The sequence below is a fragment of the Solanum dulcamara genome, chromosome 1 (genome assembly GCF_947179165.1).
Source record: "Solanum dulcamara chromosome 1, daSolDulc1.2, whole genome shotgun sequence".
In the NCBI taxonomy this organism is placed as follows: Eukaryota; Viridiplantae; Streptophyta; class Magnoliopsida; order Solanales; family Solanaceae; genus Solanum; species Solanum dulcamara.
In genome coordinates, this window is record NC_077237.1 from 10,981,149 (window position 1) to 11,103,044 (window position 121,896).

The window sequence follows — 121,896 nt, forward strand, 5'->3', positions numbered from 1 at the left end:
GACTTTGCTATTAACTTGGAGTCGGGCACTAAGCCCATTTCTATTGCACCTTATTGCATGGCTCTAATAGAGTTGAAGGAATTAAAGGACCAGTTGCAGAATTTATTGAGTAAGGGGTTTATTCGCCCTAGTGTGTCTCCTTGGGGTGCACCAGTCTATTTGTGAAGAAGAAGAATGGGTCTATGAGAATGTGCATTGATTATAGATAGTTGAACAAGGTGACAGTCAAGAATAAATATCCTCTTCCTCCTATTGATGATTTGTTTGATCATTTTCAGGGAGCGACCTTGTTCTCTAAGAGTGACTTGAGATCTAGGTACCATTATTTAAGTATTAGGGCATCAGATATTCCTAAGACAGCTTTCTAGACCCATTATGGCCATTATGTGTTCCTGATTATATCTTTTAGGCTGACTAACGCCCCAGCAATGTTCATGATAAATAGGGTATTTTGGCCGTATGTAGACTCATTTGTGATTATGTTCATTGATAATATCTTCGTATATTCTAAGACAAATGAGGATTATGCTTGTTATTTGAGATCGGTACTTCAAAAATTGAGAGAGCAGAAGTTATACACATAGTTCTCCAAATGTGAGTTTTGGCTTGATTTCGTGGCATTTCTAGGACACATGGTGTCCAAGGAGGGTATTAGGGTGGATCCGACAAAGATTGAGGCAGTTAGAGGCTGGACTAGACCTATTTCCCCTATTGAGATTCAAATTTTTATGGATTTGGTTGGTTATTACAGATGCTTCGTGTATGGATTCTCTACTATTGCGGCTCCATTAACTAGGCTGACTCAAAAGGTAGTGGTTTTCCATTGGTCCGATGAGTGTGAGGCAAGCTTTCAAAAGCCCAAGACTTTATTGACTACAACTCCTGTTTTTACTCTACCCAAAGAGAGTGTAGACTTTAATGTATATTGTGATGCTTTTAGAGTTTGTTTAGGTGGAGTTTTGATGCAGGAGGGAAATGTGGTTTTCTATGCTTTTAGACAGGTAATGGCTCATGAGAAGAAATACGCTCTCCGTGATTTGAAGTTAGAAGTTGTGGTGTTCATGTTGAAGCTATGGTATTATTATCTGTATGGTATTCATTGTGAGGTATTCACCAATGACCAGAGTCTTCAGTACATCTTCAATCGAAGGAATCTGAACTTAATGCAATGCAGATGGCTTGAGCTACTAAAGGACTATGACATGACTATCTTATATCATCCGAAGAAATTCAATATGGTGGCCGATGATTTGAGTAGGAAGGCTCCTAGTATGGGGAGTCTCATCGCAATTAGTGTTGACAAGAGGCCATTGGCTAGAGATGTTCAGTGATTAGCCAACAACTTCCTCTGATTACGGGTTTCTAAGTAGAGTGGGGAATTATTATTTTTATTGAGGCCCATTCTTCATTAATTAAGCAGATTGAGGAGCGATAGTTTGATGATGACAAATTATGTCTCATTTGAGGCAAGGTGTTGAGGGGGGAATCCAAAGAGGCTACGCTCGATTCAAAGGGTGTTTCAAGGATTAAGGGTAGGATTTGTGTGCCCAGGTGGGTGATATGATCATAGTAATTCTAGAGGAGGCTCATTGTTCTTCATATTCTATCCATCCGAGCATGATAAAGATGTATCATGACCTTAGTCAGCATTATTAGGGGTGTGGGATGAAGAGGAACATCGCAAAGTTTGTGGCCAAATATTCGACCTACCAACAGGTCAAGTGTGAGCACCAGCGTCTTGGAAATATGACTTAGAGGATGCCTATTCCTACTTGGAAGTGGGAGTGGATCATCATGGACTTTGTTGTAGGTTGTCTCCCACTATGGGAGATTATGAATCTATTTGGGTGGTGGTGGATAGACTAACAAGTCTGCCTATTTCATTTCAGTTCGGGTGAAATACATAGCAAAAAAGCTAGCCCAGTTATATATCAGCCAGATCATCAGTTTTATGTTGTCTCGGTATCCATCATTTCAGATTAGATTTAGTTGTTTACTTCGCACTTTTTGCTAGAATTACAACATGGTTTAAGTACTAGGCTTGATATGAGTACGAATTTTCACCTACAGACTGATGGCCAGTCCGAGCGGACGGTTCAAGTATTTGAGGACATGCCTCGAGCTTGTGTTATTGATTTTATGCTATTTGGGATCAAAATTTTCCCTTAGAGGAGTTTGCCTATAATAATAGCTATCACTCCAGCATTCAGATGACCCCATTTGAGGGATTGCATGGTAGGCGGTGTCGATTCCTATTGGGTGATTCGATTCAGCTGACATGGACTTTTTAGACACGGACTTTCTTAGAGATGTCACGGATTAGGTTCTCATGATACAGGGTAGGCTCTTGACAGCCTAGAGTAGGCAAAAGGGCTATGCAGACAGGAGAGTTCAACTATTGGAGTTCATGAAAGGCAATCATTGTGGGCTCCGAATGTCGCCCATGAAGGGTGTGATGCGGTCCGGGAAGAAGGGCAAGCTTAGTTGTTTCCACCTAGCTTATCAGTGGTGCATCCTGTATTTTATATTTTCATGCTCTGGAAATATTTTTCGGAGGTGTCTCATGTGATCTATCTTGATTCAGTAGATTTGGGTCCAGATTTGACTTTTGAAGAAGAGCCCATTGCCATTCTTGACAGGCAGGTCCGTAAGCTTAGGACCAAGGAGATTGATTCAGTGAAGATACAATGGAGGTACCTTTCAGTCGGAGAGGCGACTTGGGAGTCAAATGATCATATGCGTGCCCGATATCCCTAGTTTTTCGAGGTTCTAGGTACTTTCTTTTACTTTATGTTCGATGATGAACATAGTTTTTAGTGGTGGATGATGTAATGACTCTGAAGGTCATTTTTGGTAATTTTGAATGACTTCCACACTAACCCCTCTGGTGGGAGAACCATTTTCAACAAACCAAAAATTAGCAAACACAATACATAAACAAGATAAGGATACGGAAGCAGTCTTAATTAAAGATATAAGCTTGAGTCCCATAAACTCAGGAAAGTATAGTTAACAACTTAAACATGCATAAAACATCCTAGGAACTGAAAGTCATTCGTATCAAAACTATAAAACTAACAGGCCTAGAAAGGGAGCACAACTCCTATAAGAAAGTCATTAAAGAAATAATCAGTGTCTAAACATCTAAATCCCAGAAGAAGGACTAGAAATAGTAGAGAGTCTATGGCAGCCTGAAAGATTTTAATCACCCTTGAACTCGAACAAATTCTCACTCTTCTAATCGAGGTCTCTCTGCAGCCGGTTGAATATGTCATGTACTCAACAAAGACAGAGCTAGTGTATTATCAGTACACAAAATTAACAGTGTACTGGTAGGATCACGCAGCTAGCCAGTAATCAGATCATGGATAAGTAAACCCAACGTAATAAGCACATATATACAGAATAACTTAACCACTTCCAGCTCAAATAATACTTAGCAAGATCATAGTTCAATAACCTCAATATCATGCAACTTCACATAAGGTCTTCTCATGGGACATACAAATACTTAATTTATGTCGAAACGTGGCACCCGGTCTAAGGTTTGTGTCAGAGCGTGATACCCGATCCAAATATGTATTGGAATGTGACACATGATCCAATTATGTGTCGAAATGTGATACCCAATCTCAATGTACAAGCAGCCACAATTACATTCAAGAATCAACTTTATGTCATCAAGAACAGATTCATCACAAAATAGGTAGTAAGTGATCATATCACATAATTTCTAACATGTTTCCCTATTCATATACGTATATGCATACCATAAAGTAATTTAGCATGTACACCCATACAAGAAAAAAAACCATCACCTACCTAAAATTCGAGCTTCAACTACTCTTAGATGCAAGAGATTTCCCCTTCCGAGTTCGTTCCACTTTTCTTGATCTAAAACAATTTACATATATATAAATGATCAATACAAATGCCTAATTCACATGAATTATAACATAATTCCCCTCCTAGACCAAAACCCATGATCCTAACCCCATCCTAGAGCTATTTTTCACCATTAGTTTCAGTTCAAAACCCTTCCCCAATAATTACCAACCATAGTTTCTAGGTTCTATGAATCAAATTATGAAGTAAGGGGGTGATTTACTTACTTGAGACGTAAAATATAGTGGAAATCAGCGAGAATTCTCCCTAGGTTGCTTCTGTTCTGCTCTGGCGGGACCATCTCGCCCGAGCAAGACCATCCTGCTCTGCGAGAAAACTCCCGCTCTGGTGGGTTGCACAAAAATAGAGAGTTCAGAACTTGATCTCTAAACTCCCATTTCACAACACAACCCCTTCCCAAGATGTCTTAATTTATATTCTTTACGCCAAGTCCAATTTCGGGAGTTTTACTCGCCAAAATGCGATTCCTCAAAGCCGTAAATGCTCTGTATAATCTTGGCTATTAGTTAACTAACTCAAATTATTGATTTAAACTCCCACATATCACAGGGTTACCCTAGAGCTCCCTTGACTCAGAATTCTTCCTAGTTTGGCCTAGTCTCAATTTTACCAAAGTTACTACCCGAAGTTTTTTGGCCAAATTCCTTACCCATTGGTCTATTCCTAACAACGGGGACAAGAAATTACAATAAATACCAATTTACCCATTATTCATCCCCGAGTGACCAACTAGAGAAAATAAGGCTAGAATAGAGATAGAGTAGTACCTATTTTGATGAACAGTAAGGATATTTGTCCCGCATGTCTTTCTCGGTCTCCTAAGTAGCTTTCTCCATCGAATGATGCTTGCACCATTACCATCTTGATCTCCTTAGTCCTCAACTTCCAGACATCACCATCAAGAATTGCAACTAGTTTTTCCTCACACTAATGATCCTTGTTTAACAAAATTGAGTCCCATTTAATAATGTAATCCATGTCTCCATGGTACTTCTTCAGCATTGACATATGAAACACCAGATTTACCCCATACAAGCTAGGTGGTAACGCCAACCTGTATGCCACTGGCCCTACACAGTCAAGAATCTCAAAAAGGCCAATATAGCAAGGATTGAGCTTGCCCTTTTTACCAAACCTCATTACTCTTTTAATGGGTGACACCTTTAAAAGCACTTTCTCACTAACCTCGAATGTCATATCCCTTAACTTACGATCAGCATGCTCTTTTTGACGACTTTGAACTGCTAGAGGCTTAGCTTGGATGTTTCTTACCTTATCCTGACCATCCCTCACTAATTCTACCCCCAATGGCTCCACTTTTCCACCTGCAAACTATCTTATGGGAGATTTGCATCCTCTCCAATAAAGAGCTTCGAATGGTACCATCTCAATGCTAGAGTGGTAACTATTGTTATAGGAAAACTCACACAAGGGCAATAACTTGTCTTAATGTCCCTCAAAGTCGATCACACATGCCCTCAACATATCTTCGGGCACCTGTATAGTCATCTCTGATTTCCATTTGTCTGTGGATGGAATACCGTGCTGAAAGTGAGTTGAGTCCTAACTCTTCATGTAAATTTCCCTAAAATTTCAAGGTGAACTGCGTACCGTGGTCTAAAATGATAGAAAGGGGCACCTCATGCAGCTTTACTATCTCTTTCACATAAATCTTTGCCAACTGTAAGGTATTATAGTCAACTCTAACCGGAATGAAGTGTATTGACTTTGTCAAACTGTCTATCACCACCCAAATAGAGTCATAATTTACAAAGACTTGGAAACTCTCACCACAAAGTCCATGTCTATTTCTCCCACTTTCATTCTGAAATGAGCATTCTTTGAAGTAAATATGCTGGTCTTTGGTGTTTATATTTCACCTGTTGGCAGTTCTGGCATTTGGCTACATATTCAGCTATGTCTTTCTTCATATCGGGCCACTAATATAGACGTTTCAAGTCTTGATACATCTTATTTACTCCAAGGTGAATAAAGTATAATGAACCATGAGAATCAGACATAATTTTCTGAATTATTCCATCCGCCTAAGGAACACAAATCCTTCCCCTAAAGTTGAGCACTCCACTTGCATCAATTGATGAATCTTGGGCCTTGCCCATCAATATATTTTCTCTAATTTCATTTAAATTTACATCTTCAAACTGTTTGGCCTTAATCCCCTCTATAAAAGTGGACCTTAGATCAACACTGGTCATTACCCCACCCTTTTGTTTGATGCCTAGTCTTATGAACCTGGCCTCCAAGGCTTGAATTTTTCTATCCAGGAGTTGCTTGCAGGCTTCCAAACAGGCATGACAGCCCATGCTAACCGATTTCTTGCTTAATGTGTCTGCTACCACATTAGCCTTACCGGGATGATGCTAGATAATGACATCATAGTCTTTGAGCAATTCCATCCAACTTCGTTGTCTCAAATTCAAGTCATTTTAGGTGAACACATGCTGTAAGTTGTAGTGATCTTAAACACCTTACACTTTATACAGATAATACCTCCATATTTTTAGTGCAAACACTACTGCTGCCAACTCTAAATCATGAGTCAGATAGTTTCTCTCATTTACCTTCAACTGTCGTAAAGCATAGGATACGACGTAATTATCCTACATTAAAATAACACCCAAACCTGAATGTGAAGCATCACAATAAATAATTAAGTCTTTACCTACGACCAGCAGGGTCAAAATAGGTGTTGTAGTCAGAAGAGTCTTAAGCTTTTAGAAGCTCTATTCGAATTTGTTAGTCCACTCAAATAAAACCTCCTTTCTAGTTAATCTGGTCAAATGAGTGGCGATAGAAGCAAAGTTCTTCACGAACCGAGGGTAATAATTGGCCAGTCCCATAAAACTCTTAACCTCGATTACGAACTAGGCCGAGCCTAGTTCTCAACTGCCTCAATCTTTTATAGGACAATCATTACCCTTTCATTTGAAACAATATGGCCTAAAAAGACAACTGAAGGCAACCAGAATTCATACTTAGATAGTTTCGCCTACAACTTCTATTTTTCCAAAACACCTAGCATAATACGGAGATGGTCTGCAAGTTCCTGTTCATTCTTCGAATACACCAAAATATCATCTATAAATACGATCACAAATGAATCCAGGAATGACATGAATACCCCATTCATCAAACTCATGAAGGCTGCAGGTGCATTGGTTAGCCCAAAATACATTACCAAAAATTTATACCACCTATACCTGGTTCTAAAAGCTATTTTGGGCACATCTTCAGGCCTAATCTTCAATTGATGGTACCCACACCTAAGATCAATCTTTGAGAAGACTGATGCACCTTGCAACTAATCAAAAAAGTCATCAATACATGGCAAGGGATATTTATTCTGGATGGTAACCTTATTCAAATATCGGTGGTAAATGCACATTCTTATACTATCATCCTTTTTCTTAACAAATAATACTAGAGCACCCCATGGAGAAGAACTGGATAGATGAATCCCTTATTAAGGAGTTCTTAAATTTGAGACTTCAGCTCGTTTAACTTCGCCAGAGCCATACGATAAGGAGGAATAGAAATTAGATGAGTTCTCGGCTTTAAGTCAATGCAGAAGTCTATGTCTCTGTCAGGAGGCCTACCAAGACCGAAGAAAACACTTCTGAAAATTCACGCACTATCGGAATAGACTCAATAGAGGGAGACTCTATATCAACATTCCGAAGATAGTCCATACAGGCCAAACAACCCTGCCCCACCATTTTTCTAGCCTAGAGAAAAGATATGACCTTAGTTGGCTTAGGCCTGTACACCCCTTTCCACTCTAACATTTCCTTCTTCGGGATCTCTAGAGCCACAGTTTTTGCATTAAAATTAAGCATTATGAAATAGAGGGACAACCAAGTCATGCCTAAGATTATATCAAAATCAGTCATGTCTAAAACCACTAAGTCAACCCAAGTCTAGAATCCTCAAAACATCATAGAACAAGCATGATAAACATGGGTGACTATGACTGACTCTGTAACAGGGGTAAAAACATGAACGGGGGCATCTAGTATATCACACAGTACATTAAAACCCAAGGCATATTTCATGTACACATAAGCATAACTAGAACCCAAATCAAATAAAATAGTAGTCATCTGTTCACAAACAAGAATAATACATATGATCACTACGTCAGACGTCTCTGCCTCGGTCTTTCTTGAAAATACATAAAACTAAGCTCGATCATCCTATCGGGCCACCTACCTACCTGGTTGGGCTGTTCCTCGACCTACAGTACCATTACCTCAGCCCTCACGGCCTCTTTGATTTCCTCTTCGCCCATCCTGTGGACTTCCTCTACCATAGCCTCCTTTGGCCACGGGTACTACAGCTCTGGCCTGTTGGGGTTGGAACTGTTCTATGAGGGTGAGGATATTCTCTTCTTATATGCCCCGGTTCTCCATAATTGAAACAGCCACGATCAAAGAATGGCCTGCTACCTGAAAATGATGCTCATTGACCCCCGTAGGCTGGATGCTGCTATGGAGTACTTGAAAAACTGCCAGTAGAAGCAGGAAGAGCTAATTGAATTCGTTGGGCTGCAAGTACCGGCTTGTCTGACCCTCTAGAGTAGGATCCCTAAAAATTATATGTGCTCTTCGGCTTCTTACCAAAGTCTTGGCCTACTCATCTCCCCTCACACCTCTACCCTCTTTTAGGGCTGTTCACAGTTTTGGTTAAAACCAAAACCAAATCGAAAATTTAACCAAATCGAATAAAAAAACCGATATTCAATTTGATTTGGTTTAGTTTGGTTTTAAATTTGAATAACCGATAGTATTTGATTTGGTTATGGTTATAGAAATAAATAACCGAACCAAACCGATAATTATATACTTAAAATTTATAATTATTTATATGTATAATATTAGTTTTTCATAAATAATTAAAGATATTTTATACGTTTTAATTATTAATTTAATATTAATATACTTATTTTTAAGGCCCAACAATTCAAACCAACTCTCAAGCCCAATTATAAATTCTAATAAACACTAAACAGCGATCCAAGTCCAACAATCCAAGCCCATTAGCCCAACTCTCAAGCCCAATTCTAAATCCTAAATTCTAAATCCTAAATTTCTAATAAGCACTGAGCACTTGAGCAGCAGGCAGCAACATAAAGTAAAAGTTAAAACTTTAAAACCCTACTATCTGTTTTCCTTTTATATTTTTATTCCTCTCACGTTGGTTTCTCACAAAGTCACAGACTCACAGTCATAGACTAACAGTGAAGGCTCAAGAGCAACCTCAACTCCTCAACCCCAAGTATAAAATTGTCAAATTTTGAGAAGGTTTGTAAGGAGTTTTTCAAATTTTAAATTGATTTTAAGTTGTTTTCTTTTTTTTTCCGAATGTTTAAGTTGTTTTATTTTCTGTTTTGAACCTATGTGGGTCGTGAGGAAAAAAGAGGTTCATAAGAATTTGAAGAATTTAGAGAGAGAATATTTGAATTATCTCGGCTAGTCATAAACCGAATAACCGAATCAAACCGAACCAAACTGACAATAACCAAACCCGTAGTTATTATTTTACTTGGTTTGGTTATGGTTTTAGACATTTAATAACCGATTAAATTGGTTTGGTTATGATTTTAATCAATAACCGACCCAAACCGAACCATGAACACCCCTACCCTCTTTACAAAATCAATGACTTCATTGAAACTCCAGCCTGATGAAGTCATGTGAACTGACAACACTTACAATTTGGGTTCAACCACTTCACTAACAATCGAATTCTTTTCTTCTCTGTAGTTATCAAATAGGTGGCAAACCTAGACAGCACATGCAATTTGGCCTCAAAAGAAGCCACTGACATACCTCTCTACTCCAGTGCCATGAACTCGTCCTTCTTGCAGTCCCCCAAGGTACGGGGCACATATTTTTCCAAAAATAGAGCATGAAACTGAATCCAAGTAAGTTGGGCAACACTGGCGAGCGACACTACACATATGCCCTCCATCACTGCTTTGCCTCACTCTGCAACTGAAAAGTCACAAACTTCACCACATACTAATGTACTAAGCCCAGCATATGCAACCTCTCATAGCAATCAAGGATGCACTCATAAGCGTCCTCATTCTCGGTACATTGAAAGACTGAAGGCTTGAGATTTAGAAACTTAGTGACCATGTGGTGCTCAGTGTCGGTCGTAATAGGACCTATAAGTGGTCTAAAGAAGATATTAGTGCCTTCCACCACATCTACCAGCCATAGAAAAAAAGATTTCTTATACTAACCATTGATTTCAATAGAAGAATGACACTGACAAAAGAAAAAGACTGATGATATTGGGGGTTACAAGAGTACGCAGATAAGAAATGGTATGAAAGATGTATGTGAGGCAAGGTATTTGAAAGCATGACTAAAATATAAAGATGAAAATTAAAATAAAAAGTAAACAGGAAAGTGTAACAGATGCAGTTTGAGTTGAACATACGAGGTAAATTCATTATTTTCATATTGTTGTTGATATTGGGATCCCTGTGTGGCTATGATATTATATATATATATATATATATATATATATATTGTTGGCCCTGTGAGGAATTATTGGTATTTCCTGCATGCAGGCTCTGAAATAATGAGAAATACAGAGAAAACTCTATCAAAATTTTCCTATAAGTGAGAGCACGAGATATAGGTTTATAATATGTCTTGAAAGTTCATGCCAACAGTAATGATAAGATTTGACTAAGCTGCGAGTATGGTTGACCTCGAGAAATAAGTTAACTATTGAATTGATAATAATAGTAAATATAAGGTCGATATAGATAGGGTAAATTTATAATGTTGGATCAAAGCTGTAAGAGATACCCTTCATGTTATCCATAAGAGATATTATTCTTATTTGCGAAATTTTATTTCGAAGAAACATATATGAGCAGAGAAGTTTGAAATTTATTTGAATGGACCATAATATTTTCTAGTCACAATTTATCTTAGAAGAAGCTTAAGTAGAAGAGCAAAACGTCCAACAATTAAGTTTTACTTTTAATTGAAGAATACAAAGCATACAACAAGTAGTTTATGAGCTAAATAGTTTGTTCATGACCCAAGAACAATTTGAAGGTAAATTATGTGAATCAAGTATTAGAAGTACCGTGGTACTCGTCGGATTCTAGTTCTTCTTTTGGTGGTTTTGGAGAATGCTTCATGGTGACGTAATCTTGGAGTTGGAGCGTTCTTATGTTCTTAAGGTAACATTTTATCATATCTTTATGTCCTTGAGTTTATTATTCCTAATAAACTAATTAGAGATGGAACTTGTAGAAGGAAAACTCAAACTTGTGGGATGTCCTAGATCAGGTTCTTCATGTGTTGTTGATGAAATACTAGGATAATTTGGAAAGGGCTTGTGACACTAAGAGATGATTTAGAAAAGGTTGATAAATCTTAATAGAGTGTTATATTGAGGTATTAACTGAATTGATAAGTAAGGATAAATTGTGATGAGTTATAGTTAAAAGAAGTAATAGTATGATTGTGATAAGAGTATAGAGGAAAAAACATTGTGGCGGATATGAATGTATTGATAAGATAGTTTGTGAGATATTAAGGATAAGGTTGTCTATAAAGGGAAAAAAAGGTTAAGAAGTGTTACATTATGGAACTGAATACGAATAGGATATAATGTGAATATAATGAGGATTGTGACTATTATGTTCTATAAGTGATTATAAGATATGACGAGATCTATGTGACTAAAGTATAAAAGCGAGCTATAGAATGGATAATAAAGACTTATTAAGTTCTATAAGGAAAGCTTGAACTAAAGGTTATGTGATAATGGAAATGATGGCGAGCACAAGCAAAAAAGAGTAATGGAAATAAGAAGAAAGTGAGGTAACAGTGTAGTAATAGATCATGACATGTGTAGCTGAGGACACGAGTGATATCTATATTATTAACAGAATAGAGAAAGACCAAACTACAAAAAGATGAGAAATGAGGTAGAATGAGTACTAGAAAATGACTGATATGGTAAGAATAAATATGGATAAATAGTATTTTGAAAATTTGAAAGGGATTATGTAATAGTGTTTTCCGAAAGATATAGGGGTAGCATAAAATTTCTCGTGCACAAAATAAAAGATGGACATAGATTGAGAAATAAAAGGAATACTAAAGAAAGCACTCAAGATAGACTTAATCAATTAAGTATGAGTATATGACAAAAAAGAAAATAGATAGCTATGAACTGAAGGTGTAGTACGACGAAAAGGTGATAAGACAAGACCACTATTAAAATAAAATTGATATAATTTTAAGTAAGATTAGAAGTTACCATTGGGTACATGACAAGGATGAAAGTGCATGAGGCATAAAGGAGTATTATGTATATGTGATTTCACCTCAGAAAATAGTGAGATCCTTAGAAGACAGGGAATGTACATTTGCGAAACAACGGATATATTGTGAGTTTATTAGAGAAACATATTATATCTATTGGGATAAAGATAGTTTTATAAGAAAGCTTGGAACACTTATCATCAGAATATAAGTGTTATCGAATGGAGAATTTGAAATGATTATAAGCACTAGCTAATTACTGATTAGAATTAATGGAATATGGCTTTGGATAAATTTATATATTAATTATATTACTCAAATACCAATCATCAAACAAGATTTTACACTATATATCGAGAAATCTCATCACCTTGTGATTGTGTTAAGGTTTCGTACATGGGTAATCTAAGTCATAAATGATATAAAGGAACACATGGAAATGGTGCAGTATACCAAATGTATTGGAAAAGAATCATATGAAATTGAAAATTGGAAATGAGGGCATAGAGTGGAATATAAATAGATAATGATGTGGGTACACCCTAAAGGGGGAAGAGAATGAGAGAAATACAAGTGTAAGATAAAATTAACTGGCACTACAACACGTTAATATGAATACTTAAATTTCATATGAGATCCCATGTTGGAACAAGTTAGTAAGATCTAAAAGCCGGCAATAAATGAATAGAAGACAAGATGACATTTGAGACAGTGCTAAAAATTATTGGTAAAGATCTTGGATAGTATGACATCAAAATATGGATGCTTATAAAAAGGACGAATACGACAAGAGAATAGTAACGAGTGACTTAAAGATATTATAAAGGATAGCAAGGCTATACTAGATTAGAGCTTAAGATGTTGGCAACAGAGTTATTGCCTAATGATATTGTGACATACAAGTAGCAAAGGAGAAAGGATAGAAAATCTCTCCTATGGTAGAATATGAAAAAATTGAATGGTAAGTAAAAGAAGGGAAACGAGTATGACAAAATAGACAGCAAGTGAGTGTTAGTACAATAAGATATGTAGAGAAGAATAAGCCAGGAGAAGGAAAGACTATGATTAGGATAAAACGCACTTTGTACAAATTGTACAAGAATAATTATGCAACCTACGAGTATTGGTATGCTAAGGATGAGATCAAGCGATTATTGGATAAAAAGAATAAGAATTCTGTAACAATAATATGATTGAAATATTTTGGATACATCAAAGAAAAGTATAATATGGTTTGAGGAAAAACTACTAAGATATAATTAGTATTGAGGGCAAAAGCCATAGTTGAGCCCTGATATCAACTAAAAGAGGTTAGAGAAAATATAAGGTCTACATAAAGACTAGCGTGGAAACGTTAGAGTATTTTTTTGGGTGCTGCCAAAGAGGCAGAGTTGATGGAGAGAGGAGTTCGAAGACCCCAAAAGGGCTCGTGCTTCTGGTCAGTTTTTGGGTACCTCAGCTGGAGGTAGAGGGTCCTATAAAAGAGGTGGTTTTGTCCAGCGTATAGGACAAATTCATGCATCTATGCTAGCTTCTAAGGATAGTCAGACACCTCATGGGTCCTACAGTACAGGTCAGAGTTACTAGGGGTCATAATAGAGGTCGGTGAGCCAAGGTGGTTATAAAGATTCCTCAGATTCATTGCAGAGGTTTTTGCATGGGAGAGCGTGTTATACATGTAGAGATCTATATCATCTTTCATGGCAGTGTACATCTCAGATTCAAGGAGAAACCCAGCCTAGTTCTATAGTTTCCGTTAGAGGACCAGTGCCGTCGGTTAGAGGTCGAGGTAGAGCCCAGACTAGTAGAGGTGGTCACACTCCTGGTAGGGGTATTAGTGGTGCTATAGTCCTTCATGGAGTAGGTAAAGGTGTTGTGTAGGCTGGAGATGGTAGGAGATCTCAATATTATGCTTTTCTAGGGAGATCCGAGGCTGAGGCTTCCAACGCAGTTATCACAGGTATCGTCCCAGTCTGTCATCGACCTGCATCTGTGTTATTTGATCTAAAGTCTATATTTTTCTGTGTGTTTGTCTATTTTGCATTGGATTTGATTTGATATGTGATCGTATGCCCTTGCCTGTTCATGTTTCTATACCCATGGATTAGCCCTTGGTGCTAGATCGAGTGTATCGATCCTGTCTTATTTCCTTGGCTGGATATGATACTTGGGTAGATATGATTATATTTGGAATGGTATATTTTGATGTGATATTGGGTATGGGTTAGCTTTCTCCCTATCGTGCTATTTTTTATTGTTACGATAAGATTATTATCTTAGCGATACCTGGTGCCCTAAGGATTGAGTGGAAGGGTACTAATGGCTCATATCCTAGTAAAATTATCTCATATATTCATGGTCAGAGGTTGAAATATAGAGGGTGTATGTCTTATTTGGCCTTTATTCGGGATACCAGTATTGAGTCACCTCCTATGGAGACTATTTCAGTGGTTAAGGAGTTTTCTGATGTATTTCCAACTGATTTTCCTGGTGTTCCTCTAAATAGAAACATTGATTTTGCTATTGAAGTAGAGCCTGAAACTAAACCCATTTATATTCCTTCATATCGCATGGCTCTAGCTGAGTTGAAGGAGTTGAAAGATCAATTGCAAGACTTATTAAGTAAGGGGTTTATTCGCCCTAGTGTGTCATATTGGGGTGCACCGGTTCTATTTATAAGGAAGAAAGATGGGACTATGAGGATGTGTATTAATTATAGGTAGTTAAATAAGGTAACTATTAAGAACAAATATCCGCTTTCCCGTATTGATGATTTATTTGATGAGCTTCAGGGAGCGGTATTGTTTTCTAAAATAGACTTGAGGTTCGGTTATCATCATTTGATGATTAGGGCATTAGATTTCCCTAAGACAGCTTTCCGGACTCGTTATGGCCACTACGAGTTTTTGGTGATGTCATTTGGGTTGAATAACGCCCTTGCAGTATTTATGGAGTTGATGAATGGGGTGTTTCGCCCGTACTTGGATTCTTTTGTGATAGTATACATTGATGACATCTTGGTGTATTCTAAGACTGAGGCAGGTCAGGTTCGCCATTTGAGGTTAGTACTTCAGAAGTTGAGGGAAGAAAAGTTGTATGCAAAGTTCTCCAAGTGTGAGTTTTGACTTGATTTTATGACATTTTGGGGACACATGGTGTCCAAAGAGGGGATTAGAGTGGATCCGTCTAAGATTGAGGAAGTTAGAGGTTGAACAAGGCTTACTTCTCCTACTGAGATTCATAGTTTTGTGGGGTTAACCGGTTACTATAGATGGTTTGTGCAGGGCTTCTCTACTATTGCAGCTCCATTGACTAGATTGACTCAGAAGACCGTGGATTTTCATTGGTTCAATGAGTGTGAGGTGAGCTTCCAAAAGCTTAAGACTTTATTAACTACAGCTCTTATTTTGGTTTAAGTGGTGTGTTGAGGCAAAAGAGGAAAGTGATTGCCTATGCTTCGAGACAATTGAAGGCTCATGAGAAAAACTATTCTACTCATGATTTGGAGTTAGCGGTCGTGGTATCCGTGCTTAAATTATGGCGTCATTACCTATACGGTGTGCATTCCGAGGTTTTCACCAATCATAGGAGTCTTCAATATATATTTAGTCAAAGGAATCTGAACTTGAGGCAACGTAGATGGTTTAAGTTGCTAAAGGACTACGATATGACTATATTGTATCACCCAGGAAAAATCAATGTGGTGGAGGATGCCTTGAGTAGAAAGTCCTCTAGTATGGGGAGTCTTCCCGCTATTCGAGTTGAGGAGTGACCATTGGCTAGAGATGTTTAGAGGCTAGCTAATAGCCTTGTCCAATTGCAGATTTCAGAGGATGGTGGTGCTCTTGCCTTTGTGGAGGCACGTTCTTCCTTGGTTAAACAGATTAGGGAAAGGTTGTTTGAGGATGAGAAATTATGTATCATTCAAAACAAGGTATTGAGAGGGGAATCTAAGAAGGCGGTACTTGATTCGGAAGTGTATTGAGGATTGGTGGAAGAATTTATGTGCCTAAGGTGGGTGACCTGACTAGACTTATTTTGGAGGCCCATTATTTGAGGTATTCTATCCATTCGAGAGTAGCAAAGATGTATCTTAATTTGAGCTAGCACATTTGGTGTTGTAGGATGAAGAAGGACATTACAGAGTTCGTGCCCAAGTGTTTGACTTGTCAGCAGGTAAAGTGTGAGCACCAGCGGCCTGGGGGTGTGAGTCAGAGGATGCTTATTCCCACTTGGAAGTGGGAAATGATCATTATGGACTTCATTATGGGTTTACCTCCAATCGTGGGTGGTAATGATTCCATATGGGTGGTTGTTGATAGACTGACCAAGTCCACCCATTTTATTCTAGTTAAGGTGAGGTACACATTGGATAAGCTAGCCCAATTGTATATTAGTTAGATTTTTCAGGTTCATGGTGTTCCAATATCCATTGTTTCGGATCAGGGTTCAATATTTACTTCACACTTTTGACAAGCATTACAGCATAGTTTGGCCACTAGACTTGATATGAGTATAGGTTTTCACCCATTAACCAATGGTCAGTCCAAGCGGACAATTCAGGTGTTGGAGGATATTCTCTGATCTTGTGTTATTGATTTTAGTGCTAGATGGGATCAACACTAGCCCCTAGCGAAGTTTGCCTACAACAACAGTTATCACTCCAATATCTAGATGGCCCCATTTGAGGCTTTGTATGGTAGGCGGTGTCGATCTCCTATTGAGTAATTTGATTTAGTTGAGATTGACTCTTTAGACACAGACTTACTTAGAGATGCTATGGAGCAGGTTCATATGATTCAGGGTAGACTCTTGACAGCCTAGAGTAGGCAGAAGAGTTATGCAGATCGGAGAGTTCGACCATTGAAGTTCATGGAGGGCGATCATATTTGGCTTCGAGTGTCGCGCATGAAGGGCGTGATGTTGTTCAGAAGGAAAGGCAAGTTCAACCCTCAATTCATTGGCCCATTTGAGATTTTGGAACGAGTTGGAGAGGTGTCTTATAGATTGGCCTTACCACCTACCTTATCAGTTGTGCATAACGTGTTTTATGGTTTCATGCTCCGAAAGTATTTCCGAATGAGTCCCATGTGTTTATCACTTGATTCAGTGGAGTTGGGTCCAGACCTGACATTTAAAGAGGAGCCTATAATTGTTCTAGATAGGAAGGTTCGTAAGCTTAGAACTAAGGAGATAGCTTCAGTAAAGGTACAATGAAAGCACTGTTCAGTTGAAGAGGCAACTTGAGAGATGGAAGTTGATATGCGTGCTAGATATCCCTATCTTTTTGAGGCTTGAGGTATATTCCTTTACTTTATGTTCAAGGACGAACATGATTTTTAGTGGTGTATAATGTGATGACCCGTTAGGTCATTTCGAAAATGAGTCTTCTTTTTTTTATAAAATACTCTTTGTGTAAATTTAAATTGAGAATTTTGGACTATCTGATAAATACGGGTAAATTAATTGATGGATAACTTTAATTATTAATTTAATTGGTGAGCTAAATTGATAATTTAGTTAATATATTAAACCACTTGATCCATATTTATTAAAATAAAAGAGTGGGGTTTATTACTTGTGATTCATAATTATTTTTAGAAAATAAGAAGAGGGGGGGAAATTAGGTCAGTAGGACTTACCCGTTCGGCGCTGTGACAAACAGAAGTCAGGTGATACTTTTACTTTAATTTTTCTTGGTTACATTAATATTATAGATAGGTTGAATATTGATTAGTGTGATTGTCTATGAGGTAAAGTAATGTTAAAGTGCAAAGAAAAAAAATGGTTTCTATTTAAGATGAATTTGTGGGATAAAGAATGAAGAATGTAATAATTTTGCAATGATGAGTAATAATTGCATACTGCCACTACAAAATTGAAATACTAAATCCCTGTACATTGCATGATAGGCATTAGATCAATCTGGCAACCCCTTTGTTTTTGTGCAGTAACGCACGACTAATGGTAATATGGGCTTCAGTCTTTACTTGTTTTTGGTTATCACATTATAATTCAAGTTTTGACATATTAAGATAGGTAATTAAACATCAGACGTATTATATTATATGAATACTATTAGAGTTATGATATTGAAGGAGTTGAGGCTTAATCATAGGTTTGATATTTAGAAAATATAAGTTTTGACTTATTAATTGGCATCAAGATTAGGGAACTTGATTATAGATTTGTGTGAGTTTTTGGGTTTAGGCTAGACATATAGTAATATGGTGTTGTTAGTTTTAAAATCTTATTGTGATTATCTATTTGACTAGATTACATTGATTTGGAAGCCCAACGAAAGGGGAAGGCTCAAGTTCCAGAATAATTGCTTGATTATTTGAGGTAAGTAAACTTTTAAACCTCAGTTTAAGCGTATAGATGCTAGTATTTCCTTGTTATATGCGTTGAGGAGTAATGAGAATTAGACTGGGTTATTGACTGTTTGAGTGATCTTAAAAATGGAGATGAGGGGTATAAAATGGCAATCTAATGATGTGTATTGGTGTGATTGATGTGATGAGATTATTGACTTATTTTGGACATGTGAAGTGACTATATTGATATGATATGTGAAAATTATTATTGACATCATAGTATTATTGTGAATTATATGAACCATAATTGATTGCATTGGTTCTGATATACTGTGCTAAGACTGAAAAATGATATGAAATAAAGGGGTTGGGCAACACGGTCCGTGGCGGGTATTGTGAAACAAAGAGGACGGGCCTCACACTCCATGGCAGGTTACATGGAAAGGAATGTCCCCCGTGAATTTCGGATTGTGATTCAGCGGATATGTACTGATAGGACAGACATGTATCATTTCATTGCATTGCATCGCATTTTTTATATATATTTGTGAATTCGTCTTTACCACTTATTGATCTGTATATGCTGAACTTGACATGACATGATTAACTTAATAAGAAAACTAATGAGTATTCGTGGACTGTATTATTATTATTGTGAAAAGTGTAGAGTTAAGTTGGTTTTATGCAGGTTGTAGTTAAGGAGGTTCGGTTGGGATGACAGGTGTACTTGTATCTATTGAGCTTTGCTTAGTTTTAGTTATACACTTGCTGAGTACCGTGTTGTTTGGTACTCACTCCTTGCTTCTACACTTGTGTAGGTTGTGAGCCCGGACCTGCTTGATCTCCCAATGTTCTATACCACATCCGAGGCAATCATCTTGAGTGTTACATCCAGCTAGCGGACATCTCTTACTCTTTTGTTATGTTTTAGTCCTATTCTAGAGACAAAGACACTATGACTGTATTTTCTTTCGTACTTTGGAAATATATTAGTGGCTTGTACACGTGACAACCAATCTTGGGGGATTTTGAGTTTATTTTATATGTTTTTGATTAAGTTAAAGTTCGATTCATTTTATTTTCTTCCGCATTTACTTTTCGTTGGGTATTAGGCTGACTTGTCTCGATGGATTGAGATGAATGCCATCACACCCGAATTTGAGTCGTGACAATTATCGAGTTTCGAGTCAAGGAGACCTCGAATTTAAATTTCGACAGTTCCATTAAGTTCAGAATATTGAATTTAGTATGGTTGCATATATGGTTTGTGCGTATGGGATTTCGAATGAATCCCGAGGATTATTTTGGAGACTTTTGTGTCTTGGTGAATTTTTTAGGTTGCTGATGTTTGGTGCTTTCGCTTTAGCGAAGGGGGTGCCGTGTTAGCGACGTCCGCATAAGCAAGGTACCCATCGCTTTAGCAATGTCTGCTTAAGTGAAGTACCCATCGCTTTAGCAATGTCCGCTTAAGCGATGTACACACCACTTTAGCGAACAAGGTCACTTAAGCGGGGTTCGCTAAAGCAAACCACTAGTCGCGAAAGCAAACCTCGAGTCGCTTAAGTGATATCTGAGAGCGTATTATACGGAGTTTAAGACTTTGAGTTCTTGAGCACGATATAGACAAATTGAATGTTGATTTTCGCATAGAATCAGTTGAGTAAGTTATTTTAACTTGTATCCTTTATAACTCAATGATTATTCCTTTATTTTAACATCAAATCAATGATTTTAATTTCAAAAATTGGGGGTTTTATTCATGAACTTGAGACTTGATAAAATGGTGATTTTAAATTGGTTTTAACTTCTTTTTTGAATTAGTTTTTACCGGTAGATTTCTAATGTTTTGAAGAACATTTTCATCCAAAAAATTCAGATTTAGACCCCATATTTGGAATCGGATTTTTGATCCGTTTTGATCTTTTTTTCTGAACTTTATATTTTTGGTGTTGCTGGACTTAGTTTTTGATTGTGAATCATTATTTGACAAGATTGTGGTGTTTTGGAGTATATTCAGAAAGGAAATATTCACATTGATTGATTGATTAAGATTTTAGCTAAGGTAAGTGAAGTTCTAAAATTCTGTAAATCTTATATATTACTTGAACTTGCTTTCGATTATGTGTGGAGGAGAAATGGAAATATGGTTTGGGGATGATATATATATGAATTATGCCTAATAAAAGATCGGGGTAATCAAAAAGACTTGTGTGTTATGATTTGATCGAAAATGTGAATTCATTGACTTGAAATTGAAATGAAACTTGATGAAATGCTATGATAGCCTAAATGCGATTATAAATGAACAAAATTGTCATTTGCCCTTTGTTGATCATGGAAATTGACTTAGAGATACTTGATCACCGATTGATCCTAAACGTGAAAAAAGAGGGTATTGAGATGGAGATTTAATGTCTTATATGATGGAAATGATGTACTTATTGATATACTATTGATAATGTGACGTGGAATGCATTGATATGAATTGCATTGTGACTGTGAGCACTATTATTTTCTCATTACGTGTGTAAACATGCTTATTTGTTTTGGTTCTGAAACACTGTGATGAGCCACAGTGATACTTATGTAGATGGAAAATGGTTCTAGTGGATTAATACTTATGCCGATGGGAAATGATTTTGGCATATTCATGTTGAAAAAAAATAAGGATCGGACTACGCGTTATGAGAAAGATGGGATTGATCCACACTTCCGTGGCGGATCATGGTCCTTGTGAGGCCCCCATGAGTTCCGGTCTGTTATACAGCGGATGTGTATCATTAGGACAGACATGCATCATTCTACGTGACATTATATTGCATTGCATTGCATCCTATCTTTCATCATGAAATTGTGTATATACCCCTGTGTTTCGAGTTTGATCTATTTGAGGCTGTTATAACTTATTCGGTGATGATGAGTATTGAAAATCTATTTGCTCTATGAATTATGTAGAGTAGATGGGTTGATTTATGTGTAGGTGGTAGTTGAGGATGTTCGGTTGGGATGAAAAGAGTTTTAGTATCTGTTAGATTTACTTGGCTTTCTTAGTTGGCTTGGTGGGTACCGTGTCAGTAGTACTCACTCCTTGTTATCTACACTTGTGTAGGTTCCGAACCCGAACAGTGATTCACCTCTCTTTCCTTCTATCCGAGGCTCACAGAGGAGATTAGAGAGGTAGTTGTTGATGCTGGCGATCTTCCTTGTCCCTTTTTATTTTGTTTTATTCGAGTGACAAAGATTTTTGAGACTTGCATTTATTTCCAGTATCGCTGTATTAGAGACTTGTATATGTGACAACCAGTACTTTGGAGGATTTTGTAATGACTAAGATTTTCGCTTTTATCTAATATCCATCTATATTAATTGTTTCCGCATTTTATTCTGTAATTATTGGGTTTAGATTGACTTGTCCGATGAAAATGGATGAGTGGCATCGCACCCGAATTCGGGTTATGATTTCACGTTCAAGAATAAATGAATTACAAATTCATAATAAAAAAAATTAGGAATAACACCTCCTTCCACATCTAAAATTAGAGAAATCACACTTATGCAAATTCATATTAAAATAAAATGAGAACTTACCTATTTGTCGGTAAAACATGTGATAACAAGTATTCTTTGAAATAAAATCCAAAAGAGAAGTCACTATAAAAATAACAACGCATATATAATAACAAACTGATAATTTTAAAGCTAAATTTCTAGCAAAGTTATAGTAGAAAAGCATTCATTCACCCAAAATGTAAAAAATTAAACCCAATCTTCTCATTTCTTAGATGTAAGCAATGAAATATTATTTTTTATTCTTTTAAGAAAAGTCAAAAACTCTCTATAATTGTTTCCAAAAATCACCCCTTCTAGTGTTCAACTAGTGTGCTAAAAAACCAACAATAATTATTTGGTCTACAATAAACAAGCATATGTGAATTATTTGCTATAGAATCCAAAACAAGGAGGACATTGTCAAATTCTCTTAAATAAAAAACAAGCTAGAATATGAATATAAGACCACATATTTAGTACTCATTTTTTGCCTTCAACTTACAATATAGTGAGAGGCATGAGGCCCATAAAAGTAAAGAGCCCAAATCCAGTGGTCCACATAACAAATTACACATTGGACTTTATAGTTAATAGCATCCATGACCATCATTAGTAAACTAGGAAATTAATGAAACCTAATTTCCATTACATGAAAAAAAAAACAAAGAGGGTTAATAAAATTGAGTATATATATTATAAAAAGACTTGGCCATATCATATTTTTTCAACTACCATAAGAGATTATTAAGTTGAGATGAAGCTTGTGAATCCTCTTCATCATGTGATGGAGAATGAACATGTCTCCCTTCATATGTTGTTATCACCATTCTTGGATCTTCTGCTAATCTTTCAACTCTTTTCTTAACTCTACAATTATCTTGTGTACATCGATAATAGCTCCTGCAAGACATAAGCATGTTACAATTTATTTATTTATTTTTACCTAATATTTATTGTCAGTAACGACAGAGTCAAGAATTTTTGAACTACCTTTATTACTATAAGAAAATTCAAAAGTTAATACAAATATGAAAAGAAAATTCAATTGAATCCCTTTTCTTTAGGAGTGACAGTAGAGTACTACAAAGGAGTTCAGACGAATTCAGTAACTTTTATATAGATTCTAAAACATACTCCTATTAAATATGTAAAAAAAATATTTAATTGCAAATTCAATAACTAAGACGAGCAATGAGATTGATGGCAGTTCAGTATCCATAAACTTCAAATCCTAATTCCATCTCTATCTTTCTTAATTGTGGCTTTGTCTACCGTACCATAAGCAAATAACCTTAACTAGCTTAAAATTGACCAAAAAAACAAATAAATAATATATGTGTTGATAATAGATAGCTGATACTTTACGAAATAGTTAATATATGTAAAAACTGATCGAATACCAAGATCAAGACGGTTCAAATATCGTCGGATTTGACTGAAAATATTGTACCACACATCATCATGTGCAGAATTAGTCGATATATGTATTGATAACAAATAATTAACACTACAAGATAATTAAGGTAGGCAAAAACTGATCGAACACTAAAACCAATACCAAGGTGGTTCAAATGTTGTCAGATTTGACTGAAAATGTCGTAGTAACACAAGTTATTGGAAATAATTAAATGCAGGCACAGACAGGAAATATCACAAGTTTCTTATGTCTTTTCATGTCCAATTTGAACAGCGTTTTCTTTTAATTAGCCTTTGTGGTGACAGCTGCCAAAACCTGCAGAGAGTCCCTAGTCTATTATCATGTATATATATATATATTCTAATTACTAGTAGTAGATTTTGGGCCAGAGACTAATTATTTCATTTGTTCAGTATAGGACAACACGCGTATCTGCATCATATTCATCCACAATTTAGAACAACAGAAAAATACCAATAATGAAGAAGAAGACAAATACAAAGAGAATTCTAATACTTCCACGTTTCAATTTGCCTGTCTAAATTTGTCTTGAAACAAAATTTTAAAAAGTAAAAGTGACTTTCGAATTTTGTAATTTTAAATTACAAAATAAATAAAAAGTATCAAAATGTGATCTTAAACATCTTACTTATATAAAAAGTTAAAATTAAAAAGTTGTTGAAAAAAAAAACATTACGTTCTTATTTAAAGAAACAGAAGAAAAGTAAGATAAATAAATTAAAATACAGAGTATGTGTTACAAATAGCATATTTCAATTAAGGCTAAATGTTGGACCTATTTATTTTATTTTGAGAACCAACTAGATGGCTTGAACAAAAAACACTCTAGCTAGATTTAGAGCATGTTTAGACAAGTTTTTTTTTAAGTTGAAAATCTCAGTTTTTCACTTTCAGCTATTAAAAGCTGTTTTGCCTTCAAATGAAGGTTCGAAAGCATTTTTTTCATATATTCAAACACCATAAACGAGCTTAAAACTATTTTCTTCGTTCCATTTTAAGTGAATTTTTGAGAAATTTTTCATTGTTCAAAATAATTGAATTGTTCACAGTTCAAGATAAATATTTGAAACTTTTTTCATATTTGTCCTTTCATCTATTGAAGTTTTATATTTTCTAGAAGATAAACTACACTACTTGCAAAGTTATATTTATGATTTTACAAAAAACAATAGTGAAAAGTATGGTTCAAATTATGTCATTGAATATTTTTCTTAATATGTGTGCATTGCCTCACAAATTCACTCAATATGGAATGAAAGGAGTATTTTAACTTCAAAAATACTTAAAATAAGTCTATCCAAATAGGCTCTTACCTTTAAAGTCTAAAGTGCTCTTGTTGGGGGTGAGGGTGGGGGTGGGGGGCTTTAATACTTTATATCTGAAATCTACTGGTTCAAATAATTAGGATTTAACAGATTTTAACTAGTGTCAGATCTAAAATTTTTACTAAGAAAATTCAAAATATTTTTAAAAAGCAAATATATGAAGATGTTGAGAGGATTCAACATTTATCATATACACAAAAAAAATATATTTTAACTTCATGTATATGATATAATTTTTCGATAATGAGACTTTCCGTACACTAGCTTGGCCGATGGTTTTAACGGTCCCTATAGAAACAGTTTTCACAGCTCAAATCGAATACCTCTACCTACTTAAGGGTAAAAGAACCTTTTCCATTTCACCATGCTTTGAATGACAAGAATCTCTAATGTACTAGATATTATTAACTCCAGCATTTAAAGCAATTAAGCAATGTAGTTCCCTAATGTTAGAACAGTTTGATGGATGTAATGCAATATAGAGCTGTTTGTAGGACAATGTGGGGGTGTTTTACCTAGTACAACAAAAAGGTTAAAAAATTTTTTTTTAAGGAAATGGAAATGAAATAGTGCACATATAGTAGCAAATTGCAAACTGGCAATTGCTGGATTCATTATCACTAGTGGCAGTGGCTTTAACAACAGTGGGCTCCCTTGGTGATCAAAAGTTTTTGCACTTTTCTCAAATTAAAATGAGTTTAATTTCCATATACTATATAGAATTTTTACACTATCACATGAAACAAAAGAAAAAAATCGAGTTGGGAGATGAAAGACATTTGATTTAGAAAATTTCATATCCACAAGAGATCATGATGTGTCCCATATCATTTTTGGACTTGTGAAACTAAGCAGGTTGAAAAGGTGTATTTAACCCTTCCCTCATTGAACAAAGGGGATTCGTAGGGCACTAAATCATTCATATTCTAAATAGGTGATCGACTTCAGAAAATCGATTTATTAATATTAAAATCCAAACGATTAATAGTGCTTTAGTTATAACTTGAAAAATAAAATCAGAAAATCGATTTATCAATTTTAGAATCTAAACGATTCATAGTGCTTTAGTTATAACTTGAAAAATAAGATTTAAAAAAACCTAGTACAAAGGATTAAACTACATTTGATAAGGGATGATCATCAGTTGAATACCTTTCATCGAAATTATACTAAGCTTATATATATAAAAAAAAATTACTTCTTATATATATAAATTAAATTGTAAATATCCTTAACAAAATTCTTAAAATTCTATTTGTTTTCTTTTTTTCTCTTTTAGAGGGGTTGTGGGTGGAAAGAGACAACAATATAACAAAGTAAACTCTTTTTTCAAAAAAAAGAAGCTCAAATATAGTTGTAATCATTCAACAATAAAAGTTTCAATTTACTATTAACCTAAAGAGGGGGTCCTCCATGGGATCCTCCCCATGTCAAACATAATTAAAGATGTAAAAGTGATCATTATTTCCTTTTTTTCTTTATTCATTTATGGGCCTTAGATTAGGGTTTTCCTATAGTACTACTTAGTGTACAAGAAATATAATGCATGGTTCTTTCAAGTATTAACAAATGCCAAATCTTGATAATAAGTTGTTTCAAGTATTAATTAACCACTTAATCATGATGAGATTAATGGATCTCTCTTTATACTTGTAACAAGTAATTTTGCAATCATTTTTTAAATAATAATCTTTATTAATAATTTAAAAGATTATCAAGATGCAGCTCTACACCCAACACGCCCCAAAAGGCTATCATTTCATGAGTACCAATATATCGTTACTAATATTATTCAATCATTTTTATTTTTTTTTGTCTTTTGAGATTAATTATAACATTTACTTTAGCCCTCACACAAGAAATTACCTTACATAATATAAGCAATAATAGTACCAAACACCTAATGTTAGTATTAAACCACTAGGAATATCCCTCCACTTTGGACCAAAACTCTAAGGTTTGAAATTTGAGAATACAAATAATAACTAATCTGAGGATTAGAGAACTTTCCCCTTATATAGGCCTTGTAAGCAGTTAAATTTTATCAAATTATTTTATGAATACTAGCAAATCTTATCGCTGCACGAATTTAAATTAGTAGAAATTACGAAAATTAAACACCGGATTGAAACCTCCTAAAACATCAAAACCACTACTAAAGTCAATCTAATGACTAGCAAGTCAAGAGGGTGGCTAAACAATTAGTAATTTTTTTATTTGATATACATAAATGAGAGGCACAACATTTTATCAATGAAAATGAAGGAAGATTGTTGAAGGTTAACAAATAAAGAAGAAAGAAGAAATTAATATAATTAGATTGGAAAACAAAAAGTAAATTAAATGTATAAATAGAATGGAAAAAACAAAAAGTAAATTTAGTATTAAATACCTGGGATGTTGGGTGTTTTTGACAACTTTCTGGCCATATTTTCTCCATTTATAACCATCATCTAACACATCCACATCACTCATAGTCTTGAAACAAAATCTTGGTTCTCTTACTTTCCTTCTTGATGATTTGATCTTCTTCATCTTAATTGATGAAACCCCTAAATTATGATCATGATCAAACTCCCTTCTCTTAATAATATTGTTCCTCTCATTCACTTCTCCCCATGCCCTAAAATCCATCTTACACATATTAGTCATAAGAACTAAGCTATACATGAAAAAAAAACTTAATTTTGAAAAGAAATTAAGGTTAAACTATGTTATTCCGACTCTCCAAAACCGATGTTGCATCCGTGTTGGTTTCTTCAATAATTAACTATTTTTGGAGGTTCTTACATGCACATGACCACATTTTTGAAAAGTTTGAACTATGTTATTTGGTCTCTTCAAAATTTATGTTGGATCCTTAAAAATAGACTATTTTTGGAGATCGGATAATATTTTTGAAGAGATCAAACAACATTTAGAAGAAATATTAATGATTACCATGTATTTGGATTGGATTTTTGCCAGGAAAGAAGATGGGGTCCTCCAAAAATAGAAGTAGTAAGGTCCTCTTTGTGCCTTGGATCATGTGTTGATTCAATATTTAAGGAATGATCAAAAGAGGGAGGGATCATAGTGAGGGTTTTTAGAGTATTATTTTGGTTGTATCCAATAAATGGTAGAGTTGTAGTTGTAGTACTAATTATGCCCATATTGTTGCAATTTGGAGGAAAAGAGAAAAATCCTAGTTGTGATGATATATCTTGATGATCCTCAAACAAGCTTTGGCTAAACATTGCTCCTTTTTTTTCTTTCTCTCTCTATCTCTCTCTGGGTGTGTGAGTGAATGATGTAGAAGAAGTTGGGGTGTATGAAAAAACAGGCAGTTTGATTTCTTCTTATAAAAGGAAAAGAGTTTGAAAATGTGAGGACAAATATTTGGTGACACTACCACAAAGGAAATAAAAAAGGTGATCTTTATAGGTACAGTTTAGTTTAAGTTAAAATAACCAAATGGCTTGGGTGACGGAGACAGAAGACAGAATTTCTACTAACAAGATTTTAAAGAATTATAAAGTAAATATAGTAAGAAGTTAAAGAGATTTAATAATTACTATACATGAAAAGTAATTTTGGTCTTATGTATAATATGTTTTTTTGATAAAGGGATCAGAGTTCAAATGAACACTTTGTTGTACCATAGTTTCGTTGATACACGTAAAAAAGTGATATAGAGCCATCAAAAAGTTAGGTCATGACGTAAGAATTATTCAAAATTATATAAGAAGAAATATAACAGGTGAATTTCCTCGATCAATGTGAGATAACTTAATTATTCCACTTCGAACGTTAAGGACTGAACACGTGATACATGAATTATAATATGGGAGTTCAATATTAAATAATTAAGTTCAAAATAAGAACTTGGGTTGTTGTTATAATGTAAAGAAAATGGATAATAATATAATCAATAAGAAAAAGGTAGTTCTTGAGAAATTAAGTTTCAAAGTTGTCGTCATTTGATTAGGATGTCATATGTTCAAGTTTTGAAAACAGTTTCTAACAGAAATTCAAAGTAAAGTTAGGCTCTTGTGGTTGGATCCTTCCTCAATCCTTATGCATAGAGAAAATTTTAGTGCAGTGAATTGATCTGCTTATTAAGTGTTGTACAATGTGTTAGTAGTAGTTACTACCACTTACACTTAGGATTGGCTTTTCTAAACCAAAAGAAAACAAATTAAGTCAATTAGCTTTAAGTTGTACTGCATGTTTCAACTTTAACCAAAAAAGCAAAGGTAAATCCATGTGCCCAAATGTCAACCAAATCAGAACAGTAAGGAGGGGTGGGAGTGAGAACATGGGAGCTTTTACATGTCTTAATGCTCTCTGTTTGTTACTTTCTTTGCCTTTTTTGTCCAAAAAGTTGAATGACTTTTTAAATTTGTTGCATTCAAGTATCATGCACTCATTTGATAAATTTTCAATTTTTTTTCTTTATATAATTTATCTTTATTAATGGATCCAATGATAAAAGGGCAAGGAGATGAGTACAAAATAATGGAACAGAAACTCTATACAAAGTGGAGTGAAAAAGGTGTTAATTCATGATAGGCCTTTGGTTTCAAAAGAGAAAGGGAGGACAAGTTCAAACAATATGTACTAGTAGTGTATTTTCAAAAAAATTATTAGTGAAATTTAACTTGTAATAACAAATTAATTTCATTATCATATGTCAATACGAAATATAAATACAACAAAGTATTTTGTTAGAATTAACGATATATTATCCTCCACTCAACTCTCCCTATGATAAAATAATTAAGGTACGCTCAAGCTGATCCATCAATACTTTTGATAGAATTTTTGAAAAAACAAAAACACATTAATATATGGTAAATACTAAGATATAGTTGTTATTTAAGTAGTACATAAACCTACAGTATATGATAATATGTTTCATTATTATGGCATCAAAAAAAGCACAAAAAATCAAGAGCAATGATAATGAATCTTGGTTGCAAATCTATACCTCTGAAGATATCATGATGATGATGAGACGAAAGATTAGGGGCCTATTTGACTTTTTGGCTGCTATATAAAAGCTTCTTGCCTTTTTCCTCTATACTTTTTGATAAATTAATGTTACTTTTTCTAATCTTATTATTATTACTACTATTATTCCAACAAACACCACACAAGATTAGTTAATTTTCCTCAAGTTCCAAACAAACCTATAATATTGTTATGATCTCACTTCAATTGCACACATTAATCTATGTTAACTTTGGTTTGCAAAAATGCCATCATATTCATTGATGAAATTAACATAATTAACTTTCATTGAACAATAATGCTTTAAGATATAGTTTCTTGCCTAGCTAATTAATTTAGTCAATATCAACTTCATTTGATTGGCTAGTAATTCACTTTTATACTTTTATCTACACTTGTTATCATTGCACCGCTTGTGCTTATGATTTTTGTACTAGAAAAAAGTAATCATTAAATTGAATAATGTAAGATAAAAGGAAAATTAATTTCTTATATTCTGATTTCTAGATTAAAGATTTACGAAATATATTTAATTGGGTTGAGTTAAATCAGCCCTAAATAATCCAGCCTTTACATGAATAAAGGTGAGCTAACATCATTTTAATTTCCACTTAGCTAACATCATTTTAATTTCTGCTTATTCATACTTGTCTCATCAAATTATTGCTTTGAGGATGTTGAACAAAAATTAAGATGAGAAACAAGATACAAGAGCGAAGGGGAGAAGAAAGGGGAATTCCGGATCATTCATGCCTGATGAGTCTACATCCATCTCTTAATATCGTCGGGTACTATTAACTTCCCCGTTATTTTTATAACTGTCACCTGTAATTCGCGCAGGTGTGTACGCACCCCCCTGAGTGGACGAGAAAGAAGGAATTTCTCAGAGCAACCCCCAGATTTCAGATCTAGGAGTCAATTTTTCTGTATGAGCATTCGATATATGTATCAATCCGTTGAAGAGTGAGAATCACCACTACTGAGGATCCTTCCCTAATCTTAAATAGGTCATTTGAGGGTTCGCCGCCGTTCATTGCTGTAATATTATATAAATTCTTGGACTAAGTCCAAAATACCTTTAACATAATTCGTCTTTGGTTGAGTCTGTATAAATTTTTAAAGAAACTTTGTATAATCTTTTAAAGAAAGCCACACTCTTCAAAGTTTTTAAGAAAAAATTCTCATATGGTGTTCAGTATCATTGAGTTTCACTATTAAAAAGTATTACATATTCTTTATACAAATTAAAGCTTCATTTTCTTACCAACTTTTAATAATAAAATTTTAATTTATTCGCACAAAACATGTTTTTGTATTCAAAATGGCTTGACTAGGACAGCATAATTATGTATATAGTTTGGACATCTGTGAATAAAATATATTCAAAATACTGTTGTGTATATTTATGTATTTGAGTTTAATTGTAGAGAATACTTGATATAATATATATATATATATATATATATATATATATATATATATATGAGAGTTTAATTGTAGGCAATGCTTGATTTGAAGACAAAGTTGTAATTGAATTAGTTATATTGAAATTAATTACTTTAAAGACGGAAGCGAGAGATGAGGTGCTTTACATATCATGGAGCGAGGTATAAGTTTCGAAATGTGGGGCGTAAGTCTCAAGATCTACGAGGAGTATATCTTATGTATCTTCAATGATATAATTTTGTTACTTAATAAGAATATAAGCAAAAGTAAGATTTTCAATAATTTTGTCAATAAATTTAATTAAATTATTAATAATATGGAAGAAAAAAATTATGATTATTATTTGAGAAAGATAATAACACGAAAAATGATAATAATCAAAATAATTTTTAAAATAAAAATCATCATCTTTTCCATCACGAATCTCCGTATCTACCGTATCCTCAACTAATATACGCATTAATTCTTGTTTATATAGTTGAAAGAAGGAGAAAAAATAAGAAGTGTAAGAGCATGAACATATTTTTATGAAATTTATATTCTATCGATTACAGACATAATTATCTAAAAAATAATTTATAGCAATGTCATTTTCTATGAATGGTACTTTCTTTCATTATATATTTTAGAAAAAAACAGTTTAGCATGATAACATAACTCATAAAGTAAAAATATCAACATACAAATAATAATAAAGAAAAGATGGCATACGGTAAAACTACTTTAATATTGAATAATAAAAATCAAATTTAATGCCCAGGGAGTACACTTTTACATCTGAAACTTACACTTATATATGTTCATGACTTACATCTCAAATTTTAAGATTTATGCCCTATCAATCTATGCCTTTCACTTGTGTTTCGAAACATTTTTGGAACATTCCAATCTCAAAATTCGTCTCAAAAAATATTTTTAAAAATATAAATTAAAGATAATATACCTTATATAATTTCTAAAAAGAAATTATTTGTAAATATATATATATTCTCCACTTTATTTAGTAGAAAAAGAATTTGAAAACTTTAGAAATATTTTTGTTATTTTAATTAATTTATTTTTTAATAATTTATCTCGATAATATTACTCTATCTTCTGATATAAATAATTTATTCAGCTAATAATTACTAATTTTAATATAATTCATTTCATAACTAATAATAAAATTATCTATACTTATCTAGGTACCACCAAAATATCATATCTTAGCAGAAAATTTTTCAGATGAAAAGGAACCTAGGAATAATTAAGAAGAACTGGAATTGTCTATTTATTGGGACTTGAAATATTTTTTTTATGTACGTAGCTGCAGGTCTTCTTTTTTCTTTTTGGTTTTGGCGGTGGTATTTCCCCCATAAAAGATGTCATATATATATTTTATCATTTCATTAAATAAGTTGATTAATACAAAATCAAAATTAAAAAAGAGAAAGAATTATATATGTGAATAATGAATAAATTTATCATCTAAAAAAAAGATTATATATTTTTTATAATTTATATTATATATGTATTGTCTATTTTTAATTTATATTATAAAATTTGATCCATAAATTTATATTTTATAAAATAAAAATATCATTTAAATTTTGCAAGAAATAAAGACTTATATTTAACGTGAAGAGATTATTCTTACCATGTTAAAATGTTATATTAAAAAGTAACTAGTTACTATTTGTGTTGACTAGTGAATAATCCTTATAAAATTATGTATTTGAAATTTTGTAATCGAAAATAATTGATTAGAAAGGAACATGTGGAGATATGTGATTTATTAAGGAAAAACTACACAAAATAAACTAATTGTGAAACTATTTATCAAAATTGGATCCAACCCAAACTATTTACCTTAAATAGACTCATGGCCCAAACTATTTACCCTCTTACCCCACTTTCTCCTTAATAATGTCGCGCATGATGTCATGGTAACGTCAGCATCACTGCACAAAATATACTCTGACGGTATCAAGCAGTTTTGCTGAAGCACTGTCTCTTTCTTCTTGATCTCATCAAAGTATATATATATTTTTTCATGATATCAAACATGTATTTACGTCAGTACCCCTCCCTTGTTCCTTTTTGATACATCAGAATATATTAATGGTATCAAGCAATTTATCAAGAAGAAAGTGACAATGCATCAGCGAAACTACTTGATACCATCAGGGTATATTATATACTCTCATAATATCAAATGTGCGAAATAGTTAAAAACAAAGGGTATAAAAGTAATTGGAATATAATGGTAAATAGTTTTCTTTTTTGGAGTACAACGATAATTATCCCCTTTATTAATGTCGCGCTTTAGTATATACGTTTTGATATCTTGTTTAAATTGTATAAAAGTTAATAATAATTTTTACAACTTATAAGATTTTCATGTTTATAAACAAAAACATAACTAAAAAAATTCATTGTTTTGCTTCATATTAATCTAATTTTATATTATATATCCAAAATGGATCCAAAAATTCATAAATTTTGAATTCAAATAAGAATAAAGTTGACACGATTTCTGATTATTTGATATGACATTTGCATCTTTAAAGCACCTTCCCTATATCCACCAAATTTTACACAATCCATAATCATTATTTGCCCGTGGAATACGTCTTACATAAAATTATTACAATTCTAAGTTGTTGAAAATATTGCCTCTTGCTTTCTTGTGCATGTATGTGAATGTTCACCAAACTCTTGTCTTTTTTTGGACAAGTTGCCTCCACAATATGTTTGGGACAACAGCAAGAAAATAATAATATATGAATGTGTTTAGACGTGTAATTGTCGAAATTAAAGTTTGGTTGTTCCGTTCTTTTTTACTTATTCAAATTTAATTTCACACATTTTCATGAGTAATTAATAGTATATATAACAAATTCAATATTTTAAAAATGCATTGGGATTACTTTAAGTCAAAGAATCTAATGAAAATACCTTTCAACTTTCGCGGAATAATGATTAAATCTGTGCACACAATATCCTTCTTAAACTCCATTTAAAAATCACACTGATTTTATTATTATTGAAAAATGCATGAGGAACAGGGGCGTATGCAGAGGGAGTCATCGGGTTCACATGAACCCATGCTCCTCTCTCGAGATCATATATAGTAATGTTATATTTTTAAAAAAATATTTAAATATAGATATATGAACTCACTCTCGAAGTATCATATAATGTGAGATTCGATGCACCTCTCTAAATGAGGTTAAAAATTTGAATCTTACATATACTTTATTTTATTTTTCTTTCTAAAATTAGGTAACACATCTCTAAGTGGTTATTGGTAATACTTTTTGCGTTTTAACTAATATTTTTTTTTATTTTGCTTTAATCTTTCAAAATTTTCAAGTTTGTCACATTGGAAGTTACTAATATTTTTAGCACCGTAAAATTTGTATTTAATTAAATCAAATGTGTCTATTAAAACTAGTAGTACTATATGATATAATATACCATCAATGGGTTCAATTGATCTTAATACCTTTGAAATGTAATACAACTATATATTTAAAAAATTACTATTTGAAATAGATAAGAATTAGTTTTGGACCTATAATTTTAAAATTTAACCAATTTTTAGTAATAAGAACCTAAATGTCCAATCAATCAAATTTATATTTTAGATCCACCTTTCGTAATAGTGCACCATCCTCTCAAAATTCTGAATACGCCTTTGATTGAAAAATGAATAGCTGTTAATAATAAGAATAAAATAAATATAAAATAATAAATTATTTTTTAATTTTTCGATTAAAGAAGTGAAAGTGGACATTTAAAATATAATAAATAAATAAAGACGATCCAATGGAATATATACTTAGGGCCGTCTGGTTTTAAAAATTGTTATGTTGAATTCAGTTGGTACTTATACAAAGTTTAATGGAAAGTAAATTATATGTATGTAAAGATATTTAATGAATTCTACATAACTCAATTATAAATTAATTAAACCAATTGTATTGGGGAAAAGCAGCTTAGATATATGTGTAATAGAACACTGGGTGAACACGTGGCATATGACATAAACAAAGAGTATCCATGAAAGCTCCTTAGGTAGAGTGGTCATCAATAGAGGATTATTAGTGGGCACAACTAAGGATATTTTTACCTGAAATATGTAATTTTCAACAAAAATTGATAGAAATTAAAATTGTATTGATGATTAGATTATTAAGCATACGCCTCCTTTATATAGGAATTAATATAAAGTTGTAGAAATTTAGGTTAGCTTTACTTAGATTTTTACTACATTACAAATACAATTACAACAGTATAGGTTACCTACTACTACTACACTTACATAGCCTAGTCTTATTGTTACTCCTAACAGCTTATAAGACTTCTAAAAAAATAATTTCCTAAAAATTTGATCAAACCTGAAAAGATTTAAAAAAATCATACAGAACACACCTTAGATCGCGTGAAAGGAAAATCAATTCCCTTTGCTTTATTTGGTCTTTTATTGTGGTTGAAAATTCTTATATTGGACAAAATTTACTATACTTTTGAAACGTAAAACCTCGTCAATATTACGACAATTCTATTCCTTGGAAATCCCTCATTGACTTTTATTTCATTATTATTATTATTTATTATTATTATTATTATTATTATTATTATTATTGTTGTTGTTGTTGTTATAAAATGTCTAAAAGAAAATATTGTAGAAAACATTTATAAGGTACACTCTTCATCTCAATATATTTACATCTTTATTAAATTTATTCATTTTAAAATACTTGTTAATTTAAAAAAATAAAATAAAGTATTTTTGCACATTTTATCTTTGTATTAATTACAACATTTTAGAGGAAGGAGTACACCATTGCTAAAATTGGCATAGAATATAAATAAATATTTATTAAAAATAGATAACTTTGTGAAATAAATTATGAAAATAAAATAATTAAAATATTATTTTTATGAATACTTTTTTTTAAAGACATGTAATATGTCACCTACTTATGTTTCTAAACCATTTGTTTTTGGATAGTGACGTAGCGCTAGCTTAAGCATGATGGAAAGCTTTACATTTTCTACGAATAAAAGAAATTCTACAATTAAATATCTAATTATATTCTTTTTGTAATTAATTTGAAAAAGAGAAAGTATATAATATTATGTTTTATTAAGAAATGAAAAGGATGGTGGACAAGTCATCATTCCTTTTTTGTCTCTTCTCCAAAAATTAGAGGGGCTATCATTTTCATGCCCCTACCTCCCCACATTTTTTGTATATTATATAGCTCAAATTTTTATTTTATTTTTGATTTTCTAATTCATGTTTGGAAGTTAACATTGGCACTCTAATTAAATTCAAATAGCATATTGAAGATCTCATTCAGGGATGACACTCTCAAAATAATTTTTTTTATATTTAGAGTTTGAATCTAAAATTTTTAATTAATGATAAAACAATTTCACTGCACTACAATCCATATTGGTAGTTCAAATTTTCATGTTTCTTCATTAGCTTCACATATTTTTAAAAGGTTAATCACATACCCAAATGAACTAAAAAAAAATTGGTCTAATTAAATCACCAATTATGAAAAACCCACTAATTGAAATGTAATGGGTAAACAATGACATTCAGGTTATGCATTATAGTTACAGATAAGGAGATGTGAAATTTATGATGAGATAACAATAATTTAAGATTTTAATATAGCTAACTTAAGAGATAATTAAGCATATGCATAGTGTTTCTTTTTAATTCTTTTACGTATGGTCTGCAAAAAACTTCATGACATAATTATGATCAATTAATGATAAATAATTCCACACGTCCTAAATTATTCACGAACGTGTACTTCTCAACGGCCAATTTCTTAATTATCATAGTAAAAATTTTGGATGAATAAATTAGTCATTAGTACTCAGAAAAAGAGAATTAATGTTCTTTGAGTCTAATATTATGTAAAGGTGTTATATATTGTATAAGAAGTTAAACAAATTTTCTTATAATAACTTTCTCAATCTTTTTTGTTTTTTTGAATATTTTGAATCACTAGCTACGTTAATTTGTGAATTTTTTTTTGTAAGTTTTCATGTATGTAAATTAATTTAAATTCAATATTCAAATCCATAATCAATATCTTCTAAATAACCTTGCATAATTGGGACAGAAAAAATAGTATCCTTAGAATTTAATCCTTTTGAAACGTCAATAATTATAGTTATGGCCACACCAATTCTTAATATGATAAAAGTGTAACGGGGCCCATATTAAACTTGTTCATGGTATTTGGGAGTATATGAAAACTAGTTCCTTTATTTCAGGTGACTATTTATTATTGGGTGTCACTGTAGGAAGTGGTAGACAATTTTTTGCTTCGAGAAGTGCTTGTTTATGAAGGTGTGTCAATCAAGTGAGAGGAGAGACGATGTTAGAATTTAAAGTTTATAAATTCAAAAAATTTAATTATTTTAAACTATTGAGTTTTAAATTAATAATTTATACATATTTAATAAATTAATTACTATAAATTTAAAATTTAAATAAAAATTACTGAATTCCCATAATCAACATCTCCACTCCTATTGATATATCTTGAACATGTGAGTGGTACTATGGGAGCATGCTATTTATATGAACAATTCGATCAACTAGTAAACTAGATAATTAAAAAGTTAAATCTGATTCTTGAAGAATATAATTAGATTGTTGGATAGTTCATAGCCTTAGATTATTTTCATTTCATTAATAACATAAAAATTCGCTTTTCATTAGATTAAAGTTCATTATTTTTTTTCTTTTTTTGGGTTAGTTTATAACTAAAACCTAATTGGATCTTATTTCTTGTATAGATAGTTACATTACAAATAAAAAAAATTGCCACAATAATATAATCGTCGTTATACTATACATAACATTAATAATATAATATGAATATTACAACTAATAAGTACTTTATATAAATATTCTCAAAAAATTTAGCGATTCAAAATATAACAACATTAACTTAATTGTGGCTAAAACAATTAGCAATAAAGAGCAAAGAGAGAATAAAATTGACACAAGCAAGCCCTGTTTTAGAGGTTAATGGATTTAACATTTGTCGTTTGAAAATTTTGATAAAACGAAACCCATTAAACAAATTAACTTATGTCAATTTTATCTTTTTATGGCTCAAGTAGATCCGTTCCAAACTCTAAAAAGAGGGGAGCATTAGGAGGATGGGCCACGTGCAGAAGTGTGATGGGATAGTAGATAGCTGTAAAATATTCATCATCATTGGAGATGGAGAGGGAGAATAGAAAGGTGGCAATATTTCATATCAAAAAGAATATTTATAGACAAGTCATTGTCATGACAGAGGCATGTCTCAATTGCTCACCTCACCATATATCATATCCAATCCAATCTAATATATATTCTGACACCATATATATATATAAACAAATTATGCAAATTCATTATTTAATATAGCTATAAATACAATTTAAAAGTGAATTTAAGAGCTCATATATAAATTTTTAAAATAAATTTATATATATTTTTTGTATTTTTAAATTTCGTTGCTCATATACAAATCTATAGAGGCTTATTTACATATCTCTAACGATTGTATTTGTATATAAACTGAATTTATGAACTCATACATAAATCTCTAAAGTAAATTTGTATTTATATATATAATTTTTTTGAAAATTCAATTTATATAATGCAACGAAATATATAAATGAGATAAGCTAATTTGTATAATCCATCAAGATATACAAAAAAAAAACTGATATAACAATTAAAGCTAAATTATATTTAAAAAATTTAATTATATTTTAACTCTCTGTTATTTTGAAAAGGTATACTATATATATATATATATATATATATATATATATATATTATATATAGGAAGAGATGGATTGATGGATGGATGGAGAAGAGGAAATGAGGGGTCTAGATAGACAACATTTCCCAGGAATATTAGATGGAGGTGTATGTAATCATTGTCATAGAATTGGAGGTGACCTTAGAATTGACACTTGGAATATATATACCCACTCCCCCTTCAAATAATGCACCTTCTTATGATTGATATATGAAATATCTTTGTCGAGTTTGGATCAAAATAAGTTTTTATTTTCTTAAATAACTAAACGTATGTTTTTTTTAAAAAAAAAATAAAATAAAATATTTCTTGAATATATATAGCGTAATGAAATGAAATTCATGCGTTATATGAGTTTGATCATGAAGTACAGTTTATGCTCAAAGAAGTTGAAGAAGACGAGATCTTTCTTAGAACATTGCTAAAAAATTCGAAAGAAACAAGAGACAACTTGAAATAGTAATAACGAGTATCTGCTTTACAGCCCGATTAATTTAGATTCTCACTGCGTAGTCTCATTTGGAAGAAAGCATTTTCTACCAAAAATTTTTTATAACTAAAGCTCAAACTCGAAATTTCTGATTAAAAAAAGAGCATTCTCATTCACTGCACTATATTTTTTGATGGTATAAATACTACTTTTCCCCTCCCCATACAAGTGCTACAATCCTGCTAAGCATCAACACTTAATTCTCTCGCAAATGCTACAATCCTCCTAAGCATCAACACTTAATTCTCTCGCAAAAATTCAAAAAAAAAAAGAAGGTAAAATCCCATTACGTTGGATCTGGAGAGGGTAAAGTGTACGCAGATTTTACTCCTATCAAGATAGGATGACTGTTTCCGAGAGACTTTCGACTCAATATAAGCATAAAAAGAGGTCAGATACGATTAAGAAGTTCAAAGCGATATGGAAAAGCAAATAACGAAAGCGACACAGATAAAATAGATTAATCAAAGTACAGAAAGTAATAGATAATAACAGAAATCAGAGCACAAGAAATTATAGTGCGCTAATGTGCCTACTAATAAGGAAGAATAACAAAACTATCTACTAGCCTTCTACCCTAATATGGGTCCTTCACACTCTCCTATCTAAGGTCATGTACTCGGTAAGCTGTAACTGCGTCATGTCTTGTCTAATCACCTCTCCCCCCCCCAAAATCAAATAATTCTTATTTTTAATACAATTTTATATAAATTATTATATAATTAGTAATTTTTTTGGTACACTATAATGTAGAAACTATCACGTGGCATATAATAATACGCAAAATTGTTATGTAAGACTTCTCCAATTAAAAAATTATAACCTAGTTCTTTTTATTAAAAAAAAAGAAGGTAAAACAATAGTAGTAACAATTTTAAGATCAATAATGTGGGACCAATTCCTAAACTTAAAGAAATTATATATTAATAAATTAAACATATAGTCCATAAAAAAAAGTCACAGGCTAATTTTTCTATGTTTGCCATTATGGAGTTAGCACTAAACAGTAATATACAATTTTTTCCTAAGGGAATGATTACTTGTGGCCTTATTATAAGGTTTGACATTACAACATACGTCCAAAAACATACAAGTTTGTGAAGTTTATTATAAACATTTCATTTCATTTTATTTATTTTTATCTCTTTCTTCTTGAACTTTATACTATTTGTTCATGTTTTTTTCCTTTTTTATTTATTTGTTGGTTCTTTTTACAATATATAGCCTTCTAGATGCAATGATGAACACACTGTAACTACTATGTTGCAGCACATGGTACTTACAATATTTTAAATGAGATAATGGGGGAAATATGAAATTAAAACACACAAAAAAAAAACACTTCAATAAAAGAGGCATTTAGCAATAATAAAAAAAAATAATGATAATATTAATTATCGTAAAAATATTTATACTGGGAATTAAATTAAAATTATTGTGTTAAAATTGTTAGTTTTTATCAACATCAATATAAAATGCTGTTAGTTTTTATCAGTATCTATATAAAATGCGGGTTATAATTACTTATATTTATTGTTATCATTAATATAATAATAATTATTATATTACTATCATTAAATAATTACTACAAAAGTTCTTTATTTGTTGTAGTGCATCCCCTCTCTTGCTTTTCTTTGATAATATAAATTTGGATGTGAATATAACGCCATTCTCCTTCTCATTCTTGATAATTTTCTTGACTTCAATTGATAGATTTAATGGTAAATAAGAGGTTTTATTATATAAATATTATTAATTTATGTTATTTTATTTGTAGGAATACATAAAGGGACACGAGAGAAAAAGGGGGATTTTTTTATTTAGAAAGTACATTACCCGAAAATGCGGCATGTGGGTTTATACGCTATTATTTTCATAGAGATATTGTATACGGGTGAATTCATTTATTATAGGCACAAATATATTATATTTTACTATTATCAAATATGTAAATATAATGTATTCCAATGTAGAGAGATTGTATTCGCATGAATATACTTATTATGTGAACGAATATAATATAGTTCACTATTTTTATAGACACAAATACAATATATTTCATAATGTTTTGAAATCAATATATTATGTTGCTATATTTCGTAATCAAGCAAATTTTGCTATTTGGCAATAAATTCAGGAGGAAAAAAAGAAAGGAAATTAAAGAAAAAAGAAGTACACTCTGTTTGGTCCATTTTTTGAGATTGAGTTGTATGTTTTTTCAAATTAAATTGTTCAATTTCGTGAAAACATATAGGTAAAATATTTGACTTTCTGCATCTGCTTCTCATTATTTGGTTGATTTTTTCATCTGGGTATTCGCAACATTTGATATTGGGCTATGTATTATCCCATACTGTTCGACCACCAACACCGTGGACAGTGATTTGAAGGTGTTCGACAAAATTTCTCAACGAAATATTGCTTTATTAAATGCTATTATTATTGGGTTTTTGGCGCAAAGATTCGTTCAACCCAGGATTTGCTACCCACACAACTCAAAGGTCGTTGTGAACAACATCTTGGCAAGCCGACGTGGACAGTAACTTCGATGTGAATAGTAACTCCAAAGTGAATAGTACTCTAATGTGAACAATATTTTTCGGCGGCAACCAAGTTCATTTCAACTAGAGTTGGTACCTCCGATTTTCATATTTTTCCATATCTATTCTTTGCTCATATAATTGTAGTTACATTTTGTTGACTTTAAATCTTTGAATAATTTATTAGTTCATATGCGTTTTCGTGGCTTTGGATAATGATGGTAGACTAGGGTCATGTTCTCGCTCAGGGACGGAGACGAGGGTAAAGAGGGGTAAGTGGGTTAAAGGGGCGTCTAGATTGAGAGTATGTTCTTAGAACATTAGGACATTGACGAAAAAATTGGTAGAGCTAGTTAAGATTCTAAAGAAGAGGAAGATTAATATAGCTTGTGTACAAGAGACCAAATGGGTAGACTCTAAAGCTAAGGAGGTAGACGGGTATAAGCTTTGATTCTCTGGTAGATCAAAGTATAGGAATAGGGTAGGAATTTTAGTAGACAGTAATTTAAGTGACCAGGTGGTGGAGGTTAAGAAAGTCACTGATAGGATGATGTCGATTAAGGTGATCGTTGAAGGGATCACATTGAACATTATTAGTGCTAATGCGCCGCAAGAGGACTTAGGCGAGTAGGATAAAAGGCACTTTGGGAGAATTTGGACAAGTTAGTGGGAGGCATACCGCCTACTTAGAAGCTTTTCGTGGGAGGAAATTTCAATTCATCGGGTCTATTTCGGGAGGGTATGATGATGTGCATGGAGGTTTTGGCTTCGGGGACAGAAATGGAGGAGAAGTTTCACTTTTGGATTTCGCAAGAGCTTTTGTGTTGGTGATAGACAATTCGAGTTTCCCAAAGAAGGAGGACCACTTGGTAACCTTACGGAGTGCGGTGGCTAAGACTCAGATAGATTTTTTACTCCTTAGGAAGGATGATAAAGGTCTGTGCAAAAACTGTAAGGTCATTCTGATCGATAACCTTATGACCCGATATAAGCTCTTGGTGATGGATTTAGGGATCAAGATGATGAGGAAGAAGAGGGTCAGGGATGACCAACCTAGGATCAAATGGGGGAGTTTGACCACGGCTAGCGCCCTGGAAATGGAAAAGAAATTGAAGGATATGGGGGTCTGGTATAGTAGTAGGGATGAGAACACTATGTGGGATAGGACGACTAGTTGTATTAGGGTTGTAGCAAGGGAAGTGTTGGGAGTCTCAATAGGTAGCCATGGCCGGCATCGAGGGGACTGGTGGTGGAATGGAGAAGTGCAAGAGAAGGTGAAAGCAAAGGAGATAGCGTATGCAAAGCTGATAAAAAGCAAGAATGAGATGGAGAAGTGGACGAATAGGGAACTTTATAAGATAGCGAGGAAGGAGGCAAAGTGGGCAGTTTTGATGGCAAAAACGGCCGCTTTTGAATGCCTTTATACTGAACTAGAAGAGAAAGATGTGGATAGCAAATTGTTCAAGCAAGCCAGGGTGCGAGAGCGAAAGGCACGCGATATAGATCAAGTGAAGTGTATTAAGAACGAGCATGGAAAAGTATTGGTAGAGGAGACCCTCATTAAACAGAGATGGCAATCGTACTTTCATAAACTCTTGAATGAAGAAGGGGACAGAGAGATTGTGTTGGGAGATTTGGAACATACAAGGAGGCTTCACGATTTTGGGTGTTGCAGGAGTATTTCGATTGAAGAGGTTAAGGGTTTTGTGCGTAGAATGCGCTGGGGAAGAGCGACAAGACCTGACGAGATTCTTGGGAATTTTGGAAAAACGTGAGCTCGATAGGTTTGGAGTGGCTGACTAGGTTGTTTAGTGTCATTTTTAAGACAGTAATGATGATCGAAGAATGAAGGTCGAGCGTAATGATCCCTCTATACAAAAACAAGGGGGATATCAAGAGCTGCAACAATTATAGAGGTACCAAGCTTTTAAGCCATACTATGAAAGTATGGGAAAGAGTGGTAAAGATGAGGGTTAGAAAAGGCGTGTCTATTTCAGAGAACTAGTTCAGATTTATGATGGGACGCTCAACTACAGAAGTCATCCATCTTATGAGGAGACTGATGGAGCAGTATAGGGAGAGGAAGAGGGACTTGCATATGGTATTTATCGATCTAGAAAAGGCTTACGATAAAGTTCCACGAGATATACTATGAAGATGTTTGGAGGCTAAAAGTGTACCTGTGGCATACATTAGGATGATCAAGAACCTGTATGAGGGTGCCAAAACCAGGGTAAGGACAGTAGGATGGGACTAAGAGCACTTCCCAGTTGTGATGGCATTACATCAAGGATCATCCCTTAGTCCATTTTTATTTTGCCTTGGTGATGGATGGATTGATGCGACAAATTCAAGGTGAGGTGCCATGGTGTATGCTTTTGGTGGACGATATAGTCCTGATCGATGAGACTCGTAGTGGAGTTAACGCTAAGCTGGAGGATTAGAGACATACCTTGGAGTCTAAAGGGTTTAAGTTGAGTAGGACCAAGACAGAGTACTTAGAGTGCAAGTTCAGAGAGACACCTCAAGAGGTTGGGGCGGAAGTTAGGCTTGGTGACCAGGCCATCCAAAAGAAAAGTAGTTTCAAGTAACTTGGGTCTCTCATGCAAGGCAGCGGGGAGATTGATGATAATGTCACATATCGTATTGGGGCAGGGTGGATGAAATAGAGACTCGCTTTCGGTGTGCTTTGTGACAAGAAGGTGCCACCACAACTTAAGGGCAAGTTCTACAAAGTGGTGGTTAGACCGGCTATGTTATATGGGGCAGAGTGTTGGCCAGTTAAGGTCTCCCACATTCAAAAGATGAAAGTAGCCAAGATGAAAATGTTGAGATGGATGTGTGGGCATACCAGGAGCGACAAAATTAGAAATGAGGTTATTCGAGACAAGGTAGAAGTGGATTCGGTGGAAGACAAGATGTAAAAAATGCGATTGAGATGGTTTGGGCATGTGAAGAGGAGAGACACAGATGCCCCAGTGCGCAGGTGTGAGAGGCTGACCATGGATGGTTTCAGAAGAGTTAGGGGTAGGCCGAAAAAATATTGAGGAGAGGTGATTAGGCAGGATATGACGTAGTTACAACTTACCGAGGACATGACTTTAGATAGGAGGGTGTGAAGGACTCATATTAAGGTAGAAGGCTAGTACATAGTCTCGTTATTCTTCTGTATTAGTAGGCTCATTCGCGCACTATAATTTCTTGTACTCTGACTTCTGTTATTATCTTTCAATTACTTTCCATATTTTGATTACTCTATTTTATCTGTGTAACTTTCGTTATTTGCGTTATTCGTTATTTGCTTTTTCATAACGCTTTGAACTTCTTAGCCTTATCTGACCTCTTTTTATGCTTCTTTTAAGCTGAGGGTCTCTCGCAAACAGACGTCCTACCTTGGTAGGAGTAAGTTCTGCGTAAACTTAACCTCCTCAGATCCCACGTTGTGGGATTTCACTGGATTGTTGTTGTTAGTGTAAGCAAATTTTGCTATTTTTCATAAATCTGAACGCAAAATAATGTTATTTACGACGTTTTGTTTTTTATAGTTTCTTTTTAAGGAGCCCTTACAGGCTTTAAAAATCACACTTGTTTCTAATAAAATATAACAAAATAATTTCTAATATGTTACTAATTTAATATTATGTTTTGACCTTAACTTCAGTTATGAACTGTGCTAATTAATTACTCGCTTAAGGCACGTTTAACAGAAAATTATGTGATATAACAACTTAACCCACTAATTATCCATTTTAGGAATACTTTTAATTAGTACTAAAAAAATAGCTAGATTTGTTATGAAACTATATAAAACAATAAGAAGAATAAAGTAGGGGGAAGATACAAGACTTCTTATTCCTCTCACGGGATATTTAAGAGTCAGTTACAATGAAGGAAAACCCCTTTATTTATAGGGGAAAACTAAATTTGTCCCTAAGTAGAATTCTTAATTTTTCTCTTAATATCTCTACATAATAGACATTCACTATAATACAAATATGTTTATAACACTCACTCTTGAATGTCTATTTGATAGATTATGTGTCTTATCTTTTTTTTCCTCTCTTGAAGCCGAGGGTCTTTCGGAAATAGCCGTCCTACCTTTCAAGGTGAGGGTTAGGTCTGCATACACTCTACCCTTCCCAGACCCCACATTGTGGGATCATACTGGTTTGTTGTTGTTGTTGTTATGTGCCTTATTAAAATCTTACTAGATAAAATTCAGAGGAAAAAAATTCTAGTGAAGAAAAAAGAATACACATATCTAATAATACGCATTTTGGATGCCTCATTAAAAACCTTACAAGAAAAATGCAATCGGACAAACCTTGTGAGGGAAAGAGAGTACATCGCGTATTAACTCCTGCTAATGGAAACATCAATCAATGATTTGAATCTTCGCAATCCAGGCTTGTACACCATCTTTTCAAAAGTTGTAGTTGGTAGAGACTTGGTGAATTAATCAGCCAAATTATTACCTGAACAAATCTGTTGCACGTTGATATCGCCATTCTTGGGAGCTCACATATGTGAAAAAATCTTAGGAAAAAGGCATCGTTATATCTCCTTTTATGAATCATCCCTTCAAGATCATAGAATTCTGCAAATTGCTCACTTCAACTTCTTTAAGCAAATAATCAATTATCGTTTGAAAGCTCTTTAGGAATTTTCAATTCAAGACATCAAATTGCATAACAATATGAACAATTCTTGATTGATTTAAACCATATGAGGATTATAAAGAAGTTTTTCAAAAACTTATATATATGCTTTAGACATGTTGAGTCCATCAGTTATTTTCATATCAATTTTGTCAAGCATTAGATATGTATGACATCTTCTGGTGTCTAGATTGCAAGTCAAATAAGTTTTACGCTTACCAAGATGCATTATTCCACTTTTCACTTGATAAACAATTCTATGTCAGCATGCTTTAATTGATCATAGAATTCAGATACTCATAATCTTTTACAATATTGTGTTATGTTGTATCAAAGATATCATCGATGATATATCATTTTGTATCAGTTCGTAATGCGACATAACTTATTAAGATTCATCACTTCATTATTTTGAGGTAGGTACCCCTCTCATGAGGTATCATGAAGTCTTATGTCGTAGGTTCTTCAAGAGTACATTGACTCTTTATTATGATCTTTTGATCCTTTGCCCCTTCCCCTTTTCAAGGATCATTTTATTTAGAATCGATTAGTCTATAATGCTTCGTGCATGTCGTAGACTTTATCCTTTAGGGACATTCAATAGGAGCATTTTCAACTCTTGGTTTCTTATTATCTCCCCCTTATGTTAGACAAACTAACATATATACCAATCAATTTTGGAGTATCTATCCTAGTGCATCATGGTATATTTATTAATCATATACCGCACATCAAATTTACTAGATGAAAATTATATGATCTCTGATCATAAACTAATTGAGAGGAAAATTGATCATAATTTATTAGTCTAATGCATATTTTTGTATGCAATTTATCATACTTCAGACCATGAAGCTTTGTTCTCATAAGTAATTATTGACTATTTATATAAGGCATTTAATGTCACATCAGTTTGGATATTTATCAATATTATCAAGATAAATTATCTTGATTACATATTCTGAAAATTGTGCTCTTAACTCAATTATTTTGCACAAATAACTTTGCAAATGTCAAACTGTAGATTAATAATAAACGCACAGGTAATTATCGTATAGATGCATCTATTTTATCATATCACTTGACAAGTAAACAGGCTCATATTCACCTTTTATACTTTTTTAGAATTTAGGGGATTCAATCCCAGCATTAGTTGACCCGATCAACTTATTATGAGAACAAGCAACATAAAATAATTCTTGAAGAATCTTCTACTTCTTCAATATATGTCTATTACTCATTATGTAAATCTTCGAGATAGCCAAATCGTTCATGCCAATTTCATATTTACTACTTCAGAAGTAAATTTCAAATGCATTTCTTCTCAATTATTCTACCTCTTCTGAAGGTGAGTCGTGATCTCATCACGATAAAATGCACATTCATATTAATAAGTTTCATTTTTACACTATCACATTCTTCAATATTGGGTTTATTCAATCCCAATCGATAGGCAATAATCATTAAGTGATTGAGATGAAACATTGTAGCATTATCAAGAAAAATTGACATAATCTGATTATCAAAAAACTGTATCCGTAATCATATTATTTGTGCCAACAATTTTGCAAACACCAAGTTGTGAGATGACAATAGACACTCATGAGACCATCTAGAAGAAATATCTATTAGGACCATAAAATATCTAAACAACCACTATGTGGGTGAATAGGGTCACAAATATTCTCATGTATACGTTCCAAGAACGCAGGGGACTCAATCTTATCTTTCGTTGGTGATGGTCTAGTCAAAGTTAACTTGCCTTGATAACAAGCAATACAAGAAAATTCACCATTTAAAAAAATCTTTAGATTCTTTGATGGATGTCCATTTAAATTTTCTATAATTCTTCTCATCATTATCAAAAGTCTTCATTTTTAATGAATGAAACACAATCATCTAAGTATATCAAATTATGATATCTTAGTACCTCATTCAACGTTCGTATGCATTATTCAACCACTTCTCTTCTTTCAGACATATTATGCATTGCTATCACATTCAATTTAGAGAATGGATCTATATTTGTAGCATTTATCAAAAGTTCTCATTCTTCATAAATGGAACACACCATCTAAGCATATCAAATTGCGATAGCTTTGTACCTCATTCCATGTTAATGCCCATTATTCAATCACTTGTCTTCTTTCAGACATATTATGCGCTGATATCACATTCACTTTAAAGGATGGAGCAAATTCAATGGAATAGATTTCATGATTTTTTTCACCAAAATACATTATTTTGCTTTACTCATTATTATATAATCACTATGGTGCATTGCGGCTCAAACCAAATGTTTTATCCATATAAAGACGCCTTAAGCCATAAATCAATGGGATTTGAATTATCATTAATATCGTTATAATTTGATATTAGAGACATACATAATGCTATTTCTAAAAATTATCCCTTCTAAAATGGTAGCTAATATTTAATAGCACATACTACAAGTGTCTACCTAGTTCACCCCTCCTTTCTTGTCCAATCACGTTCTCGAGAACTACATATAATCTGGCCCATTGACACAAATTTGTAAATTGGGCCAAGCCCGTGTCAAGGCAGAAAAACTGTGGGGAAAACTGCGTATTATACATTCCTATCATATTTATTAGTTATTCCTATAGTTTGAAATAATTACATATTATCTCACTAATTAATAATTTTTATCAAATTTCAAGTTAGATACACTTAGATACATGTATTTTTTCTACCAGATATACTAAAAGAAAGAGAGACGAGCGAGATAGGAGGTAGGCGAACAAGATCCCCAGATATACGCAAATCACACTAGATACATGTATTTGAAATATCAAATACAGGGAGAGAGGAGAGCAAGGAAGGAGAGTGGTGAGCGAGATAGGAGAGAGGCGAGTGAGAGAGTCAGATATCTACATGTGATCTACTTGAATACAGTTAATCTAGAATAAATTACACCTAATATTTATACCATGTATCCGAGATACATGTATTTGACCATATTTGGATACGCCAGATACATGTATCCGAAGTTCAAAATCTAGTAAGATTCGTAATATTGCAAACTAGTTTGTATCTAAGTAATTAACTTCTAAACTAATGAGATTTACGTAAGTTACCCAAAACTGTGTCATGAAAGTCCATTATGAAAATCAAGGGACAAGTTATAATCCATCTAGTTTATCAATATGATGAAGTACACATAAGCTATACACTTCGACTACATATATTGTGTATATGTCTCTCTATATATATATTATAAATAGTGTATGCATATTATATATTTATAGAAAATAGTATATTTTATATTTACTTGTATTCTATGTACATTTTCTATAAAGTGAATAACCTAAAGACTTGCGTTGTAATTAATCAAAATTATAAAGATGTATAACCAAGGTACTTTGGAGTGGTATATAACGAGAAAAGGTACTCAACGTTGCTCAAATTGTCAACTTAAATTACTTATCATTTAAAATGTGAAAAATAATTGATTTTTTTTGGATAAGTATATAGTTTAGGATTAATATAAATTTAATATGTATGAATTAGCAATTACTGTCACAAAGAAACTGTAAGAGTAGTGACACTCCACCGTCCATTAAATTAAATTATGTTAATTCTAGATTTGACTTGGGAGAACCATGACAAATTTTTTTTAAAAAAAAAAATCATCATTTTGTTTTACTTTAATAATGAAGAATGAGAGGAGCTTAGGATTAGTTGGTGAATTGACCAATTTGCCCTTCTCGTTATCACTTATTAATTTTAATTCCTTCTTTAAAATTATTTTAAAAAAAATCTAGAACAAATATCATTAAGCTGAATCAGTTTCTAAGGGTTACTGACAACTTTAACAGAGCCGATGAGTTGTACATACTGCCTAGAAGCTATATTGAGGCCTACGTGACTATATTAGTGCCTAAAGAGCTATTGGGCCAAATACAGAAGGCCTAAGAGGCTATTGGGATAGATAAAATTCATAAGAGGTTATATACAAAATGCCTAAGGGACTATTAACAAAATGTATAATGGGTTATTGGGAACGATTACTTTTGGGCTATTGAAATGTAATGATTGTATACCATGTTAGAGTGTTGCCAATAGGGGAATATAGATTGAATTGTACCTGTCGAGCTCATGAAGATCCGGATAGATTTTATTGTTTGTTGTTTGTACATATTAAGCTTATGAGAGGCAGGTAGATTGTTGTTTGATTATTGTTTGTATTTTTAGATTTGGAAGCATGTCAATACGCTCAACTTATTCTTGACTTCCTCATTTGATTGCATTCAATATATTATAATACATGCTTAGTTATTCTGTTGTCTTTCTTACTTGGTACATTATTTCGTACTAACGCTCTTGCTTAGGGACGCTACATTCTTGCCTACATGTCCTAACAAACGGGTACACATGTCTCCTCAGTAGTGTTGCTCCATTCCAACATCTGCTCCACTTCTTCGAGAGTTACTAGATATAGATGTTTGTTAGGAGTCGTTTGGTAGAGTATATTAGAAAAAATAATGCTTGCATTAACTTTGTGTATTCTTAACACCTTATTTGGTACACTTTTTTAACATATTTATAATTAATGCTTGCATTAGTTATACATTTTATTGTGTATTCAGGTGTGTATGACTAATATCATGAATTTTCATATATTAGCATACAAAGATTTTTAACACATGCATTAAATTGATTAATGACATAACTATTTTGGTGTGTCAAATGAGCGGATTGTGCTGAAATTAGAGAGACTAAAATGGGCTGAATTAGAAATTGAGGTGGGTTATGAACTATCCAAATTTACTTGAGCTCAATTGAGTTGGGTTCAATTGGGCTAAAAATTTAGTTGTGTCATGACCCGTCCAATGACCCACTTAATCTAAAAAAAATTAACGTACTGTTATTGACCTTTTGTAACCATAATTTGAATACCAACTCAAAAAAATAAGAAAAAGACGTTTTTGATTTTGAAATTGAAAGTCACCAAACATTATACCAATCAAATAAACATATATTTAAGATGACGTACTCAACATGTATTATATAGAAAATTGATACAATTTAGTTTCTTTCGATTATTTTTATCCCAGAAAAATAAAATTTTAATTTACATATGAAAAGAATTCATAGATAAATCCTTGAATATATAAAGTAGAAAGCAACTCATGTATTCAAAATGGGAATATACATTGCACCAATCAAATAAATAATTTTAAAATAGAATTTCGAGATTAAATTAGGCTCACTTGAAGATTATTTTAAAATGAGATAAGGTTGAGCAGGTTGAGATTGACCCAATTTAAATTATCTTGAACTCAACTCATAAATTTATGGATAGATTGGGAGAGTTACCTATATTTGACCTCATTTTGACAGCCCTATTAAACTATCCATCAAATTCCTCTCAAAACATTTCTCATTTTTGTTACGATCCAAATTGGGCAGTGAGTGACACCCACACTAACCCTCTTGGTGGGAGAACCAAAACTACACCCCCAAACTAGCATCTTAATACAATAGTAAGCATGAAAAGAAGTGGAAGCAATTTTTGTATAAGTTTAAAGTTGAGTTCTCATAAACTCGGAAAATTAAATAATTAATCATAAATATAGCCAAAAACATGCGGAAGTCAACCCTCTAGAACCCGAAAGTCATTGTACCAAAACTACTAAGTAGCAAGTCTAAGAGTAAGGGGATGTAATTTTAAAATAATAATAAAAAGAAGTCTGAAATGATATAAGTCTGAAAAAAATGGATTGAGATCCTAGAAAGATCCATGACAGCCTGAAAGAACTCGCTCACCCTTGAAATCCTGAATAGTCACTTGTCTCCTAGCTGAGGTTTGTTAGAAGCCGCCTAAAGATGCTCTGTACTCAATAAGGAAAGAGCAAGTACAATATTAATACACATAAACAACTGTGTACATGTAGGATCATGCGGCCAGCCCACTAAGTGAAACATGTACTAGTAACTACAATATAGTAAAGACAGACATATAAGGAAACATATTACCAATCATCAATTTGTAGCATTATACAGTTCACAGTCTCAAGCTCACTACAACAGTCAACAATAGTCCTCTCAAGGGACCCATACTCAATATGTGTCGGAACGTGATACCCGATCTAATATATGTGTCGTAATGTAACACTTGATCCAATATATGTATTGGAACGTGACACCCGATCTAATATATATGTCGGTACGTAAAATTCGGTCCAACATATGTGTCAAAATGTGACACCCTATCCAATATCATATTCACAGTCCACAATGAATAGTTCACAGCTTGCACAATCAAGTATCTGTTATATTATATGTAATTGATCACAATAGTCATTTTATCAAGTTTATTACATCTTTCCTAATCTCATACATGCATGCAATACTATCAAGTACAGTAACAAGCACATGTAGCACAGACAGGAATGTAAACCATCACCTACTTCGAAATCAAGTCTTGGTAACTTTAAAAAACTGGAGCTTTCCCTTTCTAAAGTCTCTTGGCTTGTTCTTGGTCTAAAATCAAACAAGAAATACAAGAATCAATGAGCCATTGGCCCACAATACTTGGGTTATATCAAAATCCTAATCGTTGACCACTTTCATGATCACCTCCCCCTAATTAGAGCTTTTCCCACCATTAAATTTAGGTCAAGCACCATACCCTAATATATTCACCATAGGTTCTAGGTTCTAAGAATCAAAATACAAGTTAAGGGAGTGATTAACTTACTTTTAGCAAGAAAATTAGTGGAAAACTGCAGGAATAACACCCTAGGTCACTTTTTATCTCTCAAGAACGAAGTTGGAAAAATAAAGACGATTTTGGGGCTTTTTTCAATTTAAATTCTTGACTGTCCTGCTATAGAGGCACTTATCCTGTCATGGTGGCCCCACCATAGCAGGAATAATCCCACCGTGGTGGGTTGCACGGGACAGATTCTTAGGATTTGAGTCCCAAACCCTCATTTTGCAACATGCCCTCAAATCATAACTTTCAAAAATCCACCCCTCAAGCCAAGATCAATTACGGGAGTTCTACTCGCCCAAATTCGATTTCGTAAAGCTGTACGAGCTCCATAGCGTCTTAGCTATCCACTCAAACTATCAAACTGACAATACAATCACCTATTCATTACTGCATTACCCCAAATCTTACCTGACTCATATTTTGTCCAAGTCTGGCCTAAGTTAAATTTTCCAAGTTACTACTCAAACATTTCTGGACCAAATTCCTTCCACATTGGCTTATCCCTAATGACGAAAACAAGTCATTACATTTTTCCAAAGCTAAAAAACATGGAGGGTACTTTTATAAATATATATTTTTATAAAAGTTATGCAAGACTTCCATCAAACCAATTACTAATGCAAAGAATTACTAATACACCATATTCTATAATTATTTTTATACACTTTACCAAATAATTCCTTAGTCTTTTGTTATGTACAAGTGATGGATAGGTTGATGGCGGCCAAATTATACCTTTTAAGTTGGTATAAAATAGACTTGTCAAGTATATCATCTAATAAGTTTTGGGTCAAATTTCATAGAGAGTGTGGCGAGAAATTACATTTTATGTAATAATTCAATTGTATGATCACTAAAATGGGGGTTTATTGAAAATATTTATGAACTATTTATAATCTACGATTATGATTACGTTATTTTCAATAATTATAGAAAAACTAGAGTTGTGGTTCCTTAGATTTTGGAATTCAAAAAGTATAATGATTCTGAAGGTCATTTCTGGTAATTTCACAAAATGATCATTTTATCCCTCTATATAGTTATCCCGAGTCATGTTTGATCGATATTCGAAGTTGGTTTGGTGAAATTCCTTGAAAAGTTAAGATTTTTGAAGACTTAAGTTGTCAAATAGTGTATTCAGTGTCATTCAGAGTTTTGAGTTTCGGAATAAAATTTTGTCGATTCCATCAACTCTGGAGTGTGGAATTTGATTAGGGAGAGTTGACATATTCAGGTTTGGGGTCATATCGTGGATTTGAGGCCTTGAGTTAGAAATTATTGAGTTTTTTATCATAGAGTTGTCTTTGGTTAATATTCGGAGATTGGATACTCGAAATTAAATTCTGATGACTCTTTTGAATTTGGGAAAAGATTTTACGCCTAGGAGTGGTCTTGTTGAATTTTTAGAGGTCCCCAGCTTGATTTGGTATTTTGAGGCCTAAAGTTAGTTTTGTTGCAACTTATCAGGTTTTGGGTCAGGGAGACCTCGAATTCAAATTCTAGCAATTCTATTAAGTCTGAAACATTGATTAATAGGGTAAGATGTCTATTTTGTGTTCATGGGATTTTAAATGAATCACGGGGGTCTATTTCGTGACTTTGTGTCTTAAAGGGTCACTCGGTGTGAAGAATAAAAATAAATAGTCATGAAATAAAAAATAATCTAGGGAAAACATTTTGGCGTCTTCTTTGATTTCCATGTTTGGAATAACTTATCCCACCATTTATACCATAGTGATAGGATAAGTTGGGATAAGTTATCCCATATACATGGTGGGATAACTTATCTGAGCATAACTAATTTCAGGATAATTAATCTTGGGATAACTTGTTTCAAATCAAACGACCACTAAGTGTTTTCTTGGTTTCTGGTATCTGATACATTCTTCTCAGCGTTTACGGGCCCTAGGTCGCGTTTGTGGAGGTCAAGCATTTCCATCACCGCGTTCGCAGAGATAAGGCGCATTCGCAGAGTGGGCCTGAGTTTGCATTCTCGTTCATTGAGTAAGTGAATCGCGTTCGCGGAGGGTAATCGTTGACCCGAATAGTAGACCTTCCCAAAATGTTGGAAAAACCTTATTTTTCACTACTATTGGATCTTGGGAGTTAGAGAAGGGGCCATTTCAAGTGGAATTTTGAGATAATGCTTTTTGGTAAATTATTTTGAGCTGAAATATTCGATGTCCATCAATTAGTTATTGATTTTAACTTCAAATTAGTGTTTTGAATTCATAAAATTGGTGTTTTGTTCAAGAACTTGAGTTTTGATAAAATGGTGATTTCGAGTTAGTTTTAACTCCATTTTCAAATAGTTTTCGTCAATGAGTTTTAAATACTCCAAAGAACTTTTTCGTGTAAATTTTTAGATTTAAACCCCATTTTTGGAATCAGATTTTTGAGCTTTTTTGACTCATTTACTTGAATTTCATAATTTTTGTATCGTTAGACTCAATTTTTGATTGTGAATCATTATTTGATTAGAATGTGGTGAGTTGGAGGCTATTCGAAAGGAAAAAACTCAAATACTCGATTGATCAATTATTGACTGAGGCAAGTAAATTTCTAAAATCCCTTAAATCATGTAGATTAATTGAACTTGCTTTCGTTGTGTGTTGGGAGTAATGGGAACAAGATTTGAGATAATAATCATGTAAATTATGTCGAATACAAGAACAGAGTTAATAAAAAGACAATGTGTGCTATAAATGTGATTGAAACAATGAACTCCTTGATTTGAACTCGTTGTGAACTCGATGAAATGCTATGATAGCCTTAATGTGATAGTGAACTTGGTGAAAATGTCTTTTGTTCATTGTTGATTATAGAAATATACTTGAATTACCTGCTCACCGATTGATTCTAATTGTGGTAAAGAGGTAATGAAACAAAGATTTGATGACTTATAATGATGTGAATGATGTAATTGTTGATATTGATATACTGTTGATAGTGTGATGTGAATTACATTGATATGAATTGTGTTGTGACTGTGAACACTATCATTTTTTTATTATCTGTGTGAACATGCTTATTTGCATTGGTTCTGGACACTATGATAAGATCTGGTTGATATTAAGCCGATGGAAAATGATTTCAGACATTGATACGGATGTCGATGGGAAATAATTTTGGCGATGTCGATGGAAAATGGTTCCGACAATTGACACTTATACTGATGGAAAATAGTTCTGGCAGATTCATAGACTTGTACGTCCCCCATAGGTTTTGGTCTGGGATTTAACGGATGTATATCATTAGGGCAGACATGCATCACTTTACGTGACATCACATTGCATTGCATTACATCGTATCCATCATTGTGAAGTTGCGCATATGCCTCTTGTGTTTTGTGATTGATGTATTTGATACTGATGTGACTTATTCAGTGATGCTGATGAGCTATTGTTGATTTATGCGTTATCTGTGAATGTGTAGTTTAGGTTAGGCTGATTTCTATGCAGGTTGTAGTTGAGGAGGTTTGGTTGGGATGAAATGAGTTCTAGCATTCTATTAGATTTACTTTATTTTATTAGTTGGCTTGCTGAGTACCGTATTATTTGGTACTCACTCCTTGCTATCTACACTTGTGCATGTTCCGAGTCTGGACCGTGATACAACTTTTCTTCCTCTATCCGAGGCTTTTGAGTAGACTTGAGAGGTAGTTGTTCGATACTGGCAATCTCCCTTGTCCCTTTTCTTATGCTTTGTTCTATTTGAGAAACAAAGACATCGGAACTTGTACTTATCTTTCATTTTCGTTGCATTAGAGGCTTATACATGTGATAACCAATCTTTGGGGGTTATTTTAGTTGATTAAAACGTCCGCTTTTATTTAAATTATGCCTTATTTAAATTGCTTCCATTTTACCTTTCTGTAATTATTGAGTTTAGACTGACTTGTTCGGTGAGAATAAATAAGTGTCATCACACTCGGATTCAGATCGTGACAAAAAGATAGTTCACTACTCAACTCATTTTGGCATGTTAATCGTGTAAAACTGATGAAACTATATATGTTCTAAAGTCTTTCAACCCAATTAGAAGAATGTCACCCTATATCATTTTGACACTTGGGTGGTCATTATATAAATATCGTCATAGGTTTCATGTTATATTTTCTATTACTAGCTTAAACTATTCGATAAAGGTTGATAGCCCCAATCCATGTTACTGATTGTGTTTCCTAATCTTAACTTCTTTTGTCAAACAAGTTTAGAGTTAAATTTTTTTCAATATTTTCAATCATAAAAAACAATCTTTACGAAAGAACCATTAATGCAAAATGACCAACACTTTTATGTAAAGATTTCATGTGCACAACTCATTATGCTTATCCCTATTCTAGGTCCCAAGGTTATGGAGTTTAACTACTTATAACTTTATGCAAATAATTAAAAAAGAATTGTAACAACTAAAGAACATTATGTCAAAGTACACAATTGATGATCCCACAATAATTCCAATCACAATTCTAATAAAAAATGATAAAAAAATATACGAAATTATATAAGATAATGTTGATAATAACTTCCCAAAAAATAGTTGATGTCAGTGTCAAATAATAGCATGATAAACAGATTTCTAAAAAGATCTATTTATAGACCCAAAATTTATAACTACGATATTATAAAAATGCCACTTTATCACCCTAATGTGTCATGTCTGGGACTGATTCCATGAAGCGACCCTTAACGTGACACCTTGGGGTCACGTGCGCCTTTCATTGTGCAGCTTGGGCTTATCGGTGTGCCTTGCATTACAGAGGCAAAATGAAATTTTCCTTCTTTGAAGTTTGGTCACAGTCCTGGCTTTGAGCTCATCTTGGAGTGTCTTTCACACGTCGCAGATTCCTTTCTTTCACTGTCAAGTCATGTCTCTTTTATCCACAATGCTTGATTTCTATTTCTTTTGCTATTTCAGGTTGATTCTTGCTGTAGTTTGATCTGAAATATATTTAATCACACATATATTAGCTCATCCACATTAATTATACTCAAAACACATGAATATACATGAATTGACTCCCAAAACTTAGCTAAAACATGTGTAACATATGACATTTGAGTGTATAAATATTTTTTATCATTAGTCGAGATAGGTTCCGACCGAATATATTGCTCTTATAGCCTTGTAGACTTTGATTTATATAGATGTGCGTTGTTAAGTCATGTCGACCTTGTTATTTGTCCTTTTGGCACAATAACCTATTAACCTTGATCGTATATGTATACATGTGTTCAATTTATATGTTTTCAGATATCACCTCGACGACCCGCATAATGTTACTTGATTATGGAAAACTTGGTGACGTCGACACTCTACACATGATTTAGGTTCTGTTCCATATGAATTGATGAGTTTAATACAGGTTATGTTGGTGGAGGGTCTTGCTGACTGAGGACTTATTTTTAAGACGATAATATATACTTGCTTATTCACTTGATTTTGTGACTGATATTATGTTAATAACACAGTTGTCCATCAAGAATTGATTTAGGGTCAAGTTTGACACCAAATACCAATTATGCCTGTCGAGGTTGAAGCGTAACACAATATAAAAGAAATAAATAAATTAAATCAATAAATACTTAACCAATATAAAAAAAATAATTAATCAAATCAATAAATTCTTTACCAATGTAAAGAAAATAATTTGCAACTAGCAGAAGATTTAAGTGAAGAGCTGCAAAAGTAATGATTCAAAGATTCACTAACATGAAATATCATATTAGTGACATATTCTGTTATTTGACTATCATCACACATGAACTAGTCAAGTTAGGATAGAAAGTCAAAAGAGTAAATTCTCTCTCTATATATATGAAGACAAAGTAAAGGAAACCTATATATTTTAAAGTCAAATTTGAAAACTCTTATTAAGCATGAATATGTACTTATCTATCACAATCTTCAGTAATCAAAAATAATTCAAATTTAGTAGCTGAAAAAAATAACTAACCCACATAATATTTGTTTTGGTTAGTGGTTATTAAACTATCTTTAAGACTTTAAGTACTCTATTAATTAATGGTTCGAGTATTAATTTAGGTCTAGCTTGATGGGGAGTATTAAAGAAATTTATAATTATTTAAGTTAGTGATTACATGAAGATTTATTAAGATGATAACATTTTGAGTTTGTTATTGTACTAATAATTGATTTTGTATTTATATTTAACTAAACTCTCATTACCCCTCGAAAATTACTATACTAATTTTATCTTTGTTACAATGACTAAATAAACTAATTTAAATTTTGAAGATCAACTTAAAAATAAACAATTACGAATTTAGAATAAAATGGGTTTATTGTTGTCAATTTGAGGGATTAATACTCCATTTTTACTCGTTTATAAAGTACTTATTAACATATTAACATATTACCTTGATATTTCAATTTATAAGAAATAAAATAATATGTTCACCTAAACTTTTAAAAAGACGAAAAAAAGAAAATATCCATGTTTCAACATCATGCTAAAAGCCAAAAGGTTAGGGAATCAAAGATGCCTTTCTACAACTTTTCAATTGTGAAATAATATCTTCCATTGCTTTTATTACAAACAAATTGTGAAATAATAATGAGAAAATGACAAAAATGGTCCATATATTTGATGGTAAATCCAAATAGTCCCTTAAACTTGCACATAATAGTTTTAGTCGTTTAAATTTGATAAATTTTTTAATCTCCGTTAGATATTTATCAATTTCTCTCTTTTAGATTTAATGGAAATTTTTTAAAAAGAAAGAAAATTAGCAGAAACTCATATTTAGAGGTATAATTTTTGTAGTTTATGCTATTTTTTGATTTATTTTTGAAAGTTTGATATAATTTTTTGAAGTGTAATTTTTTTATATATCTTTTTAGTTTTTAAAATAAGTTTTTGTGTTGCATATTTTAAAATTTGATAAAATTTTATTTTTTTCATTCACAATCTAAAAAATATAAAATGTTAAATATTTGACAGAAACCAAAAATATTAACTTTTGACAAATTTATAAAAATCAAAATGATAAAGTGTATGAAGGCGTTTGATCATGCATTTTTTTTACTTTTTTTCCTGGAGTGAGACTCCAATCTAAGCAATTTGGCCATAAAATTTGAAAAATAACAAAAAAAATATTTTTTACTTCAAATTACTCACAAAAAGTAAAAACAATAACTTCAATTTGTATTGATCATGACCAACACAACTTCAATTTTTAAATATCATTTTTTACTTTAAATATATATATATTCAAACGCCACTTTCGCTATTTCAATTTTACCTTCAAAACCTAAGGAAACATTTTGTCATTTTCTAGAAAAATATCAAAGAGTTTTCTAACAGAGACAAAAAAAGAAAAAAAACGAAAAATCAACTGTCCCAATATATAATTAACTGGTAAATTACATAATATATATTTCTGAGATCGTGCAAAAGCCACCATTTTTCTTTGGTTCGAATTGTGTGAGAGAAAGAAAGGCAAAGAGAGAAGACTATGAGAAGCAGACCCTTCAAACAACAAAGCTGCTCCCAACAATCGATCGATTAGACTCTACCCTTTTTCAGGTTTTTTTCTCAAGTTATGAGTTCAATGTTTGACAAAACTGTTAAGGCTTTAATCGTTGATTGTTTTTGTTTTTTTTTTATTTTTTTTTCACAAGAATCTTGGTAAATGAAGACCCCTTTTGAAATCTGGTGCCTGGGTCAATTTTAGTTTTTGATTTGGAATATTGAAAGTATGGATTGGTTAAGAAAGATGTTTTTTTTTTTTTGCAAATCTTGCAGCTGACTAAATTTGTTTCATTTTTGAAGAGTTTGAAACTAATTTGCTGTATTAGAATCTCAATAATAGTGAAAATATGATGTGGGTTGGGCTAATGAGTTGAGAACTTGCAACAGTGGTGATTTAGAATGGGTTGGGTTAGTTTGCGTGTACCTCCACTAATTCTTGGCATGCCTGCCACATCTCATCAACAAGTGTCGGGTAACTGATTAAGGATAGGGCAAATGGAAGAAATTTACCATATAGTTCTCAACCTACTTAATTGACCACTATGCCATACCAGTGCCTGGATTTATTTTTTTGAACTGGAGTCTTTTTTGTTTGGTTAGGGATTGTACGACAGAGTTGGGATAGTCGTGAGATTTAGTGAAGCCCTTGTTTTATAGAATCTCTTTGGACAAAGTATTGAGTAGTGGAATTACAACAACATACCCAGTGAAATCTCACTAAGTTGGGTCTGGAGCCAAAAGACCCTCGACTCAAGTGTACCAAACCCAAGTAAAGAAACAAGAAAACCATGAAGAATGCATCACTTAATAAGAAATAGTGTTATACTCAAAGTACAATACACAACATATGGAAACAACTACAAGGCATAACTAGTACTACACAGGCACTAACAAGCCTAAACCATCGCATCGCAAGGCAAGACAACACTCTATCCCTACTAACCTTCTACCTTAATATTGAGTAGTGGAATTAAGCCGATGAGTTGCAACATAATGGATCTAGAGGATAAATACACTTTACCAAACAACCCCTAAAGGAATTGAAGGAACTCATTATATTTCTTTTGAGCAATAGGATCATTATTGGGTGGTCGACCATGCAGATTATAACATAAGTTACGAGTGTGTCTAAGCCTATGACAATAACTTCACTTAGGTTGTGATGACCTCTTCCTCATCAATTCACCATAGACTAAGATGTTCATTTTTTATGGTTTGAGATGTGAGAATAGATGAGTCAATGTTGAGTGATGAAATCACTTTATGACTAGGAGGCGCGGTAAGACGAATTAGATAGAGAACAATTCATCAATTGTAGGAACTGTAAGACTAACTAAAATCTGATCACGCACGAATCATGGTCAGTAGGAAGTCTAACAAGTGTAAGAACTTGAAACAATGTCTGCCTGTACTCGTGTTGTTTTTCCACGTTCATACCAACTAGCATCAATGTTTCAAATTCCTACATGACTGCCTGTACCTGTCTCTAGTAAGTAGACATCGAATTTTTGTTTCTTTAAGTTGGTAATCCGAGATATCACATCATAGAAACGAGATATGTCATTAGTGTAAAAAGCACAAGCCTTTTCCCAAACTGAACAACATGTTTTGGAATGGGCAAAAAAAGGGCAACAACTCGGAATCAATAGATCATCGTAGAACACTATAATTGAGCATCAACCTTCTCCCATTGTGCTTTAGCTTTTGCATCTTCCTCACTAGCCTTCACCTTTTCATCTATCACACAAACAAAGTTCGTTAAGTGGTCTTGGACACCTTGATCCTTGCACCACAACTCAACCAAGAAAGTCCAAGCTAAATAGTTTGAGCTTGTCATTAACGATTTTGAAGTGATCGTGGGCTTGAATTTTCAATTCCCGTAATTTTGGAGCCTAAGATATAAACTCCCGAAAGGCATCTTGTGAAATCAGAATTTTGTAGCCTAAAGTCTAGAAAAATATAAATTGTTGTCAGAATCTGATGGTCGAAAAATCAGATCTGATCGCTGCAAATTGGTCAAAATAAGGAAAGAAGTATGTGGGTAGGATCAGAACGATGCGGGATCCTACTGAGGAAAAATTGCTGAAAAAGTGCCCGAAAACAATGTTGAAGTCGTTGGAATAGTGATTTCCTCGCCGGAACTTGAAGAAAAATATATGTTTAGGGTTGGAACTGGTAGGTGACCTTATTGGAGAACAAAAAGTCTCGAAAAAGTGCATGTAAAGAGGCTCATGCGCCCAACGCGTGGTGTGGATCTCGCCGGAGAAGGCTGCTTTTGACGGTGTTTGAAATGTTTTTTTCTAGTGGAATTTTGTGGGTTATGGTCACAAGAGGTTGGTGGACCCCGTGGTTGTGTTGGTTTTCACACGACACTAACGAATATAGGGTTGACATAAAACATCCCTAGAAAGTAGCTGGAATTTGACGCACAATGGTTGTTCTAACCTAATTTTCTTTCACTAGATTCTCACCAATCTTCTGATACCATGTGAGAAATATAAGAGAAAAATATTATTGAATTGTGTATCTATATTATTACATTGATACCCTATTTATAGATACTTTACTACAATCTTTTTCCAAGTAGGATTCTATATACTGTTCCTATTCCTATTCTAACATAAATCTTTATCTAGAAACTCTAAATATCTGTAAAATATGTTGCAAAATTGTGCTCGCTCTATCCCAATTTATGTGACATTCTTTTCTTTTTAATCCGTTCCAAAAAGGACCCCTTCATATATTTAGTAACAATTTAATTTTAAACTCCCCGTTTTACCCTTAATGATATGACTTACAACCACACAAATATCTATGGCTTGTTTTAGACCCCAAGTTTCAAAAGTCTTTTTTTCCTTTGTAATTCCGTGCCCTGTCAAACACCTTGACTTAAATTGGACGAGGGTATAATATCTTAACACAACATAAGTTGTAGAACACCATGCTCACTCCATTCGTATTTATGTGGCACCGTTTGACTAAGCAAAAGGAAGACTTCAAATTTGTGGTCTAAAACAAACCTTCAACATTTGTGTGACTATGAATTATTTCTCTGAGGGTAAAAGATGAATTTTAAAGTTAAGTTGTTTCTACTTATAGAAATGTGACATTCTTTTTGAGATAGACTAAAATGAAAATGTTCCACATAAATTGAGACGGAGGGAGTACCTTTTTGTAAGGTTTTCTACTTTTTGGCATACTTTTTGTATACAAGTGTGTTTTGCCCATTGTTATAAAATCTTATTGCTTGATCAAACAACAAAAGGGCAAATCACACTCGTCTGGGTCGTTTGGTTTGAGTATAAGCAGAATCAAACCCAGTATAAAATCTCGCATAAGATAATATAGTGTTTGGTTGAAATATGCCAATAATTGATCTCAATATAAAATTCTTCTTAAGATAATATAGTGTTTGGTTGGCGGTACTAAATAATACTGCATTTAATTATGCGAGAATCTATATATTGTTCTATACATGATAGAATGTGAAATAAGAATATGTGTAATAGTAATGCAGAAACTAAACTATATAAAGACAAAAATATTCTTATAGAGTAATTAATTGATGTATAAAATTTTCTTAAGTATTAATCACTGTATAACAATTTCTTCATTATAAATCACAACATAAACAATTTCAAATTCCTGCATAACTTTCTTCTAAACCAAACGACCCTGAAGTATAAACAACAACAACAACAACAACATACCTAGTGTATCACAAGTGAGGTTTTGGGAGGGTAGAGTGTACGCAAACCTTATAACAACCTTATGTGGTAGGGAAGCTGTTTCTCATAGATCCTCGGCTCAAGAAAAACATTTCAAAACAGGTTTGAAAACTACAAGGTGAAAGAAGCTACGGAAAATACTAAACAAAATGATGTGATTTTCTACGAACAACACCAGATCTTCTAAATCTACAGGAACATGAGATAGTCTTTAAATATCTCAATTGAATCACCTCAGCATCACACATTATGTATGTGTCATCCCCACACAAAATGTGAGATAATTCAACCTCTATTAACTGAAAAGCGGTTGATCAAGTTACAAGAAGCAGACTTATATACATCCCAGCTATGGGTTTCATAACTAGTATAATTAAGAACGAATAGATAAGGTCTCCCTGTTTAAGACCTTTATGGGCTAGGAAGAAGCCCTCTGGTGGCCCATTGGTAATAACAGAAAATTTCTAAGTAAAACTACATAAATGTACCCATTTAATCATCTTTCACCAATATGTCCTTCAACAAGTTTAGTAGAAATGACCTATTAACATTTACCATGGTCTTACACTTTCTTATATCAAGCTTACTCATTAAAACCAGACTGCTTTGCCTCCTTCTAGCATTTATACATTCAGTGCAATCATGATAAACCACAATCTGTTTGCCCTTTACAAATGCCATGTGATTTTCTTTATTTCTTCTGCTAATTTGGTAATCACTACTTTTGACCTTTCAGTGAAAAGCTTAGAATAAAAGCACCTAACTAAGCTGATAGGCTTGTAGTCTCTTTTGTCCAAAGGATCTATTCTCTTAAGGATTAATCCAATACATCATGCATGTAAGCTTTTTTCCAAATCTGACATAATCACGAAAACACTCAAATTGCTTTCTTAACTTCAAGTTTTACTCTTGGCAACAGTTTTCTATAAAAAGCCATATTAAAACCATGTTATGCTGGAGCTAACATTAGTTTTGCTATTGTTATTATTTGCATATACTTGGTGCCTATTAATTATATATCGTACTTAAAAAAAAAGCCATATTAAAACCATCCCAACCATAACAATTTCCTTCACAACTTCTAATTGTCTGTACCACTTCCTCTTAAGTGAAGGGCTTTTGCAACCAAGTTTTTTCCTCTTTTGATTTTCTGGAGACATTTATCTTGATAGAAGGCTCACAGCTTTCTGGTTCACTGTAAAGTTATTGGTAAGACTTGAGAATTTCAACTATAATTTTGTCTTGATTAGCCTTAATTTCCCTTGCAAGCTTTAACTTGTCCATCTGAGTATCTCTTGTGTGAGGTTGGAAAACCTCCAAAGTGCTTTAGTCATAAACATCTCAACTTTTGTCACGAGGATATCTTCTCCATTTTGGCTATCTGTTGCAATTTCATCAATGTTGGAGCCTTCTCTGTCATTTTTTGTTCAGTTTAATATTTCTGCACTCTATTTGATTTCCAACATTCTTAGTCCTTCCAGTAAACCACTCTTTTTTTTCTTTCTATGTACCGGAATTGTTCACATTCCATTCTGGCATTTTTGCTTCAACATTTTAAGCTTTTATGGCCAAAGCATAATCAGGACTCCCACTGACTTTCCGCCATCCTTTGACTATATCCGTGAAACATTGTACCTTCAATCACAATTTCCTTCTTTGAAATAAGATCCCCTTTTTGTCCCACTGCCTACATACCAATTCATTAGGATGATCTGAGAGTATTTGAGGCAGGATGGATGGTTTGATAATACTGGATCCACCATTGCGTTCATTCGAATAGAGAGACCTGCTAGTTCTTGATGCAGCTCCCAAATCATCACTTTTTACCTGTGAATATGTATGAAAACAAGTCCGCTTCGAGGTCAATAAAAACCAGTGTTTTGGAGTTGGCTTGATGGTGTTTTCAATCATTTTTTTCTTGAGACAACAGTTCTATTCAATAAAAACTTAGCCATCCTAGAAAAAGGTGCTAAGTTGGAAACTTTACAAGCATCGAAAGGGTGCTTAAACCCCTGCACAGAACCCTATACAATTATACATTTCCAATTCAATATACCAACTCTCTTACTTCCCCCCACATATTTTGTTTACACCAGAAAAAGAACAAGCGAAGACAATGCATCCTAATTTTCTCGATAGAACTGCTAGTGCCTTCAAAATGTCTACCATTCCTTTCTTTCCACACTGTCCACCAAATGCAAGCAGGAATGATCTTCCACTAGTCCTCCCCACCTCTATTCCCAATACTCCACCAATTGTTCAACAGTGCCAAAGTAGAGCTAGGTATTACCCAAGTTATTCCCAAAATACAAAAGAACATGTGCCACAAATTTATAGTTGTCCTGCACTGTAGGAACAAGTTTTCATTGTTTTCACCCTCCTGTTCACACAAAAGACATCTTGAACAAATCTGAAGACCTCTTCTTTGTAGCTTATCTTGAGTTAGGCAAGCTTTCCTAATCACCAACCAGACAAAGAATGCCACCTTCATAGGGATATTTACTTTCCAGACTTGTTTCCTAGGCCAATTCTCCTTTACAGGACCTCTTTGATTCAACTGCCAATACATTGGCTTTACTAAGAAGGCCCCTTTGCTGTTCAGTTTCCACTTTAGTCTGTCTGTAGAATCAGTGCATCCACCAAAAAGTTCCCAATATCTGTAGAATCAGTGCATCCACCAAAAGTTCCCAATATCTGAAGCAGTTTTCAATCAAATTATTGCCATGTTGATGTGTCCCATAAGGCTAGATGAGAATGTAAGGGATGATGTTCTTTGTGGAGTCATCTGACTCTCTTCTCCTTAATCGTAATACATGAAATTTTGTGTTGGGTAGTGACGAAAATTGCTCCTTTTTCTTATAAGTACCTTCTTAGATCTCATTCCACATTTTCGTGTCATAAAATAAGTCTGCATTAGCATTAGGAAAAGAGGGGGCTTCTTTGGTTAGTCTTATTTTCAAGTATAGCCATTCTGTTGTCCATAAAGGATAGAGGAGAAAGTAGGGAGGGTGAGTGTCCATTGTGGAGTCTTTTTTACTTCGCTCCTCAAGAAATAGTGATATTAAGTGTGCCATTTCTCTTACTTGACTTATTACCTTTCCTAATTGAATTCTCATTATGACTTTGTGTGCTAACTGGAAAAACATCTTGTATCATCTAACTGGTTCTAACTTTTCATGGGCATTTTTTTGATTGATAATGTTATATGTATTATTGGTGTATGCCAGCAAAAAGAAAATGTAGAGGGTAGAACATCAATGGAACCATAATAGATTTTGAAAATGACTACGAAAGTCAATCATGTCTTCGGCCTCTAACAAATTTCATGGGCTTTTTTGAACATATTATCGTGTTCTTTTCTGAATTTGTTACCTCCAACTCCCAATACGTCAATGGCTATCATTTCTTTTGGCCTATGCTTATTTTTTGTTATCCCTTTGTATAGAGCTGGCATGGATTTTGCCTATGGTGGTGAAGATCCTGCAATACTGCAACTGCAGAAATGGGGGTCCTCGCGAGTCCAAGCCAACCTGTCAGACTTTTGTGAAGGTTTTATTTCTCCAAGACGGGAGTTATTGTTGCTACTTTCATATCATTGTGAAGCTTTGCTACTTCCATTGGGTAAATGTGAATATATTTAACTTACCTGTCACTTCAGCAATGGAGATTTTATAATCACCTCTAATAGATTCCTGTGCTTTGCAGGTAAAAGTATTAAGGATCCACAAAGCTATAAGAATCTCCAGAATCATGATGCTTTGTTTTCCTGTTCACTGGAGTGCAAGTTACCTGGTAAAACAGAGTTGGGGAATGATTGTGAGAGCACTTCACAGTTCATTGAGATGGAGATGTGTAACATAAAAACAAAGGCAGTTGATTTTACTGAATCTATCTCTTTCCCCTCTATTTCTGATGTAAGCACAGTGGCTTGGGGTAGGTGTGAAGATTTATGTAGTCAGCATGACAATGTTCCTTTCAAAGAACTGCTTTTTGTGTTAGGCAGTGAGGGGGTAACTGTCCATGCTTTTTGTCAATCCTATATGATGAGCGAGTTAATAACACCCACAGAACAAGATGATGTAGGTCAAGGGTTATGGGTGGAGTGGGGGCCGTCAACAGCTTCAGCTCAACTATCGGGAACCGTGTGTGACTCCACCATGCAGTCCAATGACTCTCTGGATGTCAGTGACATGAGTTGGTCTAGTGTAACTGGGGGAAGAGCGAATAGTTGTTCTATGGAGAGTCAAAAGGAGGCGTCATCTGAGAGTTTTGGAGTGAAGAGATGGTTTCGTACTTATTTGACTAAAGTTGAAACAATGAAGTCTGATGGAACAGTGTATACAAAGTTCCCAGATAAATCATCAGTTCCTTCATCTGCTTCAGTTGTTTCATTTAATAATTTTCTCAGTTGTCCGCAGCTATTGGAATTTCTATCTGATGGTTGTCCTATATCACATGACAAACAGAATGGTAATATCTCAGCCGAAGATCATGCAGACAGTATATCTACAGATTCCATACAGATGTCTCCTGATGCTCTAGTTGGTCAGATGAGCAGTTCTTACAAATGTTTCAGAGTGTTCTCTAATGATGCGCAATGCTTGATTGGGTTTGCCTTGAATACAAAGAAAGATGTTCAAATTGAAAGCACAAATATAGATGATGGAACAAGCTGTAAAGTTTTAGTTGCAGTGGCCAGGTTAATTAATTGGGGAATGCAGTGGGTTTGCTCGGTGACAGTGGGCAAATGCCTCGAGGGCAGGTCAGCAATTGAGTGGCCAGAGTTTAGATTTTCTCATGCTTTTCTTATTTGTCTTCATTTTTCTGGCTTAGTCTCCATTTACATTGCATTAACCGGTGAACATATAGCATCTTTAGATCTGTTAAATATTTGTGAAGTTTCTCCTTCTTTAGTATCTCAAGAACAAAAGAATTCATCTTCAAAGATCAGAGAAAGTTGTATTGAAGAGAAGAAATGTGGTCAGCTCATCAATCAAGCGGGAGATTTTGTTGGTAGAAGAAGGTTCAAACGGCTTCTTGTCATTTCCCATTCCTTAAAATTTTGTGTGATCGATGAATATGGTTTAACGTATGTAATACATGTGGATGACCATATCCCAAAGAAGTATTGTTCACTTGAGAAATTACACCCTCAACAATTGAGTGATGGAATGTTGGTTGCTTGGGAGGCAGGTGCAGCTGAAATTGGCTATCAAAGGGTCTTTTCCAATTTTTTTGGTGGGAAGGAACAAAGAAAATCATCCATTATTAGAGAGTCTTCTTTCGTTGATAATACACACGAGGAAAGGAAGTATGGCTCATATGGAAGTAGCCTATCTGATGCTCTTGATGTAAATAAGAATAGGATTTTTGGTAGTAGATTACGGTCATGCCATAGTAGAAAAGTTTTTCTTGCTATAGATGAATCTAAAGAAGATGACGTTGTTTGTTTTTCTCCTTTTGGGATCACTCGGCTAGTGAAGGGAAAATGTTCTTGGGAAAATGGGAAGTGTCGACTTGTTCATTCCAGTTCAAATGTGAACATGACAATAAATGATGACAGCAGCTATAACATCCAAGGTTGGGATGCCATAGTGGACGAAGCTATAGGTTGTAGTTTTCAGGGTTGTTTGTATTTGGTCACAAAGGACGGTATTTCTGTAGTTCTGCCTCATCTTTCTCTTCCTTCAAATTTCTATCCGGTCGAAGCAATTGGATACCGGCAATCTTGTTATAGTGCTGGTTCAAAGTATGGAGTCCATAAGCTTCATGAGTTTGAAAGCACAAAAAGACCTTTTTCTCCATGGAAAGTGGAGGTGTTGGATAAAGCTCTCTTGTATGAAGGGCCTGAAGTGGCAGATGCATTATGCTTAGAAAATGGTAATTCCTTGAAGCTGAAATACACTCTTTTACTAGCCTTCAAATTTTTGCTCCCTCATGAAGTTAAATGCTTCCAGATTAACAGATAAATATGTCTTCTTAGGGTCATTTCGTAGGCAATAAAGAAGCAACTTATTCATGTATTAATTTATGTAAAAGTTATGCAATGTTTGGTAGCTAGTTAGGAAATAAGTCATTCATAAAATTAATACGACATTTGGTTTGCAATTTAGCAACCCGCATAACTAAATACATGTATAAGTTATGGGGGAATTTGTGTATTATCTTATGCAGAGTAGGAGATGGAATAACTAATACCTGCATAATACCAACCAGTTATCAAACGACCCCTTAGAGTTTATTTGGCCAATTGTCAATGTCATACTTTTACTTTGCTCTACTTGAATTTTACAGTTTGTGCACATGCTTTAGTTGTTAATTTGTGAATCTGGAATACTGCTGTTGTCTTTAGTAAAATCGAAAATTTTAAATATCGTTGAAATTTGCCCAACAAAAACAGTTGATTTTGGCTTGAACCTTTTTTCTTCACTGGAGAAGAAGAATATCATGATATGCAGGAAGTGTGATGTCCTTTCGCAAAATTTTGCAGGATGGGACTTGAGTATTATATGGATTCGGAACTTGCAGCTGGCACTGGAATACCTAAAATTCGAGGAGATTGAAAAGTAAGTTTTATTAGCTTATTTTGAGACTTATTAGTAGAGTGGCTATATAAATGAGTGGCATGTGGAAGTAAAGGTCAGAGCTTTTTAACTTAGCTGGTACTTCTACTGGGATAAACAAATGAGTTGTACTTCAAAAATTTTACTGGGAAGATCCTTATCCCTCTGCCTTGTTTACTCTTATTTGTTATACCTGAGTCTAAAAGGAAGCTGAAAATATTTCCAGGGTTTTGTAATTTTTGTTACGCAATATGCCAAGAAATCAGAGAGCTGTACCTAGTCTGTACATTATTTTTTACTTAAAACAAACTTTTGAGGACTAGATATTGTCTGCAAATTTCTCTACCACTTTTAGATTTTTTTCAAAACAGCTGTAATGTTCTACTTCTGGTTATTGTCTCCAATGGAATAGTTTGAGAAACTCTTCGGGTCAAAATGGGAATTCACATCACCTCTCATTTGCAAAATGTTATTTGACTAGTCCCCCAAGTTTATTAGTGTTTAAGAGATACATAAATAAAATTAAAATGTGCTCTCTTGCTTAAGCTTTTAGATGAGATGGTAATACATTATAACATAATATCAGAGCCTTTGGTTCAACAGGACGAGTATGGAGATGTTAGAGTTGATGGCATAGGACTCAGTTTATTGCCTTTATGGAGCTTGGAGATGCACACCCAAAAGAAGCTCATATATGGGCTTCAGTGGCCATAAATACTCAGACAATGTGGGTGGTACACATTAAATCTTCGGATAAGCCTATGAGGGTGAAGGTCCATGTAAAACTTAGTTCAAGGGGCTTGTTAATGGGGCATGTAGAACTTAGTTTGAGGGGGAGATCGTTGAACATAAAGCCCTACACTACTCCCATATTAGTAGCTGAGAAAAAAAGGGGAGCTGCATATAAGGTGTAGGACTACTACTAATGGAGTGAGGCCTTTAGAGGAAAGACCGTAGGACATCACCTTCCTCAATACAATGGAAAGCTAGGAACACGGAAGCGATGTTCTCCAGTCGATGGTACTATTGAAAGGAGAATGCCGTGTCGTCCAGCGCACTTGACCACTGCGATCGATCCGATAAACCAAAGCATTCTGGCCAACCAACCATTGAGAATAGAACAAAGATTGAATTCTTCTCTCTTAGCATGCCCACTTTCGCTGGCTAACACAATGGATAATACATGGAGAACTTGCTGAGAAGCCTAAACTAGCTATCAGCTGCCCTAGCAAACGAATTCTGGTCTTCTTATCGAGATGAGCATGTATGTACTTAGCTTAAAGTCGGCAGAGGTCTTGGCTTCGAGTCTCACCGCCACCCATTGTCAAAAGAATCTCCACGTACTTTCCCTTGAAAAAGAATCAGGTGCGCATGTGAGAGAGTGTGTTGAAGAGATAATTAAGTAAAAAGATCTTTGGGTGTTTAATAGTGCTTTGCTAGGAAAGTGACTTTAGAGATTTGGAACAGACGAACATGCACTATGGAGAGAGCTGATAGTGAAAACATATGTGAGTTATGGAAGAGGGTGGAGCACTAGAAACATTACTACTCCTTTTGGGTGCGGTCTTTGGAGAAATATCTTGAAGGGGTGTGAGAAATTTAGTGGCAACATATCTTTCAAGGTAGGGGATGAGAGTAGAATTTGTTTTTGGTTGCATAGGTGGTGTGGGGATTACACATTGAGAGCCACATATCCAAGTTCATAGTATTTCATGCCAAAGAAGGTGACAGTCAATAAACACAAAAGAACAAGAAGGAAATGCTCTTTGAGATCTTCAATTTGGGAGAAATCTTCAGGATTGGGAGACAAGAAGAATTGCACAACTTGCTTGAGATGCTCTACAAACAAACTCTATCCTTCGAAATTCAGTATTTTTGGAGATGGAAGTTAGGGAATGGTGGTCGTTTCTCAGTAAAGTCCCATCATGCCAAGATGCTCATCAGAGATGAGAGAATTTTTCCGCACGATTTTGTTTGATTTCCTGGGCGCCAAGAAAGATGTTTCTTCATATGTCTGTCGACTAGAAGAGCAATTCTGATGGAAGAAAATCTGAGGAAAAGGAGGATCACCTATATTAGTTTGGGCTTTATGTGCAGAAACTCGGGCAAGGATGTGGATCGCCTTCTACTACCTTATTAGGTTGCTTCAAGGTTATGGTGAGTGATTCTGAGATTGTTTTGACTACCGTGGACTATGTCGGGACGATAAAGGACGCTTTGTTCTGTTAGGCTTTTAGAAGACGCAAGAGAAGGCGCAGGGTATAGAACATTGTTCCATTAGCTCTTATGTGGGTAGTGCAGAGAGAAAGAAGTAGATTTTTTTCAAGGAATTGAACATGATTTTGTACATTTGAAGAATAACCTTTTAACCCTCATATAATTATTGGTGCACTGATGAGATTGCTATTTATACGGATGAATGGGTGTCCATCGTAAAAGAACCATTTGTTTTTGTAGGTTCCTTTTTTTTTGGTATACGACATGTAAACGGGAGTTTTTCCCTTTTATTAGTGGAATTATTCTTTACTTGATCAAAAACATAATTAGTGGATTTTTTTTTTTAGTTTCAAAAAAAATAATTAAGTGAAACCAAATATGTTCTCCGTAACAACTTAAGCTTTTAGATGAGATGGTAACACTCGATTGTTGGTTGTGTTAATTAATTAACATGATTTTAGGAGACTTTATTTTTCCTTTTCCTAGTGTAGTTATAGGAATAAAATAACAACATACCAGTGTTATCCCACAAGTGGGGTTTTTGCCTCTTAAGAAAATCCAATTACGAGTTGATTGAGTGACAAAGGGGCAGCAGAAAAGTAATTTTACTAATCAATAGAATACTACCTTAAATATAAGAAACCTGATGCTTTAGCTATCCTAATTTTACTAATCAATAGAATACTACCTTAAATATAAGAAACCTGATGCTTTAGCTATCCTGATTTATCTAACTTTTCTTTATGATATGTCAAGTCATAAGAAAAGTAATAGTGAGGAGGACATGTTACTGGCTAAGGCACCAAGACCAATAGGTGCCGAAACTATTAACTTTGGCACACTCATTTGGACCAGCTGTACCGGAGGGACAGAGACTGAATAAAACTAAAAAGAAAACTTAGCTAATTACCTTGAAACTCCATAAAGTATTAAGAAACAATAATTCTGCTCGATGGCTCAGATTCGTTCCACAAGATTATTGGATAAACGAAACTGGATGTGAAATGGTTTTTGGTTTACAGTCATTTCATCTCTAAAACACATGTTCTAGGTTTGTCTCTGGAAGACTTTTAGAGACATGTCATGGAATAACATCTTATGTTTGCTTTTTATGGACAGGTCTTTACAAATGCTTGCTCATGTCAATTTGGCTGAAGAAGGCATCTTGAGGATGCTCCTTGCTGTTGTTTATCTGATGTCCTGCAAAGTTGGTAATGATAACGAGGTCTCTGCTGCATCAAGGTATGCTGTTTTCTAGGTGTGTTACTTTATAATTTTATGTGATATGGTTACTTAGTTCTCTCATCTGTGAATTCGATAATTATCCTTTCTTTTCATCTTTGCTAGATGGGTTCTCTGCTTGTGTTGTCACTGGTGAAAAGCGTCAAAGTTCGCTTGACCTATAAGTGAATGTGAAATTAAATCATGTGCTTTATGAAAAAGGGTCAAATGAAAAAATTAATACGCAAAATAATGACACAACAACAATTTATAGACAATAGAATTAGAAAAACACCTACGATAAATTCATCCTAAAAAAACACCTATGATAAATAAAAATCATGAGGTGTATATTATGTCTATCAAAATTAAGAAAAGACCTTTTATATTTCTAACTCAGCCCAACTAGCTCGGGGTTGAGGCATACTAAATAGTAGTAGTTGTTTTATTTCTCATTCATATGTAAAGATGCAAATATTAAGTTATTAACTCGTTTTCTCTTGCTAATTTCTGATGTTCTACTCTTAGTCATTACTCACATATGTATTACTCTATAACATTTTGTAAAAGTTAATATGCTGCTTTGCATCAAGAAAAAGCCCATGTGCCTCATGCCTTGTTGCTAACTCTAAGAGGCTGCATTCATCCTTGAGATTGTAGCAATTGGAGGTATCCTTTCAATCGGTAGCAAACTATCTTTTCCTTTGTTATTATAAGGAATGGATCTTGGGTAACTCAACCCCAAAAGCTAGCTCATGAAGGGATGATTGCTCAAATTCTTATAAGGAGACCAATCAACCTCATCCTACCCAATGTGGGACTCAACACCCCCTTGCACGCTAGGATCGGACATCTGGAGCATGGGTAATATTTGATAGTGGCCCAACATCTGGTAAACAATAAATTGGGATGAGCCAGTCTCTGATACCATGTAATGAATGGATCTTGAGCCTAACTGAACCCCAAAACCTAGTTCATGAGAGGAGGATTGCTTAAATCCATATAAGGATATCAGTGTGGGGGTGGAGGTTGTAAAGATATGGCATCTGGCACCTGGGCCTAACTCACCCCCGAAAGCTAGCTAATGAGGGTAGGATGACCCAAGTTCATATAAGGAGACCACCCGTCCATTCCCCAACCAATGTGGGGCTTTTTACCCACTTTGACACCTTCCTTCATGCCCAGGCCCAACTAGAGCGTGGATCGGGAGCCCAAACGGGGATGGACCTGGCTCTGATACCATGTGAAGATATGACACATGAGCCTAACTCAATCCCAAAAGCTAGCTCTTTGTCTGCTCCCTAAGCCTTCGAATAGTGCTCCTTACAGTAACAGCACTAGCAGTGTTCAATGTGTAAGCGCCACCAGCTTTCACCTTGCCACAGTCCTTGCAACCCCAAATACCAACAACTTTCCTCTTGATGACATACTTTCTGCAGAACTCACAGAAGTACTTGCTGTGCTGACTGACCTCCATTTTCTTGATTGCTTCCTCAAACTGGCACCATACTTCTCAACAATACTAGCCTTCTTGGTTCTCTGGTCATTTTGGCGAGCTACTGAAGAAAGAGAGACGCGGGGTGCTGCTGCAACAAAACCTTAAAGCGTGGATTGAGAGCCCAAATAGGGATGGATTTGGCTCTGATACATGTATAAATATGGCACCTGGGCCTAACTCAACCTCAAAAGCCAGCTTAGGAGGGAAGGATTGCCAAGTCCATATAAAGAGACCACCCGTCCATTCTCCAATCAATGTGAGACTTTTTACCCACTTTAACAGAACTTTCTAGACTCCATCATGCTACAAATGGGTTTTGGGGTTAAGTGGAGGAAGTGGGTTGGTTTTTGTATATCTTTTGTGTTGGTGAATGGCAATCCTTGTGGTTTCTTTGGGAGTTCGAGGGAACTGGGAAAATGGGATCCTCTATTTTCATTGTTGATCATTTAAGTAATGGAAGCATTGAGTAGGATGATGGTTAGAGCCATCTTAGGAGGTTTCTTGAAGGGTTTAATGCAACAGTTGGAGGTGTTGGGGACAATCTTGGTTTCTCACTTTGTTCGTGGATGATACTTTGTTTCTTTTGTGATTCAGATGAGTCCCAATTGTATTAGTTAGGCCAAGTGTTCACTTGGTTTCAGGTGGTGTCGGCTCTTCAAATCAATCTAAGAAAGTGTGAGATTATACCCGTTGGGTGGTAGACAACTAGATTCCCTTTTTCGGATTTTGAAGTGCAGGATTGGGAGTCTCCCCATCTTGGATTGCTGTTAGGCGCTTCAAACAAGGATCAAAGGGTGTGGAATTCGATTCTTGAGAGGGTCAAGAATAGATTAGCAGGGTGGCAGAAGAGGTATTTGTCCAAAGGTGGGAAGAAAGTGCTTATTAAGAGAACATTATCGAGCATTCCCACTTACTTGTCTTTGTTTCACGCTCCAACTTCAATCACATGAAAATTGGAAAAGATCCAAGGAAATTTTCTTTGGGACGCAGCGGATGATGCAAGGAAGTTCCACTTGGTTCGTTGGGAGACTGTCACATCTCCCAAAAGATCCAAAGTTTTTTTTTTGTGAAGCCACCAATGAACAGATCAGCTATCTAAGAGTGATGTTAGTAATCTTTGAAGCCATACAAGTATTGAAAGTAAATGGGAGGAAAAATGGCATCTTTCCTATCAAGGATGTTACACAAAGTCAAATGTTGGCCAACATTTTGGGATTTGGAGTGGGCAAGTTGCCTACTGTCTACCTGGGATTACCTTTGGGATCAAAACACAAGGCACTTGAGATTTGAGACAACACCATTGAGAAAACAGAAAAGAAACTTGCTTTGTGGTAATCCCAGTACCTTTCCCTAGGAGGCAGGCTAATTTTAATCATCTCAGTTTTGGATCATTCTAGGATTGTATGAACCATCTCATCTCAGTGTTATCAAAGGTGTGCTTAAAGAGCGCTTAAGCCTTGAAGCAACGGTCAAAACGCTTTGAGCCCTTCGCCTCGCTTAATGTGCACTTCAGGGTCGTCATCAAGGCTCTAACATACTTTTCCTTGCAAATGAGCATTTCCTGAAGAGGCGACGCTAAACCATTGATATTTCACTTAACAATCAATTTCTTTGTCCATATATTTGTTATTCAGGCTTATAATTATTAGTCTTGGACTAAACATATATATATATTTATATGTTTTCTCCATTTGCGCCTTTTCTCAATAAGGCCCACGCTTTATTTGTGCTTTGCACTTAAAGCCCCAACGAACCTTGGAAGCTTTTTTGCGCTTTTCGCTTTTGATAACACTGCCTCATCTATAAATTTAATTTGTTCTATTAATAAGGGGAGAAAAATTAAAGGACTACAACATGCCCCCTCGTGTGCATCCTTGATTTCTTGGGCCAAGTATGCGAACATATTTTTGTTGATTGTTGCCTTGTGAGTTGAAACAAATACCACTGCTTGCTCAGCTATCAAGTTAAATTGTGTGAATGGATCATCCTGAACTAAAGCTATTACAGAGGGAATTCTTTTCAACAGTCACTTCATAATTTCTGAAGATAAATGGTATTTATATTAGTTTTTATAAAGCTATAAAGCTTGGTTGAAGGTATTCTTTAGCTGAAAGGGGTAGGAGATTTACCAGCAAGATTAATATGGATGTTCACAACCTTAGATGGCTGTGCGAGGCCCTTATACAAGCTTCAAGAGGTTCTGGTCATCTATACAGAAGGTGGGGAAGAAAACAACAAAATAATCTTTTCAGAGTATATCAAAATTTCATTGTATATGGCAGATTCGTTCGCATAGAAGTCTGGCATGGATCATCCAAAGCGGCAGTGATCATCCTGGAGATCAACTTTAACAGTGGGTGGATAGATTTTGTTGAGAAAATCTTTTGATTTCTGGGGGAAGACAGCACGGTAGGGCCACAACCTCCAACGCCCTCACTGACAAAATCGTACCACACACCTTCCAACATTGAGAGCTGGCTAGAAATCAGTCAGTCAGCAAATTCAGGTGCTGAGTTAGAAAAACACCCTCTATACAGAAGCTTAGTTGGCACCTTCAACGATCCATTTCATCGCAGTCCCAACCCGGAGACAATCCAAAAATGGTTTGTTACTAGATGGAAAGTCACTGCCGGCATCAAAGTTACACCTTTGGATCACAATCGATTCCTCTTCGAACTTCCCTCCCGGCAAAAGGCTGTAAGAGTTGAGGCAGGGGACTGGTTTTGGAACGGCAGATACCTTTCTCCATCTTGGTGGTCATCAGATATTAATTCATCTCAGTCAGGAAGTTGTCAGGAGAACATTTGGCTGAAAGTTTTGGTATTCCGTTGAATACTTGGTCATTGGAAACATTCGAACGTGTAGGAGATTAATGTGGTGGATTCATCAGAGTTGATGAGGATTCGAAGAATCCAACCCACTTTCTCTGGGCTCGTATTTGTGTCAGAAACTCCAACAAGAAGATTCTGACGAATTAGAATTTTGAATTAGCAGGCTGGATATTTGATTTGGGGATAATCTCGGAGATCCGGTCTCCTCCTCACCCTTGGAATTTCGACTGATTGTGATAAGGTTGAAAAGCAGCTGGGGCCACAATCACAATCCGTCCCATGTGCTAATAATCTTAAAATGCAGTGTGCCATGCACGAGAAGGTACATGCTAAGAAAGGAAGGGGTTTGAGGGATTTAGTTTCTAACGGGCCGGCCCAAAACTCTTCAAACACTTTGGACAGATGGAAACAATACCAAGAAAAACTTCTTTAGTCTTGAATAGTGGGTATTACTCTAATGGCCTATCAAAAATTAAATACCACAAGCAGCCCAGCAAACCTCAATTTTGGAGAGCCTCTCTTCCAGATTTGATCCATGCAGCCTCAAACCATCGTCATCCCAGAATGCTGCATTGTTTGATCCTTTTGAATTGGAAATTCAAGCTTCCATTCTTAGGGATTGGACGCACAATGAGGAGACACTTTCCCAGCTAGAGGCAGGTGATGAAGCAGAACTTGCCATGGATTCATATATTCCCAAATCTCTTCATTTCTCGGACTTTTAACCACCGGATGAATCTGATTCTGGCCTATCTTCTCATTCTTTCAACAGTTTCCTTCCTTTACCATGGCACAATGATCTTCAAATGCAAACTGTTGACATCCCTATGGTGGTGGAAACCTTAAAGTGGACTAAATTGACAATTATGAAAGCATGTAAGGTGTTGGGGTGAATGTATCAGCTTTCAAACATGAAATACTGGATATTATTCTGAGAGAAAAGAAAGAGAGCACAACTTCTTGAGCAGAAAAAGAAATCAGGGGAGTCAAATAAGGCGAAAAGTAAAGCATTTACTGAACTTAAGAAGCTGGATTGGGGACTCCAAGAGGGAAGTGGGAAGAAGGAAAGGGGCAGGTCACACAAGGCTCATCCAGATGAAAGTCAAAACACTCAGTTGGAACGTGTAGGGGCTCAATGATAAGAATAAGAGAAGCACTTTGAAATCTCTTATTCACAAATGGGTAGCGGACATTATTGTCTACAGGAAACAAAAATTAAGGATTGGAATTCTTCTCTAATCAGTCAAATTTGGGGGAACATATGGATTTCTTGGGCAGAACTCAAAGCTATTGGCACAAAAGGTGGAATCTTAATGATGTGGGACAAGAGAGATTGGAATTTTGTCGACTTTGAAGCCGGGATTTCCCTTTCTTGCAGATTCGGAAGTCTAACCGAGGACTTCAAATGGGTATTCACTGGTGTCTATGGGCCGCACACTAATCTGGAAAGGGAGGATCTTTGGCTAGAATTAGCATCAGTTAGGGGATTGTGGTCTGATCTTTGGGTTAGAGGAGGGGATTTCAATGTTTGTAGGTTTGTCGAAGGAAAGAATGAACTGCACTAGAAGATTTAGGGCCATGTTAGGCTTTTTTAACACCATTCTGGATTTATACTTGATTGATCCTTCACTTCAGGGAGCTCAATTCACCTGGTCAAGAGGGGAGGAGCCTTTCCAAGCCTCAAGAATTGACAGGTTTCTCAACTCACCTGAGTGGAATGGACTTTTCAATGCCATCAAACAATACTCATTGCCTAGAGAGCTCTCAGATCACAAGACTATTATTTTGGAGAGTGGGGATTGGGAAGCTTCACCTTCTTATTTCAAGTTTGAAAACATGTGGTTGTAATCAAAGAGATTTATTGATATCATAAGGGGCTGGTGGAACTCTTACATTGTTTTGGGCACTCCAGATTTTGTGCTCATCCAGAAACTTTGAAATCTCAAGAAGGATATAAGTTAGATGAAATAAAGAGGTGTATGGGAAAATTGATGTCCCAAGGAACAAAGCTCTATCGGAATTGGGGAAGTTGGATCTGGTTGCTGATCTCAGAGCTTTATCAACAGAGGGGAAAGTGCAGTCACTAAACTTAAAGTTACAACTTCAGCAGATTGCAATTACAGAAGAAATTTCATGGAGACAAAAATCAAGATGCTTATGGTTAAAAGAAGGGGATAAGAATACTAAGTTCTTCCAAAGAATGGCAAATTCACACAGGAAGGGTAATTGCATTGACAGACTAAGATAAGGGATGAACTAATTAAAGCTAAGGTAAAGATCAAGGATGGTATTTTGGAATATTATCCACGAGTGTACAAAGAGACAGAAACTTGGAGACCCTAAGTTGTTTTTGAGGACCTCCACACTCTTAAGTCTTGGCACAGAAGAAAAGGAGGAGCTCTAACTTCCTTTCTCTGAATTAGAAATCTCAGAAGCTCTCATGTCTTGTGCACAGACAAAGCCCACCCTAATGGCTACATCATAGCTTTTTATCAGAAATCATGGGGTTTTATCAAATCAGATTTGTTAGCAGCTCTCAATTTCTTCCATCAGAATTGCTAGATGGTAAGACTTTGTAATGCTTCATTCATTGCTCTTATCCCTAATAAGAAAGGTGCAGTGGAACTCAGAGACCTCAGGCCTATTAGTCTTATAAGCAGTGTGTACAAATTGATGGCAAAAATTCTAGTAAGAGGTTGAAAAAGGTGGTGGCTTCTCCAGTCTCAGGGCAACAGAGTGCTTTTTTGATGAACAGGCAGATCACAGATGCTTCTATGATTGCCAATGAGGTGTTAGACTGGAAAATCAAAAGTGGAGATTCTGGGATCTTATGCAAAGTAGACATTGAGAAGACTTTTGATCAATTTAAAATTGGGCCTATCTAGTTAACATGTTGAAGCAAATGGGCTTTGGGGAAAGGTGGATTAGGTGGATTTATTTTTGCATCTCAACAGTGAAGTTCTCAGTTTTGGTAAATAGGAGTCTAGTGGGGAATTTCTCTCTTCTCAAAAGGGGCTAAGGCAGGGTGATCCCCTTTGCCCTTTCCTTTTTATTCTTGCCATGGAAGGACTCTCAAAGTTGTAAGCCAAGGCTAAAGAACTCCATTGGATTCAAGGATTCCAAGTTGGTTCATCTCCCTCCACCACAATATCTGTTTCGCATCTGCTTTACGCTGATGCCACCTTGATATTTTGTGGAGCTGAGAGCCAGCAAGTTTTCAACCTCAACCTCACTCTTATGGGAATTGAATCCATCTCAGGCCTTCATATCAATATGCTTAAAAGTACCATATATCTGGTGAATGAAGTGACCAATCTAGGGGAACTAGCTAACAAAGTGACCAACCTAGAGGAACTAGCTAACATTCTTAGCTGCAAAATAGGCTCTCTACCCACCACTTATTTGGGACTGCCTTTGGGTGCTAAACTTAAATCAACTGGGATTTAGAGTGGAGTCAATGAAAAAATGGAGAAAAGACTAGCTACATGGCAGAAGCAAGACCTTTCTATGGGGAGTTAGGCTTACTCTTATCAACAGTGTACTAGACAGCATCCCCACCTATTGTATGTCACTGTTTCCCATGCCAAGTTCAATCCTAAAATAGATTGATAGGCTAAGACGAAGATTCCTATGGGAGGGCAACAGTCTTACCCACAATTTTTTCCTATTAAAATGGCAAACTGTAATTCAATCCAAGGCCAATGGGGGTTTGGAATTAGAACTAAAGCTACATAACAAAAGTTTGCCCAAGAAGTGGCTTTGGAGGTATGGGCAAAATGAAGCAGGGTATTAGAGGGATATCATCAAAGCTAAATATGGAATTCAAGATCACTGGAGCCCAAAGAAAAGTAGTGACCCACATGGTGTTGGGGTCTGGAAACACATCAGTAGTCTTCAGGAAGATTATTTCAAAATGTCTCTTTCAAGTCAGGAAATGGGCTTAAGATTCGATTTTGAGTAGACAGATGGCTTGGGGACACTTTACTGAAAGATTCTTTTCCCACGTTGTTCCGGATAGCGTCGAACAAGGAAGCCACAATTGCTCAGTACAGAGACAACAACTGTTAGTGTCCAACTTTCAGAAGAAACTTGCAAGACTGGGAAATTAATGACTTCCTCAAACTACTAGAAACATTGGGAGAAAGCGAAGTCCCAGACAGAATCCTTTGGGGCAAAACAAAGGATGGGATTTACACTTTGAAGGAGAGTTGCAACTTCTGGAGCTCTCAAAATGGCATCCTTGAGGACTGGCCTTGGAAACATATTTGGAGAACTAGGCAGCCTCTCAAAGTCTCTTGCTAAACTTGGACTGTCCTTAGAGAGGCTTGCCCAACACAAGACAATCTCAGGTGGAAAGGAATAATTCTCATCAACAAATGTTTCATGTGTAAGCAAGACAATGAAACTGTAAACCATTTCTTTTTGCATTGCCCTGCAGCAGCCGACTTACGGAACTTATTCTACTCTATATGTGGGCTCCAATGGGTAACACCCTTCTCCATGAAAGATGCCTATGCAAGTTGGTCACTTTGGAGAGTTGACAAAACCGTCAAAAGAATCTGGAGAATGATTCCAGCAGTTATTTTTTGGTGTCTCTGGAAGGAGAGAAATAGCAGGTGCTTTGTTGGAATCTCGATTCCCAAGTAGTACCCTCAAGGCTAGATGTTTGGAATGTTTATTCAGTTGGCACTTTCTTTCCCCTGTAAACAATGTGGATAACTTTTTGGATTTTATTAGCTCCCTGTCTTTAGCTTAGTAGAATATTCAGGGAAGTTTTTTTGGCTGTTTTACAGGTAAGTTTGCTTCATGTTTTGTTTGAAGCAGCATCGTTTGCTCTCTTGTAACCTTGCATCTTCTTGATACTTTTCTAATATGATCTGATTACTTTACCAAAAAATATTGTGGTCCTACCAAGATGATTTTCTTAGTTATGTGGTTAGTTTATGATGGTTGAATAAGATAACTCATTGCTTATTTTTATGATGGTCTGCTTTATTGTCTGAATTCACTTAGGTTCTCTTTCTTATGCTTAGATCTTGATACAGGCTTCTTGCTTTAGGAACTGGCTTTGCCACCAAGATGATACGAGAATATGGTTTACTGCAGCATAAGAAAGATGGCATGGAGTCGTGGAAAGCTGGAGGTGTGCAAAATTCTTTTTTTTCTTCAGAGGTGATGGATAGTAGACCTGGCTGGACAGGAGATCTGGAAAGGCTTCGGAAGATGGCTCACTTTCTGGAGATCATACGGAATCTGCAGTGGCAACTCACATACAAATGCAAAAGGCTAGGCCAAGAATTGGTATTTTTTTCTGGTCCTCCAAAGTTCATTTATTATCAGTTGCTTGATGCTGATACATATTACATTTCCTTTATCTCATATTCCAGGTGGATCAAGGTGAACCCGTAGGTGAGACAGATTTGTCACAGGATGAGTCCAGGATTCTCGATCTTCCTGCTGATATCTTATCTTTGGAGGCTTCAAACCAAAAAGGTCTGATTTCTGCTTCTGAGATGGAGAGAAATAATGGCGAAGACCTTGCTTTGATGCCTGTGGATGCATTTGATTGCAAAGACATTTCTTCGTTGGACACTTTTAAGGAACCATATTTAATATCTGAAGAAAAAAGAGTTTTTTCTATAGAAAATCCAAAGGATATGATTGCACGGTGGGAAATAGATAATCTGGATGTCAAAACAGTTGTCAAAGACGCTATACTTTCTGGTCGTCTTCCTTTGGCCGTTCTTAAGCTGCATCTTCATCGTTCAAGAGATTTGATGTCAGATCAGGAAAATCAGGATACATTCAACGAAGTTCGTGAAGTTGGAAGAGCTATTGCTTATGACTTGTTTCTGAAGGTAGGTCTTTTCTGATTATTCTTATAAACAAATATTGTATGTCTAATCAGTCAGCTATCATTCATGATCAGGGTGAGACTGGACTTGCTGTAGCAACACTTCAAAGGCTGGGGGAAGATATTGAAACCAGCCTTAAACAGTTAGTTTTCGGTACTGTCCGGAGATCTCTACGGATGCAAATTGTTGAAGTCATGAAAGGACTTGGGTATCTTGGTCCACATGAGTGGCAAATTTTGGAGAGGATCTCACTGATTGAGGTACGTGGAATTATTGTTACTAAAGTTCCTCTAACTTACTCTATGAGTCTAGATCGGAGTTGAATTTCAATCTGACGGTTTGCTTTTGCATGAAGAGGGTTTATCCTTGCAGCAGTTTCTGGAGTACCTTCTCTTGCCGGCACAAAGAGTTCAAGGGAGTATCAAATGGAAATGCAACAGAAGAAATTAAACTGCACTTATTGGCTCCGTTAGGTAGAGACCTAGTTATTGCCTGTGGTGAACTTGATGGAGTTGTGTTGGGTTCATGGATGAATGTGAACGAACAACCAATTGCTCCTGAAACTGACAATGATAGTACTCATTCTAGTTACTGGAGTGCTGCCGCCTTGTGGTTTGATGTCTGGGATCAGAGAGTTGTTGATTGTGTAAGTAACTTTTAATGATGCTTCCAGAAATTTACTGCTTATCGGAAGGGGTGTCAAATGGGTGGGTTAGGCCATATTGTCCCAGTAAAAATGGGTTGAGTCATCCATCACGCCAAGGTTTGCTTAGGTAATGATGAGTTGGGTAAACTTGGGCTGAAAAGCTGGTCATAAGTAGGGATGGCAACGGGACTGGGCGGGGTACGTCGGGTTTAAGACTGTACGGGTTAAAATTTTTACTCACTCTCCTGCTTTAATCTCCACTCACTTCTCTGATTTAAGAAGACTGAAGCTTTCAACTATCAGTCTCTTCTCTGATTTTCATGAAAAATTTATCTCTCAATGATCTTTTAAGATTTTTTTTAAAAAATATTTATATGATATTTTATACTGGGAGCCCCTTTTTAGACGAAACACTTTGTTTTTTGGTTCCAAGAATTTCATTTGAATTTTTGTAAGCCAAACAGATCTCTTTCTGATATATTGCCACATAAAGATCTAGAAACTGCAATTATTACAGTTTTTGCTAAATACATTAACAAACACTGTTTTTGACATTATTTGACTTTTCCAATTAAAAAATAGTATTCAGTTATGCTAAGTGCCTCTTGACAGACTCAAGAATTTTACATCATTATATGTCTCTTCACCTGTAGCGCAGTTATAAAGTATATATATGAACTTTTCAATCACAGAGAATTGTACTAAGGAAGATAATTTAGAATATAATATTATGTTTTATTGAGTGCAATTGAGATTTTTTTTGAGTGTATGCTTAATAAGGTCAGAACTAGAAACGGGTGCATAATAACCATAGTAAACAGACTCTCATAGTATAATTAACTCTCCATGTTAAAGAAAAATAATAAAATATAAAACTTTTGTGTTATAGAGAAATAACAAGATGGAAAAAAATAATAATGCGGGGTGGGTCTGTGCCTAGAGGTGCGGGTTGAAAGTAAAAAAATGCTGTGCAGGGAGACTGGAAAGTTTTGTGTGCTAGACTTAATGCCCCCTGCACCCTCTCTGCCCCGCCCCATTGTCATTCCTAGACATAACCCTAATTGCCCAACTCAAACCATCTTCTTGATTTGCTTCTTCATCTTTTATAAGTTGTTTGATTACCAAAGCAAACTAAAAATAACTTTTTTCTTTTCTTTATAGACAAATAAAGTGGATTAAATTGTAGAGAGTTCTTTTCTTTTTAGTGAAACCTTTGTTTAGGGTCATTGAAGATTTTGAGAAGAAAAAGGCTTCTCTCGTCAGTATGTCTTTGCATCTCTTGAAAAGGGATATTTATAGAATGAACTCTATAACTAATTAAGGAAAGTCAATCAATTACAATAAAAGAAAATATTCTATTCCTATAGTTACGCTAGGAAAATAAAGTCTCATAAAATCACCTGGTCAAGTTAGTGCAAAGATGTTGCACATGCCAAACTTGCAAACCAAAGTAGGAAAAGTACTTTTGTTGAGGCCCTTTGTATTTACATCCGCTAGTTATTCTTTTGATGGTAAATGAAGCCAACTCATGTTGAACCAGATTCTGAGTATGCTATACTGATTGCGACTTTGTTGTCGCAGTACAAGGAAATCTACCCTTTTTCAGACAATCTCAAGTCTTTTGTAGCCAAAGAAGTTCACAAACATCCTTGGCTATAATTCTATATTCTGCTTCTGCACTAGATTTGACAACTATACTTTGCTTTCTGCTTCTTCAAGTAACTAGTCTCTCTCCTACGAGTGTATACTAATCGGATGTAGATCTTCTGTTATCTAGAGATCCAGCCCAACCCACGTCTTTGAAGGCTTTTATCTAGAGGTGACCATGTTTAGGGAAAAACAGAGCTTTCCCTGGAGCAGACTTCAGATACTGCAAAATGTAAAAGGCAGCTTGCATACGAGCAGTGGTGGAGCCACCTTAGCTAAGGGGTTGCCTGAAAATTACGTTGTTTAGCTAGGTTATAATTTTAATTTTATGTTTATATGCTATATGTTGACTCCCCTCATTTTTTTACATGTTTTATATTTTTATATTTAAACACCCCTTAGTAAAATATCTGGCTCTGCCACTGCATACAAGGATCTCGGTGATCATGCATGAACCAACTCACTAAGCTGACTGATTAGGCTCTGTCTGTTATGGTGTGAGAGGTAAATGAGTCTTCCAACCAACATATGATATCTCTTATTATCAACTGATTCTCCAATGTTGGTTTTAACTTGTGATTGGTTTCATAGGTGATTCTGCTGGTTTGCATCCTGTCATACCAGTTTCCTTCTAGAGATTTAGAATATACTTTCTCTAAGAAATAAAGATTCCTCTTTTGATCCAGCAACCTCAATTTCCAAGAAATACCACAATTTCCTGGATCTTTGATCTTAAATTCTTGTGGTAATAACTTCTTCAATCTGGTCATCTCCTCTTTGTCATTTTCTGTCATTACTATGTCATCAACATAAACTAGGAGAAGAGTGAGGTTACCCTTTTGATGTCTTATGAAGGGGGTGTGATTTGCTTTGTTGACTTAGCAAAGTCTGTCAAACCAAGCTTCAGAGAATTGCGTCAGTCCATACAACGCTTTCTTCAGACTGTACACTTTTCGCTGACTTTGTTCAGTATCAAATCTAGAAGTCATCTCTCCATATATACTTATTGTATTAAGTCTCCCTGAAAAATGCATTCTTCATATCAAGCTGTTGTAAGTCCCAATCAAGATTTGCTGCATATTACAAAAGAATCTGATAGTGTTCGTTTTTGCAACTGAAGAAAATATCTCCAGATAATCAACTCCATAAGTTTGAGTGAATCTCATAGCCACCGATCTTTATTTAAATCTTTCAGTCAATTCATCGGCCGTATGTTTCACAGGGAAGATCCATTTGCTGCAAACTAACTTCTTGTCTGATGGTGAAATGACAAGTTCCCAAGTCTCATTTTTTGGCAAGGTCTATACTTCTTTAAGCATAGCTTGCTTTCATTTGGGATCTACAAACGCTTCCCTCCAATTCTAGGGAATAGACATCTTTCGATCTGGATTCCCGGGGCGCTTAAAAAGGTGTGCTTCTTTACATGGCTAGCAGTGAGGGGAATAATTCTAACAGCCGAGAATTTGAGGAAGAGAAAGAGGTTTTGGAATGAAAATTGGATGGTCATGGCCCTTTGAATATGGTGCTTCCTGATCTTTGTTGTCTAAATATGATACCAGAGGCATTAATTGAAGACACATGGAGTCCACATGACTGGAATTTCTCCTTTAGAAGGCCACTCAATGATTGGTTGGGAGTTTGAAATAGTAGGTGAATTTCTGAAAGTTTTTGAAAGTTTCAAGGGCACAACAGTTTATGATATGAGAAGGAAATGAAAGGAAGTTCTCCACTGTCAAATCAGCATACCAATCTCTAGTTTCAAATGGCCAACAAGACATAAGCAGGTTTTGGAAGAGCATTTGGAAAATAAGAGCTTCTTTTGAAGTTATATTTGTTTCTCCTGGCTGGTGGTTAGGAGAGCCTGTTTAATGCATGAGAATTTGCAGAGAATGGGTATTTAGTTAAGCGATGTTTCTTATGTAAGGAGAGTACAGAAAACAATTGCCATCTTTTTTTGCATGGTAGAATGACTGGCAAACTGTGGCAGATCTTTTTGAGCATGATTGGACTGAAATGGGTTATGCTAGAATCAATTATGGATTTGGTAAAATGCTGTTGTAAGGTGGGGGATTATGTAAGGCAAAAGAAGTGAAATTCTATCCCAGCTGGTATGTGGTGGATTGTGTGGATAGAGAGAAATGCTAGGTGTTTTTAAGAAACATTAGTTTTTGTTCTATAAATAGAATTTAGTCAAGATGTATTTTATCTTTGTTTTTTTGGTGCAAGTAAAATTATGTAGAGGATGCTGAATCTTTAATAGATTTCATAGGTCCCTTGTGAAGAGATGCAATTAGTTCTTCTACGATGAACAAGACTTTTGAACTACAAATAAGGTCGTCAGCATTCCCTAAATGCTGATGAATATAATGTTACCATTATCAAAAAAAGAACAAAATAAACAGAACTCTGATTTGGCTCTTATGTTTAGCATGCTATTTTCTTTATAAACACATCTTGATTCAAACGAATTACCATAATCATTAGTTGCTACACTTTATTAGCATAATGTTAACATTTACTACTTGGAGCCTTCTAATCGAAGGACACTGCACCTTTCGTGTGTTCGGTTAACAGCTTGTCAACTTTTTATCGTTGTTTTTAGAAAGTGAAAAGCATTAAAAAGATGTATCCACTAATCCAGTCAGCCCAAGCACTCTATGCCGACTATGAAATTGAGCCAAAGGATTCCAACTCAGGGAGCCACTCCTCTTCCTCAGCTCCTTAGTGGCTCGGAAAATGAAGATTGAATTTCTATAGAATCAAATTGGAAAAGGATTTTATTTTGATAAATTTCTTTGATACTGTTGATTGTTTCATATCCTTTTTTATTTCATTATTCCATCTTGAGTTTAGATGACTTTTTTGGTCTGTACAATCTGCATTGCTGGCAATAACCATAATCTTATTTTCTGACAGATAGTGCTGGATCAACCTTCCCTTATGGGGGTCAACGTTTTGTGGGAGTCACAACTTGATTACCACATTCGCCATAGTGACTGGTTGGATGTATCAAGACTCTTAGAGGCAATCCCATCATATGCATTAACCAGTGAAAGCCTCAGTGTCAGTTTGGATGTTGTATGCTCTTCATCAGTTGACGAATATCTTCAGAAACCTCATGACTCTGGCAGTTACATATATTCTCTTGAAGAGGTGGATGCTGTTTGCATGAATGTACCGAGTGTCCAAATATTCAGGTTTTCTGCTCACAGCATGTGCTCCATGTGGTTGCTAATGCTTATGGAGCGGGAACTTGCTAAGAAATTTATTTTTCTGAAGGATTACTGGGGATCTACTGCAGATATTGTGGCGCTTCTTGCCCAGTCAGGTTTTATTCGTGATGTGCATAAATCTTTACTGCCGGCTGAGCCAGCTGAGAGCTGGTCAAAATCTGTACTAGCTATTAGTGATGCCAGAACTCATCCAGATTCCATCCAAGCATTTCATAAGGTTATTGTTCACTACTGCTCACAGCACAACTTGCTGAATTTCCTGGATCTTTACCTTGACCACCACAAATTGGCTTTAGATCCTGAATCAGTTTCCTGGATGCAGGATGCAACAGTGAGTAAATTCGACTTATCATTATGTGATACTATTTTGCTTTGGTTAGGTATCCTGTATGGATTTTCATTATGTGAGAACCTTAGAGTTTCAATCCTAGTATTGATTGTTACTTGGCCATAATGGAAACCCATGTTCATATGGTTTCCACTTCTGAAAGGCTGAAGTATCAAACTCTGACTGTTGGAAACATGCAATAGGTGATAGACGCTTCTATATCTGTATAAATTTATGATAATTGTTGTTTGTAGTATTTAGGTCTAGTGCTAGTTTAGTAAGAATAAGGTGGCTTAAGCACATGCTCTATAGGTAATGTTAGTCAAGGCTTTCCTTTATTCATGATTGTCAAAAAGTTTTTTTTTCATCAAGTTACAGCTATTGACTAACTTCCTCTCTCATTGATATGATTAGACTTGGGACTTAGTTAGATGCCTGCTTGCCTTTGATATAGATGCCTGCTTGCCTTTGATATAAATTCTCACACTTTACTTCCAAAAATGTCTACCAAAAAACCTGTAAATACAGATGCTTCATGCATGCGCTGGCCTCTGGGAACATATTTGCCTGAGCAATGCTGTAGATGCTACTGTATAATTGTCTTCTTTGTGCAAGCAAAGCCAAGATGGTTCAGCATTTGTTTATTAATCTTGTTTAAATTTTTCAGGATTATTTTGTCTGAAAAATGTTTTCTTGAAACTTCGTTCTTTTAGGTACTTTTAGTTGATATACTACCTTGTTAATAGTGTATTTGCTTCTTTCAAATTTAAGATCTTAGTCTGTGTGCATATTTTACTTGAGAATTTTTCAGTAGGATCTTTCATTTTAGATCTTTTTTCCTTCAGAACTGAATCTGTCAGTGCCAAGTTACAACTAGATAATTAGCCTCTAAAAATAGGGCACATCACTTTGCAATACGTTTTTATCCAATTTGAGCCACTCAAAAATAGACGGTCTACAACTGATCAGTCCATAACATGGTTGACTTGTTCCTGCTGCTTTATGTAGTCTAGAAAGGAACCAAAGAAAATGGAAATTTGTTAGCTTGGGCGAAAATGTTTTGTAGAGTGATGAACTTGGAGAAGAAGTCAACTTTGTAATCAAGCCTGTAAAGCCTGTCCATGTGGTGTAACATTTCTGCTTCTCTTTTTTCTAGTGATGAATTGTTTCAGTCTTTTTGTAGATCCATTTGTTTTCATGCTGTTGACATAGTTGGTATAGGCACTGGGTCCATCTCCGTGCGGCTCACTTCTCTATGCCCAGCACGATTGCATGTTGGAGATGGGTAATGAAGGGAATTGTTCTATCCAATTCGATAGGCGCCAATGAAGCAGCCACAGTAAGGAAAACTCCAAGGGCACACCCTTAGTGAGTTACTCCAGTAAGGCACTCCTGTAAGAGGTTCATGCATCAGCATGTGTCTAATGACAAGCCTCTCTCTTTTATTTTGGTACTCCGGGAAGCTGGAAGTTTTTGAAAGAAATTTGGGTTTTTAGCTTCCCAGCAATCCAGACAGCCTTAGATTCTATTTTTGAAGATTTCATTTTCATTTCAGTAGAGCCCTCATTTTTGTTTACATTTCCTTTGACTAGTTTGTTTAAAAGGGAAAATCTGCACTTGGTTAGTCCTTTCTCTTTGCCTTCTGACTTAGTTTGACATAAGTCTAGATGTTATCACCCGCCGTATATCTGAAAATCAATTTGTTGTTCTCCAGCTCTCACAAAAGAACTCGGTTCACTACTCCCAGGTGGTTTATACAACAACAACAACAACATACCCAGTGAAATCCCACAAGTGGGGTCTGGAGAGGGTAGGATGTACGCAGACCTTACCACTACCTCATGGAGATAGAGATGCTGTTTCCGTAAGACCTTCGGCTCAAAAGTCACCGTCCTAAGTAACAAAGAAAAAAACAATATATATAGCATAAAGGCACAAAAAATGAACAACAAGAATAATAACGATAGCAAAGTAATGTGATAATCAAAGGCGATAACAAGAACAATAACGATATCGATGCAAATTTTACAGAACAAAAACACTAGCAAGAACAAAAACGATAGCAAAGTAATGTGATAAAGTGATAATCAAAGGCAGTAACAACACAACTATAAAGGCACACCTAGACTTACAACCACCCTAAACTGGCACATGGCCAGACACCATTCTACCCCTACTAGCCTTCTACCTTAGTCCACGACCTCCACTCCTTTCTATCTAAGGTCATGTCTTCGGGGATATGGAGTAGCGCCATATCTTGTCTAATCACCTCTCTTCAATACTTTTTTGGTCTATCCCTACCCCTCCGCATGACCCCTAAATCCAACCGCTCGCACCTCCTAACTGGGGCGTCGACACCCCTCCTCTGCACATGTCTAAACCATCTCAGTCTCGCTTCTCTCATCTTGTCTGCAACAAATGTCACTCCCACCTTCTCCCGAATAACCTCATTCCTGATCTTATCACTCCTAGTGTGTCCACACATCCATCTCAGCATCCTCATCTCCGCCACATGCATCTTCTGAATATGAGAGTTTTTTACTGGCCAACACTCCACTCCATATGACCACACTGGTCTAACCACCATTTTGTAGAACTTACTTTTAAGTTTAGGTGGTACTTTCTTATCACATAGGACTCCAGAGGCAAGCCTCCATTTCATCCACGCTGCCCCAATGCGGTGCGTGACATCATCATCGATGTCCCCACTACTCTGGATGATGGATCCAAGATATTTAAAGCTTTCTGTCTTGGGGATAGGTTGAGTGGCAAGCCTCATTTTATATATAAATTTATTTTTGAGAAAGGTTATGTTGTATTCATCAGCATTACAGACATCTGGAGACCTCCAAAAAATGGTTTTAACACAAAATACAAGTAGAAAAGAGAAAAAAACTAGTATATTACAAAGAGCCTATGAAATCTATAATCTGTGCGACTTCTATCCTTTCTAACCCTTCCTTTTTACACCAAAAAACAAAAAGTAGTCATGCAATTCCATTTAACTTTCTCAATGGAGTTTGTAATATTTTCAAAACATCTGCCCAGACTGAAACCGTCTTCTCAAGCTTGGTTTGAGAAGTTCAATAGGGAGTCAGTAGCCTTCTATGCTCATATTGTAAGTCCCTCTATAGGCTGAAACAATCTTCTCAAGCTTGCTTGGTTTGGGAAGTTCAACACTACACTACAACTCAAGAATTTATTACTCTGTGTTTTATCGATATTCTGCATTAAATTCAGTATTTTATGAGACGACTAAGCACATTGAGATTAACTATCACTTTGTCACAGAAAAGATACTCTAAGGAGATATTGTTACAAAATTTGTGAAATCGAGTGATCAACTTGCATATTTCTTCACCTAGTCCTTCACCGGTCCTCGTATTAATGACATCTGTAACAAGCTTGGTACATATGACTTGTATGCACCAACTTGAGGGGGAGTGTTAGAATAGGAATAGGAACAAGAGTAGTATATACAATCCTACTTAGAATAGGAATAGTACATAGAATCTGACTTGGAAAAGGATTATAATGTAGTGTCTATAAATAGGGTCTCAATGTAATAATATAGAGACACAATTCAATAATATTTTTCTCCTATATTTCTCACAATTTCCATCTCTCTTTAACTGAAGATATTACTTTTGAACTATCTTTTTGTCCTTTTTGACAGCCCAATTCACTAACTTTCTTGTTTTTTCCTATATTATGATCAGGGAGATAACCAATGCGCCAAGTGGTTGCTCTTGCAAAGGGTCAAGGGGAAAGAGTATGAAGCGTCATTCTCTAATGCCCGTGCTGTTGTATCACATAATTTAGTTGCTGGTAACAGTTTCAGCACCATGGAGATAGACGATATAATACGTACTGTTGATGACATCGCGGAAGGAGCAGGAGAAATGGCAGCTTTGGCCACATTGATGTATGCCCCAATTCCAATTCAAGATTGCTTGAGCAGTGGTAGCGTGAACAGGCTCTATAGTTCTGTACAGTGTACATTGGAGAATCTTAGGCCGTTTCTCCAGCGCTTTCCTACTTTGTGGCGTGCACTAACTGCAGCATGTTTTGGACAAGATCCAACTTGCAGCAGTATAGGTCCTAAACCGAAATGTAAGTTGTTAGTTTTTAATATCTCTAGGTTTGTGCCCCTAAATTTGCTTGCCACCTGGCAGGACCTCAAGAAGTTCTCCAGTGATGGCAGTCACATAGGCCTAACCAAAGTTGCATTTTTATCTGATTATGACCTTTTCCTTATTAACTATGTATCGTCTGCAGTGTTTGGTTATTCTGATTTATTAGACTATTTGAATTGGCGTGAGAGTGTATTCTTCTCTTCAGCACATGATACTTCACTCTCACAGATGCTTCCATGCTGGTTCCCCAAGGCTGTCCGGAGATTAATACAGCTTTACGTGCAGGTTGCCTATGAAACTTCAGTTCTCGTTTAACTTAATCACTTGCTCTTTTAAAAATGTTTCATGGGATGGAAAACAATGTAGGATCTTCCAACTACTATGTACTATGGAGATAATAGTCTATCTTTGGCAGTTTCTAAGTTAATTATAATGAACTCTTAACTACCAAATTCTTAACGTGCCTGTTTCATGCTTGGATGTAATATCTCTGTTATGGTAGGGCCCACTTGGTTGGCAATCAATTGCAGATTTGCCAGTGGATGATCCCTCTCTGCTGAGGGACATTGTTCCTTCTGACATCAGTCCCTTGTCCTGGGAAGTTGCCATCCAGAAACACATTGAGGAGGAGCTGTATGATTCTTCATTAAAGGTGAGTAATGCTTCTGTGATCATTTACTAATGTTAATTTTTTTGAGATATTAGTGTCATTTACTAATACTTCTGCGTTCGAGTCTCACCGCCACCTATAGTCAAAAAAAGATTTTACGTGCTTGCCCATAGAAAAATAAGGCCCGCTTGAGGTGTGCTTCATCCTCAGTGCAACTCAAGCTAGGTGCTCTCCATCACTTAATTGGCCATTTAGTACGGGCACTACACAGTACACACCTCAACGTCCACATGCTCTATCTTATAGGGCGACCACTAAAAAGTAAATATAGAAGATGGATTAATCTATTGATGTTAATATAAATTTATGGATGAATATATTCGTAATTGTTGTGTTTAGTTATAAATTTATTTTTATCACTTATCTTAATTAGAAATCTAAATGGTTTGTCTATTGGAATGTTTTAATAGTGTTATTAGTTCATGTATTTTTAATTAATTGCAATTTTTCAATGCTTTGCCCATATAATTATTGTAAGTATCCAGAATATTTTGTATAACACTCTGTAGAATCAACTAGGGATATATATTTAAAAATATGTAGTCTTGAATTCTTTTGATAAGTTATATAATCTTTATTTCTTTCCTAATTTAGAATGTGTGTGTAAATGTTCAAAAATCCAGTAGCTTAGGAAAATCATATGAAAGAGACTTCACATTCTTTCTCGCGTGTATTCTCATCTCTCATGGTATCAGAACCTTTGGTGAGAAAATAGTCAATATACAGATACCAGTGACAGAATAGGAGAGAATTCCCATTGCGGAGCACTCTGAGGTGTCATTGTTTCCCGGAGGCACTGCACATATACCAGTACCACCAGTAAGGTCGGCAGGCTTGTGCAACCTAAGCCCAAAAAATCATGCGTCTCCATGCGCTGCCAAAATCTCTTTTTTCCGGGAGTCACATGCCATTATGCTGTGGCGCGTGCGGTCATTTCCTGCCATTTTTCGGGCCACTGTTTCACTTGTTGGAGTCGCCTCTTGGTTCTGATCTCACCCATCAAGGTTCCATCAGCTTTTATTGACTGTTAACCCTTTTCCAGCAAAGATTTGATAAGGTTCCAACGATTATGTTACTGTCCAGACCATTTTCTATCACTTCCTCAGCACTCTGTAGGTCGACCAGCAGTTTCAGACCTCAATGAGTGATTGAATAAATTTTCCACTTTTTTCCATCGAACTGACTAGTCCAACATATCAGAGAAAATCTTTATTCCTAAATCAGTCTAGTGAATATAAGATTGTCTTGGCAATAAGTGCCTTCTTCTGAAATTATTTCTTTTGTGAATATTTGTTCAATTATGTCAACAAGAATTGAAAATTGTGGTCACGGGGAAATGAAATCTAGTAGTTTGAACTGTCAGAAGCTTTCTTTATAATCCACTCCTTAAGTTCGAGTGAATCCCTTAGCTACCAATGTGGAAGTTTGTTCACACACTCAATAATCTCCCCTTAACCTAAGTTCCACATGACTCATCACCATTTATGGGCTAATTTGGAGTTTAACTGTGTGCTACCACATCAACTGAGTATTTATGCCACCAAAGGCCACTGGCTTCATTTTTGTGTATGCGTCTTTGAATCGATGGGTAAAGGTAGTAAACCGGCCCATAGACTGGGCAAAGGCACTAAGCCGAGCCCCACGCTATCACTGTGCCATGGAGAGGTTGGATGTAGCAGGCACATGGAGAGGTAGAGGTAGGTCGAAAAAGCATTGAGGAGAGGTGATTAGACAGGACATGGCGCAACTTCAGATTACCGAGGACATGACCTTAGATAGGAGGGTATAGAGGTCGTGTATTAGGGTAGAAAGTTAGTAGGTACTGAAGTGTTTCCTTTCTTTCGAGAGTTTAGGCCTATTGGCGTTTGTCGTTGCTAGCCATATTCTTGCAGTTCTAGTTTTTGATATCTATCATCATATGTTTATTGTGTTCCGACTATTGCACTATTTTGTTGTTGTTCATATTCTTTTCTTGTGGACTTTGCACTGCTTCTCTTGCTAGTTGTTATGTTTTCTTCTTCTTTATATTTGAAATTGCTGCACTTGAGCCAAGAGTCTTTCGGAAACAACCTCTCTACCTTCACGAGGTGGTGGTAAAGCCTGCATATACTCTATCCTCCCTAGACCCCACTTATGGGATTTCATTGGGTATGTTGTTATTGTTGTGTCTTGAAGTGGAACATGTGCCCCATATCATGGATCAAGACCCCTTTTTTCCGTAAAACAAAAGTGAGATTTCCCAAAGGAAGACATGGATTGTCCATCTAATTATCATATGTGACATATGGATTGCGTTTGCTTGAAGCAAAAGTATACTATGTGTAAGAAAATGAAGAAAGATATATTCAGAGAAAAGTCTATTTTTTCATCTACTAAATCATACGTAGTAATTCTCATGGCATAGGATAATATTTTGTGGTAGGGCAAACTGACAGAAGGGTTTTTCAATATCTTATGTTTTCTCTTTTCATGTCATGTCAAACTCAATAGGTTTATCATGCTATCGGTTTTTGGTTTTTTGGTGACTCCGTATTTTATTCTCGGTGGGCCAAGTAAGGTTTTATTGTTCTTGTATTTTGATGTCACTCAAATGGGTATATTCAGATTTCATTGATTGGAAATATCTATAATGGAATTTGAAAATTTGTTAAGGTGCTCACAATTTGCCTTACACGTAGTCTGGGTCCTTCTCTAATTTTTAATTGTTTTCATGTTATCATCCCTAATCCAAGTTACTTTCTGGCTCTAGGAATCTAGAGTTGGAATTGAGCACCATTTACATCGTGGACGTGCATTGGCAGCTTTTAATCAGCTGCTGTCAAATAGAGTTCAAAACTTGAAGTCAGAAAGTTCACGTAGACAGCATGGGACTCCAGTGCAAGGACAAACAAACATCCAGTCAGACGTTCAGATGCTTCTTTCACCTATTACACAGAGCGAACAGTTGTTTCTTTCATCCGTAAGGATCATTTCTTCTAATCAGTTAACAAACTGGCATTCATCTTTTTCTAATTTCAGTCATATCATCCCTATGTCTACTTCTTTTGTCCTTTCATAGTCATAATGTGAAAACTGAAATACCTTATGTTAGTATACAATGAAAATCTCTCTTTTAGCTACAGTTCTTGGAGTGTCGTTTTGCTCTTTCAGCATCATAAATCATAGTAAAGTTCTTAAGGAGCCAATTGTGTAATCGAAAGAATTTTGAAAAATCGTGTGTGAATGACTTCAAGATGCTTTATCTACTGCACCTCTGTGAGCATTTTAGTGAAAGTACCTGATATTGATAATTCGTAGTTGGTTTCATTTGAATCAAATTACAGTCAAAATAGTTTGGCTTTCATATCTTTTGTCTTGGGTCTTTTCTTTGAGTTTCTTGTAAAATATTTTATTTATGCTTCAAGGTAGTAAAAAGGAAGATCTTACTATATAAGAGCTATCCTAAGACGAATGTATTGAAAGAATATAAATATTTAGAAGATGCACCTTCTCTAATTGCTCTTTGGCTGGAGTGCACTTGAAGACCACTCTTTATTATGCCGGACTGCGAATCGCTGAAAGAAAAGAGCCCTATGATGAAATAGTCAATTTATGTGTGAGAGACTTCTATAAAATAAGCTGAAGTGTATATGCAAGAACTCTCAGAGTTTCACATTCTGATGATAGTGTATTTTGATTTTTATTCCTCTTAAGCATTTGTTGGTTTACATATTTAGGTTGTGCCCCTTGCTATTGTGCATTTTGCTGATTCAGTGTTGGTGGCATCGTGTGCTCTTCTATTGGAGTTGTGTGGTCTATCTCCTGGTACACTCCAAATTGATGTTGCGGCTTTGAGAAGAATAGCTTCCTTTAATAAATCTGGCCCTTGTTCCAATCACCTTCAGCAACTTTCCCCCAGGGGGTCTTCATTTCATTCAAATAATAGTGACAATAATATTACCGAATCTCTAGCACGAGGATTGGCAGATGATTATTGCCAGAATGATTGGTTCAATCAAGCTATTCAAAAAAGTGATCAGTTCACAACCTCTGACAGACAGCCATCTCGAGCTCTCATGCTTGTCCTGCAACATTTGGAAACATCAAGTCTTCCGTCTTCAGCTGATGGAGTGACGTGTGGCTCTTGGTTGTTAACTGGTAACGGTGATGGAGTTGAACTGAGGTCTCAGCAAAAAACTGCTAGCGAAAACTGGAATTTGGTGACAACATTTTGTCAGGCGCATCAACTTCCTGTGAGCACTAGATATCTTGCTTTATTAGCAAGAGACAATGACTGGGTATGAGTTTATTAAATATTATTGCTGAACTTAAATTTTTCCTGCTATGGACTATTATGGGTGTTCCTTTTTTTCCCAGGTTGGTTTTCTCTCAGAAGCTCAAATTGGAGGCTACACCTTGGAGGCAGTCATGGAAGTAGTAAGTTTCATATCTATTTCACTGTTACGTTTCGCACATTGGTGGAGGAATTGGGCTGTTGTCTCCTTATATGTTCTTGGGCAATCTCCACCTCTTAAGATAGCACAAGGTGAGGACTCCACCTCTTAAGCTAGCACAAGGTGAGGATTGCTCGAGACCATATAAGAATACCACTAACCATCCACACTCACCGCACCATCATCACCTCTTGAACTGTCTTTTGGGGTTGAATTGACCTAAAGTCCATTGGGGTAATTGGAATGGGTTTATCCAATGTTGGATCACCATGTTATAATGTGCAAGCTCCAGATGTCAGTCTTGGGCATGTTAGAAGTTCCATATTGATTGTGGAAATGGGTTATTGGTCTTCTTATATGGTTTTGGGTGATTTCCCTCAAGAGCTAGCTTTTGGGGTTGATTGAGGCCCAAGGTCCATTTCTTAGCAATCACTACATGTTCCCTTGCTAAGTTGTTCCTGCTACAAATTTCTCCTTTTAGTTTTATTTTAGAAAGAGGAGAAGACCTTTTGTTGCTAACTCATAATTTTGTCTCACTTGATCTATGTACTACATGTTAGGCATCAAAGGAGTTTGGTGATGCACGTCTGAAAACCCACATACTAACAATTTTGAAGAGTTCACAATCAAGGAAGAAATTTAGCTCTTCTTCAAGTTCAGATACTGGGGAAAAGAAGAATGGGACATCATTTCCAGATGAAAATGTGTATGCACCGGCCGAACTATTTGGAATTATCGCTGAATGCGAGAGGCAAGCAAGGCCTGGAGAAGCTCTTCTCCTGCAAGCAAAGAATTTATGCTGGTCACTTTTGGCTGCAATTGCTTCTTGTTTTCCAGACGTCTCTCCGTTGTCTTGCCTGACAGTTTGGCTAGAAATAACTGCAGCAAGGTTGACATCATAACTTCTGTTTCTTTTCCATTAATTAATAAAATTCTACCTTCTTCCATATATGCTAACTACTTTCTGGAATTTTATTTTCCATGGACATCCTTTACAGGGAAACATCAGCCATCAAAGTTAATAATGCTGCTTCCCAGACTGCAAACAATGTCGCGGCTGCTGTGGAAGCCACAAATTCTCTACCTGCATCTGCCAAAGCACCTACAGTTCATTATAATCGCAAAAACCCAAAGCGTAGGCGGCTCATTGAGCCTGTGTCAGTGCATTCCTTAGTTTTCACAATCCCTGATGTACGGAAGGCAGATGGAAATGTGAGAATTGAAGACATGATTGCTGGAGAGGAATGTGAAAAGCAAGTTGATCAGGACGAGAAAGTTTCAAATGACTCTGGTGAAGTGACTGGTTCTTTGTCTAGAATGGTTGCCGTGCTTTGTGAACAACATTTATTCCTTCCTCTGCTCAGGGCTTTTGAAATGTTTCTTCCTTCATGCTCGCTCTTACCTTTTATCCGAGCTCTTCAGGTATGCTGAACCGTTGATGTCAAGCACACATTACCTCTTTTGAAATGAAGGGGCATTACTCCAGAATCTTATCACTGCTGAAAATTTTCTTAGCTTCAGACTGACTGGTGTTAAACGTTTCATTACTGTTCTTGCTGTCTTTCTTGTTGTTTGCCATATTGAAAGCACAATATTAGCAGTTGTAATGGTGCCAGTTGAGCATATAATAATTAGGTAAATAAAAGTGTGCTCTCTCTAACAACTTAAACTTTTAGATGAGATGGTCATTCACTTTAAAATGGTACCAAAGAAGGCAGAAGTCCTGGGTGGTCCAGCTACTACTCATGAATAGTAGTGCTTCCAGATGTATATGCAGGATCGTTTTCTCTATTAGGACAAAAAGATGTAAATCAATACTTATAAGCTACTGACTTACATATTCAGTGGTAAATGTTCTTTGGGGGTTGGAGTGACTTGTTATGTAATAATTATCAAGTCATGTTATACGTTTTCCTCACTTATGCACCTGTAACAATGGTGTCGTGTTGATGAAGTTATCCCTGATTGCTGCCTTCCCTTTGTTCCCATTGGTTCGTGCAATTTGGTGATATAACACTGCGAAGTGATATCCTTTCCTCCTCCATTTCTTTTTCCTTTACGACTTATATTGCTTCCTTGAAAGTGGATACCGTTATTGCTAATAGGAATGGACTTGGAAGGGAGAGAGAGAAATTTTGGGGGACTTGGCATGTGTAGTTCATCAGATAGCTGCTCATTTTTTTTTGTATGCAGCCTAAACTACAAGAAAGACTAACAACTACCAGAATTAGGACATACTAAACCCAAAGAACCTCTTCGTCTCCTTGGCCAGTAACTAGCAATGAGCAATACTCTTTTGATTCCTTAATTGCAACAAGACAAACCTTCTCTGACTGACCTGACAAGTTGTCAAGTCTTCTCATTTTTTTATTTTTTTCAATTTCGGCCTTTTTATGTTATGAGAAAGCTGCACGCTGGGTTGTCAAGCAAGGGATCAAGGATTTACTTCCTAGTTTTATATAAAGGATTCCCTTTACTTTTTAAAGTTATTATCTCTTGTAACTCCAGACTTGAAAAAAAAGAACAGAACTAAAATATTGGGACACAATCTTATTGGTGTCTGGCACACTTAAATAATGATTACTAAATCAGTACAGAATTGTTGTTGCTTCCTTGCGTGTGTAAATCTCATTGGTTTCTGGCAGACATCTAAATAAAAATAATACATCATCAGAACGAAATGATGCTTTTCCTTGTGTGTAATATCATGTATAGTGCTGTCCCTAGTGTGTAATATAATGTGTAACTAAGTCGTTTCGTTTTATAAGATACATGTCGTGAATATAATAACAGTTGTCTAATTCCATATATCCCAAATCTTGCTGTTTCATTTCCAGGCATTTTCTCAAATGCGCCTCTCTGAAGCATCAGCTCATCTGGGATCCTTTTCTGCTAGAATTAAGGAAGAACCTCATGTATACACACAAGCTGGAAACGAAGGGAAAATTGGAAGTTTATGGATAAGTTCTACTGCTGTGAAAGCTGCTAATGCGATGCTCTCAAGATGTCCTTCACCTTATGAAAAAAGATGCTTATTACACCTCCTCACTGCCACTGATTTCGGTGATGGAGGTTCTGCTGCAACATGTTATCAACGACTCTACTTCAAAGTAAATTTGGCAGAACCTTCTCTTCGCAAAAATGATGGCCTACATCTTGGAAACGAGCCACTAGATGATGCTTCACTTTTAACAGCTTTAGAGGAACATGGACACTGGGAACAGGCACGCAATTGGGCTAAGCATTTAGAGGCCAGTGGTGGGTCTTGGAAATCTGCAACACACCATGTTACTGAAACACAGGTATTCAGCTTACTATTTAGGACTCTCTTTCCTCTTGTCAGCTTTTAACTAAAGCATCATTCTTCTAGACCTGTTTCTTTATGTGAGATAGGATTTTCTTTGTGGCTGTGATTCCTTTTTTAAGATGGATTCAATTAACACTCGCAGTACAAAAGTAGCTAGGCATTTTTTTTTTGGAAATCTTTATTCTGTTTCTTTCCAGATCAACAATCTTTGTAGTATTGTTCACCATAAACAATCCTATTTACCTAATAACAATTTCTCTATTGTAATGCCTGCACAGTTAGTCCATGTTCGAAACGATCCCTTTGTGTCCTATTGCATAGGAACTTCGTCCTCCCTTCTCTAATCCCCTTTTTCACTTCTCTTTCCTTTTCCTTGTCTTCTGAAGGGGATATTTGGTGTGGGGAGGGGGAGGGGTGGTTGGGTTGGCTGCAACATAAGATATAAGTCACCTCACAGTTTGTGCTATCCATTAATGGACAGAGGAATTCATTTCAAGTGTTTCGCTATTGAGTCAGTGAAGACATAAAAGTTCTGTTATGCAATAGTCTTATATTGTGTCATTTATCAAAAAAAAATCTCTTTCATAGTATCAGAAGCAGATTCCTGTGGTACTAATTACTAAATTGATTCAAGATGAAAGGAGCTCTTTCAAGCAAAGAAAGGATATAGCAAATCCTATGCTTGCTTCTCTTGACCGGGGGCAGGAATATTGTAAAGCGTACTGATTTGATTTCTCGACTGACTGATGAAAGAAGAATTGTATGCATTCACATGGGTTTAGAAAAAATTAACCAATGATATGTGCTGTAACAAATATTCGGTGCTTCTAGTTGTGAGAAAAATAAAGGATGTGTCACATGACTATTCACAGGAATCTATCTTAGATTGCCATGGCATTTACAGAGAGTGGTGCATCTCCGTATTAGCCATTTCTTTGTTTATTTTTTTAATTTTTTTTTGAGAAGGTAACATTTGTGTATATTGTCAAGGACAGTACATAGGTTGTACTGAAAACCATAGCTACAACATGTCAAAAATAAAGAACTAAATCAGCAATCCTAAGAAGAGCCTAGGGTATTGACGATTGACTCAGTATCTTCTAAGTACATCTGTTTAAACCAAAAACAAAAAAGCTTAATGCAGTTTAACTTGATCTTCTGTAGATCACAATTTTTGTCCTCAAAACATCTAGAGTTCCTCTTATTCCAGATTGTCCACCAGATACAGGCTGGGACAATCCTCCATCTATCTCTGTCTGCAGCTCCTGCTGCTGCCTCCTCCCGACTATATAATAGTTGTGTGATTTTGTTGGGTATAACCCAAACAATACGCCTGAGGCTGACAAAAATCCTCCATATCTGAGATGTAATCCCGCACTGTAGAAATAGATAACTGACTGTCTCACCTTCTTCACCACAGAGGTAACATCTGGAACAGAGGGAGAATTTCCTTTTCTTAAGGTTTTCTTGAGTTAAAACAACTTCCCTTGCCAATAACCAAGTGAAACAGACAGCTTTGAAAGGTATCTTCACCTTCCAAATATGCTTCCATGGCCACTGTTGTGGCTGTTGATTTTGTTGTTTCAAAAATTTATAGGCAGAGCTAACCGTAAAGATACCTTTGCAGTCCATATTCCATCATAATCTTCTTTGTTAATTTTAAGCAACACAAGTCATGTTTTTTGAGCCATCAAAGATTTCCTGGACACGCTGAGGAAAAACATCCAACTCTTATGTTCCAAATTCTTAGTTGGCTTAGAAAGCCAAATGAGACTTTTGTTAAAGGTATTCATAATGACATTAACATATGGAAATACTTCCAAAAGAAAAAGATGACTTTATGAAAACTTAAAACAACTTGTATCAAATATATGTTGATCATACTTCAGTATGCTTTTATCAAAATCAAACTAAAGTTAATGTCTTTGGGGTCGAGATCAATGGGAAAAGGACATCTTGACTGTGAAGATCACATATTTCTTATATTAATTAACTATGATCAAGTGCCTAATGTTAAATGCAACATTTTCTGTACCACATTCAGACCTTGGAAGTTAAAAACTTAAATTTGCTACTGAACGACCACGTGAATACAATTGTAATACTAACTGCTGGATAGACCATTTAAAACAGGAAAAAAAGACTTGTAGAGCAATAATCAGTCAAATTCTTGGAGAAGTATTCTGGACCTGTGTGTGAGATCATACATATTCCAGAATTCTTACTTTCCGAATATCCTTCTGCCCTTGGTTCTTAATTTCCACGGCTTTCAGTGTTTGTCTTAAGATCTTTTAACTATGACTCATGACTGCAAATTATTTATCAATCTGTTCCTCTTACTCTCTCCTTCTCTCCCTGTGTTTTTGTTCATGCATGAAGGCTGAGTCCATGGTTGCAGAGTGGAAGGAGTTTCTTTGGGATGTTCCGGAAGAAAGGGCTGCTTTATGGGGTCACTGCCAGACTCTCTTTCTTAGATATTCCTTTCCACCATTGCAGGTATTTTAGTTACATTGTGAGACAGACGTGACATCAACCTACCCTGCTGTTTGTTTTATTTTCAAATTAAGTAAATTTTGTTCTCTATTTCTCTTGCTGTTAATTGAGAATGGTGTGTGTGTGTGTGTTTTGGGGGTGGGGTGGGTTTGTCTGGATGCTTTTTCACCTGATGATTGCTGTTGAGACTTATTTAGTTTCCTTATCCGGGTGCGGTGAACCTTAATCTGTAGGCGGGATTATTTTTCCTTAAGCATGCTGAGGCAGCGGAGAAAGATCTCCCAGCCAGAGAGCTTCATGAACTATTGTTGCTTTCTCTACAATGGTTGAGTGGGATGATTACTCAATGCAGTCCGTAAGTATTTTACTGAGCTCCCCTATTTTGACATATTCACTTGTAATACCTCTTGATATGACTCTTGGGTAAATGTATCAGAGTTTGTCCCCTGCATCTTTTGAGAGAAATTGAAACTAGAGCATGGCTATTGGCTGTTGAATCAGAGACTCAAGTGAAAAGCGAGGGAGAGCTTACCCTTTCTAGTCGTGAACCTGCAAGTGGCAAGGGGCCTAACATTATTGACCGAACTGCAAGCATTATTACTAAAATGGATAACCACATTAATTCAGTGAGAATCAAATCTGGTGAGAGGAATGATACAAGGGAAAGTAACCAATCACATCTCAAGACCACTCAGATGTCAGATTCTAGCTCAGGTACCATTTTGGGCAGTGCAAAAGTTAAAAGGAGATCCAAAGGCTTTGTATCATCAAGAAAGTCTTTAGCTGATCCAGTGGACAGAAGTAATGAGCCTGAAACTGGCTCCATTAATTTTAATGTGAAGGAGGATTCACAGGTACCTGATGAAAACCTTAAAATAGAAGCAACTTTCTCAAAGTGGGAGGAAAGAGTTGGACCTGCAGAGCTAGAACGGGCTGTCCTTTCACTTCTGGAATTTGGACAAATTGCGGCTTCCCGACAGCTTCAACATAAATTATCTCCAGGTTGCATACCATCTGAATTTAAACTTGTGGATGCTGCCCTAAAGCTTGCTGCAATTGCCACCCCAAACAACAAAGCATCGATATTGGTGCTCGATGGTGAACTTCGTTCTGTTATGCAGTCATACCATCTTTTCCCTAATCAACACGTGATTGATCCTCTCCAGGTAGTCATTTGGTTTTATCTCCTCTTTTTCTATTGTTCCAGGCCTCTTAGGTTGACAAATATATATTTGACTGTCCTTCATATCCCTCTTTTCCCAATCATTTCTGCATTGACCATTTGGACTACTATACAGCACTTTGACATGTATTTTCCTGGTTTAGCTTTCCAGCCAATTGCTCTGAGGCTCTAGAGCTGGAAGTGCATTTATTTTAACACAAAAACTGGAATGCTCAGTAATGGGAGCATAAGAAAGTGGGTGGAAGGAGAAAAGGGGGAAAAGGAGGATATAGGAAGATCATATGGTCATCTCAGCTTTACTCTTTTTACAATAAAGGGTGTCTGGATAAAGCTTATAAGCTAGTCAAACTGGCCTATAAACACCTTTTGGTTTATCTATGTGTATGGGAACATTCAAAGTGTATACAAGTCAAAATCATCCAAAACCCATAAGTTGGTCACCCTGACTTATGGATTTTCAGCTTATAAGCACTTTTAGTTTGACCAAGATTTTTACTATTTTATCCTTAATATTTTTTTTGTAGTTATCAAAATACTGTTTCCTAAACAAAACCTGTAACATCCTCTCTGTTTCATATCCCTCATTCGTCCTTTTTCTCGCAAAGATACTTTTAAATTTATAATGTTTTGTAAAAATATTAAGGATATTTTGGTCATTTTACCAAAAGAAGAGCTTACCAACACTTCTTTACCAAACACGTCAAGTGTTTATTATTAGTTTCAACACTGTAATCCAAATGCTTAACTGCTTATTTTTAAAAATAATTTCAGCACTTAAGTACTTGTCAACACGTAATCTTTGGTTTGACATTCTTTCAACTAGTGCTCCACCAACATAAAAATGGGCTAGAATTGGGTTATGTTGTTATTCATGATCAGACTTCTACTTTGACACTTTGATTTAGCTTTCATCATTTGAAATTTCTGTTGTCCTTGATTCTTTGCAAGGCGAGAAAGAAAAGAAAATTAATATCTAGATTCACTTCAGGTACTGGAAAGTTTTGCATTACTCTTAACTGAAGGTAGGGGACGTGGCCTTTGCAGGCGAATAATATCAGTTGTGAAGGCAGCAAATGTGTTGGGTCTTGCATTTTCAGAAGCATTTGAAAAGCCTCCTAATGAACTCTTACAATTGCTTTCTCTAAAAGCACAAGATTCTTTTGAAGAAGCAAAGCTCTTAGTTCAATCACATTGTATGTCTGCAGCTAGTATTGCTCAAATTCTTGCTGAATCATTTTTGAAGGTACATTTTATTTTGTAGTTGATTCCTCCTGGAGCATGTGGACAGACTCAAAATTAAAATGCCTGAGTATTATGGCGGCATCAAATTTGAGCGTTAGTAGAAATTTGCGAAGTTACATTAGGGCATGTCCAGTAACGAAGCTATTGTCTATATAAAAAGTATGCAGTTCAGGTTGTCTATTATGTTATCCGTATTTACAAATGTTATTTCATCACAGGGTTTGCTAGCAGCACATCGTGGAGGTTACATGGAATCTCAAAAAGAGGAGGGACCTGCTCCTTTATTGTGGAGATTTTCTGATTTCTTAAAGTGGGCTGGGCTTTGCCCCTCTGAACCAGAAGTTGGCCATGCTTTACTGCGTTTAGTTGCCACTTGTCAAGGAATACCACATGCCTGTGAAGTAAGTGTATCCTCGTTTAGATGAACTCCCATTTGTCAGCATCATGAAAGCCCTGTTCTGTAAACTATGGACTTACTAAGTTAGTGTTTGCATGTTCAACATAAAGTTGGTAATGTGGGAGCTATTTGCTCTTGGTTTTTTAGTATTACAGCCTAATTGAAGTCACATCCTCTCTTTGCAAAAATTGTGCTTTAGGTTGAGCTTCTTATTTTGTCGCACCACTTCTACAAGTCCTCAGCATGTCTCGATGGAGTTGATGTTCTTGTAGATCTTGCATTCAAAAAGGTGGAGGCTTATGTATCTGAGGGTGATTTTTCATGTTTAGCTCGCTTGATAACCGGAGTGGGGAACTTCCATGCACTTAATTTTATTCTTGGTATCCTTATTGAAAATGGTCAGCTCGATCTTCTTCTTCAGAAGTTTTCAGCTGCTGTCGATGCCAACGATGCTGACGAGGAAGTAAGAGGATTCAGATTGGCTGTTCTCACATTACTCAAGCAATTTAATCCCAATGATCTCGATGCATTTGCCTTGGTTTGTACTTGTGCAATTTCATGTTAATAGATGTTTTATCCTCACCCTTAAAACATTTTGATTTCTCTCCCAAAAAATGTTATTTCCTCAAAGCTGAAAAAATGCACCTTTTAGAGAGTATAACGTGCACCTCTTTATTTCCCCTTAGGTTTATAGCCATTTTGATATGAAGCATGAGGCTGCTTCTCTTTTGGAGTCACGAGCACAGCAATCATGTAAGGAGTGGTCCCTCCGTTCTGACAAGGATCAAACTGATGAGCTCTTGGCTTCCATGCGATACTTCATTGAAGCTGCTGAAGTTTACTCTTCAATTGATGCTGGGAACAAAACACGCCAAAGTTGTGCACAGGCATTACTTCTCTACCTTCAGATTCGGATGCCAGACTTACACTTTATCTTTCTGTCTGAAACTAATGCACGGAGGGCATTGGTCGAACAATCCCGCTTCCAAGAAGCACTAATTGTTGCTGAAGCTTATGGCCTTAACCAGCCAGGTGAATGGGCTCTAGTACTTTGGAATCAAATGCTAAGACCAGAGCTTGTCGAACAGTTTGTGGCTGAATTTGTTGCTGTGCTACCCCTTCAACCCTCAATGCTTCTTGAACTTGCCAGATTTTACAGGGCTGAAGTGGCTGCAAGAGGGGATCAGTCACAATTTTCTGTGTGGCTGACTGGGGGAGGGCTCCCGGCTGAATGGGCAAAATATCTCGGGAGATCATTCAGATGTTTGTTGAGAAGGACTAGGGACTTGAGGTTGCGATACCAACTGGCTACCATCGCAACAGGATTTACCGATGTGATTGACGCGTGCAATAAAGCATTCGATAAAATCCCTGACAGTGCTGGGCCTCTTGTCCTGAGAAAAGGTCATGGAGGAGGTTACCTTCCACTGATGTAATAAGAGACTCAACATGAGACCTCTTACAGTCGGTGGCGCCAGATACAATTGTATATCATATTCAGTTTCGAATTTTTGTCCGCCAAATTTAGCTTTTATTTAGGAAGCAGCCTGAATTCTTGAAGACACAACGGATGATTACGTCTGATGAGTTGATGATCTGCAAATTTTGGCATCGTTTTATTTGTTCATTTGCCCAACTTTCTTTCCAACTGAACTGAGGCCGGGTAAAACTGAGTGCAGTTTTGTTGTTTAAAAGGAATGTACATAAGAGGACATGTACAATGTTGTACAAAATTCTTTTGTTGATAAGTAATTTAAGTGGTTGGGAGTTCTTTATTTTGTGCTCCATTTTTTTTGAGTTGCCTAAGGTCATCCAATTTATCTTCTCATCTTAACAAAGAAATCTTGCCAAAATCTTAGTAGCTAGTTGTCTTTTTTTCATAATGTGGCCATTTAGGGGTCGTTTGATAGAGTGGATCTAGAAGAAATGATGCATGTATTAGCTTTGTGTATTAAAATATAAGTAATGCAAGGTTTTAAATATTAAGTTGAAGTTATAAACCTTACTCGTGTTTTGTTAAAAGGTAAATATGTAATTAGTCTCCTTAGATTTATATTTCGTAGCTAAGCAAGACGTGATTCAACTGAAGTAGCTAATTCACTCCATTTGACAATATTTCTGGACTAAATCGAAAAGTACTAAGCCAACGCCGGATGTTTAAGAAATTAAGAAAGATTAGGTTGGGACTTAAGTATAACTCAAAAATCTTTAAAATGATCCACAATAGACTTGACCATTTAGCTACTTTAACGATAAAGTATCACTCCCTCAGATTTGAGTACAACTTCCGCAAGCACTTTAATACTAGATCATATAAGTTTCCCTAGTCAAGATTTTCCTTGTCGACAAGAAGAGCCAAAAGCTCTTGATGTAGGGGTTCAACGTAGTTTGTTCATCTCAGTTTGTGTCCTAACGTGTACGCATCGTTAAAGAATCATATTGTTTGTAAATATAAATTAAATTCTTTCCGATGCTTTCGGACTGATCATCTTGCTACAAATTTAGGGATGAATCTAATAGAAATTTCAGTGTCTATTCACTTAGAAGATTATTCTTTCTTCTTCAGTGAAAGAGGACAAAAGAGGTGTGTGGAAGAAAGAATTCTAACCATTCTATTATTCACACAAATCCTTCAATGATTTATCGGCTGTCTTGCTTGAGGAATAGTTTCACAAAAATAACGGGGATAACATCCGATCTTGCTTCTAGATCGAGTATAGCAAAGAGACATTCACGGGACATTGCAACTAAAAAAGTAGTTTAGGAACAGATCTCCCTCAATCAGCAAAAATTAAAAGAAAAATAGTAGGAGCAGCCAGTATTGTGCTAAATAGAAAACAGAACAGATTCTGACCCAAATAAGAGAAGAATAATTGACTTGTTTTATTGATATGCATGAGAATAAACACACTGTGACTTGAAGAAATAAATGAACTCTTCCATCATCCAAAATTCCCTTGGTCAGAGACTTTCTAACAGGAGAAAGCAAAAGCTGCAATATGAAACTTTATCACCAGAGATGCTACTTCTCTTTTTCTATTTGTACATTAATCCAAGGATAGCTTCTCTCTTTACCTCTATGGATACTTACTTTCTAGCTTAGTCAGACTTTCTGCAAATGGCGGCAATACTGAATAGTAACTAAATTCAATTTAACCATACCATGCAGCTAGGGCAAGAAAAGCATAGAAACTAATCCTTCTTTGAGGTTGCATTATCAGGACGATTTTGTGCAAGGTATCGCTTTGTTCTCTCAAGAACACCAAAGAATATTGATCCTCCAATGCCTATCCAAAGCACTCTTGGCCCAATGCCCTATAATGAAATTTTATTCCAAACAAACAGAGGTAAACAAGTATGTATCAGACATACAAGTTTCAGATACAAATGGTACACGAACATATTTATCGCAGGTCAGAAAAAGAAACAAAGAAAGAAATTCAGTATCCTTGGGAGAAACGTGGAAATATTCCTTGTCATCCTTAGCATCTTCTATATGATGCAATATTTAAGATGAAGCATCTATGCTAGGAGAAAATGGACGAAGTACATGATATTTACTTATGTGCAGGGACGATGAGGAAAAATGTGTGGTATCAGCTTATGACTATATCAAGGTCCCATCAAAATAGGGCCTGGTTATGCAACCTGGAGCTGTCAAACAATTAGTGATTAGGGAAGTAAAGGACCAGAAATCAGTGTAAATGAGAAGTTATATTGTTTCTGGTGCATGGCGCTCTTTTAATTTTTTGCACCCCTTGTAATCCCAGGAAACCAAAATGGTGTTAAGGTGAGATGGGGATGCTAAGTTCTTTCATCGTCCATTTGATTTTCCATAAAAGAGACAAATAGACAAAACAAGAAAAGAAGCAGTCTCCAGGATAAAAGAACTCGGGTGTGGGTCCTAGTACTGCAGTCTAAAAGGAATTGTGGGATCCCTCTACCTTTAAAAGTGCTGGAGGCCCTTCTTCTGCAACAATAGTCTTTACACAATCAACAATGCCTTTGTATTGATTGGCCGAACCCTGCAGGGGAACAAGACTAGAATTTATTACCTAAATTAGATGAAAAGTAGCCTTGCAATTTATGGAAGTGTCATTCTGTAATAGCCATGCATGCATTGGATGAAGAGACTAGGAGACACAGAAAGTTTGAGTACCACATGAAGCAAGCAAGTACCTGAGTCATTAATCTTGTCTTAATGACATCAAGAGGAGTAGTTATAGCTCCAGTTAGAGCACCTGAAATAAGTAATGGTAGCCATTGATAGATTTAGAGCAGGGGTTCATTATATACATGAAGACGCAGGAAAATCATATATTTACTGCTGCAACTTGACAAGTTATAAATCTAGGCAGGTTAAACAAACAGAATTTCAGTAATTTGCATTTCCTACACAGCAATTACGTAGTCATATAATCATGCCAATTGTCACTCAACGTTGCATATTCAATCACTGAAATGGCGATTCACAGTCTTGTCTTCATAACTTAAAGAACACTTTGATGCATAATTTTTAACAGGTAGCATTTGGGTCCCAAATTTCCCCGTAGCAATTTTTTTTTTTATCAGTAATGAATAAATTTCATTGATGTGTTCCAGCACAGTGCTGGTAGGGCAATTTATAACTGACAGCTCTTTGAGGAGATTCCAGATTGGCCCAAAGGATTTCCAAATTGATGGATCACTCTACAACTCTTCAAGAGTATGATTAAAGAACCCTGCAATTCAGTTTTCTAGTTCTTAAAATCCATAGGTTCTGAATCTATAGATACTCAAACAAGAATAAATGGCAAATGTTTGTTATTGTTCTTGAAGTTGGGCCATGCTTTATCAGTTCCCACACCAATTTATTAATCCAAAGGAGGAAGTCAAAGTCTTAGAGGTCATTCTGTGGTTAAAATCAGTAATGGGCAATCAGTTGATTCAAACAAAAAATGTGAACACCATATCAATTGTGCAATGTACAACTTATCTCTACTTAAGCCTACATTTCTTGATACTTCAAGCTTAGATGAAAGAGCAAGTGACACCCTCTAGACAGCAGCTGAATCTTCAACTTAAATATTTATTATAAATAAAAAACAGTATGCCATATCAAGGACTACCAATGGATGGACATGTAATAGGGGTATGAAGGAGGTTTACCAGCAAAAGCACCGATAACTGCATTCTCTGGATCATTCAATTCCCTTTTTGCCTGGTAAGAGGCACATAAGGCAGCTTTGATATCTTAGTATTTCAAGAGACTAATGTCATACCTTTTTCAATCAAACAGTAAAGCATCTGATCATCTCCATCCATGATGGAAGTGGAAAAGCACATAAGCAAATTTAACGCTCCTCATGTTTGTTCGTTCAAACACTATTCCATGAATTTTTGATGCTACTGAAGTGAGAAGTCAAGCATGCAAGGAGGATAGACAAGAAGAAACAAGCTAAGAGAATTTCTACTCAAGTATGACTATATCAGTTTATCCAAAACCTTTTCTTATTTTCTTTAGCTATACATCAAAATTTAGACTGCATGTGCATGAAGCTCTCTCACACATAAATATCCAGCAGAGAAATGGTAAGTTTCATATAATATTAGTGAAAAGTTGCTCTCAACATCTTGGAAAGCAGGATCTTACTGCCAGCTTATAACCTATCCGCAGCTGCTCATAGATACAGAACTGGATCGCGTCAAATGGCAAATCTCGAAGTAGAAATGACCCATATCCCTACAAAATCCCCATATTAGAATAAAATAAGCCAATGTTATATAAATCACGTGAAAGTTGCACCCAGCTATCATTTGCAGAAAACTGAACCAGTAATACCCGAAAAACTGTAAAGACATTGTGAGCACAATTGACAAATGGTGCTGGAATTGTGTCCAAGATATGTGACATTAAAGAACTAGCATACCGCATAAAGACCTTTAAAACCTTCTTTTGAAACAATTAAGCGAACAGCATCAGGAGCCGAAGCAAATTGCCTAGTTTGCATCCGCTGCTTAATGACCTGTAGTGTCAAGAAACCAAATGCAGTCAATAGGTTTACAAAGGGAGTATCCTAAACAGGCAAAATCAAGAATGATAAGAAAAGGAGAATCATGATATTCAGGAAACTGAAAATCTCAAAATATTCATTCACCTCAGTTGGAACACGAATGAAGGAAGCAGCAATGCCTCCTAAAGCACCAGCAGTCTGCATGACATTTGGCATTTCTTATTAAGAAGCAGAAATCACATTTGATAGAGTAATATGCAGCATGCTTCAGAATTCAGAAGCCAGATACTGAGATACAAAAGCAACTTTCATTTGTGAACATTTATATTTGAAATACCACAAGAATGTGTAGGCATAACTTGAAGAATAGTGACCTGAGAAAATCAACTTCGCAAAGATTCCAGATAGAGTTAAATGCATGTGTAATTTTCAGGAATAAATTATAATTTATGAGGTGATACGAAATCATGTTATCAGTAACCAGGATTTAGACTGCAAGATTTACGTCATGTCTCTTTGCTTATTTCATTGCATATACGTTTCCACTAGCTAAATACCTGAGTTTCATAATGTATCATATCGTCTAGTACACCGACATTTTTGTTCCTTCTAGTCCTCAAATGCTTCTCCACGTGGTACCTTTTTTCTTTTTTTTCGTGGGAAATAATGACTATGGAAACAGTATATGCCATCAAACACCCACTAGAAGTCCTAAAAATGATTTTTAGTCACATAAGTTCTATTAATGAATTGGTGTATGTCATATAACAAACTAGAAAACAAGACCAACTTGATAAGAAATAAAAAAGCTAGAAAACAAGATCAAATGCAATCATGACATTGGGAGGAGAAATTCTCACAAGATGGGCCACAGCACTAAGATTTTCAGGAAACATCTTCAATAGCTTCTGCTTTGCCGGTTCATATACACCAACAAAAATAGCAGAAGCCCTGCACGAGAGAACAGGATTAATAGAAATTGCTATTAAATACCCTTAGGTAAGAAACCGTTCAATAAAATAGGACTGTTCACCTCAGGAAATAAAAGCTAGTTATGGTTGCAAAAGAGAATTTCAATTGCATTGGTTGACAAAAGTGCAGGTGTCATGGAAACTGACATACATAGTTCTATACTATTAAATAGTACTTTGTTACTACAACTTACGGTAGGACTCCAGCAAGATTTCCAGCAAGCCCGGAATACAATCCTTTCAACACTATTTGTCCTCCACCACGAGCTACCTGCACAGGGAAGCAATGAACTGATGACTCGAATACTCAGGGGGAAACAACAGACTGAAAATAATGTAATTAAAATGAAAAGAGGCCTGGCACTCTGCATTCAACTATTTTAATGGCAGTAAACCTGAATATAAACTGCTCAGCTGTACGCAAATGGTATGTCAACTGGACTACGCAATAGAATATTAGAATGTCGTTATGAATACTTCAAAAGTTCTACTCTGTCTAAATTATCTATCTACCCCCTTCTCTCTTTGTCCAGCCTGTCAACATAAGGAGCTAAATAGTCTCGAGAATCCTTAAAGCCTGTTGTGAATTGTGAATCTACTAAAAATACCAATTCTAGCATTGGAGTGTCGCACATATAATTGATATAGACATTGGTTATAACCAATTAACTTGCCTGCAGCCTTGTCTTTATTGTATCAATGGGATATAAAGCTGTTTCAACAACAACACCGGCGGTCCCTCCTGCTATCACACCCTCTGCACAAATTAACCCTGATTAGAAAAGCCAAACCTCGAAACAAAAGATTCTTGTCCTATGATAGTTTTGATTACTGAAATCTCTTCTTTTTAGCAGTTGGGAACTCTATGTTATTAATTTCAGTAGCCCATCCCCCAGGGAGAGTATAACTAGTATGAAATAATTATGATGAATCATATACCTTCTTTTTTTTATGACCGAGAAATATAACCCTTAGGAGCAACCACACTCTTCAAAACTAGGGGATAATAGGCCCACCCCTCTACTCTTCTCCACTAAAATACCAACTTTAGTTTGCATGGCACGGGGCTTGAATCTGTGACCTAAGTCAAGTCCCTAAACCTTTGCCACTTGAACCAAGTCCTAGGGGCATGATGCATCATATTCGTATCCACCTTTGTATGATGTAGTCTGTCCCACTACTAACTTGTTACTGAGACTGATACTAAACAACCTTGTCAAAAAGAAATTATGATGCCATCAAAAGCTTTTGAGCACGAAGCTGCTTCAGAGAAAAAACCTTTCTACCATTTGACAGGTTTATCACTTGAATTTTCAGCTGACAGTCGAGAACATTTTTTACTAGTGACTAAATAATGTTTTCTAAGATTAGGTAAATAAATCCTATTAATGATGGAAGAATCCCCGGTATACCAGCAGTATAGCAAAAAGTAGTCAAAATGACTTTTTGATAAAACAATTTACTATTCAAATTTCTGTGCGGTGTGGCTGTTCAATTCCTACCTACAAATGTTGAAATGCTTTTGTGAATGAATCAAAATAACAAATGAAAGGGGAGGCTGGGAAACCAGATCGATGTACAGACTTCCTATCTGTCAACTGTAGAGTGAAAGAAATGGTCTTTCTATTTGTCGTTCTTCATTCCTTCTTTTCCCTCTTTTTGGGAGGATCTGTTTTGTTAATAGTGGAAGTTGGTTGTGGGGAAGCTGGGGGTAGCAGTTAAATAAAAGAAAAATAAAGAGCGCGGCTTAGGATATATGACAACTTGACAAGAATGCTCAAATATCATCATTTAATCACTATTATTTCAGCAAACATACCAAATAGTATCCGTAGGAAATCAAATGGTTTCTCTTCTCCATTGTTGATTGATGCGAAGAACTTTTTTGGTACCATCTGAAGGTTATCCATTTTTCTACCAGATGCATCTGCAAAATCAAACCACATCCTCAAGAAAGAACAGGAAACTACAAGATGAAGAATCAATATGAATCTACATCCTAATACGAGGTAATGCATGGTGATTCTTTCATCCCTGTTTCTTATAACAATCGTAATACCACACTTCATTGAGAAACCTTGATCTTCTTCTTAAGTATAATTTGCCAAGGAGACAAGAACATTTAATAAAGAAAATGGTGACACATGAAACCATCACTGCTACCTCTATATATCATGCTTGTTATGTGCACATTGGTCTTCAAGACATCAGCTCAAGAGTAGTTAGTTAATCTCATTCAACAATTAAAGTTGAATGTATTCAGAATTGATGAAAAGAAACTTTTATTTTTCTAGAAGGAGCACCATTCAATCTATTGAGCCTTAATGCTTGAGCCATAAAGCTAGACCTATCATTACACTAAATGGTTTTTTGGTTAAAAGCATCACATAGTATAGTGATAGTGCCCGGTCCGCAGCTACGGAGTCCGCCTTCCCTTGAAAACACCTCCCAGAGGGGAGGTTTATAGTACAAATGTACTCTAAGGAATATTATTAGTAAGACAGACGTATAAAGTGCATATTTTGCTTGATTAATTGTATTTCCTGAAGTAAAAAGTTTTCCTTGATGTAACTAATAGAAATATTTCATTACTATCACTAGTAAGTTTTGTCTGCTCAAAACCAACATGTAGCAGTACATATTAGCAATCAGATATATCATTCAAAGTACGTGCACTTAACTTAACAACATTACGACAACATTGTCGGATTAAAATATCAACAGTTTTTCAACTTCAATTCATATAAGTAAGAAAAACGCTGACTCCAATAAATATGAAATCTAGTAACTGAGAGTGTTTAGTGACCTAATTTGAATCTTGAGACCTCAATGTTCAACAACAAGAATCCCTCAGAAATATAATTACCTTATTCATCATTCTTAGCCACAAAAAGGAATGATTAGAAGTTAATATTCCATCAAAACATCTGCAATTCCATTCTATCCATACAACCCAAAAAACGCTTGTTGGTATTCTAGTACTACATGTTTGTTTCTCCCAATTCATTTATCTTAATATCTTGTTGTTGTTACTGTTTGTTATTACTGCTTCGTTTTCATCTCTTCGTGAGCCGGTCGGCCTACCCTTACAAGGTAGGAGTAAGGTCAACGTACACTCTACCCTCTTCATACCCACTTGTGGGATTATACTGGGTATGTTGTCATTCTTAGCCACAAAAGGGGACCAGTGGAACCCTAACTTAATACCAATGCATCCTTTAGTTTCAATCAACACTTAAGCTAACATTAATCCCGGAATTCATTATCCAAACCCCCCACCCACCCCCCTCAAAAATAAAATCTGAAATTAGCATTTCCATATTGTAAAATTCAGTTTAAGAACCAAACTTTTCCCATTCCACTAGTCCAAACTTCAAACAACTAGGCTCTTCCATAACACTACACTCAAATCATTACTTCCATATATAACAACCCAAAGAAAAATAAGAAAAAAAAAATTAAAGATAGTTGATAGCTTAGAAATTAGCAAAACTTTACAATGTTTAGCAAAACAGGATACTTGTAAAATTACCTGTAGCAGAAGAGGAGGCCGCAAAAGAATTCTTTGTATCCAAAGCTAATGCAAAAGGCCCCATTTTGAACCTTAAAATTCTCTTTCCTTCACCCAATACAAAAATACAACAGAAATTTGGTACCTTTAATCATATCATTTTCAAACAATTTTGAAACAAAAAATACGAAAACTTCAATAGCTAAACAAACAGATACTCGAAAATTTTAGTTGGGTTGTGGGAAATTACCAGTTTTTGGGAAGCTGGAGCCTCTTCTGTTCAGAAGAGAGAGTTTAGCTTCTGATTCTTGAAAAGCTATTGCTGTTGCTATCTACATATTATAGATGAGCAACGTACAAGTCTTTCAGCGGGTGGTACAACACCCCCTTTAATTTAGTATACATTTATTAATTCAAAGTACACCTAAACTATTTTAGGTCCAATCCAAACTTTCAGGAGTCGTTTGGTCTTAGATATATAAAAAAAAAATCTCAAAATAAAATATATGATTATTTTAGCTTGTGTTTGGTTGGAGTTATTGACTAGTCATGGGATTATTTATTTCATCAACTATACCTTAAGGGTCGTGTCACGACCCCAATCCGTTGTGACTGGCAGCCACACTAACTCTTCGATGGGAGAACCATTCTAAACAGCCCAACAACATTAATCGCAAAGAAATCCTAAACTTAAGGATGCAAAACAGGTGTAAAACAAAAATAAATGTTGAGTTCCCATAAACTCAGAAAACAACTAGTTATCAACCCAAAATATGCGTAAGTAAATACATTCTAGGACTGAAAATCGTCCGTATCAAAACTCTAAACTAAACAAGTCTAAAACAAGGGGATACAACCCAAAAGAAGAAGAAACGTAGTCATGAACTAAACCACTGTTTAAATCTAAGTCTTGAAAAAAGGACTAGAAAATAAGAGAGTCCACGGCAGCTTAAAAGAAATAGCTCACCGTTGAACTCAAACAATAGTCACTCCTCTAAATGAGATCTCTCCGCAACCGGCTGAATATGCTCTGTACTCAATAAAAGGCATAGCAAGAGTAGTATTAGTACACAAAAACAACAGTGTACTGGTAGGATCACGCAGTTAGCCGGTAAGCTGATTATAGACAAGTAAACTCAACACAATAAGCACATACATATAGAATAAGTCAACCAATCTCATGTTCAATCTTATTCAACAAGATCACAACTCAATATCTTCAACATGCTATAACTTCACACAAGGTCCTCGCAAGGGACCTACAAACAATCAACTTTATGTCGGAAAGTGATACCCGATCCAAATATGTGTCGGAATGTGATATCTGATCCAACTATATGTCGGAACGTGACACCCGATCCATTTTATGTATCGAAATGTAACACCCGATCCAAATATATCAAAATTACAAATACATTCAGTATTTATAGCATTATATCACCAAGAACAGGTTAATCACAAAAACAGGCCAGCAAGTGATCATTTCACACATAATCTAACATGTCTCCATATTTATATACACATATGAATATCATGAAGCAATTTAACAAGTATATGAAGTACATACGGGAAACAAGACCATCTTCAACAAACTTACAATGCAAGAGTTTTCCCTTTCCGGATTCGTTCCTCTCGTTCTTGGTCTAAAAAATAGTAAATACATATAAATGATCAACACAATAGCCTAACTACAACAACAAAAACAACAACAACAATAACCCAGTGATATCCCATAGTGTGGGGTCTGGGGAGGGTAAAGTGTACGCAGACCTTACTCCTACCAAGGTAGGACGGCTGTTTCCGAGAGACCCTCGGCTCAAAAGAAGCATAAAAAGAGTTCAGCTACGGCTAAGAAGTTCAAAATGATATAGGAAAGCAAATAACGAATAACGCAAATAACGAAAGCAATAGAGATAAAATAAAGTAATCAAAGTACAAAAAGTAATAGAAAGATAATAACAAAAGTCAGAGCCCAAGAAATTATAGTGGGTTAATGTGTCTACTAATACGGAAGAATAACGAGACTATGTACTAGCCTTCTACCTTAATATGAGTCCTCCACACCCTCTTATCTAAGGTCATGTCCTCAGTAAGTTGTAACTGTGTCATGTCCTGTCTAATCACCTCTCCCCAATATTTCTTCGGCCTACCCCTACCTCTTCTGAAACCATCCATGACCAACCTCTCACACCTCCACACTGGGGCTTCTGTGTCTCTCCTCTTCACATGCCCAAACCATCTCAGTCATATTTTCCGCATCTTGTCTTCCACTGAGGTCACTCCTACCTTGTCCTGAATAGCCTCATTTCTAATCCTGCCGCTCCTGGTATGCTCACACATCCATCTCAACATTCTCATCTCGGCTACTTTCATCTTTTGAACGTGGGAGACCTTAATTGGCCAACACTGCCCCATATAACATAGCCGATCTAACCACCACTTTGTAGAACTTGCCCTTAAGTTGTGGTGGCACCTTCTTGTCATGTAGCATACCAAAAGCGAGCCTCCATTTCATCCACCCTGCCCCAATACGATGTATGACATCATCGTCAATCTCTCCGCTGCCTTGCATGACAGACCCAAGGTACTTGAAACTACTTTTCTTTTGGATGACCTGGTCACCAAGCCTAACTTCCGTGCCAACCTCCTGAGGTGTCTCACTGAACTTGCACTCTAAGTACTATGTCTTGGTCCTACTCAGCTTAAGCCCTTTAGACTCCAAGGTCTGTC

At 35.4% G+C, this 121,896-nt stretch overlaps 3 protein-coding genes and 1 pseudogene across 5 annotated transcripts; 1 reads left to right on the forward strand and 3 right to left on the reverse strand.

The window, feature by feature from the left end:
• Positions 1 to 22,547: 22,547 nt before the first annotated feature.
• LOC129887094 (probable WRKY transcription factor 13) lies at positions 22,548 to 28,241 on the reverse strand. The gene is made up of 3 exons (XM_055962054.1): positions 27,797 to 28,241; positions 27,249 to 27,479; positions 22,548 to 22,993 (listed from the first exon to the last, which is right to left on the reverse strand). The coding sequence occupies exons 1-3, from the start codon at positions 28,090 to 28,092 to the stop codon at positions 22,822 to 22,824; spliced, it is 699 nt and encodes a 232-aa protein (XP_055818029.1). The 5' UTR covers positions 28,093 to 28,241; the 3' UTR covers positions 22,548 to 22,821.
• Positions 28,242 to 60,964: 32,723 nt separating this feature from the next.
• LOC129901727 (uncharacterized) lies at positions 60,965 to 110,466 on the forward strand. Of its 2 annotated transcripts, XM_055976985.1 has the most exons (26): positions 60,969 to 61,117; positions 68,237 to 68,412; positions 68,497 to 70,671; positions 71,282 to 71,357; positions 74,691 to 74,813; positions 84,167 to 84,422; positions 84,509 to 84,979; positions 85,051 to 85,236; positions 85,332 to 85,622; positions 90,186 to 90,833; positions 94,550 to 94,943; positions 95,109 to 95,251; positions 95,469 to 95,618; positions 98,386 to 98,595; positions 99,353 to 99,913; positions 99,993 to 100,052; positions 100,630 to 100,958; positions 101,068 to 101,491; positions 102,907 to 103,371; positions 105,756 to 105,872; positions 106,103 to 106,224; positions 106,306 to 107,035; positions 108,041 to 108,295; positions 108,513 to 108,695; positions 108,891 to 109,229; positions 109,378 to 110,466. In XM_055976985.1, the coding sequence occupies exons 2-26, from the start codon at positions 68,244 to 68,246 to the stop codon at positions 110,125 to 110,127; spliced, it is 9,627 nt and encodes a 3,208-aa protein (XP_055832960.1). In that variant the 5' UTR covers positions 60,969 to 61,117; positions 68,237 to 68,243; the 3' UTR covers positions 110,128 to 110,466. The 2 variants fall into 2 exon arrangements, with proteins under 2 accessions (XP_055832967.1, XP_055832960.1); XM_055976992.1 differs by lacking the exons at positions 108,513 to 108,695; positions 108,891 to 109,229; positions 109,378 to 110,466 and having other exon boundaries at positions 60,965 to 61,117; positions 108,097 to 108,281.
• On the reverse strand, positions 76,075 to 76,589 carry LOC129884788 (putative 60S ribosomal protein L37a-1; annotated as a pseudogene).
• A 1,084-nt stretch (positions 110,467 to 111,550) lies between the features above and the next one.
• On the reverse strand, positions 111,551 to 119,512 carry LOC129901740 (S-adenosylmethionine carrier 1, chloroplastic/mitochondrial). 2 transcript variants are annotated; one of them, XM_055977000.1, is made up of 13 exons: positions 119,417 to 119,512; positions 119,188 to 119,274; positions 117,475 to 117,582; positions 116,330 to 116,412; positions 115,850 to 115,926; positions 115,545 to 115,635; positions 114,829 to 114,882; positions 114,601 to 114,696; positions 114,324 to 114,413; positions 113,840 to 113,891; positions 112,871 to 112,932; positions 112,636 to 112,716; positions 111,551 to 112,006 (listed from the first exon to the last, which is right to left on the reverse strand). In XM_055977000.1, exons 2-13 carry the CDS (start codon positions 119,249 to 119,251, stop codon positions 111,884 to 111,886), a joined length of 981 nt encoding a protein of 326 aa, XP_055832975.1. In that variant the 5' UTR covers positions 119,252 to 119,274; positions 119,417 to 119,512; the 3' UTR covers positions 111,551 to 111,883. The 2 variants fall into 2 exon arrangements, with proteins under 2 accessions (XP_055832975.1, XP_055832982.1); XM_055977007.1 differs by having other exon boundaries at positions 115,850 to 115,922; positions 116,326 to 116,412.
• Positions 119,513 to 121,896: the final 2,384 nt, after the last annotated feature.

Bases quoted from the DNA above. Each gene is read 5' to 3' on its own strand.
- LOC129887094 (XM_055962054.1), bottom strand. From the start codon at position 28,092: ATGTTTAGCCAAAGCTTGTTTGAGGATCATCAAGATATATCATCACAA. The intron at 27,480-27,796 runs GTAATCATTAAT...GATGGATTTTAG, and splicing joins AAATCCAATCCAAATACATG to GGCATGGGGAGAAGTGAATG. The intron at 22,994-27,248 runs GTATTTAATACT...TATGTCTTGCAG, and splicing joins AAAAACACCCAACATCCCAG to GAGCTATTATCGATGTACAC.
- LOC129901727 (XM_055976985.1), top strand. From the start codon at position 68,244: ATGGATTTTGCCTATGGTGGTGAAGATCCTGCAATACTGCAACTGCAG. The intron at 71,358-74,690 runs GTAAGTTTTATT...TTTTATGGACAG, and splicing joins AAATTCGAGGAGATTGAAAA to GTCTTTACAAATGCTTGCTC. The intron at 90,834-94,549 runs GTGAGTAAATTC...TATTATGATCAG, and splicing joins CCTGGATGCAGGATGCAACA to GGAGATAACCAATGCGCCAA.
- LOC129901740 (XM_055977000.1), bottom strand. From the start codon at position 119,251: ATGGGGCCTTTTGCATTAGCTTTGGATACAAAGAATTCTTTTGCGGCC. The intron at 116,413-117,474 runs GTATGTTTGCTG...TAATTTGTGCAG, and splicing joins TTTCCTACGGATACTATTTG to AGGGTGTGATAGCAGGAGGG. The intron at 115,636-115,849 runs GTAAGTTGTAGT...TCTCTCGTGCAG, and splicing joins AATCTTGCTGGAGTCCTACC to GGCTTCTGCTATTTTTGTTG.